Below are 137764 nucleotides of genomic sequence, written 5' to 3'. Positions count from 1 at the left end.
GGGTCTGTGTTCGTGGCCTGGGTCTTGTGATCGGGGACTGGGCCAGTGATCGGGGTCTGGGCCCAGTGATTGGTGTCTGGGCCCTGTGATTTGGGTCTCGGCCCTGTGATTGGGGTCTGGGCCAGTGATTTGTGTCTGGGCCCTGTGATTGGGGTCTGGGCCCTGTGATCGGGGTCTGGGCCCTGTGATTGGGGTCTGGGCCCTGTGATTGTGGTCTGGGCCCTGTGATTGAGGTCTGGGCCTGTGATTGAGGTCTGGGCCCTGTGATTGGGGTATGAGCCCTGTGATTGGGGTCTGGGCCCTGTGATTGCGATCTGGGGTCTGTGAATGGTGTCTGTCTGTGATTGGGGTCTGGGGTTCTGGAATTGGGGTCTGGGATCTGTGATTGGGGTCTGGGATCAGTGATTGGGGTCAAGGGTCTGTGATTGCAGTCTGGGATCTGTGATTGAGATCTGGGGTCTGTGATTGGGGTCTGAGCCCTGTGATTGGGGTCTAGGCCCAGTGATTGGGGTCTGGGGTCTGTGATTGGGGTCTGGGGTCTGTGATTGGATTCTGTCTGTGATCGGGATATGGGCCCAGTGTTTGGGATCTGGGCCCTGTGATCGTAGTCTGAGCCCTATGATTTTGATCTGGGCCCTGTGATTTGTGTCTGGGCCCAGTGTTTGAGATCTGGGGTCTGTGATCCGGGCCTTGGTCTTGTGATCGTGGACTGGGCCAGTGATCGGTGTCTGGGCGCAGTGATTGGTGTCTGGGCCCTGTGATTAGGGTCTGGGCCCTGTTATTGTGGTCTGGGCCCAGTGATTGGGGTCTGTCTGTGATTGGGGTCTGGGGTCTGTGATTGGGGTCTGTCTGTGATTGGGTTCTGGGGTCTGTGATTGAGGTCTGGGCCCTGTGATTGTGGTTTGGCCCTGTGATTGCTGTCTGGGCCCTGTGATTAGGGTCTGGGCCAAGTTATTGTGGTCTGGGCCCAGTGATTGGGGTCTGTCTGTGATTGGGGTCTGGGGTCTGTGATTGGGGTCTGTCTGTGATTGGGTTCTGGGGTCTGTGATTGAGGTCTGGGCCCTGTGATTGTGGTTTGGCCCTGTGATTGCTGTTTGGGCCCTGTGATTGGATTCTGGGCCCTGTGATTGGGGTCTGGGCCCTGTGATTGAGGTCTGGGCACTGTTATTGAGGTCAGGGCCCTGGGATAGAGGTCTGGGCCCTGTGAATGGGGTGTGAGCCCTGTGACTGTGGTCTGGGCCCTGTGATTGCGGTCTGGGGTCTGTGATTGAGGTCTGTCTGTGATTGCGGTCTGGGCCATGTGATTGTGGTCTGGGTCCTGTGATTGGGATCTTGGCCCTGTGATTTGGGTCTGTGGTCTGTGATTGGTGTCTGGGCCCAGTCATTGAAATCTGGGCCCTGTGATTGGGGTCTGGGCCCTGTGATTGTGGTCTGGGGTCTGCGATTGGAGTCTGGGCCCTGTGATTGGGTTCTGGGTCCTGTGATTGCAGTCTGGGGTCTGTGATTGGGGTCTGTCTGTGATTGAGGTCTGGGGTCTGGAATTGGGGTCTGGGATCTGTGATTGGGGTCTAGGATCTGTGATTGGTGTCTAGGGACTGTGATTGGATACTGGGATCTGTGATTGAGGTCTGGGGTCTGTGATTGGTGTCTGAGCCCTGTGATTGGGGTCTAGGCCCAGTGATTGTGGTCTGGGGTCTGTGATTGCGGTCTGGGCCCTGTGATTGGAGTCTGTCTGTGACCGGGGTCTGGGCCCAGTGTTTGGGATCTGGGCCCTGTGATTCGTGTCTGGGCCCAGTGTTTGGGATCTGGGGTCTGTGATCCGGGCCTTGGTCTTGTGATCGTGGACTGGGCCAGTGATCGGGGTCTGGGCGCAGTGATTAGTGTCTGGGCCCTGTGATTAGGGTCTGGGCCCTGTGATTGGGGTCTGGGCCCAGTGATTGGAGTCTGGGCCCTGTGATTGGGGTCTGGGCCCTGTGATTGGGGTCTGGGCACAGTGATTGGTGTCTGGGCCCTGTGATCAGTGTCTGGGCCCTGTGATTGTGTTCTGGGCCCTGCGATTGTGGTCTGGGCCCTGTGATTGCTGTTTAGGCCCTGTGATTGGAAACTGGGCCCTGTGATTAGTGTCAGCGATCTGTGATCGGTGCCTGGGCTCTGTGATTGAGGTCAGGAGCCAGTGATTGGTGTCTGGGCCATGTGATTGGGGTCTGGGCCTTGAGACTGGGGTCTGGGCCCTGTGATTGTGATCTGGGCCCTGTGATTCGTGTCTGGGCCCAGTGTTTCGGATCTGGCGTCTGTGATCGGGGCCTGGGTCTTGTGATCGTGGACTGGGCCAGTGATCGGGGTCTGGACACAGTGATTGGTGTCTGGGCACTGTGATTTGGGTCTGGGCCCTGTGATTGAGGTCTGGGCCCAGTTATTGGAGTCTGGGCCCTGTGATTGGCGTCTGGGCCCTGTGATTGCGGTCTGGGCCCAGTGATTGGTGTCTGGGCCCTGTGATCAGTGTCTGGGCCCTGTGATTGGGGTTTGGGCCCTGTGATTGGGGTCTGGTCCCTGTGATCGGGGTCTGGGCCCCGTGATTGTGGTCTGGGTCCTGTGATTGTGTTCTGGGTCCTGCGATTGTGGTCTGGACCCTGTGATTGTGGTCTGTGGTCTGTGATTGGAATCTGGGCCCTGTTATTGGTGTCTGTCTGTGATTGGTGTCTGGGCACTGCGATTGAGGTCTGGGCCCTGTGCTGTGGTTCTGCTCCCAGTGCTTGGGGTCTGGGCCCTGTTATCGGGATCTGGGCCCTGTGATCGGGGTCTGGGGTCTGTGATTGGGGTCTGGGCCCTGTGATTGGGGTCGGGGATCTGTGATTGGAGTCTGGGCACTTTGATCGTGGTCTGGGGTCTGTAATTGGAGTCTGGAGTCTGTGATTGAAGTCTGTGCCATGTGATTGGGGTCTAGGCCCTGTGACTAGGGTCTGGGTCCAGTGAATGTGGTCATGGCCCAGTCATTGGAGTCTGGGCCCTGTGATTCGGGTCTGTCTGTAATCGGGGTCTGGGCCCAATGTTTGGGATCTGGGCCCTGTGATTGGTGTCTGGGCCCAGTGTTTGGGGTCTGGGGTCTGTGTTTGTGGCCTGGGTCTTGTGATCGGGGACTGGGCCAGTGATCGGGGTCTGGGTCCAGTGATTGGTGTCTGGGCCCTGTGATTTGGGTCTGGGCCCTGTGATTGGTGTCTGGGCCAGTGGTTTGTGTCTGGGCCCTGTGATTGGGGTCTGGGCCCTGTGATCGGGGTCTGGGCCCTGTGATTGGGCTCTGGGCCCTGTGATTGTGGTCTGGGCCCTGTGATCGGGGTCTGGGTCCTGTGATTGTGGTCTGGGCCCTGTGATTGCTGTTTGGGCCCTATGATTGGATTCTGGGCCCTATGATTAGTGTCTGCGGTCTGTGATCGGTGTCCGGGCTCTGTGATTGAGGTCAGGAGCCAGTGATTGGTGTCTGGGCCCTGTGATTGGCGTCTGGGCCCTGTGATTGGGGTCTTGGCCCTGTGATTGGAGTCTGGGCACTGTGATTGGTGTCTGAGTCCAGTGTTTGGGGTCTGGGGTCTGTGATTGGGGTCTGGTGTCTGTGATTAGGGTCTGCGCCCAGTGATTGGGGTCTGGGCCCTTTGATTGCGGTCTGTGATTGGGGTCTGGACCCTGTGATTGGGGGTTGGGGTCTGGGATCTGTGATTGATGTCTGGGGTCTGTGATTGGCTTCTGCGCCCTGTGATTCGGGTTTGGGGTCTGGGATCTGTGATTGGGGACTGGGGTCTGTTATTTGGATCTGCGCTGTGTGATTGGAGTCTGGGGTCTGTAATTGGGATCTTGGCTCAGTGATCGTGGCCTGGGTCTTGTGATCGGGGACTGGGCCAGTGATCGGGGTCTGGGCCCAGTAATTGGTGTCTGGGCCCTCTGATCAGGGTTTGGGCCCTGTGATTGTGGTCCGGGCCCTGTGATTGTTCGCTGGGACGGGACTTGTGATTGTGTTCTGGGCCCTGTGATTATGGTCTGGGCCCTGTGATTGCTGTTTGGGCCCTGTGATTGGATTCGGGGCCCTGTGATAAGTGTCTGCGGTCTGTGATCGGTGTCTGGGCTCTGTGGTTGAGGTCAGGAGCCAGTGATTGGTGTCTGGGCCCTGTAATTGGGGTCTGGGCCCTGTGATTGGGGTCTGGACCCTGTGATTGGGATCTGTCTGTGATTGGGGTCTGGGGTCTGTGATTGGGGTCTGTCTGTGATTGGGGTCTGGGCCCTGTGATTGGGGTCTGGGGTCTGTGATTGATGTCTGGGGTCTGTCATTAGGGCCTGGGCCCAGTGATTGAAGTCTGGGCCCTGTGATTGGGGTCTGGGCCCTGTGATTGGGGTCTGGGGTCTGTGATTGGGTTCTGGGCCCTGTGATTGGCGTCTGGGTCCTGGGATTGCGGTCTGGAGTCTGTGATTGGGCTCTGTCTGTGATTGGGGTCTGGGGTCTGGAATTGGGGTCTGGGGTCTGTGATTGGGGTCTGGGATCTGTGATTGGGGTCTAGGGTCTGTGATTGGAGTCTGGGATCTGTGATTGGGGTCTGGGGTCTGTGATTGGTGTCTGAACCCTGTGATTGGAGTCTTGGCCCAGTGATTGGGGTCTGGGGTCTGTGATTGGGGTCTGGGCCCTGTGATTGGAGTCTGTCTGTGATCGGGGTCTTGGCCCAGTGTTTGGGATCTGTGCCCTGTGATCGTAGTCTGGGCCCTGTGATTGTGATCTGGGCCCTGTGATTCGTGTCTGGGCCCAGTGTTTGGGATCTGGGGTCTGTGATCGGGGTCTGTGTCTTGTGATCGTGGACTGGGCCAGTGATCGGGGTCTGGGCCCAGTGATTGGTGTCTGGGCCCTGTGATTAGGGTCTGGGCCATGTGATTGGGGTCTGGGCCCAGTGATTGGAGTCTGGCCCCTGTGATTGGGGTCTGGGCCCTGTGATTGAGGTTTGGGCCCAGTGATTGGTGTCTGGGCCCTGTGATCAGTGTCTGGGCCCTGTGATTGTGTTCTGGGCCCTGCGATTGTGGTCTGGGCCCTGTGATTGCTGTTTTGGCCCTGTGATTGTAATCTGGGCCCTGTGATTAGTATCTGCGGTCTGTGATCGGTGTCTGGGCTCTGTGATTGGGGTCTAGGCCCTGTGACTAGGGTCTGGGCCCAGTGAATGTGGTCATGGCCCAGTTATTGGGGTCTGGGATCTGTGATTGGGGTCTGGGATCTGTGATTGGGGTCTAGGGTCTGTGATTGGAGTCTGGGATCTGGGATTGTGGTCTGGGCCCTGTGATTGTGTTCTGGGTCCTGCGATTGTGGTCTGGGCCCTGTGATTGTGTTCTGGGGTCCATGATTGGAGTCTGGGCCCTGTTATTGGTGTCTGTCTGTGATTGGTGTCTGGGCACTGCGATTGAGGTCTGGGCCCTGTGCTGTGGTTCTGGTCCCAGTGATTGGGGTCTGGGCACTGTTATCGGGATCTGGGCCCTGTGATCGGGGTCTGGGGTCTGTGATTGGGGTCTGGGCCCTGTGATTGGGGTCCGGGATCTGTGTTTGGTGTCTGAGCACTTTGATCGGGGTCTGGGCCCCGTGATTGTGGTCTGGGTCCTGTGATTAGGGTCTGGGGTCTGTGCTTGGGGTCTGTCTGTGACTGGGGTCTGGGCCATGTCATTGGGGTCTGGGCCCTGTGATTGGGGTCTTGGCCCTGTGATTGGGGTCTGTGGTCTGTGATTGGTGTCTGGGCCCAGTGATTGAAGTCTGAGCCCTGTGATTGGGGTCTGGGCCCTGTGATTGGGGTCTGGGGTCTGCGATTGGGGTCTGGCCCAGTGATTGGGGTCTGGGTCCTGTGATTGCAATATGGGGTCTGTGATTGGGGTTTGTCTGTGATTGGGGTCTGGGGTCTGGAATTGGGGTCTGGGATCTGTGATTGGGGTCTGGGATCTGTGATTGGGGTCTAGGGTCTGTGATTGGAGTCTGGGATCTGTGATTGGAGTCTGGGGTCTGTGATTGGGGTCTGAGCCCTGTGATTGGTGTCTAGGCCCAGTGATTGGGATCTGGGGTCTGTGATCGGGGCCTGGGTCTTGTGATCGTGGACTGGGCCAGTGATCGGGGTCTGGGTCCAGTGATTGGTGTCTGGGCCCTGTGATTTGGATCTGTGCCCTGTGATTGGAGTCTGGGCCCTGTGATTGGAGTCTGGGCCCTGTGATTGGGGTCTGGGCCCTGTGATTGCGGTCTGGGCCCAGTGATTGGTGTCTGGGCCTGTCTGGGCACAGTGATTGGGGTTTGGGCCCTGTGATTGGGGTCTGGGCCCTGTGATCGTGGTCTGGGCCCTGTGATTGTGGTCTGGGCCCTGTGATTGTGTTCTGGGTCCTGCGATTGTGGTCTGGGCCCTGTGATAGTGGTCTGGGTCTGTGATTGGAGTCTGGGCCCTGTTATTGGTGTCTGTCTGTGATTGGTGTCTGGGCACTGCGATTGAGGTCTGGGCCCTGTGCTGTGGTTCTGGTCCCAGTGATTGGGGTCTGGACCCTGTTATCGGGATCTGGGCCCTGTGATCGTGGTCTGGGGTCTGTGATTGTGGTCTGGGCCCTGTGATTGGGGTCTTGGATCTGTGATTGGATTCTGGGCACTTTCATCGGGGTCGGGGGTCTGTGATTGGAGTCTGGTGTCTGTGATTGGCGTCTGGGCCATGTGATTGGGGTCTAGGCCCTGTGACTAGGGTCTGGGCCCAGTGAATGTGGTCATGGCCCATTGTTTGGGATCTGTGCCCTGTGATTGGTGTCTGGACCCAGTGTTTGGGGTCTGGGGTCTGTGTTCGTGGCCTGGGTCTTGTGATCGGGGACTGGGACAGTGATCGGGGTCTGGGCCCAGTGATTGGTGTCTGGGCCCAGTGATTGGAGTCTGGGCCCTGTGATTGGGGTCTGGGCCCTGTGATTGCGGTCTGGGCCCAGTGATTGGTGTCTGGGCCCTGCGATCAGTGTCTGGGCCCTATGATTGGGGTTTGGGCCCTGTGATTGTGGTCTGGGCCCTGTGATCGGGGTCTGGACCCTGTGATTGTGGTCTGGGTCCTGTGATTGTGTTCTGGGTCCTGCGATTGTGGTCTGGGCCCTGTGATTGTGGTCTGGGGTCTGTGATTGGAGTCTGGGTCCTGTTATTGGTGTCTGTCTGTGATTGGTGTCTGGGCACTGCGATTGAGGTCTGGGCCCTGTGCTGTGGTTCTGGTCCCAGTGATTGGGTCTGGGCCCTGTTAACGGGATCTGGGCACTGTGATAGGGGTCTGGGGTCTGTGATTGGGGTCTGTCTGTGATTGGCGTCTGTGCCCTGTGATTGGGGTCTGGGCCCAGTGATTGGAGTCTGGGCCCTGTGATTGGGGTCTGGGCCCTGTGATTGTGGTCTGGGCCCGGTGATTGGTGTCTGGGCCTTGTGATCAGTGTCTGGGCCCTGTGATTGGGGTCTGGGCCCTGTGATCGGGGTCTGGGCCCTGTGATTGTGGTCTGGGCCCTGTGATTGTGTTCTGGTCCTGCGATTGTGGTCTGGGCCCTGTGAATATGGTCTGGGCCCAGTGATTGGAGTCTGGGCCCTGTGATTGGTGTCTGGCCCCTGTGATTGGGGTCTGGGCCCAGTGATTGGTGTCTGGGCCCTGTGATCAGTGTCTGGGCCCTGTGATTGTGTTCTGGGCCCTGCTATTGGGGTCTGGGCCCTGTGATTGCTGTTTGGGCCCTGTGATTGTGATCTGGGCCCTGTGATTCGTGTCTGGGCCCAGTGTTTGGGATCTGGGGTCTGTGATCCGGGCCTGGGTCTTGTGATCGTGGATTGGGCCAGTGATCGGGGTCTGGGCCCAGTGATTGGTGTCTGGGGCCTGTGATTTGGGTCTGGGCCCTGTAATTGGGGTCTGGGCCCAATGATTGGAGTCTGGGCCCTGTGATTGGAGTCTGGGCCCTGTGATTGCGGTCTGGGCTCAGTGATTGGTGTCTGGGCCCTGTGATCAGTGTCTGGGCCCTGTGATTTGGGTTTGGGCCCTGTGATTGGGGTCTGGGCCCTGTGATCGGGGTCTGGGCCCTGTGTTTGTGGTCTGGGCCCTGTGATTGTGTTCTGGGTTCTGGGATTGTGGTCTGGGCCCTGCGATTGTGGTCTGGGGTCCGTGATTGGAGTCTGGGCCCTGTTATTGGTGTCTGTCTGTGATTGGTGTCTGGGCACTGCGATTGAGGTCTGGGCCCTGTGCTATGGTTCTGGTCCCAGTGATATGGGTCTGGGCCCTGTTATCGGGATCTGGGCCCTGTGATCGAGGTCTGGGGTCTGTGATTGGGGTCTGGGCCCTGTGATTGGGGTCTGTAATCTGTGTTTGGAGTCTGGGCACTTTGATCGGGGTCTGGGCCCCGTGATTGTGGTCTGGGTCCTGTGATTAGTGTCTGGGGTCTGTGATTGAGGTCTCTCTGTGACTGGGGTCTGGGCCATGTCATTGGGGTCTGGGCCCTGTGATTAGGGTCTTGGCCCTGTGATTGGGGTCTGTGGTCTGTGATTGGTGTCTGGGGCCAGTTATTGAAGTCTGGGCCCTTTGACTGGGGTCTGGGCCCTGTGATTGGGGTCTGGGGTCTGCCATTGGGGTCTGGGCCCTGTGATTGGGGTCTGGGTCCTGTGATTGCAGTCTGGGGTCTGTGATTGTGTTCTGTCTGTTATTGGGGTCTGGGGTCTGGAATCGGGGTCTGGGATCTGTGATTGGGGTCTGGGATCTGTGATTGGGGTCTAGGGTCTGTGATTGGAGTCTGGGATCTGTGATTGGGGTCTGGGGTCTGTGATTGGGGTCTGAACCCTGTGATTGGGGTCTAGGCCCAGTGATTGGGATCTGGGGTCTGTGATCGGGGCCTGGGTCTTGTAATCGTGGACTGGGCCAGTGATCGGGGTCTGGGCTCAGTGATTGGTGTCTGGGCCCTGTGATTTGGATCTGGGCCCTGTGATTGGAGTCTGGGCCCTGTGATTGGAGTCTGGGCCCTGTGATTGGGGTCTGGGCCCTGTGATTGCGGTCTGGGCCCAATGATTGGTGTCTGGGCCCTGTCTGGGTACAGTGATTGGGGTTTGGGCCCTGTAATTGGGGTATGGGCCCTGTGATCGTGGTCTGGGCCCTGTGATTGTGGTCTGGGCCCTGTGATTGTGTTCTGGGTCCTGCGATTGTGGTCTGGGCCCTGTGATTGTGGTCTGGGGTCTGTGATTGGAGTCTGGGCCCTGTTATTGGTGTATGTCTGTGATTGGTGTCTGGGCACTGCGATTGAGGTCTGGGCCCTGTTATCGGGATCTGGGCCCTGTGATCGGGGTCTGGGGTCTGTGATTGGGGTCTGGGCCTTGTGATTGGGGTCTTGGATCTGTGATTGGATTCTGGGCACTTTGATCGGGGTCGGGTGTCTGTGATTGGAGTCTGGAGTCTGTGATTGGGGTCTGGGCCATGTGATTGGGGTCTAGGCCCTGTGACTAGGGTCTGGGCCCAGTGAATGTGGTCATGGCCCAGTGATTGGAGTCAGGGCCCTGTGATTCGGGTCTGTCTGTGATCGGGGTCTGGGCCCAGTGTTTGGGATCTGGGCCCTGTGATTGGTGTCTGGACCCAGTGTTTGGGGTCTGGGGTCTGTGTTCGTGGCCTGGGTCTTGTGATCGGGGACTGGGCCAGTGATCGGGGTCTGGGCCCAGTGATTGGTGTCTGGGCCATGTGATTTGTGTCTGGGCCCTGTGATTGGGGTCTGGGCCAGTGATTTGGGTCTGGGCCCTGTGATTGGGGTCTGGGCCCAATGATTGGAGTCTGGGCCCTGTGATTGGGGTCTGGTCCCTGTGATTGCGGTCTGGGCTCAGTGATTGGTGTCTGGGCCCTGTGATCAGTGTCTGGGCCCTGTGATTGGGGTCTGGGCCCTGTGATCGGGGTCTGGGCCCTGTGATTGTGGTCTGGGCCCTGTGATTGTGTTCTGGGTTCTGCGATTGTGGTCTGGGCCCTGTGATTGTGGTCTGGGGTCCGTGATTGGAGTCTGGGCCCTGTTATTGGTGTCTGTCTGTGATTGGTGTCTGGGCACTGCGATTGAGGTCTGGGCCCTGTGCTGTGGTTCTGGTCCCAGTGATTTGGGTCTGGGCCGTGTTATCGGGATCTGGGCCCTGTGATCGGGGTCTGGGTCTGTGATTGGGGTCTGGGCCCTGTGATTGGGGTCTGTAATCTGTGTTTGGAGTCTGGGCACTTTGATCGGGGTCTGGGCCCCGTGATTGTGGTCTGGGTCCTGTGATTTGTGTCTGGGGTCTGTGATTGGGGTCTCTCTGTGACTGGGGTCTGGGCCATGTCATTGGGGTCTGGGCCCTGTGATTAGGGTCTTGGCCCTGTGATTGGGGTCTGTGGTCTGTGATTGGTGTCTGGGCCCAGTTATTGAAGTCTGGGCCCTGTGATTGGGGTCTGGGCCCTGTGATTGGGGTCTGGGGTCTGCGATTGGGGTCTGGGCCCTGTGATTGGAGTCTGGGTCCTGTGATAGCAGTCTGGGGTCTGTGATTGTGGTCTGTCTGTGATTGGGGTCTGGGGTCTGGAATTAGGGTCTGGGATCTGTGATTGGGGTCTGGGATCTGTGATTGGGGTCTAGGGTCTGTGATTGGAGTCTGGGATCTGTGATTGGGGTCTGGGGTCTGTGATTGGAGTCTGAACCCTGTGATTGGGGTCTAGGCCCAGTGATTGGGATCTGGGATATGTGATCGGGGCCTGGGTCTTGTGACCGTGGACTGGGCCAGTGATCGGGGTCTGGGCCCAGTGATTGGTGTCTGGGCACTGTGATTTGGATCTGGGCCCTGTGAGTGGGGTCTGGGCCCTGTGATTGGAGTCTGGGCCCTGTGATTGGGGTCTGGGCCCTGTGATTGCGGTCTGGGCCCAATGATTGGTGTCTGGGCCCTGTCTGGGCACAGTGATTGGGGTTTGGGCCCTGTGATTGGGGTATGGGCCCTGTGATCGTGGTCTGCGCCCTGTGATTGTGGTCTGGGCCCTGTTATTGTGTTCTGGGTCCTGCGATTGTGGTCTGGGCCCTGTGATTGTGGTCTGGGGTCTGTGATTGGAGTCTGGGCCCTGTTATTGGTGTATGTCTGTGATTGGTGTGTGGGCACTGCGATTGAGGTCTGGGCCCTGTGCTGTGGTTCTGGTCCCAGTGATTGGGGTCTGGGCCCTGTTATCGGGATCTGGGCCCTGTGATCGGGGTCTGGGGTCTGTGATTGGGGTCTGGGCCTACTGATTGGGGTCTTGGATCTGTGATTGGATTCTGGGCACTTTGATCGGGGTCGGGTGTCTGTGATTGGATTCTGGAGTCTGTGATTGGGGGTCTGGGCCATGTGATTGGGGTCTAGGTCCTGTGACTAGGGTCTGGGCCCAGTGAATGTGGTCATGGCCCAGTGATTGGAGTCAGGGCCCTGTGATTCGGGTCTGTCTGTGATCGGGGTCTGGGCCCAATGTTTGGGATCTGGGCCCTGTGATTGGTGTCTGGACCCAGTGTTTGGGGTCTGGGGTCTGTGTTCGTGGCCTGGGTCTTGTGATCGGGGACTGGGCCAGTGATCGGGGTCTGGGCCCAGTGATTGGTGTCTGGGCCCTGTGATTTGTGTCTGGGCCCTGTGATTGGGGTCTGGGCCAGTGATTTGGGTCTGGGCCCTGTGATTGGGGTCTGGGCCCAATGATTGGAGTCTGGGCCCTGTGATTGGGGTCTGGGCCCTGTGATTGCGGTCTGGGCTCAGTGATTGGTGTCTGGGCCCTGTGATCAGTGTCTGGGCCCTGTGATTTGGGTTTGGGCCCTGTGATTGGGGTGTGGGCCCTGTGATCGGGGTCTGGGCCCTGTGATTGTGGTCTGGGCCCTGTGATTGTGTTCTGGGTTCTGCGATTGTGGTCTGGGCCCTGTGATTGTGGTCTGGGGTCCGTGATAGGAGTCTGGGCCCTGTTATTGGTGTCTGTCTGTGATTGGTGTCTGGGCACTGCGATTGAGGTCTGGGCCCTGTGCTGTGGTTCTGGTCCCAGTGATTTGGGTCTGGGCCCTGTTATCGGGATCTGGGTCCTGTGATCGGGGTCTGGGGTCTGTGATTGGGGTCTGGGCCCTGTGATTGGGGTCTGTAATCTGTGTTTGGAGTCTGGGCACTTTGATCGGGGTCTGGGCCCCGTGATTGTGGTCTGGGTCCTGTGATTAGTGTCTGGGGTCTGTGACTGGGGTCTCTCTGTGACTGGGGTCTGGGCCATGTCATTGGGTCTGGGCCCTGTGATTAGGGTCTGTGGCCCTGTGATTGGGGTCTGTGGTCTGTGATTGGTGTCTGGGCCCAGTTATTGAAGTCTGGGCCCTGTATTTGGGGTCTGGGCCCTGTGATTGGGGTCTGGGGTCTGCGATTGGGGTCTGGGCCCTGTGATTGGGGTCTGGGTCCTGTGATTGCAGTCTGAGGTCTGTGATTGTGGTCTGTCTGTGATTGGGGTCTGGGGTCTGGAATTGGGGTCTGGGATCTGTGATTGGGGTCTGGGATCTGTGATTGGGGTCTAGGGTCTGTGATTGGGGTCTGGGCCCAGTGATTGGTGTCTGGGCCCTGTGATTTGGATCTGGGCCCTGTGATTGGGGTCTGGGCCCTGTGATTGGAGTCTGGGCCCTGTGATTGGGGTCTGGGCCCTGTGATTGCGGTCTGGGCCCAATGATTGGTGTCTGGGCCCTGTCTGGGTACAGTGATTGGGGTTTGGGCCCTGTGATTGGGGTATGGGCCCTGTGATCGTGGTCTGGGCCCTGTGATTGTGGTCTGGGCCCTGTGATTGTGTTCTGGGTCCTGCGATTGTGGTCTGGGCCCTGTGATTGTGGTCTGGGGTCTGTGATTGGAGTCTGGGCCCTGTTATTGGTGTATGTCTGTGATTGGTGTCTGGGCACTGCGATTGAGGTCTGGGCCCTGTGCTGTGGTTCTGGTCGCAGTGATTGGGGTCTGGGCCCTGTTATCGGGATCTGGGCTTTGTGATCGGGGTCTGGGGTCTGAGATTGGGGTCTGGGCCTTGTGATTGGGGTCTTGGATCTGTGATTGGATTCTGGGCACTTTGATCGGGGTCGGGTGTCTGTGATTGGAGTCTGGAGTCTGTGATTGGGGTCTGGGCCATGTGATTGGGGTCTAGTCCCTGTGAATAGGGTCTGGGCCCAGTGAATGTGGTCATGGCCCAGTGATTGGAGTCAGGGCCCTGTGATTCGGGTCTGTCTGTGATCGGGGTCTGGGCCCAGTGTTTGGGATCTGGGCCCTGTGATTGGTGTCTGGACCCAGTGTTTGGGGTCTGGGGTCTGTGTTCGTGGCCTGGGTCTTGTGATCGGGGACTGGGCCAGTGATCGGGGTCTGGGCCCAGTGATTGGTGTCTGGGCCCTGTGATTTGTGTCTGGGCCAAGTGATTGGGGTCTGGGCCAGTGATTTGTGTCTGGGCCCTGTAATTGGGGTCTGGGCCCAGTGATCGGGGTCTGGGCCCTGCGATTGTGGTCTGGGCCCTGTGATTGCTGTTTGGGCCCTGTGATTGGAATCTGGGCCCTGTGATTAGTGTCTGCGGTCTGTGATCGGTGCCTGGGCTCTGTGGTTGAGGTCAGGAGCCAGTGATTGGTTTCTGGGCCCTGTGTTTGGGGTCTGGGCCCTGAGATTGGGGTCTGGGCCCTGTGATTGTGATCTGGGCCCTGTGATTCGTGTCTGGGCCCAGTGTTTGAGATCTGGGGTCTGTGATCGGGTCCTGGGGCTTGTCATCGTGTACTGGGCCAGTGATCGGTGTCTGGGCACAGTGATTGGTGTCTGGGCCCTGTGATTTGGGTCTGGGCCCTGTGATTGGGGTCTGAGCCCAGTGATTGTAGTCTGGGTCCTGTGATTGGGGACTGGGCCCTGTGATTGCGGTCTGGGCCCAGTGATTGGTGCCTGGGCCCTGTGATCAGTGTCTGGGCCCTATGATTGGGGTTTGGGCCCTGTGATTGGGGTCTGGGCCCTGTGATCGGGGTCTGGGCCCTGTGATTGTGGTCTGGGCACTGTGATTGTGTTCTGGGTCCTGCGATTGTGGTCTGGGCCCTGTGATTGTGGTCTGGGGTCTGTGATTGGAGTCTGGGTCCTGTTATTGGTGTCTGTCTGTGATTGGTGTCTGGGCACTGCGATTGAGGTCTGGGCCCTGTGCTGTGGTTCTGGGCACAGTGATTGAGGTCTGGGCCCTGTTAACGGGATCTGGGCACTGTGGTAGGGGTCTGGGGTCTGTGATTGGGGTCTGGGTCCTGTGATTGGGGTCTGGGATCTGTGTTTGGAGTCTGGGCACTTTGATCGGGGTCTGGGCCCCGTGATTGTGGTCTGGGTCCTGTGATTGGGGTCTGGGGTCTGTGATTGGGGTCTGTCTGTGATTGAGGTCTGGGCCATGTGATTGGGGTCTGGGCCCTGTGATTGGGGTCTGGGCCCTGTGATTGGGGTCTGGGGTCTGCGATTGGAGTCTGGGACCTGTGATTGGGGTCTGGGTCCTCTGATTGCAGTCTGGGGTTTGTGATTGGGGTCTGTCTGTGATTGGGGTCTGGGGTCTGGAATTGGGGTCTGGGATCTGTGATTGGGGTCTGGGATCTGTGATTGGGGTCTAGGGTCTGTGATTGGAGTCTGGGATCTGTGATTGGGATCTGGGGTCTGTGATTGGTGTCTGAGCCCTGTGATTGTGGTCTAGGCCCAGTGATTGGGGTCTGGGGTCTGTGATTGGGGTCTGGGCCCTGTGATTGGAGTCTGTCTATGATCGGGTTCTGGGCCCAGTGTTTGGGATCGGGGCCCTGTGATCGTAGTCTGGGCCCTGTGATTGTTATCTGGGCCCTGTGATTCGTGTCTGGGCCCAGTGTTTGGGATCTGGGATCTGTGATCGGGGCCTGGGTCTTGTGATCGTGGACTCGGCCAGTGATCGGGGTCTGGGCCCAGTGATTGGTGTCTGGGCCCTGTGATTAGGGTCTGGACACTGTGATTGGGGTCTGGGCCCAGTGATTGGAGTCTGGGCACTGTGATTGGGGTCTGGGCCCTGTGATTGGGGTCTGGGCACAGTGATTGGTGTCTGGGCCCTGTGATCAGTGTCTGGGCCCTGTGATTGTGTTCTGGGCCCTGCGATTGTGGTCTGGGCCCTGTGATTGCTGTTTCGGCCCTGTGATTGGAATCTGGGCCCTGTGATTAGTGTCAGCGGTCTATGATCGGTGCCTGGGCTCTGTGATTGAGGTGAGGAGCCAGTGATTGGTGTCTGGGCCCTGTGATTGGGGTCTGGGCCTTGAGATTGGGGTCTGGGCCCTGTGATTGTGATCTGGGCCCTGTGATTCGTGTCTGGGCCCAGTGTTTTGGATCTGGGGTCCGTGATCGGGGCCTGGGTCTTGTGATCGTGGACTGGGCCAGTGATCGGGGTCTGGGCCCTGTGATTGTGGTCTGGGGTCTGTGATTGGAGTCTGGGCCCTGTTATTGGTGTATGTCTGTGATTGGTGTCTGGGCACTGCGATTGAGGTCTGGGCCCTGTGCTGTGGTTCTGGTCCCAGTGATTGGGGTCTGGGCCCTGTTATCGGGATCTGGGCCCTGTGATCGGGGTCTGGGGTCTGTGATTGGGGTCTGGGCCTTGTGATTGGGGTCTTGGATCTGTGATTGGATTATGGGCACTTTGATCGGGGTCGGGTGTCTGTGATTGGAGTCTGGAGTCTGTGATTGGGGTCTGGGTCATGTGATTGGGGTCTAGGCCCTGTGATTAGGGTCTGGGCCCAGTGAATGTGGTCATGGCCCAGTGATTGGAGTCAGGGCCCTGTGATTCGGGTCTGTCTGTGACCGGGGTCTGGGCCCAGTGTTTGGGATCTGGGCCCTGTGATTGGTGTCTGGACCCAGTGTTTGGGGTCTGGGGTCTGTGTTCGTGGCCTGGGTCTTGTGATCGGGGACTGGGCCAGTGATCGGGGTCTGGGCACAGTGATTGGTGTCTGGGCCCTGTGATTTGTGTCTGGGCCCTGTGATTGGGGTCTGGGCCAGTGATTTGTGTCTGGGCCCTGTAATTGGGGTCTGGGACCTGTGATCGGGGTCTGGGCCCTGCGATTGTGGTCTGGGCCCTGTGATTGCTGTTTGGGCCCTGTGATTGGAATCTGGGCCCTGTGATTAGTGTCTGCGGTCTGTGATCGGTGCCTGGGCTCTGTGGTTGAGGTCAGGAGCCAGTGATTGCTTTCTGGGTCCTGTGATTGGGGTCTGGGCCCTGAGATTGGGGTCTGGGCCCTGTGATTGTGATCTGGGCCCTGTGATTCGTGTCTGGGCCCAGTGTTTGAGATCTGGGGTCTGTGATCGGGGCCTGGGACTTGTGATCGTGGACTGGGCCAGTGATCGGTGTCTGGGCACAGTGATTGGTGTCTGGGCCCTGTGATTTGGGTCTGGGCCCTGTGATTGTGGTCTGAGCCCAGTGATTGGAGTCTGGGCCCTGTGATTGGTGTCTGGGCCCTGTCATCAGTGTCTGGGCCCTATGATTGGGGTTTGGGCCCTGTGATTGGGGTCTGGGCCCTGTGATCGGGGTCTGGGCCCTGTGATTGTGGTCTGGGCACTGTGATTGTGTTCTGGGTCCTGCGATTGTGGTCTGGGCCCTGTGATTGTGGTCTGGGGTCTGTGATTGGAGTCTGGGCCCTGTTATTGGTGTCTGTCTGTGATTGGTGTCTGGGCACTGCGCTTGAGGTCTGGGCCCTGTGCTGTGGTTCTGGTCCCAGTGATTGGGGTCTGGGCCCTGTTAACGGGATCTGGGCACTGTGATAGGGGTCTGGGGTCTGTGATTGGGGTCTGGGTCCTGTGATTGGGGTCTGGGATCTGTGTTTGGAGTCTGGCCACTTTGATCGGGGTCTGGGCCCCGTGATTGTGGTCTGGGTCCTGTGATTGGGGTCTGGGGTCTGTGATTGGGGTCTGTCTGTAATTGAGGTCTGGGCCGTGAGATTGGGGTCTGTGCCCTGTGATTGGGGTCTTGGCCCTGTGATTGGGGTCTGTTGTCTGTGATTGGTGTCTGGGCCCAGTGATTGAAGTATGGGCCCTGTGATTGTGGTCTGGGCCCTGTGATTGGGGTCTGGGCCCTGTGATTGGGGTCTGGGTCCTCTGATTGCAGTCTGGGGTCTGTGATTGGGGTCTGTCTGTGATTGGGGTCTGGGGTCTGGAATTGGGGTCTGGGATCTGTGATTGGCGTCTGGGATCTGTGATTGGGGTCTAGGGACTGTGATTGGAGTCTGGGATCTGTGATTGGGGTCTGGGGTCTGTGATTGGTGTCTGAGCCCTGTGATTGGGGTCTAGGCCCAGTGATTGGGGTCTGGGGTCTGTGATTGAGGTCTGGGCACTGTGATTGGAGTCTGTCTGTGATCGGGTTCTGGGCCCAGTGTTTGGGATCTGGGCCCTGTGATCGTAGTCTGGGCCCTGTGATTGTGATCTGGGCCCTGTGATTCGTGTCTGGGCCCAGTGTTTGGGATCTGGGGTCTGTGATCGGGGCCTGGGTCTTGTGATCGTGGACTGGGCCAGTGATCGGGGTCTGGGCCCAGTGATTGGTGTCTGGGCCCTGTGATTAGGGTCTGGACACTGTGATTGGGGTCTGGGCCCAGTGATTGGAGTCTGGGCCCTGTGATTGGTGTCTGGGCTCTGTGATTGAGGTCTGGGCACAGTGATTGGTGTCTGGGCCCTGCGATCAGTGTCTGGGCCATGTGATTGTGTTCTGGGCCCTGCGATTGTGGTCTGGGCCCTGTGATTGCTGTTTCGGCCCTGTGATTGGAATCTGGGCCCTGTGATTAGTGTCAGCGGTCTATGATCGGTGCCTGGGCTCTGTGATTGAGGTGAGGAGCCAGTGATTGGTGTCTGGGCCCTGTGATTGGGGTCTGGACCTTGAGATTGGTGTCTGGGCACTGTGATTGTGATCTGGGCCCTGTGATTCGTGTCTTGGCCCAGTGCTTGGGATCTGGGGTCTGTGATCGGGGCCTGGTTCTTGTGATCGTGGACTGGGCCAGTGATCGGGGTCTGGGCCCAGTGATTGGTGTCTGGGCGCAGTGATTTGGATCTGGGCCCTGTGATTGTGGTCTGGGCCCAGTGATTGGAGTCTGGGCCCTGTGATTGGGATCTGGGCCCTGTGATTGCGGTCTGGGCCCAGTGATTGTTGTCTGGGCCCTATCTGGGCCCTGTGATTGGGGTTTGGGCCTTGTGATTGGGGTCTGGGCCCTGTGATCGGGGTCTTGTCCCTGTGATTGTGGTCTGGGCCCTGTGATTGTGTTCTGGGTCCTGCGATTGTGGTGTGGGCCCTGTGATTGTGGTCTGGGTCCTGTGATTGGGGTCTGGGGTCTGTGATTGGGGTCTGTCTGTGAATGAGGTCTGGGCCATGTGATTGGGGTCTGGGCCCTGTGATTGGGGTCTTGGCCCTGTGATTGGGGTCTGGGGTCTGCGATTGGAGTCTGGGCCCTGTGATTGGGGTCTGGGGTCTGCGATTGGAGTCTGGGCCCTGTTATTGGCGTCTGGGTCCTGTGATTGCAGTCTGGGGTCTGTGATTGGGGTCTGTCTGTGATTGGCGTCTGGGGTCTGGAATTGGGGTCTGGGATCTGTGATTGGGGTCTGGGATCTGTGATTGGGGTTTAGGGTCTGTGATTGGAGTCTGGGATCTGTGATTGGGGTCTGGGGTCTGTGATTGGGGTCTGAGCCATGTGATTGGGGTCTAGGCCCAGTGATTGGGGTCTGGGTTCTGTGATTGGGGTCTGGGCCCTGTGATTGGAGTCTGTCTGTGATCGGGTTCTGGGCCCAGTGTTTGGGATCTGGGCCCTGTGATCGTAGTCTGGGACCTGTGATTGTGATCTGGGCCCTGTGATTCGTGTCTGGGCCCAGTGTTTGGGATCTGGGGTCTGTGATCGGGGCCTGGGTCTTGTGATCGTGGACTGGGCCAGTAATCGGGGTCTGGGCCAAGTGATTGGTGTCTGGGCCCTGTGATTAGGGTCTGGGCCCTGTGATTGGGGTCTGGGCCCAGTGATTGGAGTCTGGGCCCTGTGATTGGGGTCTAGGCCCTGTGATTGTGGTCTGGGCACAGTGATTGGTGTCTGGGCCCTGTGATCAGTGTCTGGTCCCTGTGATTGTGTTCTGGGCCCTGCGATTGCGATCTGGGCCCAGTGATTGGTGTCTGGGCCCTGTCTGGGCCCTGTGATTGGGGTTTGGGCCTTGTGATTGGGGTCTGGGCCCTGTGATCGGGGTCTTGGCCCTGTGATTGTGGTCTGGGCACTGTGATTGTGTTCTGGGTCCTGCGATTGTGGTCTGGGCCCTGTTATTGTGGTCTGGGGTCTGTGATTGGAGTCTGGGCCCAGTTATTGGTGTCTGTCTGTGATTGGCGTCTGGGCACTGCGATTGAGGTCTGGGCCCTGTGCTGTGGTTCTGGTCCCAGTGATTGGGGTCTGGGCCCTGTTATCGGGATCTGGGCCCTGTGATCGGGGTCTGGGGTCTGTGATTGGAGTCTGGGCCCTGGGATTGGGGTCTGGGATCTGTGATTGGAGTCCGGGCACTTTGATCGGTGTCTGGGGTCTGTGATTGGGGTCTGGGCCCTGTGATGGGGGTCTGGGGTCTGTGATTGGAGTCTGGAGTCTGTGATTGGGTTCTGGGCCATGTGATTGGGGTCTAGGCCCTGTGACTAGGGTCTGGGCCCATTGAATGTGGTCATGGCCCAGTGATTGGAGTCTGGGCCCTGTGATTCGGGTCTGTCTGTGATCGGGGTCTGGGCCCAGTGTTTGGGATCTAGGCCCTGTGATTGGTGTCTGGGCCCAGTGTTTGCAGTCTGGGGTCTGTTTTCGTGGCCTGCGTCTTGTGATCGGGGAATGGGCCAGTGATCGGGGTCTGGGCCCAGTGATTGGTGTCTGGGCCCTGTGATTTGGGTCGGGGCCCTGTGATTGGGGTCTGGGCCAGTGATTTGTGTCTGGGCCCTGTGATTGGGGTCTGGGCCCTGTGATCGGGGTCTGGGCCCTGTGATTGGGGTCTGGGCCCTGTGATTGGGGTCTGGGCTCTGTGATCGGGGTCTGGGCCCTGTGATTGTGGTCTGGGCCCTGTGTTTGTGTTCTGGGCCCTGCGATTCTGGTCTGGGCCCTGTGATTGCTGTTTGGGCCCTATGATTGGATTCTGGGCCCTATGATTAGTGTCTACGGTCTGTGATCGGTGTCTGGGCTCTGTGATTGAGGTCAGGAGCCAGTGATTGCTGTTTGGGCCCTGTGATTGGCGTCTGGGCCCTGTGATTGGTGTCTTGGTCCTGTGATTGGAGTCTGGTCACTGTGATTGGTGTCTGAGTCCAGTGTTTGGGGTCTGGGGTCTGTGATTGGGGTCTGGTGTCTGTGATTAGGGTCTGCGCCCAGAGATTGGGGTCTGGGCCATGTGATTGGTGTCTGGGCCCTGTGATTGGGGTCTTGGCCCTGTGATTGGGGTCTGGGGTCTGCGATTGGAGTCTGGGCCCTGTGATTGGGGTCTGGGGTCTGCGATTGGAGTCTGGGCCCTGTTATTGGCGTCTGGGTCCTGTGATTGCAGTCTGGGGTCTGTGATTGGGGTCTGTCTGTGATTGGCGTCTGGGGTCTGGAATTGGGGTCTGGGATCTGTGATTGGGGTCTGGGATCTGTGATTGGGGTTTAGGGTCTGTGATTGGAGTCTGGGATCTGTGATTGGGGTCTGGGGTCTGTGATTGGGGTCTGAGCCATGTGATTGGGGTCTAGGCCCAGTGATTGGGGTCTGGGTTCTGTGATTGGGGTCTGGGCCCTGTGATTGGAGTCTGTCTGTGATCGGGTTCTGGGCCCAGTGTTTGGGATCTGGGCCCTGTGATCGTAGTCTGGGACCTGTGATTGTGATCTGGGCCCTGTGATTCGTGTCTGGGCCCAGTGTTTGGGATCTGGGGTCTGTGATCGGGGCCTGGGTCTTGTGATCGTGGACTGGGCCAGTAATCGGGGTCTGGGCCAAGTGATTGGTGTCTGGGCCCTGTGATTAGGGTCTGGGCCCTGTGATTGGGGTCTGGGCCCAGTGATTGGAGTCTGGGCCCTGTGATTGGGGTCTAGGCCCTGTGATTGTGGTCTGGGCACAGTGATTGGTGTCTGGGCCCTGTGATCAGTGTCTGGTCCCTGTGATTGTGTTCTGGGCCCTGCGATTGCGATCTGGGCCCAGTGATTGGTGTCTGGGCCCTGTCTGGGCCCTGTGATTGGGGTTTGGGCCTTGTGATTGGGGTCTGGGCCCTGTGATCGGGGTCTTGGCCCTGTGATTGTGGTCTGGGCCCTGTGATTGTGTTCTGGGTCCTGCGATTGTGGTCTGGGCCCTGTTATTGTGGTCTGGGGTCTGTGATTGGAGTCTGGGCCCAGTTATTGGTGTCTGTCTGTGATTGGCGTCTGGGCACTGCGATTGAGGTCTGGGCCCTGTGCTGTGGTTCTGGTCCCAGTGATTGGGGTCTGGGCCCTGTTATCGGGATCTGGGCCCTGTGATCGGGGTCTGGGGTCTGTGATTGGAGTCTGGGCCCTGGGATTGGGGTCTGGGATCTGTGATTGGAGTCCGGGCACTTTGATCGGTGTCTGGGGTCTGTGATTGGGGTCTGGGCCCTGTGATGGGGGTCTGGGGTCTGTGATTGGAGTCTGGAGTCTGTGATTGGGTTCTGGGCCACGTGATTGGGGTCTAGGCCCTGTGACTAGGGTCTGGGCCCATTGAATGTGGTCATGGCCCAGTGATTGGAGTCTGGGCCCTGTGATTCGGGTCTGTCTGTGATCGGGGTCTGGGCCCAGTGTTTGGGATCTAGGCCCTGTGATTGGTGTCTGGGCCCAGTGTTTGCAGTCTGGGGTCTGTTTTCGTGGCCTGCGTCTTGTGATCGGGGAATGGGCCAGTGATCGGGGTCTGGGCCCAGTGATTGGTGTCTGGGCCCTGTGATTTGGGTCGGGGCCCTGTGATTGGGGTCTGGGCCAGTGATTTGTGTCTGGGCCCTGTGATTGGGGTCTGGGCCCTGTGATCGGGGTCTGGGCCCTGTGATTGGGGTCTGGGCCCTGTGATTGGGGTCTGAGCTCTGTGATCGGGGTCTGGGCCCTGTGATTGTGGTCTGGGCCCTGTGTTTGTGTTCTGGGCCCTGCGATTCTGGTCTGGGCCCTGTGATTGCTGTTTGGGCCCTATGATTGGATTCTGGGCCCTATGATTAGTGTCTACGGTCTGTGATCGGTGTCTGGGCTCTGTGATTGAGGTCAGGAGCCAGTGATTGCTGTTTGGGCCCTGTGATTGGCGTCTGGGCCCTGTGATTGGTGTCTTGGTCCTGTGATTGGAGTCTGGTCACTGTGATTGGTGTCTGAGTCCAGTGTTTGGGGTCTGGGGTCTGTGATTGGGGTCTGGTGTCTGTGATTAGGGTCTGCGCCCAGAGATTGGGGTCTGGGCCCTTTGATTGCGGTCTGTGATTGGGGTCTGGACCATGTGATTGGGGTTTGGGGTCTGGGATCTGTGATTGATGTCTAGGGTCTGTGATTGCGGTCTGCGCCCTGTGATTCGGGTTTGGAGTCTGGGATCTGTGATTGGGGACTGGGGTCTGTGATTAGCATCTGCGCTGTGTGATTGGAGCCTGGGGTCTGTGATTGGGATCTTGGCTCAGTGATCGGGGCCTGGGTCTTGTGATCGGATACTGGGCCAGTGATCGGGGTCTGGGCACAGTGATTGGTGTCTGGGCCCTGTGATCAGGGTCTAGGCCCTGTGATTGTGGTCTGGGCCCTGTGATTGCTGTTTGGGCCCTGTGATTGTATTCTGGGCCCTGTGATTAGTGTCTGCGGTCTGTGATCGGTGTCTGGGCTCTGTGGTTGAGGTCAGGAGCCAGTGATTGGTGTCTGGGCCCTGTAATTGGGGTCTGGGCCCTGTGATTGGGGTCTGTCTGTGATTGGGGTCTGGGGTCTGTGATTGGGGTCTGTCTGTGATTGGGGTCTGGGGTCTGTGATTGAGGTCTGGGCCCTGTGATTGTGGTCTGGGCCTTTTGATTGCTGTTTGGGCCCGGTGATTGGATTCTGGGTCCTGTGATTGGGGTCTGGGCCCTGTGATTGTGGTCTGGGCCCTGTGATTGAGGTCTGGGCCCTGTGATTGGGGTCTGGACCCAGTGACTGGGGTCTGCGCTCTGTGATTGAGGTCTGGGGTCTGTCATTAGGGTCTGGGCCCCGTAATTGTGGTCTGGGCCCTGTTATTGAGGTCTGGGGTCTGTGATTGGGGTCTGTCTGTGACTGGGGTCTGGGCCCTGTGATTGCGGTCTGGGGCCTGTGATTGGGGTCTTGGCCCTGTGATTGGGGTCTGTGGTCTGTGATTGGTGTCTGGGCCCTGTGATTGAAGTCTGGGCCCTGTGATTGGGGTCTGGGCCCTGTGATTGGGGTCTGGGGTCTGTGATTGGTGTCTGGGTCCTGGGATTGCGGTCTGGGGTCTGTGATTGGGCTCTGTCTGTGATTGGGGTCTGGGGTCTGTAATTGGGGTCTGGGGTCTGTGATTGGGGTCTGGGATCTGTGATTGGGGTCTAGGGTCTGTGATTGGAGTCTGGGATCTGTGATTGGGGTCTGGGGTCTGTGATTGGGGTCTGAGCCCTGTGATTGGGGTCTAGGCGCAGTGATTGGGTTCTGGGGTCTGTGAATGGGGTCTGGGCCCTGTGTTTGGACTCTGTCTGTGATCGGGGTCTTGGCCCAGTGTTTGGGATCTGGGCCCTGTGATCGTAGTCTGGGCCCTGTGATTGTGATCTGGGCCCTGTGATTCGTGTCTGGGCCCAGTGATTGGAATCTGTGTTCTGTGATCGGGGCCTGGGTCTTGTGATCGTGGACTGGGCCAGTGATCGGGGTCTGGGCCCAGTGATTGGTGTCTGGGCCCTGTGATTAGGGTCTGGGCCCTGTGATTGGGGTCTGGGTCCAGTGATTGGAGTCTGGGCCCTGTGATTGGGGTCTGGGCCCTGTAATTGAGGTCTGGGCCCAGTGATTGGTGTCTGGGCCCTGTGATCAGTGTCTGGGCCCTGTGATTGTGTTCTGGGCCCTGCGATTGTGGTCTGGGCCCTGTGATTGCTGTTTGGGCCCTGTTATTGGAATCTGGGCCCTGTGATTAGTATCTGCGGTCTGTGATCGGTGTCTGGGCTCTGTGATTGAGGTCAGGAGCCAGTGATTGGTGTCTGGGCCCTGTGATTGTGGTCTGGGCCCTATGATCGTAGTCTTGGCCCTGTGATTTTGATCTGGGCCCTGTGATTCGTGTCTGGGCCCAGTGTTTGGGATCTGGGGTCTGTGATCGGGGCCTGGGCCTTGTGATCGTGGACTGGGCCAGTGATCGGGGTCTGGGCCCAGGGATTGGTGTCTGGGCCCTGTGATTAGGGTCTGGGCCCTGTGATTGGGGTCTGGGGCCAGTGATTAGAGTCTGGGCCCTGTGATTGGGGTCTGGGCCCTGTGATTGGGGTCTGGACACAGTGATTGGTGTCAGGGCCCTGTGATCAGTGTCTGGGCCCTGTGATTGTGTTCTGGGGCCTGCGATTGTGGTCTGGGCCCTGTGATTGCTGTTTGGGCCCTGTGATTGGAATCTGGGCCCTGTGATTAGTGTCAGCAGTCTGTGATCGGTGCCTGGGCTCTGTGATTGAGGTGAGGAGCCAGTGATTGGTGTCTGGGCCCTGTGATTGGGGTCTGGGCCTTGAGATTGGGGTCTGGGCCCTGTGATTGGAATCTGGGCCCTGTGATTAGTATCTGCGGTCTGTGATCGGTGTCTGGGCTCTGTGATTGAGGTCAGGAGCCAGTGATTGGTGTCTGGGCCCTGTGATTGTGGTCTGGGCCCTGTGATCGTAGTCTGGGCCCTGTGATTTTGATCTGGGCCCTGTGATTCGTGTCTGGGCCCAGTGTTTGTGATCTAGGGTCTGTGATCGGGGCCTGGGCCTTTTGATCGTGGACTGGGCCAGTGATCGGGGTCTGGGCCCAGTAATTGGTGTCTGGGCCCTGTGATTAGGGTCTGGGCCCTGTGATTGGGGTCTGGGGCCAGTGATTAGAGTCTGGGCCCTGTGATTGGGGTCTGGGCCCTGTGATTGGGGTCTGGACACAGTGATTGGTGTCAGGGCCCTGTGATCAGTGTCTGGGCCCTGTGATTGTGTTCTGGGGCCTGCGATTGTGGTCTGGGCCCTGTGATTGCTGTTTGGGCCCTGTGATTGGAATCTGGGCCCTGTGATTAGTGTCAGCGGTCTGTGATCGGTGCCTGGGCTCTGTGATTGATGTCAGGAGCCAGTGATTGGTGTCTGGGCCCTGTGATTGGGGTCTGGGCCTTGAGACTGGGGTCTGGGCCCTGTGATTGTGATCTGGGCCCTGTGATTCGTGTCTGGGCCCAGTGTTTGGGATCTGGGGTCTGTGATTTGGATCTGGGCCCTGTGATTGGGGTCTGGGCCCTGTCTGGACCCTGTGATTGGGGTTTGGGCCTTGTGATTGGGGTCTGGGCCCTGTGATCGGGGTCTGGGCCCTGTCATTGTGGTCTGGGCCCTGTCATTGTGTTCTGGTTCCTGCGATTGTGGTCTGGGCCCTGTGATTGTAGTCTGGGGTCTGTGATTGGAGTCTGGGCCCTGTTATTGGTGTCTGTCTGTGATTGGTGTCTGGGCACTGCGATTGAGGTAAGGGCCCTGTGCTGTGATTCTGGTCCCAGTGATTGGGGTCTGGGCCCTGTTATCGGGATCTGGGCCCTGTGATCGGGGTCTGGGGTCTGTGATTGGGGTCTGGGCCCTGTGATTGGGGTCTGGGATCTGTGATTGGAGTCTGGGCACATTGATCGGGGTCTGGGGTCTATGATTGGAGTCTGGAGTCTGTGATTGGGTTCTGGGCCATGTGATTGAAGTCTAGGCCCTGTGACTAGGGTCTGGGCCCAGTGAATGTGGTCATGGCCCAGTGATTGGAGTCTGGGCACTGTGATTCGGGTTTGTCTGCGATCGGGGTCTGGGCCCAGTGTTTGGGATCTGGGCCCGGTGATTGGTATCTGGGCCCAGTGTTTGGCGTCTGGGGTCTGTGTTCGTGGCCAGGGTCTTGTGATCGGGGACTGGTCCAGTGATCGGGGTCTGGGCCCAGTGATTGGTGTCTGGGCCCTGTGATTTGGGTCTGGGCCCTGTGATTGGGGTCTGGGCCAGTGATTTGTGTCTGGGCCCTGTGATTGGGGTCTGGGCCCTGTGATCGGGGTCTGGGCCCTGTGATTGGGGTCTGGGCCCTGTGATTGGGGTCTGGGCCCTGTGATCGGGGTCTGGGCCCTGTGATTGTGGTCTGGGCCCTGTGTTTGTGTTCTGGGCCCTGCGATTCTGGTCTGGGCCCTGTGATTGCTGTTTGTGCCCTATGATAGGATTCTGGGCCCTATGATTAGTGTCTGCGGTCTGTGATCGGTGTCTGGGCTCTGTGATTGAGGTCAGGAGCCAGTGATTGCTGTTTCGGCACTGTGATTGGCGTCTGGGCCATGTGATTGGGGTCTTAGCCCTGTGATTGGAGTCTGGTCACTGTGATTGGCGTCTGAGTCCAGTGGTTGGGGTCTGGGGTCTGTGATTGGGGTCTGGTGTCTGTGATTAGGGTCTGCGCCCAGAGATTGGGGTCTGGGCCCTTTGATTGCGGTCTGTGATTGGGGTCTGGACCCTGTGATTGGGGTTTGGGGTCTGGGATCTGTGATTGATGTCTAGGGTTTGTTAATGCGGTCTGCGCCCTGTGATTCGGGTTTGGGGTCTGGGATCTGTGATTGGGATCTTGGCTCAGTGATCGGGGCCTGGGTCTTGTGATCGGGTACTGGGCCAGTGATCGGGGTCTGGGCCCAGTGATTGGTGTCTGGGCCCTGTGATCAGGGTCTGGGCCCTGTGATTGTGGTATGGGCCCGGTGATTGCTGTTTGGGCCCTGTGATTGGATTCTGGGCCCTGTGATTAGTGTCTGCGGTCTGTGATCGGTGTCTGGGCTCTGTGGTTGAGGTCAGGAGGCAGTGATTGGTGTCTATGCCCTGGAATTGGGGTCTGGGCCCTGTGATTGGGGTCTGAGCCCTATGATTGGGGTCTGTCTGTGATTGGGGTCTGGGGTCTGTGATTGAGGTCTGTCTGTGATTGGGGTATGGGGTCTGTGATTGAGGTGTCTGCCCTGTGATTGTGGTCTGGGTCTTTTGATTGCTGTTTGGGCCCGGTGATTGGATTCTGGGTCCTGTGATTGGGGTCTGGGCGCTGTGATTGTGGTCTGGGCCCTGTGATTGTGGTCTGGGCCCTTTGGTTGTGTTCCGGGCCCTGCGATTGTGGTCTGGGCCCTGTGATTAGGGTCTGGGGTCTGTGATTGGAGTCTGGGCCCTGTTATTGGTGTCTGTCTGTGATTGGTGTCTGGGCCCTGTGATTGGTGTCTGGGCCCTGTGATTGGGGTCTGGGCACTGTGATTGGGGTCTTGGCCCTGTGATTGGGGTCTGGGGTCCGCGATTGGAGTCTGGGCCCTGTGATTGGGGTCCGGGGTCTGCGATTGGAGTCTGCGCCCTGTGATTGCGGTCTGGGTCCTGTGATTGCAGTCTGGGGTCTGTGATTGGGGTCTGTCTGTGAATGGCGTCTGGGGTCTGGAATCGGGGTCTGGGATCTGTGATTGGGGTCTGGGATCTGTGATTGGGGTCTAGGGTCTGTGATTGGAGTCTGGGATCTGTGATTGGGGTCTGGGGTCTGTGATTGGGGTCTGAGCCCTGTGATTGGGGTCTAGGCCCAGTGATTGGGGTCTGGGGTCTGTGATTGCGGTCTGGGCCCTGTGATTGGAGTCTGTCTGTGATCGGGTTCTGGGCCCAGTGTTTGGGATCTGGGCCCTGTGATCGTAGTCTGGGCCCTGTGATTGTGATCTGGGCCCTGTGATTCGTGTCTGGGCCCAGTGTTTGGGATCTGGGGTCTGTGATCGGGGCCTGGGTCTTGTGATCGTGGACTGGGCCAGTGATCGGGGGCTGGGCCCAGTGATTGGTGTCTGGGCCCTGTGATTAGGGTCTGGGCCCTGTGATTGGGGTCTGGGCCCAGTGATTGGAGTCTGGGCCCTGTGATTGGGGTCTGGGCCCTGTGATTGGGGTCTGGTAACAGTGATTGGTGTCAGGGCCCTGTGATCAGTGTCTGGGCCCTGTGATTGTGTTCTGGGCCCTGCGATTGTGGTCTGGGCCGTGTGATTGCTGTTTGGGCCCGGTGATTGGGATCTGGGCCCTGTGTTTAGTGTCAGCGGTCTGTGATCGGTGCCTGGGCTCTGTGATTGAGGTCAGGAGCCAGTGATTGGTGTCTGGGCCCTGTGATTGGGGTCTGGGCCTTGAGATTCGGGTCTGGGCCCTGTGATTGTGATCTGGGCCCTGTGATTCGTGTCTGGGCCCAGTGTTTGGGATCTGGGGTCTGTGATCGGGGCCTGGATATTGTGATCGTGGTCTGGGCCAGTGATCGGGGTCTGGGCCCAGTGATTGGTGTCTGGGCCCTGTGATTTGGATCTGGGCACTGTGATTGGGGCCTGGGCCCAGTGATTGGAGTCAGGGCCCTGTGATTGGGGTCTGGGCCCTGTGATTGCGGTCTGGGCCCAGTGATTGGTGTCTGGGCCCTGTCTGGGCCCTGTGCTTGGGGTTTGGGCCTTGTGATTGGGGTCTGGGCCCTGTGATCGGAGTCTTGGCCCTGTGATTGTGGTCTGGGCCCTGTGATTGTGTTCTGGGTCCTGAGATTGTGGTCTGGGCCCTGTGATTGTGGTCTGGGGTCTGTGATTGGAGTCTGGGCCCTGTTATTGGTGTCTGTCTGTGATTGGTGTCTGGGCACTGCGATTAAGGTCTGGGCCCTGTGCTGTGGTTCTGGTCCCAGTGATTGGAGTCTGGGCCCTGTTATCGGTATCTGGGCACTGTGATCGCTGTCTGGGGTCTGTGATTGGGGTCTGGGCCCTGTGATTGGGGTCTGGGATCTGTGATTGGAGTCCGGGCACTTTGATCGGGCTCTGGGGTTTGTGATTGGGGTCTGGGCCCTGGGATTGGGGTCTGGGGTCTGTGATTGGAGTCTGGAGTCTGTGATTGGATTCTGGGCCATGTGATTGGGGTCTAGGCCCTGTGACTAGGGTCTGGGCCCAGTGAATGTGGTCATGGCCCAGTGATTGGAATCTGGGCCCTGTGATTCGGGTCTGTCTGTGATCGGGGTCTGGGCCCAGTGTTTGGGAGCTAGGACCTGTGATTGGTGCCTGGGCCCAGTGTTTGCGGTCTGGGGTCTGGTTTCGTGGCCTGGGTCTTGTGATCGGGGACTGGGCCAGTGATCGGGGTCTGGGCCCAGTGATTGGTGTCTGTGCCCTGTGATTTGGGTCTGGGCCCTGTGATTGGGGTCTGGGCCAGTGATTTGTGTCTGGGCCCTGTGATTGGGGTCTGGGCCCTGTGATCGGGGTCTGGGCCCTGTGATTGGGGTCTGGGCCATGTGATTGGGGTATGGGCCCTGTGATCGGGGTCTGGGCCCTGTGATTGTGGTCTGGGCCCTGTGTTTGTGTTCTGGGCCCTCCGATTCTGGTCTGGGCCCTGTGATTGCTGTTTGGGCCCTATGATTGGATTCTGGGCCCTATGATTAGTGTCTGCGATCTGTGATCGGTGTCTGGGCTCTGTGCTTGAGGTCAGGAGCCAGTGATTGCTGTTTGGGCCCTGTGATTGGGGTCTGGGCCTTGAGATTGGGGTCTGTGCCCTGTGATTGTGATCTGGGCCTGTGATTCGTGTCTGGTCCCAGTGTTTGGGATCTGGGGTCTGTGATCGGGGCCTGGGTATTGTGATCGTGGTCTGGGCCAGTGATCGGGGTCTGGGCCCAGTGATTGGTGTCTGGGCCCTGTGATTTGGATCTGGGCCCTGTGATTGTGGCATGGGCCCAGTGATTGGAGTCAGGGCCCTGTGATTGGGGTCTGGGCCCTGTGATTGCGGTCTGGGCCCAGTGATTGGTGTCTGGGCCCTGTCTGGGCCCTGTGCTTGGGGTTTGGGCCTTGTGATTGGCGTCTGGGCCCTGTGATCGGGGTCTTGGCCCTGTGATTGTGGTCTGGGCCCTGTGATTGTGTTCTGGGTCCTGCGATTGTGGTCTGGGCCCTGTGATTGTGGTCTGGGGTCTGTGATTGGAGTCTGGGCCCTGTTATTGGTGTCTGTCTGTGATTGGAGTCTGGGCACTTTGATCGGGGTCTGGGGTTTGTGATTGGGGTCTGGGGTCTGTGATTGGAGTCTGGAGTCTGTGATTGGATTCTGGGCCATGTGATTGGGGTCTAGGCCCTGTGACTAGGGTCTGGGCCCAGTGAATGTGGTCATGGCCCAGTGATTGGAATCTGGGCCCTGTGATTCGGGTCTGTCTGTGATCGGGGTCTGGGCCCAGTGTTTGGGAGCTAGGACCTGTGATTGGTGTCTGGGCCCAGTGTTTGCGGTCTGGGGTCTGTTTTCGTGGCCTGGGTCTTGTGATTGGGGACTGGGCCAGTGATCGGGGTCTGGGCCCAGTGATTGGTGTCTGTGCCCTGTGATTTGGGTCTGGGCCCTGTGATTGGGGTCTGGGCCAGTGATTTGTGTCTGGGCCCTGTGATTGGGGTCTGGGCCCTGTGATCGGGGTCTGGGCCCTGTGATTGGGGTCTGGGCCATGTGATTGGGGTATGGGCCCTGTGATCGGGGTCTGGGCCCTGTGATTATGGTCAGGGCCCTGTGTTTGTGTTCTGGGCCCTCCGATTCTGGTCTGGGCCCTGTGATTGCTGTTTGGGCCCTATGATTGGATTCTGGGCCCTATGATTAGTGTCTGCGATCTGTGATCGGTGTCTGGGCTCTGTGATTGAGGTCAGGAGCCAGTGATTGCTGTTTGGGCCCTGTGATTGGCGTCTGGGCCCTGTGATTGGGGTCTTGGCCCTGTGATTGGAGTCTGGTCACTGTGATTGGTGACTGAGTCCAGTGTTTGGGTTCTGGGGTCTGTGATTGGGGTCTGGTGTCTGTGATTAGGGTCTTCGCTGCGAGATTGGGGTCTGGGCCCTTTGATTGCGGTCTGTGATTGGGGTCTGGACCCTGTGATTGGGGTTTGGGGTCTGGGATCTGTGATTGATGTCCAGGGTCTGTGATTGCGTTCTGCGCCCTGTGATTCGGGTTTGGAGTCTGGGATCTGTGATTGGGGACTGGGGTCTGTGATTAGGATCTGCGCTGTGTGATTGGAGTCTGGGGTCTGTGATTGGGATCTTGGCTCAGTGATCGGGGCCTGGGTCTTGTGATCGGGTACTGGGCCAGTGATCGGGGTCTGGGCCCAGTGATTGGTGTCTGGGCCCTGTGATCAGGGTCTGGGCCCTGTGATTGTGGTCTGGGCCCTGTGATTGCTGTTTGGGCCCTGTGATTGGATTCTGGGCCCTGTGATTAGTGTCTGCGGTCTGTGATCGGTGTCTGGGCTCTGTGGTTGAGGTCAGGAGGCAGTGATTGGTGTCTGGGCCCTGTAATTGGGGTCTGGGCCCTGTGATTGGGGTCTGAGCCCTGTGATTGGGGTCTGTCGTTGATAGGGTCTGGGGTCTGTGATTGGGGTCTGTCTGTGATTGGGGTCTGGGGTCTGTGATTGAGGTCTGGGCCCTGCGATTGTGGTCTGGGCCTTTTGATTGCTGTTTGGGCCCGGTGATTGGATTCTGGGTCCTGTGATTGGGGTCTGGGCCCTGTGATTGTGGTCTGGGCCCTGTGATTGAGGTCTGGGCCCTGTGATTGGGGTCTGGGCCCTGTGATTGGGGTCTGCGCTCTGTGATTGAGGTCTGGGGTCTGTCATTAGGGTCTGGGCCCCGTAATTGTGGTCTGGGCCCTGTTATTGGAGTCTGTGGTCTGTGATTGGGGTCTGTCTGTGACTGGGGTCTTGGCCCTGTGATTGGGGTCTGTGGTCTGTGATTGGTGTCTGGGCCCAGTGATTGAAGTCTGGGCCCTGTGTTTTGGGTCTGGGCCCTGTGATTGGGGTCTGGGGTCTGTGATTGTGGTCTGGGTCCTGGAATTGCGGTCTGGGGTCTGTGATTGGGCTCTGTCTGTGATTGGGGTCTGGGGTCTGGAATTGGGGTCTGTGGTCTGTGATTGGGGTCTGGGATCTGTGATTGGGGTCTAGTGTCTGCGATTGGAGTCTGGGATCTGTGATTGGGGTCTGGGGTCTGTGATTGGGGTCTGAGCCATGTGATTGGAATCTAGGCCCAGTGATTGGGGTCTGGGGTCTGTGATTGGGGTCTGGGCCCTGTGATGGGAGTCTGTCTGTGATCGGGGTCTTGGCCCAGTGCTTGGGATCTGGGCCCTGTGATCGTAGTCTGGGCCCTGTGATTGTGATCTGGGCCCTGTGATTCGTGTCTGGGCCGAGTGATTGGAATCTGGGGTCTGTGATCGGGGCCTGGGTCTTGTGATCGTGGACTGGGACAGTGATCGGGGTCTGGGCCCAGTGATTGGTGTCTGGGCCCTGTGATTAATGTCTGGGCCCTGTGATTGGGGTCTGGGCCCAGTGATTGGAGTCTGGGCCCTGTGATTGGGGTCTGTGCCCTGTGATTGAGGTCTGGGCCCAGTGATTGGTGTCTGAGCCCTGTGATCAGTGTCTGGGCCCTGTGATTGTGTTCTGGCCCTGCGATTGTGGTCTGGGCCCTGTGATTGCTGTTTGGGCCCTGTGATTGGAATCTGGGCCCTGTGATTAGTATCTGCGGTCTGTGATCGGTGTCTGGGCTCTGTGATTGAGGTCAGGAGCCAGTGATTGGTGTCTGGGCCCTGTGATTGGGGTCTGGGCCCTGTGATCGTAGTCTGGGCCCTGTAATTGTGATCTGGGCCCTGTGATTCATGTCTGGGCCCAGTGTTTGGGATCTGCGGTCTGTGATCGGGGCCTGGGTCTTGTGATCGTGGACTGGCCCAGTTATCGGGTTCTGGGCCCAGTGATTGGTGTCTGGGCCCTGTGATTAGGGTCTGGGCCCTGTGATTGGGGTCTGGGACCAGTGATTGGAGTCTGGGCCCTGTGATTGGGATCTGGGCCCTGTGATTGGTGTCTGGGCACAGTGATTGGTGTCTGGGCCCTGTGATCAGTGTCTGGGCCCTGTGATTGTATACTGGGCCCTGCGATTGTGGTCAGGGCCCTGTGATTGCTGTTTGGGCCCTGTGATTGGAATCTGGGCCCTGTGATTAGTGTCAGCGGTCTGTGATCGGTGCCTGGGCTCTGTGATTGAGGTCAGGAGCCAGTGATTGGTGTCTGGGCCCTGTGATTGGGGTCTGGGCCTTGAGATTGGGGTCTGGGCCCTGTGATTCTGATCTGGGCCCTGTGATTCGTGTCTGGGCCCAGTGTTTGGGATCTGGGGTCAGTGATTTGGATCTGGGCCCTGTGATTGGGGTCTGGGCCCTGTCTGGGCCCTGTGATTGGGGTTTGGGCCTTGTGATTGGGGTCTGGGCCCTGTGATCGGGGTCTGGGCCCTGTCATTGTGGTCTGGGCCCTGTGATTGTGTTCTGGGTCCTGCGATTGTGGTCTGGGCCCTGTGATTGTGGTCTGGGGTCTGTGATTGGAGTCTGGGCCCTGTTATTGGTGTCTGTCTGTGATTGGTGTCTGGGCACTGCGATTGAGGTCAGGGCACTGTGCTGTGGTTCTGGTCCCAGTGATTGGGGTCTGGGCCCTGTTATCGGGATCTGGGTCCTGTGATCGGGGTCTGGGGTCTGTGATTGTGTTCTGGGCCCTGTGATTGGGGTCTGGGGTCTGTGATTGGAGTCTGGAGTCTGTGATTGGTTTCTGGGCCATGTGATTGAAGTCTAGGCCCTGTGACTAGGGTCTGGGCCCAGTGAATGTGGTCATGGCCCAGTGATTGGAGTCTGGGCCCTGTGATTCGGGTCTGTCTGTGATCGGGGTCTGGGCTCAGTGTTTGGGATCTGGGCCCTGTGATTGGTGTCTGGGCCCAGTGTTTGGGGTCTGGGGTCTGTGTTCGTGGCCTGGGTCTTATGATCGGGGACTGGGCCAGTGATCGGGGTCTGGGCCCAGTGATTGGTGTCTGGGCCCTGTGATTTGGGTCTGGGCCCTGTGATTGGGGTCTGGGCCACTGATTTGTGTCTGGGCCCTGTGATTGGGGTCTGGGCCCTGCGATCAGTGTCTGGGCCCTGTGATTGTATTCTGGGCCCTGCGATTGTGGTCAGGGCCCTGTGATTGCTGTTTGGGCCCTGTGATTGGAATCTGGGCCCTGTGATTAGTGTCAGTGGTCTGTGATCGGTGCCTGGGCTCTGTGATTGAGGTCAGGAGCCAGTCATTGGTGTCTGGGCCCTGTGATTGGGGTCTGGGCCTTGAGATTGGGGTCTGGGCCCTGTGATTCTGATCTGGGCCCTGTGATTCGTGTCTGGGCCCAGTGTTTGGGATCTGGGGTCTGTGATTTGGATCTGGGCCCTGTGATTGGGGTCTGCGCCCTGTCTGGGCACTGTGATTGGGGTTTGGGCCTTGTGATTGGGGTCTGGGCCCTGTGATCGGGGTCTGGGCCCTGTCATTGTGGTCTGGGCCCTGTGATTGTGTTCTGGGTCCTGCGATTGTGGTCTGGGCCCTGTGATTGTGGTCTGGGGTCTGTGATTGGAGTCTGGGCCCTTTTATTGGTGTCTGTCTGTGATTGGTGTCTGGGCACTGCGATTGAGGTCAGGGCCCTGTGCTGTGGTTCTGGTCCCAGTGATTGGGGTCTGGGCCCTGTTATCTGGATCTGGGCCCTGTGATCGGGGTCTGGGGTCTGTGATTGTGGTCTGGGCCCTGTGATTGGGGTCTGGGGTCTGTGATTGGAGTCTGGAGTCTGTGATTGGTTTCTGGGCCATGTGATTGAAGTCTAGGCCCTGTGACTAGGGTCTGGGCCCAGTGAATGTGGTCATGGCCCAGTGATTGGAGTCTGGGCCCTGTGATTCGGGTCTGTCTGTGATCGGGGTCTGGGCTCAGTGTTTGGGATCTGGGCCCTGTGATTGGTGTCTGGGCCCAGTGTTTGGGGTCTGGGGTCTGTGTTCGTGGCCTGGGTCTTATGATCGGGGACTGGGCCAGTGATCGGGGTCTGGGCCCAGTGATTGGTGTCTGGGCCCTGTGATTTGGGTCTGGGCCCTGTGATTGGAGTCTGGGCCAGTGATTTGTGTCTGGGCCCTGTGATTGGGGTCTGGGCCCTGTGATCGGGGTCTGGGCCCTGTGATTGGGGTCTGGGCCCTGTGATCGGGGTCTGGGCCCTGTGATTGGGGTCTGGGCCATGTGATTGGGGTATGGGCCCTGTGATCGGGGTCTGGGCCCTGTGATTATGGTCAGGGCCCTGTGTTTGTGTTCTGGGCACTCCGATTCTGGTCTGGGCCCTGTGATTGCTGTTTGGGCCCTATGATTGGATTCTGGGCCCTATGATTAGTGTCTGCGATCTGTGATCGGTGTCTGGGCTCTGTGATTGAGGTCAGGAGCCAGTGATTGCTGTTTGGGCCCTGTGATTGGCGTCTGGGCCCTGTGATTGGGGTCTTGGCCCTGTGATTGGAGTCTGGTCACTGTGATTGGTGACTGAGTCCAGTGTTTGGGTTCTGGGGTCTGTGATTGGGGTCTGGTGTCTGTGATTAGGGTCTTCGCTGCGAGATTGGGGTCTGGGCCCTTTGATTGCGGTCTGTGATTGGGGTCTGGACCCTGTGATTGGGGTTTGGGGTCTGGGATCTGTGATTGATGTCCAGGGTCTGTGATTGCGGTCTGCGCCCTGTGATTCGGGTTTGGAGTCTGGGATCTGTGATTGGGGACTGGGGTCTGTGATTAGGATCTGCGCTGTGTGATTGGAGTCTGGGGTCTGTGATTGGGATCTTGGCTCAGTGATCGGGGCCTGGGTCTTGTGATCGGGTACTGGGCCAGTGATCGGGGTCTGGGCCCAGTGATTGGTGTCTGGGCCCTGTGATCAGGGTCTGGGCCCTGTGATTGTGGTCTGGGCCCTGTGATTGCTGTTTGGGCCCTGTGATTGGATTCTGGGCCCTGTGATTAGTGTCTGCGGTCTGTGATCGGTGTCTGGGCTCTGTGGTTGAGGTCAGGAGGCAGTGACTGGTGTCTGGGCCCTGTAATTGGGGTCTGGGCCCTGTGATTGGGGTCTGAGCCCTGTGATTGGGGTCTGTCGTTGATAGGGTCTGGGGTCTGTGATTGGGGTCTGTCTGTGATTGGGGTCTGGGGTCTGTGATTGAGGTCTGGGCCCTGCGATTGTGGTCTGGGCCTTTTGATTGCTGTTTGGGCCCGGTGATTGGATTCTGGGTCCTGTGATTGGGGTCTGGGCCCTGTGATTGTGGTCTGGGCCCTGTGATTGAGGTCTGGGCCCTGTGATTGGGGTCTGGGCCCTGTGATTGGGGTCTGCGCTCTGTGATTGAGGTCTGGGGTCTGTCATTAGGGTCTGGGCCCCGTAATTGTGGTCTGGGCCCTGTTATTGGAGTCTGTGGTCTGTGATTGGGGTCTGTCTGTGACTGGGGTCTTGGCCCTGTGATTGGGGTCTGTGGTCTGTGATTGGTGTCTGGGCCCAGTGATTGAAGTCTGGGCCCTGTGTTTTGGGTCTGGGCCCTGTGATTGGGGTCTGGGGTCTGTGATTGTGGTCTGGGTCCTGGAATTGCGGTCTGGGGTCTGTGATTGGGCTCTGTCTGTGATTGGGGTCTGGGGTCTGGAATTGGGGTCTGTGGTCTGTGATTGGGGTCTGGGATCTGTGATTGGGGTCTAGTGTCTGCGATTGGAGTCTGGGATCTGTGATTGGGGTCTGGGGTCTGTGATTGGGGTCTGAGCCATGTGATTGGAATCTAGGCCCAGTGATTGGGGTCTGGGGTCTGTGATTGGGGTCTGGGCCCTGTGATGGGAGTCTGTCTGTGATCGGGGTCTTGGCCCAGTGTTTGGGATCTGGGCCCTGTGATCGTAGTCTGGGCCCTGTGATTGTGATCTGGGCCCTGTGATTCGTGTCTGGGCCGAGTGATTGGAATCTGGGGTCTGTGATCGGGGCCTGGGTCTTGTGATCGTGGACTGGGACAGTGATCGGGGTCTGGGCCCAGTGATTGGTGTCTGGGCCCTGTGATTAATGTCTGGGCCCTGTGATTGGGGTCTGGGCCCAGTGATTGGAGTCTGGGCCCTGTGATTGGGGTCTGTGCCCTGTGATTGAGGTCTGGGCCCAGTGATTGGTGTCTGAGCCCTGTGATCAGTGTCTGGGCCCTGTGATTGTGTTCTGGCCCTGCGATTGTGGTCTGGGCCCTGTGATTGCTGTTTGGGCCCTGTGATTGGAATCTGGGCCCTGTGATTAGTATCTGCGGTCTGTGATCGGTGTCTGGGCTCTGTGATTGAGGTCAGGAGCCAGTGATTGGTGTCTGGGCCCTGTGATTGGGGTCTGGGCCCTGTGATCGTAGTCTGGGCCCTGTAATTGTGATCTGGGCCCTGTGATTCATGTCTGGGCCCAGTGTTTGGGATCTGCGGTCTGTGATCGGGGCCTGGGTCTTGTGATCGTGGACTGGCCCAGTTATCGGGTTCTGGGCCCAGTGATTGGTGTCTGGGCCCTGTGATTAGGGTCTGGGCCCTGTGATTGGGGTCTGGGACCAGTGATTGGAGTCTGGGCCCTGTGATTGGGATCTGGGCCCTGTGATTGGTGTCTGGGCACAGTGATTGGTGTCTGGGCCCTGTGATCAGTGTCTGGGCCCTGTGATTGTATACTGGGCCCTGCGATTGTGGTCAGGGCCCTGTGATTGCTGTTTGGGCCCTGTGATTGGAATCTGGGCCCTGTGATTAGTGTCAGCGGTCTGTGATCGGTGCCTGGGCTCTGTGATTGAGGTCAGGAGCCAGTGATTGGTGTCTGGGCCCTGTGATTGGGGTCTGGGCCTTGAGATTGGGGTCTGGGCCCTGTGATTCTGATCTGGGCCCTGTGATTCGTGTCTGGGCCCAGTGTTTGGGATCTGGGGTCAGTGATTTGGATCTGGGCCCTGTGATTGGGGTCTGGGCCCTGTCTGGGCCCTGTGATTGGGGTTTGGGCCTTGTGATTGGGGTCTGGGCCCTGTGATCGGGGTCTGGGCCCTGTCATTGTGGTCTGGGCCCTGTGATTGTGTTCTGGGTCCTGCGATTGTGGTCTGGGCCCTGTGATTGTGGTCTGGGGTCTGTGATTGGAGTCTGGGCCCTGTTATTGGTGTCTGTCTGTGATTGGTGTCTGGGCACTGCGATTGAGGTCAGGGCACTGTGCTGTGGTTCTGGTCCCAGTGATTGGGGTCTGGGCCCTGTTATCGGGATCTGGGCCCTGTGATCGGGGTCTGGGGTCTGTGATTGTGTTCTGGGCCCTGTGATTGGGGTCTGGGGTCTGTGATTGGAGTCTGGAGTCTGTGATTGGTTTCTGGGCCATGTGATTGAAGTCTAGGCCCTGTGACTAGGGTCTGGGCCCAGTGAATGTGGTCATGGCCCAGTGATTGGAGTCTGGGCCCTGTGATTCGGGTCTGTCTGTGATCGGGGTCTGGGCTCAGTGTTTGGGATCTGGGCCCTGTGATTGGTGTCTGGGCCCAGTGTTTGGGGTCTGGGGTCTGTGTTCGTGGCCTGGGTCTTATGATCGGGGACTGGGCCAGTGATCGGGGTCTGGGCCCAGTGATTGGTGTCTGGGCCCTGTGATTTGGGTCTGGGCCCTGTGATTGGGGTCTGGGCCACTGATTTGTGTCTGGGCCCTGTGATTGGGGTCTGGGCCCTGCGATCAGTGTCTGGGCCCTGTGATTGTATTCTGGGCCCTGCGATTGTGGTCAGGGCCCTGTGATTGCTGTTTGGGCCCTGTGATTGGAATCTGGGCCCTGTGATTAGTGTCAGTGGTCTGTGATCGGTGCCTGGGCTCTGTGATTGAGGTCAGGAGCCAGTCATTGGTGTCTGGGCCCTGTGATTGGGGTCTGGGCCTTGAGATTGGGGTCTGGGCCCTGTGATTCTGATCTGGGCCCTGTGATTCGTGTCTGGGCCCAGTGTTTGGGATCTGGGGTCTGTGATTTGGATCTGGGCCCTGTGATTGGGGTCTGCGCCCTGTCTGGGCACTGTGATTGGGGTTTGGGCCTTGTGATTGGGGTCTGGGCCCTGTGATCGGGGTCTGGGCCCTGTCATTGTGGTCTGGGCCCTGTGATTGTGTTCTGGGTCCTGCGATTGTGGTCTGGGCCCTGTGATTGTGGTCTGGGGTCTGTGATTGGAGTCTGGGCCCTTTTATTGGTGTCTGTCTGTGATTGGTGTCTGGGCACTGCGATTGAGGTCAGGGCCCTGTGCTGTGGTTCTGGTCCCAGTGATTGGGGTCTGGGCCCTGTTATCTGGATCTGGGCCCTGTGATCGGGGTCTGGGGTCTGTGATTGTGGTCTGGGCCCTGTGATTGGGGTCTGGGGTCTGTGATTGGAGTCTGGAGTCTGTGATTGGTTTCTGGGCCATGTGATTGAAGTCTAGGCCCTGTGACTAGGGTCTGGGCCCAGTGAATGTGGTCATGGCCCAGTGATTGGAGTCTGGGCCCTGTGATTCGGGTCTGTCTGTGATCGGGGTCTGGGCTCAGTGTTTGGGATCTGGGCCCTGTGATTGGTGTCTGGGCCCAGTGTTTGGGGTCTGGGGTCTGTGTTCGTGGCCTGGGTCTTATGATCGGGGACTGGGCCAGTGATCGGGGTCTGGGCCCAGTGATTGGTGTCTGGGCCCTGTGATTTGGGTCTGGGCCCTGTGATTGGAGTCTGGGCCAGTGATTTGTGTCTGGGCCCTGTGATTGGGGTCTGGGCCCTGTGATCGGGGTCTGGGCCCTGTGATTGGGGTCTGGGCCCTGTGATTGGGGTCTGGGCCCTGTGATCGGGGTCTGGGCCCTGTGATTGTGGTCTGGGCCCTGTGTTTGTGTTCTGGGCCCTGCGATTCTGGTCTGGGCCCTGTGATTGCGGTTTGGGCCCTATGATTGGATTCTGGGCACTATGATTAGTGCCTGCGGTCTGTGATCGGTGTCTGGGCTCTGTGATTGAGGTCAGGAGCCAGTGATTGCAGTTTGGGCCCTGTGATTGGCGTCTGGGCCATGTGATTGGGGTCTTGGCCCTGTGATTGGAGTCTGGTCACTGTGATTGGTGTCTGAGTCCAGTGTTTGGGGTCTGGGGTCTGTGATTGGGGTCTGGTGTCTGTGATTAGGGTCTGCGCCCAGAGATTGGGGTCTGGGGTCTGGGATCTGTGATTGATGTCTAGGGTCTGTGATTGCGGTCTGCACCCTGTGATTCGGGTTTGGGGTCTGAGATCTGTGATTGGGGACTGTTGTCTGTGACTAGGATCTGCGCTGTGTGATTGGAGTCTGGGGTCTGTGATTGGGATCTTGACTCAGTGATCGGGGCCTGGGTCTTGTGATCGGGTACTGGGCCAGTGATCGGGGTCTGGGCCCAGTGATTGGTGTCTGGGCCCTGTGATCAGGGTCTGGGCCCTGTGATTGTGGTCTGGGCCCTGTGATTGCTGTTTGGGCCCTGTGATTGGATTCTGGGCCCTGTGATTAGTGTCTGCGGTCTGTGATCGGTGTCTGGGCTCTGTGGTTGAGGTCAGGAGCCAGTGATTGGTGTCTGGGCCCTGTAATTGGTGTCTGGGCCCTGTGATTGGGGTCTGAGCCATGTGATTGGGGTCTGATTGTGATTGGGGTCTGGGGTCTGTGATTGGGGTCTGTCTGTGATTGGGGTCTGGGGTCTGTGATTGAGGTCTGGGCGCTGTGATTGTGGTCTGGGCCTTTTGATTGCTGTTTGGGCCCGGTGATTGGATTCTGGGTCCTGTGATTGGGGTCTGGGCGCTGTGATTGTGGTCTGGGCCCTGTGATTGAGGTCTGAGCCCAGTGATTGGCGTCTGAGCCCTGTGATTGGGGTCTGCGCTTGGTGATTGAGGTCTGGGGTCTGTCATTAGGGTCTGGGCCCCGTGATTGTGGTCTGGGCCCTGTTATTGGGGTCTGGGGTCTGTGATTGGGGTCTGTCTGTGACTGGGGTCTGGGCCCTGTGATTGTGGTCTGGGCCCTGTGATTAGGGTCTTGGCCCTGTGATTGGGGTCTGTGGTCTGTGATTGGTGTCTGGGCCCAGTGATTGAAGTCTGGGCCCTGTGATTGGGGTCTGTGCCCTGTGATTGGGGTCTGGGGTCTGTGATTGGGGTGTGGGTCCTGGGATTGCGGTCTGGCGTCTGTGATTGGGCTCTGTCTGTGATTGGGGTCTGGGGTCTGAAATTGGGGTCTGGGGTCTGTGATTGGGGTCTGGGATCTGTGATTGTGGTCTAGGGTCTGTGATTGGAGTCTGGGATCTGTGATTGGGGACTGGGGTCTGTGATTGGGGTCTGGGCCCTGTGATTGGAGTCTGTCGGTGATCGGGGTCTTGGCCCAGTGTTTGGGATCTGGGCCCTGTGATCGTAGTCTAGGCCCTGTGATTGTGATCTGGGCCCTGTGATTCGTGTCTGGGCCCAGTGATTGGAATCTGGGGTCTGTGATCGGGGCCTGGGACTTGTGATCGTGGACTGGGCCAGTGATCGGGGTCTGGGCCCAGTGATTGGTGTCTGGGCCCTGTGATTAGGGTCTGGGCCCTGTGATTGAGGTCTGGGCCCAGTGATTGGAGTCTGGGCCCTGTGATTGGGGTCTGGGCCCTGTGATTGATGTCTGGGCCAAGTGATTGGTGTCTGGGCCCTGTGATCAGTGTCTGGGCCCTGTGATTGTGTTCTGGGCCCTGCGATTGTGGTCTGGGCCCTGTGATTGCTGTTTGGGCCCTGTGATTGGAATCTGGGCCCTGTGATTAGTATCTGCGGTCTGTGATCGGTGTCTGGGCTCTGTGATTGAGGTCAGTAGCTATTGATTGGTGTCTGGGCCCTGTGATTGGGGTCTGGGCCCTGTGATTGGGGTCTGGGCACTGTGATTATGATCTGGGCCCTGTGATTCGTGTCTGGGCCCAGTGTTTGGGATCTGGGGTCTGTGATCGGGGCCTGGGTCTGGTGATCCTGGTCTGGGCCAGTGATCGGGGTTTGAGCCCAGTGATTGGTGTCTGGGCCCTGTGATTTGGGTCTGGGCCCTGTGATTGCTGTTTGGGCCCTGTGATTGGAATCTGGGCCCTGTGATTAGTATCTGCGGTCTGTGATCGGTGTCTGGGCTCAGTGATTGAGGTCAGTAGCTATTGATTGGTGTCTGGGCCCTGTGATTGGGGTCTGGGCCCTGTGATTGGGGTCTGGGCACTGTGATTATGATCTGGGCCCTGTGATTCGTGTCTGGGCCCAGTGTTTGGGATCTGGGGTCTGTGATCGGGGCCTGGGTCTGGTGATCCTGGTCTGGGCCAGTGATCGGGGTTTGAGCCCAGTGATTGGTGTCTGGGCCCTGTGATTTGGGTCTGGGCCCTGTGATTGGGGTCTGGGCCCAGTGATTGGAGTCTGGGCCCTGTGATTGGGGTCTGGGCCCTGTGATTGTGGTCTGGGCCCAGTGATTGTTGTCTGGGCCCTGTGATCAGTGTCTGGGCCCTGTGATTGGGGTTTCGGCCCTGTGATTGGGGTCTGGGCCCTGTGATCGGGGTCTGGGCCCTGTGATTGTGGTCTGGGCCCTGTGGTTGTGTTCCGGGCCCTGCGATTGTGGTCTGGGCCCTGTGATTAGGGTCTGGGGTCTGTGATTGGAGTCTGGGCCCTGTTATTGGTGTCTGTCTGTGATTGGCGTCTGGGCCCTGTGATTGTGGTCTGGTCCCTGTGATTGGGGTCTGGGCCCTGTGATTGGGGTCTTGGCCCTGTGATTGGGGTCTGTGGTCTGTGATTGGTGTCTGGGCCCAGTGATTGAAGTCTGGGCCCTGTGATTGGGGTCTGGTCCCTGTGATTGGGGTCTGGGGTCTGTGATTGGGGTCTGGGCCCTGTGATTGGGGTCTGGGTCCTGGGATTGCGGTCTGGGGTCTGTGATTGGGCTCTGTCTGTGATTGCGGTCTGGGGTCTGGAATTGGGGTCTGGGGTCTGTGATTGGGTTCTGGGATCTGTGATTGGGGTCTAGGTTCTGTGATTGGAGTCTGGGATCTGTGATTGGGGTCTGGGGTCTGTGATTGGGGTCTGAGCCCTGTGATTGGAGTCTAGGCCCAGTGATTGGGGTCTGGGGTCTGTGATTGGGATCTGGGCCCTGTGATTGTGGCATGGGCCCAGTGATTGGAGTCAGGGCCCTGTGATTGGGGTCTGGGCCCTGTGATTGCGGTCTGGGCCCAGTGATTGGTGTCTGGGCCCTGTCTGGGCCCTGTGCTTGGGGTTTGGGCCTTGTGATTGGCGTCTGGGCCCTGTGATCGGTGTCTTGGCCCTGTGATTGTGGTCTGGGCCCTGTGATTGTGTTCTGGGTCCTGCGATTGTGGTCTGGGCCCTGTGATTGTGGTCTGGGGTCTGTGATTGGAGTCTGGGCCCTGTTATTGGTGTCTGTCTGTGATTGGAGTCTGGGCACTTTGATCGGGGTCTGGGGTTTGTGATTGGGGTCTGGGGTCTGTGATTGGAGTCTGGAGTCTGTGATTGGATTCTGGGCCATGTGATTGGGGTCTAGGCCCTGTGACTAGGGTCTGGGCCCAGTGAATGTGGTCATGGCCCAGTGATTGGAATCTGGGCCCTGTGATTCGGGTCTGTCTGTGATCGGGGTCTGGGCCCAGTGTTTGGGAGCTAGGACCTGTGATTGGTGTCTGGGCCCAGTGTTTGCGGTCTGGGGTCTGTTTTCGTGGCCTGGGTCTTGTGATTGGGGACTGGGCCAGTGATCGGGGTCTGGGCCCAGTGATTGGTGTCTGTGCCCTGTGATTTGGGTCTGGGCCCTGTGATTGGGGTCTGGGCCAGTGATTTGTGTCTGGGCCCTGTGATTGGGGTCTGGGCCCTGTGATCGGGGTCTGGGCCCTGTGATTGGGGTCTGGGCCATGTGATTGGGGTATGGGCCCTGTGATCGGGGTCTGGGCCCTGTGATTATGGTCAGGGCCCTGTGTTTGTGTTCTGGGCCCTCCGATTCTGGTCTGGGCCCTGTGATTGCTGTTTGGGCCCTATGATTGGATTCTGGGCCCTATGATTAGTGTCTGCGATCTGTGATCGGTGTCTGGGCTCTGTGATTGAGGTCAGGAGCCAGTGATTGCTGTTTGGGCCCTGTGATTGGCGTCTGGGCCCTGTGATTGGGGTCTTGGCCCTGTGATTGGAGTCTGGTCACTGTGATTGGTGACTGAGTCCAGTGTTTGGGTTCTGGGGTCTGTGATTGGGGTCTGGTGTCTGTGATTAGGGTCTTCGCTGCGAGATTGGGGTCTGGGCGCTTTGATTGCGGTCTGTGATTGGGGTCTGGACCCTGTGATTGGGGTTTGGGGTCTGGGATCTGTGATTGATGTCCAGGGTCTGTGATTGCGGTCTGCGCCCTGTGATTCGGGTTTGGAGTCTGGGATCTGTGATTGGGGACTGGGGTCTGTGATTAGGATCTGCGCTGTGTGATTGGAGTCTGGGGTCTGTGATTGGGATCTTGGCTCAGTGATCGGGGCCTGGGTCTTGTGATCGGGTACTGGGCCAGTGATCGGGGTCTGGGCCCAGTGATTGGTGTCTGGGCCCTGTGATCAGGGTCTGGGCCCTGTGATTGTGGTCTGGGCCCTGTGATTGCTGTTTGGGCCCTGTGATTGGATTCTGGGCCCTGTGATTAGTGTCTGCGGTCTGTGATCGGTGTCTGGGCTCTGTGGTTGAGGTCAGGAGGCAGTGATTGGTGTCTGGGCCCTGTAATTGGGGTCTGGGCCCTGTGATTGGGGTCTGAGCCCTGTGATTGGGGTCTGTCGTTGATAGGGTCTGGGGTCTGTGATTGGGGTCTGTCTGTGATTGGGGTCTGGGGTCTGTGATTGGGGTCTGGGCACTGTGATTGTGGTCTGGGCCCTGTGATTGAGGTCTGGGCCCTGTGATTGGGGTCTGGGCCCTGTGATTGGGGTCTGCGCTCTGTGATTGAGGTCTGGGGTCTGTCATTAGGGTCTGGGCCCCGTAATTGTGGTCTGGGCCCTGTTATTGGAGTCTGGGGTCTGTGATTGGGGTCTGTCTGTGACTGGGGTCTTGGCCCTGTGATTGGGGTCTGTGGTCTGTGATTGGTGTCTGGGCCCAGTGATTGAAGTCTGGGCCCTGTGTTTTGGGTCTGGGCCCTGTGATTGGGGTCTGGGGTCTGTGATTGTGGTCTGGGTCCTGGAATTGCGGTCTGGGGTCTGTGATTGGGCTCTGTCTGTGATTGGGGTCTGGGGTCTGGAATTGGGGTCTGTGGTCTGTGATTGGGGTCTGGGATCTGTGATTGGGGTCTAGTGTCTGCGATTGGAGTCTGGGATCTGTGATTGGGGTCTGAGCCATGTGATTGGAATCTAGGCCCAGTGATTGGGGTCTGGGGTCTGTGATTGGGGTCTGGGCCCTGTGATGGGAGTCTGTCTGTGATCGGGGTCTTGGCCCAGTGTTTGGGATCTGGGCCCTGTGATCGTAGTCTGGGCCCTGTGATTGTGATCTGGGCCCTGTGATTCGTGTCTGGGCCGAGTGATTGGAATCTGGGGTCTGTGATCGGGGCCTGGGTCTTGTGATCGTGGACTGGGACAGTGATCGGGGTCTGGGCCCAGTGATTGGTGTCTGGGCCCTGTGATTAATGTCTGGGCCCTGTGATTGGGGTCTGGGCCCAGTGATTGGAGTCTGGGCCCTGTGATTGGGGTCTGGGCCCTGTGATTGAGGTCTGGGCCCAGTGATTGGTGTCTGAGCCCTGTGATCAGTGTCTGGGCCCTGTGATTGTGTTCTGGCCCTGCGATTGTGGTCTGGGCCCTGTGATTGCTGTTTGGGCCCTGTGATTGGAATCTGGGCCCTGTGATTAGTATCTGCGGTCTGTGATCGGTGTCTGGGCTCTGTGATTGAGGTCAGGAGCCAGTGATTGGTGTCTGGGCCCTGTGATTGGGGTCTGGGCCCTGTGATCGTAGTCTGGGCCCTGTAATTGTGATCTGGGCCCTGTGATTCATGTCTGGGCCCAGTGTTTGGGATCTGCGGTCTGTGATCGGGGCCTGGGTCTTGTGATCGTGGACTGGCCCAGTTATCGGGTTCTGGGCCCAGTGATTGGTGTCTGGGCCCTGTGATTAGGGTCTGGGCCCTGTGATTGGGGTCTGGGACCAGTGATTGGAGTCTGGGCCCTGTGATTGGGATCTGGGCCCTGTGATTGGTGTCTGGGCACAGTGATTGGTGTCTGGGCCCTGTGATCAGTGTCTGGGCCCTGTGATTGTATTCTGGGCCCTGCGATTGTGGTCAGGGCCCTGTGATTGCTGTTTGGGCCCTGTGATTGGAATCTGGGCCCTGTGATTAGTGTCAGCGGTCTGTGATCGGTGCCTGGGCTCTGTGATTGAGGTCAGGAGCCAGTGATTGGTGTCTGGGCCCTGTGATTGGGGTCTGGGCCTTGAGATTGGGGTCTGGGCCCTGTGATTCTGATCTGGGCCCTGTGATTCGTGTCTGGGCCCAGTGTTTGGGATCTGGGGTCAGTGATTTGGATCTGGGCCCTGTGATTGGGGTCTGGGCCCTGTCTGGGCCCTGTGATTGGGGTTTGGGCCTTGTGATTGGGGTCTGGGCCCTGTGATCGGGGTCTGGGCCCTGTCATTGTGGTCTGGGCCCTGTGATTGTGTTCTGGGTCCTGCGATTGTGGTCTGGGCCCTGTGATTGTGGTCTGGGGTCTGTGATTGGAGTCTGGGCCCTGTTATTGGTGTCTGTCTGTGATTGGTGTCTGGGCACTGCGATTGAGGTCAGGGCACTGTGCTGTGGTTCTGGTCCCAGTGATTGGGGTCTGGGCCCTGTTATCGGGATCTGGGCCCTGTGATCGGGGTCTGGGGTCTGTGATTGTGGTCTGGGCCCTGTGATTGGGGTCTGGGGTCTGTGATTGGAGTCTGGAGTCTGTGATTGGTTTCTGGGCCATGTGATTGAAGTCTAGGCCCTGTGACTAGGGTCTGGGCCCAGTGAATGTGGTCATGGCCCAGTGATTGGAGTCTGGGCCCTGTGATTCGGGTCTGTCTGTGATCGGGGTCTGGGCTCAGTGTTTGGGATCTGGGCCCTGTGATTGGTGTCTGGGCCCAGTGTTTGGGGTCTGGGGTCTGTGTTCGTGGCCTGGGTCTTATGATCGGGGACTGGGCCAGTGATCTGGGTCTGGGCCCAGTGATTGGTGTCTGGGCCCTGTGCTTTGGGTCTGGGCCCTGTGATTGGGGTCTGGGCCACTGATTTGTGTCTGGGCCCTGTGATTGGGGTCTGGGCCCTGCGATCAGTGTCTGGGCCCTGTGATTGTATTCTGGGCCCTGCGATTGTGGTCAGGGCCCTGTGATTGCTGTTTGGGCCCTGTGATTGGAATCTGGGCCCTGTGATTAGTGTCAGTGGTCTGTGATCGGTGCCTGGGCTCTGTGATTGAGGTCAGGAGCCAGTCATTGGTGTCTGGGCCCTGTGATTGGGGTCTGGGCCTTGAGATTGGGGTCTGGGCCCTGTGATTCTGATCTGGGCCCTGTGATTCGTGTCTGGGCCCAGTGTTTGGGATCTGGGGTCTGTGATTTGGATCTGGGCCCTGTGATTGGGGTCTGGGCCCTGTCTGGGCACTGTGATTGGGGTTTGGGCCTTGTGATTGGGGTCTGGGCCCTGTGATCGGGGTCTGGGCCCTGTCATTGTGGTCTGGGCCCTGTGATTGTGTTCTGGGTCCTGCGATTGTGGTCTGGGCCCTGTGATTGTGGTCTGGGGTCTGTGATTGGAGTCTGGGCCCTTTTATTGGTGTCTGTCTGTGATTGGTGTCTGGGCACTGCGATTGAGGTCAGGGCCCTGTGCTGTGGTTCTGGTCCCAGTGATTGGGGTCTGGGCCCTGTTATCTGGATCTGGGCCCTGTGATCGGGGTCTGGGGTCTGTGATTTTGGTCTGGGCCCTGTGATTGGGGTCTGGGGTCTGTGATTGGAGTCTGGAGTCTGTGATTGGTTTCTGGGCCATGTGATTGAAGTCTAGGCCCTGTGACTAGGGTCTGGGCCCAGTGAATGTGGTCATGGCCCAGTGATTGGAGTCTGGGCCCTGTGATTCGGGTCTGTCTGTGATCGGGGTCTGGGCTCAGTGTTTGGGATCTGGGCCCTGTGATTGGTGTCTGGGCCCAGTGTTTGGGGTCTGGGGTCTGTGTTCGTGGCCTGGGTCTTATGATCGGGGACTGGGCCAGTGATCGGGGTCTGGGCCCAGTGATTGGTGTCTGGGCCCTGTGATTTGGGTCTGGGCCCTGTGCTTGGGGTCTGGGCCAGTGATTTGTGTCTGGGCCCTGTGATTGGGGTCTGGGCCCTGTGATCGGGGTCTGGGCCCTGTGATTGGGGTCTGGGCCCTGTGATTGGGGTCTGGGCCCTGTGATCGGGGTCTGGGCCCTGTGATTGTGGTCTGGGCCCTGTGTTTGTGTTCTGGGCCCTGCGATTCTGGTCTGGGCCCTGTGATTGCGGTTTGGGCCCTATGATTGGATTCTGGGCACTATGATTAGTGCCTGCGGTCTGTGATCGGTGTCTGGGCTCTGTGATTGAGGTCAGGAGCCAGTGATTGCAGTTTGGGCCCTGTGATTGGCGTCTGGGCCATGTGATTGGGGTCTTGGCCCTGTGATTGGAGTCTGGTCACTGTGATTGGTGTCTGAGTCCAGTGTTTGGGGTCTGGGGTCTGTGATTGGGGTCTGGTGTCTGTGATTAGGGTCTGCGCCCAGAGATTGGGGTCTGGGGTCTGGGATCTGTGATTGATGTCTAGGGTCTGTGATTGCGGTCTGCACCCTGTGATTCGGGTTTGGGGTCTGAGATCTGTGATTGGGGACTGTTGTCTGTGACTAGGATCTGCGCTGTGTGATTGGAGTCTGGGGTCTGTGATTGGGATCTTGGCTCAGTGATCGGGGCCTGGGTCTTGTGATCGGGTACTGGGCCAGTGATCGGGGTCTGGGCCCAGTGATTGGTGTCTGGGCCCTGTGATCAGGGTCTGGGCCCTGTGATTGTGGTCTGGGCCCTGTGATTGCTGTTTGGGCCCTGTGATTGGATTCTGGGCCCTGTGATTAGTGTCTGCGGTCTGTGATCGGTGTCTGGGCTCTGTGGTTGAGGTCAGGAGCCAGTGATTGGTGTCTGGGCCCTGTAATTGGGGTCTGGGCCCTGTGATTGGGGTCTGAGCCATGTGATTGGGGTCTGATTGTGATTGGGGTCTGGGGTCTGTGATTGGGGTCTGTCTGTGATTGGGGTCTGGGGTCTGTGATTGAGGTCTGGGCGCTGTGATTGTGGTCTGCGCCTTTTGATTGCTGTTTGGGCCCAGTGATTGGATTCTGGGTCCTGTGATTGGGGTCTGGGCGCTGTGATTGTGGTCTGGGCCCTGTGATTGAGGTCTGAGCCCAGTGATTGGCGTCTGAGCCCTGTGATTGGGGTCTGCGCTCTGTGATTGAGGTCTGGGGTCTGTCATTAGGGTCTGGGCCCCGTGATTGTGGTCTGGGCCCTGTTATTGGGGTCTGGGGTCTGTGATTGGGGTCTGTCTGTGACTGGGGTCTGGGCCCTGTGATTGGGGTCTGGGCCCTGTGATTAGGGTCTTGGCCCTGTGATTGGGGTCTGTGGTCTGTGATTGGTGTCTGGGCCCAGTGATTGAAGTCTGGGCCCTGTGATTGGGGTCTGTGCCCTGTGATTGGGGTCTGGGGTCTGTGATTGGGGTCTGGGTCCTGGGATTGCGGTCTGGCGTCTGTGATTGGGCTCTGTCTGTGATTGGGGTCTGGGGTCTGAAATTGGGGTCTGGAGTCTGTGATTGGGGTCTGGGATCTGTGATTGTGGTCTAGGGTCTGTGATTGGAGTCTGGGATCTGTGATTGGGGTCTGGGGTCTGTGATTGGGGTCTGGGCCCTGTGATTGGAGTCTGTCGGTGATCGGGGTCTTGGCCCAGTGTTTGGGATCTGGGCCCTGTGATCGTAGTCTAGGCCCTGTGATTGTGATCTGGGCCCTGTGATTCGTGTCTGGGCCCAGTGATTGGAATCTGGGGTCTGTGATCGGGGCCTGGGACTTGTGATCGTGGACTGGGCCAGTGATCGGGGTCTGGGCCCAGTGATTGGTGTCTGGGCCCTGTGATTAGGGTCTGGGCCCTGTGATTGAGGTCTGGGCCCAGTGATTGGAGTCTGGGCCCTGTGATTGGGGTCTGGGCCCTGTGATTGATGTCTGGGCCAAGTGATTGGTGTCTGGGCCCTGTGATTAGGGTCTGGGCCCTGTGATTGAGGTCTGGGCCCAGTGATTGGAGTCTGGGCCCTGTGAATGGGGTCTGGGCCCTGTGATTGATGTCTGGGCCAAGTGATTGGTGTCTGGGCCCTGTGATCAGTGTCTGGGCCCTGTGATTGTGTTCTGGGCCCTGCGATTGTGGTCTGGGCCCTGTGATTGCTGTTTGGGCCCTGTGATTGGAATCTGGGCCCTGTGATTAGTATCTGCGGTCTGTGATCGGTGTCTGGGCTCTGTGATTGAGGTCAGTAGCTATTGATTGGTGTCTGGGCCCTGTGATTGGGGTCTGGGCCCTGTGATTGGGGTCTGGGCACTGTGATTATGATCTGGGCCCTGTGATTCGTGTCTGGGCCCAGTGTTTGGGATCTGGGGTCTGTGATCGGGGCCTGGGTCTGGTGATCCTGGTCTGGGCCAGTGATCGGGGTTTGAGCCCAGTGATTGGTGTCTGGGCCCTGTGATTTGGGTCTGGGCCCTGTGATTGCTGTTTGGGCCCTGTGATTGGAATCTGGGCCCTGTGATTAGTATCTGCGGTCTGTGATCGGTGTCTGGGCTCTGTGATTGAGGTCAGTAGCTATTGATTGGTGTCTGGGCCCTGTGATTGGGGTCTGGGCCCTGTGATTGGGGTCTGGGCACTGTGATTATGATCTGGGCCCTGTGATTCGTGTCTGGGCCCAGTGTTTGGGATCTGGGGTCTGTGATCGGGGCCTGGGTCTGGTGATCCTGGTCTGGGCCAGTGATCGGGGTTTGAGCCCAGTGATTGGTGTCTGGGCCCTGTGATTTGGGTCTGGGCCCTGTGATTGGGGTCTGGGCCCAGTGATTGGAGTCTGGGCCCTGTGATTGGGGTCTGGGCCCTGTGATTGTGGTCTGGGCCCAGTGATTGTTGTCTGGGCCCTGTGATCAGTGTCTGGGCCCTGTGATTGGGGTTTCGGCCCTGTGATTGGGGTCTGGGCCCTGTGATCGGAGTCTGGGCCCTGTGATTGTGGTCTGGGCCCTGTGGTTGTGTTCCGGGCCCTGCGATTGTGGTCTGGGCCCTGTGATTAGGGTCTGGGGTCTGTGATTGGAGTCTGGGCCCTGTTATTGGTGTCTGTCTGTGATTGGCGTCTGGGCCCTGTGATTGTGGTCTGGTCCCTGTGATTGGGGTCTGGGCCCTGTGATTGGGGTCTTGGCCCTGTGATTGGGGTCTGTGGTCTGTGATTGGTGTCTGGGCCCAGTGATTGAAGTCTGGGCCCTGTGATTGGGGTCTGGTCCCTGTGATTGGGGTCTGGGGTCTGTGATTGGGTCTGGGCCCTGTGATTGGGGTCTGGGTCCTGGGATTGCGGTCTGGGGTCTGTGATTGGGCTCTGTCTGTGATTGCGGTCTGGGGTCTGGAATTGGGGTCTGGGGTCTGTGATTGGGTTCTGGGATCTGTGATTGGGGTCTAGGTTCTGTGATTGGAGTCTGGGATCTGTGATTGGGGTCTGGGGTCTGTGATTGGGGTCTGAGCCCTGTGATTGGAGTCTAGGCCCAGTGATTGGGGTCTGGGGTCTGTGATTGGGATCTGGGCCCTGTGATTGTGGCATGGGCCCAGTGATTGGAGTCAGGGCCCTGTGATTGGGGTCTGGGCCCTGTGATTGCGGTCTGGGCCCAGTGATTGGTGTCTGGGCCCTGTCTGGGCCCTGTGCTTGGGGTTTGGGCCTTGTGATTGGCGTCTGGGCCCTGTGATCGGGGTCTTGGCCCTGTGATTGTGGTCTGGGCCCTGTGATTGTGTTCTGGGTCCTGCGATTGTGGTCTGGGCCCTGTGATTGTGGTCTGGGGTCTGTGATTGGAGTCTGGGCCCTGTTATTGGTGTCTGTCTGTGATTGGAGTCTGGGCACTTTGATCGGGGTCTGGGGTTTGTGATTGGGGTCTGGGGTCTGTGATTGGAGTCTGGAGTCTGTGATTGGATTCTGGGCCATGTGATTGGGGTCTAGGCCCTGTGACTAGGGTCTGGGCCCAGTGAATGTGGTCATGGCCCAGTGATTGGAATCTGGGCCCTGTGATTCGGGTCTGTCTGTGATCGGGGTCTGGGCCCAGTGTTTGGGAGCTAGGACCTGTGATTGGTGTCTGGGCCCAGTGTTTGCGGTCTGGGGTCTGTTTTCGTGGCCTGGGTCTTGTGATTGGGGACTGGGCCAGTGATCGGGGTCTGGGCCCAGTGATTGGTGTCTGTGCCCTGTGATTTGGGTCTGGGCCCTGTGATTGGGGTCTGGGCCAGTGATTTGTGTCTGGGCCCTGTGATTGGGGTCTGGGCCCTGTGATCGGGGTCTGGGCCCTGTGATTGGGGTCTGGGCCATGTGATTGGGGTATGGGCCCTGTGATCGGGGTCTGGGCCCTGTGATTATGGTCAGGGCCCTGTGTTTGTGTTCTGGGCCCTCCGATTCTGGTCTGGGCCCTGTGATTGCTGTTTGGGCCCTATGATTGGATTCTGGGCCCTATGATTAGTGTCTGCGATCTGTGATCGGTGTCTGGGCTCTGTGATTGAGGTCAGGAGCCAGTGATTGCTGTTTGGGCCCTGTGATTGGCGTCTGGGCCCTGTGATTGGGGTCTTGGCCCTGTGATTGGAGTCTGGTCACTGTGATTGGTGACTGAGTCCAGTGTTTGGGTTCTGGGGTCTGTGATTGGGGTCTGGTGTCTGTGATTAGGGTCTTCGCTGCGAGATTGGGGTCTGGGCCCTTTGATTGCGGTCTGTGATTGGGGTCTGGACCCTGTGATTGGGGTTTGGGGTCTGGGATCTGTGATTGATGTCCAGGGTCTGTGATTGCGGTCTGCGCCCTGTGATTCGGGTTTGGAGTCTGGGATCTGTGATTGGGGACTGGGGTCTGTGATTAGGATCTGCGCTGTGTGATTGGAGTCTGGGGTCTGTGATTGGGATCTTGGCTCAGTGATCGGGGCCTGGGTCTTGTGATCGGGTACTGGGCCAGTGATCGGGGTCTGGGCCCAGTGATTGGTGTCTGGGCCCTGTGATCAGGGTCTGGGCCCTGTGATTGTGGTCTGGGCCCTGTGATTGCTGTTTGGGCCCTGTGATTGGATTCTGGGCCCTGTGATTAGTATCTGCGGTCTGTGATCGGTGTCTGGGCTCTGTGGTTGAGGTCAGGAGGCAGTGATTGGTGTCTGGGCCCTGTAATTGGGGTCTGGGCCCTGTGATTGGGGTCTGAGCCCTGTGATTGGGGTCTGTCGTTGATAGGGTCTGGGGTCTGTGATTGGGGTCTGTCTGTGATTGGGGTCTGGGGTCTGTGATTGAGGTCTGGGCCCTGCGATTGTGGTCTGGGCCTTTTGATTGCTGTTTGGGCCCGGTGATTGGATTCTGGGTCCTGTGATTGGGGTCTGGGCCCTGTGATTGTGGTCTGGGCCCTGTGATTGAGGTCTGGGCCCTGTGATTGGGGTCTGGGCCCTGTGATTGGGGTCTGCGCTCTGTGATTGAGGTCTGGGGTCTGTCATTAGGGTCTGGGCCCCGTAATTGTGGTCTGGACCCTGTTATTGGAGTCTGGGGTCTGTGATTGGGGTCTGTCTGTGACTGGGGTCTTGGCCCTGTGATTGGGGTCTGTGGTCTGTGATTGGTGTCTGGGCCCAGTGATTGAAGTCTGGGCCCTGTGTTTTGGGTCTGGGCCCTGTGATTGGGGTCTGGGGTCTGTGATTGTGGTCTGGGTCCTGGAATTGCGGTCTGGGGTCTGTGATTGGGCTCTGTCTGTGATTGGGGTCTGGGGTCTGGAATTGGGGTCTGTGGTCTGTGATTGGGGTCTGGGATCTGTGATTGGGGTCTAGTGTCTGCGATTGGAGTCTGGGATCTGTGATTGGGGTCTGGGGTCTGTGATTGGGGTCTGAGCCATGTGATTGGAATCTAGGCCCAGTGATTGGGGTCTGGGGTCTGTGATTGGGGTCTGGGCCCTGTGATGGGAGTCTGTCTGTGATCGGGGTCTTGGCCCAGTGTTTGGGATCTGGGCCCTGTGATCGTAGTCTGGGCCCTGTGATTGTGATCTGGGCCCTGTGATTCGTGTCTGGGCCGAGTGATTGGAATCTGGGGTCTGTGATCGGGGCCTGGGTCTTGTGATCGTGGACTGGGACAGTGATCGGGGTCTGGGCCCAGTGATTGGTGTCTGGGCCCTGTGATTAATGTCTGGGCCCTGTGATTGGGGTCTGGGCCCAGTGATTGGAGTCTGGGCCCTGTGATTGGGGTCTGGGCCCTGTGATTGAGGTCTGGGCCCAGTGATTGGTGTCTGAGCCCTGTGATCAGTGTCTGGGCCCTGTGATTGTGTTCTGGCCCTGCGATTGTGGTCTGGGCCCTGTGATTGCTGTTTGGGCCCTGTGATTGGAATCTGGGCCCTGTGATTAGTATCTGCGGTCTGTGATCGGTGTCTGGGCTCTGTGATTGAGGTCAGGAGCCAGTGATTGGTGTCTGGGCCCTGTGATTGGGGTCTGGGCCCTGTGATCGTAGTCTGGGCCCTGTAATTGTGATCTGGGCCCTGTGATTCATGTCTGGGCCCAGTGTTTGGGATCTGCGGTCTGTGATCGGGGCCTGGGTCTTGTGATCGTGGACTGGCCCAGTTATCGGGTTCTGGGCCCAGTGATTGGTGTCTGGGCCCTGTGATTAGGGTCTGGGCCCTCTGATTGGGGTCTGGGACCAGTGATTGGAGTCTGGGCCCTGTGATTGGGATCTGGGCCCTGTGATTGGTGTCTGGGCACAGTGATTGGTGTCTGGGCCCTGTGATCAGTGTCTGGGCCCTGTGATTGTATTCTGGGCCCTGCGATTGTGGTCAGGGCCCTGTGATTGCTGTTTGGGCCCTGTGATTGGAATCTGGGCCCTGTGATTAGTGTCAGCGGTCTGTGATCGGTGCCTGGGCTCTGTGATTGAGGTCAGGAGCCAGTGATTGGTGTCTGGGCCCTGTGATTGGGGTCTGGGCCTTGAGATTGGGGTCTGGGCCCTGTGATTCTGATCTGGGCCCTGTGATTCGTGTCTGGGCCCAGTGTTTGGGATCTGGGGTCAGTGATTTGGATCTGGGCCCTGTGATTGGGGTCTGGGCCCTGTCTGGGCCCTGTGATTGGGGTTTGGGCCTTGTGATTGGGGTCTGGGCCCTGTGATCGGGGTCTGGGCCCTGTCATTGTGGTCTGGGCCCTGTGATTGTGTTCTGGGTCCTGCGATTGTGGTCTGGGCCCTGTGATTGTGGTCTGGGGTCTGTGATTGGAGTCTGGGCCCTGTTATTGGTGTCTGTCTGTGATTGGTGTCTGGGCACTGCGATTGAGGTCAGGGCACTGTGCTGTGGTTCTGGTCCCAGTGATTGGGGTCTGGGCCCTGTTATCGGGATCTGGGCCCTGTGATCGGGGTCTGGGGTCTGTGATTGTGGTCTGGGCCCTGTGATTGGGGTCTGGGGTCTGTGATTGGAGTCTGGAGTCTGTGATTGGTTTCTGGGCCATGTGATTGAAGTCTAGGCCCTGTGACTAGGGTCTGGGCCCAGTGAATGTGGTCATGGCCCAGTGATTGGAGTCTGGGCCCTGTGATTCGGGTCTGTCTGTGATCGGGGTCTGGGCTCAGTGTTTGGGATCTGGGCCCTGTGATTGGTGTCTGGGCCCAGTGTTTGGGGTCTGGGGTCTGTGTTCGTGGCCTGGGTCTTATGATCGGGGACTGGGCCAGTGATCTGGGTCTGGGCCCAGTGATTGGTGTCTGGGCCCTGTGATTTGGGTCTGGGCCCTGTGATTGGGGTCTGGGCCACTGATTTGTGTCTGGGCCCTGTGATTGGGGTCTGGGCCCTGCGATCAGTGTCTGGGCCCTGTGATTGTATTCTGGGCCCTGCGATTGTGGTCAGGGCCCTGTGATTGCTGTTTGGGCCCTGTGATTGGAATCTGGGCCCTGTGATTAGTGTCAGTGGTCTGTGATCGGTGCCTGGGCTCTGTGATTGAGGTCAGGAGCCAGTCATTGGTGTCTGGGCCCTGTGATTGGGGTCTGGGCCTTGAGATTGGGGTCTGGGCCCTGTGATTCTGATCTGGGCCCTGTGATTCGTGTCTGGGTCCAGTGTTTGGGATCTGGGGTCTGTGATTTGGATCTGGGCCCTGTGATTGGGGTCTGCGCCCTGTCTGGGCACTGTGATTGGGGTTTGGGCCTTGTGATTGGGGTCTGGGCCCTGTGATCGGGGTCTGGGCCCTGTCATTGTGGTCTGGGCCCTGTGATTGTGTTCTGGGTCCTGCGATTGTGGTCTGGGCCCTGTGATTGTGGTCTGGGGTCTGTGATTGGAGTCTGGGCCCTTTTATTGGTGTCTGTCTGTGATTGGTGTCTGGGCACTGCGATTGAGGTCAGGGCCCTGTGCTGTGGTTCTGGTCCCAGTGATTGGGGTCTGGGCCCTGTTATCTGGATCTGGGCCCTGTGATCGGGGTCTGGGGTCTGTGATTGTAGTCTGGGCCCTGTGATTGGGGTCTGGGGTCTGTGATTGGAGTCTGGAGTCTGTGATTGGTTTCTGGGCCATGTGATTGAAGTCTAGGCCCTGTGACTAGGGTCTGGGCCCAGTGAATGTGGTCATGGCCCAGTGACTGGAGTCTGGGCCCTGTGATTCGGGTCTGTCTGTGATCGGGGTCTGGGCTCAGTGTTTGGGATCTGGGCCCTGTGATTGGTGTCTGGGCCCAGTGTTTGGGGTCTGGGGTCTGTGTTCGTGGCCTGGGTCTTATGATCGGGGACTGGGCCAGTGATCGGGGTCTGGGCCCAGTGATTGGTGTCTGGGCCCTGTGATTTGGGTCTGGGCCCTGTGCTTGGGGTCTGGGCCAGTGATTTGTGTCTGGGCCCTGTGATTGGGGTCTGGGCCCTGTGATCGGGGTCTGGGCCCTGTGATTGGGGTCTGGGCCCTGTGATTGGGGTCTGGGCCCTGTGATCGGGGTCTGGGCCCTGTGATTGTGGTCTGGGCCCTGTGTTTGTGTTCTGGGCCCTGCGATTCTGGTCTGGGCCCTGTGATTGCGGTTTGGGCCCTATGATTGGATTCTGGGCACTATGATTAGTGCCTGCGGTCTGTGATCGGTGTCTGGGCTCTGTGATTGAGGTCAGGAGCCAGTGATTGCAGTTTGGGCCCTGTGATTGGCGTCTGGGCCATGTGATTGGGGTCTTGGCCCTGTGATTGGAGTCTGGTCACTGTGATTGGTGTCTGAGTCCAGTGTTTGGGGTCTGGGGTCTGTGATTGGGGTCTGGTGTCTGTGATTAGGGTCTGCGCCCAGAGATTGGGGTCTGGGGTCTGGGATCTGTGATTGATGTCTAGGGTCTGTGATTGCGGTCTGCACCCTGTGATTCGGGTTTGGGGTCTGAGATCTGTGATTGGGGACTGTTGTCTGTGACTAGGATCTGCGCTGTGTGATTGGAGTCTGGGGTCTGTGATTGGGATCTTGGCTCAGTGATCGGGGCCTGGGTCTTGTGATCGGGTACTGGGCCAGTGATCGGGGTCTGGGCCCAGTGATTGGTGTCTGGGCCCTGTGATCAGGGTCTGGGCCCTGTGATTGTGGTCTGGGCCCTGTGATTGCTGTTTGGGCCCTGTGATTGGATTCTGGGCCCTGTGATTAGTGTCTGCGGTCTGTGATCGGTGTCTGGGCTCTGTGGTTGAGGTCAGGAGCCAGTGATTGGTGTCTGGGCCCTGTAATTGGGGTCTGGGCCCTGTGATTGGGGTCTGAGCCATGTGATTGGGGTCTGATTGTGATTGGGGTCTGGGGTCTGTGATTGGGGTCTGTCTGTGATTGGGGTCTGGGGTCTGTGATTGAGGTCTGGGCGCTGTGATTGTGGTCTGCGCCTTTTGATTGCTGTTTGGGCCCAGTGATTGGATTCTGGGTCCTGTGATTGGGGTCTGGGCGCTGTGATTGTGGTCTGGGCCCTGTGATTGAGGTCTGAGCCCAGTGATTGGCGTCTGAGCCCTGTGATTGGGGTCTGCGCTCTGTGATTGAGGTCTGGGGTCTGTCATTAGGGTCTGGGCCCCGTGATTGTGGTCTGGGCCCTGTTATTGGGGTCTGGGGTCTGTGATTGGGGTCTGTCTGTGACTGGGGTCTGGGCCCTGTGATTGGGGTCTGGGCCCTGTGATTAGGGTCTTGGCCCTGTGATTGGGGTCTGTGGTCTGTGATTGGTGTCTGGGCCCAGTGATTGAAGTCTGGGCCCTGTGATTGGGGTCTGTGCCCTGTGATTGGGGTCTGGGGTCTGTGATTGGGGTCTGGGTCCTGGGATTGCGGTCTGGCGTCTGTGATTGGGCTCTGTCTGTGATTGGGGTCTGGGGTCTGAAATTGGGGTCTGGGGTCTGTGATTGGGGTCTGGGATCTGTGATTGTGGTCTAGGGTCTGTGATTGGAGTCTGGGATCTGTGATTGGGGTCTGGGGTCTGTGATTGGGGTCTGGGCCCTGTGATTGGAGTCTGTCGGTGATCGGGGTCTTGGCCCAGTGTTTGGGATCTGGGCCCTGTGATCGTAGTCTAGGCCCTGTGATTGTGATCTGGGCCCTGTGATTCGTGTCTGGGCCCAGTGATTGGAATCTGGGGTCTGTGATCGGGGCCTGGGACTTGTGATCGTGGACTGGGCCAGTGATCGGGGTCTGGGCCCAGTGATTGGTGTCTGGGCCCTGTGATTAGGGTCTGGGCCCTGTGATTGAGGTCTGGGCCCAGTGATTGGAGTCTGGGCCCTGTGATTGGGGTCTGGGCCCTGTGATTGATGTCTGGGCCAAGTGATTGGTGTCTGGGCCCTGTGATCAGTGTCTGGGCCCTGTGATTGTGTTCTGGGCCCTGCGATTGTGGTCTGGGCCCTGTGATTGCTGTTTGGGCCCTGTGATTGGAATCTGGGCCCTGTGATTAGTATCTGCGGTCTGTGATCGGTGTCTGGGCTCTGTGATTGAGGTCAGTAGCTATTGATTGGTGTCTGGGCCCTGTGATTGGGGTCTGGGCCCTGTGATTGGGGTCTGGGCACTGTGATTATGATCTGGGCCCTGTGATTCGTGTCTGGGCCCAGTGTTTGGGATCTGGGGTCTGTGATCGGGGCCTGGGTCTGGTGATCCTGGTCTGGGCCAGTGATCGGGGTTTGAGCCCAGTGATTGGTGTCTGGGCCCTGTGATTTGGGTCTGGGCCCTATGATTGGGGTCTGGGCCCAGTGATTGGAGTCTGGGCCCTGTGATTGGGGTCTGGGCCCTGTGATTGTGGTCTGGGCCCAGTGATTGTTGTCTGGGCCCTGTGATCAGTGTCTGGGCCCTGTGATTGGGGTTTCGGCCCTGTGATTGGGGTCTGGGCCCTGTGATCGGGGTCTGGGCCCTGTGATTGTGGTCTGGGCCCTGTGGTTGTGTTCCGGGCCCTGCGATTGTGGTCTGGGCCCTGTGATTAGGGTCTGGGGTCTGTGATTGGAGTCTGGGCCCTGTTATTGGTGTCTGTCTGTGATTGGCGTCTGGGCCCTGTGATTGTGGACTGGTCCCTGTGATTGGGGTCTGGGCCCTGTGATTGGGGTCTTGGCCCTGTGATTGGGGTCTGTGGTCTGTGATTGGTGTCTGGGCCCAGTGATTGAAGTCTGGGCCCTGTGATTGGCGTCTGGTCCCTGTGATTGGAGTCTGGGGTCTGTGATTGGGGTCTGGGCCCTGTGATTGGGGTCTGGGTCCTGGGATTGCGGTCTGGGGTCTGTGATTGGGCTCTGTCTGTGATTGCGGTCTGGGGTCTGGAATTGGGGTCTGGGGTCTGTGATTGGGTTCTGGGATCTGTGATTGGGGTCTAGGTTCTGTGATTGGAGTCTGGGATCTGTGATTGGGGTCTGGGGTCTGTGATTGGGGTCTGAGCCCTGTGATTGGAGTCTAGGCCCAGTGATTAGGGTCTGGGGTCTGTGATTGGGATCTGGGCCCTGTGATTGGAGTCTGTCTGTGATCGGGGTCTTGGCCCAGTGTTAGGGATCTGGGACATTTGATCGTAGTCTGGGCCCTGCGATTGTGATCTGGGCCCTGTGATTCGTGTCTGGGCCCAGTGTTTGGAATCTGGTGTCTGTGATCGGGGTCTAGGTCTTGTGATCGTGGACTGGGCCAGTGATCGGCGTCTGGGCCCAGTGATTGGTGTCTGGGCCCTGTGATTAGGGTCTGGGCCCTGTGATAGGGGTCTGGGCCCAGTGATTGGAGTCTGCGCCCTGTGATTGGGGTCTGGGCCCTGTGATCGGGGTCTGGGCCCTGTGATTGTGTTCTGGGTCCTGCGATTGTTGTCTGGGCCCTGTGATTGTGGTCTGGGGTCTGTGATTGGAGTCTGGGCCCTGTTATTGGTGTCTGTCTGTGATTGGTGTCTGGGCACTGCGATTGAGGTCTGGGCACTGTGCTGTGGTTCTGGTCCCAGTGATTGGGGTCTGGGCCCTGTTATCGGGATCTGGGCCCTGTGATCGGGGTCTGGGGTCTGTGATTGGGGTCTGGGTCCTGTGATTGGTGTCTAGGATCTGTGTTTGGAGTCTGGGGACTTTGATCGGTGTCTGGGCCCGGTGATTGTGGTCTGGGTCCTGTGATTATGGTCTGGGGTTTGTGATTGGGGTCTGTCTGTGATTGAGGTCTGGGCCATGTGATCCGGGTCTGGGCCCTGTGATTGGGGTCTTGGCCCTGTGATTGGGGTCTGTGGTCTGTGATTGGTGTCTGTGCCCAGTGATTGAAGTCTGGGCCCTGTGATTGGGGTCTGGGCCCTGTGATTGGGGTCTGGGGTCTGCGATTGGAGTCTGGGCCCTGTGAATGGGGTCTGGGTCCTGTGATTGCAGTCTGGGGTCTGTGATTGGGGTCTGTCTGTGATTGGGGTCTGGGGTCTGGAATTGGGGTCTGGGATCTGTGATTGGGGTCTGGGATCTGTGATTGGGGTCTAGGGTCTGTGATTGGAGTCTGGGATCTGTGATTGGGGTCTGGGGTCTGTGATTGGGGTCTGAGCCCTGTGATTGGGGTCTAGGCCCAGTGATTGGGGTCTGGGGTCTGTGATTGGGGTCTGGGCCCTGTGATTGGAGTCTGTCTGTGATCGGGTTCTGGGCCCAGTGTTTGGGATCTGGGCCCTGTGATCGTAGTCTGGGCCCTGTGATTGTGATCTAGGCCCTGTGATTCGTGTCTGGGCCCAGTGTTTGGGATCTGGGGTCTGTGATCGGGGCCTGGGTCTTGTGATCGTGGACTGGGCCAGTGATCGTGGTCTGGGCCGAGTGATTGGTGTCTGGGCCCTGTGATTAGGGTCTGGGCACTGTGATTGGGGTCTGGGCCCAGTGATTGTAGTCTGGGCCCTGTGATTGGGGTCTGGGCCCTGCGATTGTGGTCTGGGCCCTGTGATTGCTGTTTGGGCCCTGTGATTGGAATCTGGGCCCTGTGATTAGTGTCAGCGGTCTGTGATCGGTGCCTGGGCTCTGTGATTGAGGTCAGGAGCCAGTGATTGGTGTGTGGGCCCTGTGATTGGGGTCTGGGCCTTGAGATTTGTGTCTGGGCCCTGTGATTGTGATCTGGGCCCTGTGATTCGTGTCTGGGCCCAGTGTTTGGGATCTGGGGTCTGTGATCGGGGTCTGGGTCTTGTGATCGTGGACTGGGCCAGTGATCGGGGTCTGGGCCCTGTGATTGGGGTCTGGGCCCTGTGATTTGGATCTGGGCCCTGTGATTGGGGTCTGGGCCCAGTGATTGGAGTCTGGGCCCTGTGATTCGGGTCTGGGCCCTGTGATTGCGGTCTGGGCCCAGTGATTGGTGTCTAGGCCCTGTCTGGGCCCTGTGATTGGGGTTTGGGCCTTGTGTTTGTGGTCTGGGCCCTGTGATCGGCGTCTGGGCCCTGTGATTGTGGTCTGGGTCCTGTGATTGTGTTCTGGGTCCTGCGATTGTGGTCTGGGCCCTGTGATTGTGGTCTGTGGTCTGTGATTGGAGTCTGGGCCCTGTTATTCGTGTCTGTCTGTGATTGGTGTCTGGGCACTGCGATTGAGGTCTGGGCCCTGTGCTGTGGTTCTGGTCCCAGTGATTGGGGTCTGGGCCCTGTCATCGGGATCTGGGCCCTGTGATCGGGGTATGGGGTCTGTGATTGGGGTCTGGGCCCTGTGAATGTGGTCTGGGATCTGTGATTGGAGTCTGGGCACTTTGATCGGGGTCTGGAGTCTGTGATTGGGATCTGGGCACTGTGATTGGGGTCTGGGGTCTGTGATTGGAGTCTGGAGTCTGTGATTGGCTTCTGGGCCATGTGATTGGGGTCTAGGCCCTGTGACTAGTGTCTGGGCCCAGTGAATGTGGTCATGGCCCAATGATTGGAGTGTGGGCCCTGTGATTCGGGTCTGTCTGTGATCGGGGTCTGGGCCCAGTGTTTGGGATCTAGGCCCTGTGATTGGTGTCTGGGCCTAGTGTTTGCGGTCTGGGGTCTGTTTTCGTGGCCTGGGTCTTGTGATCGGGGACTGGGCCAGTGATCGGGGTCTGGGCCCAGTGATTGGTGTCTGGGCCCTGTGATTTGGGTCTGGGCCCTGTGATTGGGGTCTGGGCCAGTGATGTGTGTGTCTGGGCCCTGTGATTGGGGTCTGGGCCCTGTGATTGGGGTCTGGGCCCTGTGATCGGGGTCTGGGCCCTGTGGTTGTTTTCTGGGCCCTGTGTTTGTGTTCTGGGCCCTGCGATTCTGGTCTGGGCCCTGTGATTGCTGTTTGGGCCCTATGATTGGATTCTGGGCCACATGATTAGTGTCTGCGGTCTGTGATCGGTGTCTGGGCTCTGTGACTGAGGTCAGGAGCCAGTGATTGCTGTTTGGGCCCTGTGATTGGCGTCTGGGCCCTGTGATTGGGGTCTTGGCCCTGTGATTGGAGTCTGGTCACTGTGATTGGTGTCTGAGTCTAGTGTTTGGGGTCTGGGGTCTGTGATTGGGGTCTGGTGTCTGTGATTAGGGTCTGCGCCCAGAGATTGGGGTCTGGGCCCTTTGATTGCGGTCTGTGATTGGGGTCTGGACCTCTGATTGGGGTTTGGGGTCTGGGATCTGTGATTGATGTCTAGGGTCTGTGATTGCGGTCTGCGCCCTGTGATTCGGGTTTGGAGTCTGGGATCTGTGATTGGGGACTGGGGTCTGTGATTAGGGCCTGCGCTGTGTGATTGGAGTCTGGGGTCTGTGATTGGGGTCTTGGCTCATTGATCGGGGCCTGGGTCTTGTGATCGGGTACTGGGCCAGTGATTGGCGTCTGGGCCCAGTGATTTGTGTCTGGGCCCTGTGATCAGGGTCTGGGCCCTGTGATTGTGGTCTGGGCCCTTTGATTGCTGTTTGGGCCCTGTGATTGGATTCTGGGCCCTGTGATTAGTGTCTGCGGTCTGTGATCGGTGTCTGGGCTCTGTGCTTGAGGTCAGGAGCCAGTGATTGGTGTCTGGGCCCTGTAACTGGGGTCTGGGCCCTGTGATTGGGGTCTGAGCCCTGTAATTGGTGTCTGTCTGTGATTGGGGTCTGGGATCTGTGATTGGGGTCTGTCTGTGTTTGGGGTCTGGGGTCTGTGATTGAGGTCTGGGCCCTGTGATTGTGGTCTGGGCCGTTTGATTGCTGTTTGGGCCCGGTGATTGGATTCTGGGTCCTGTGATTGGGGTCTGGGCCCTGTGATTGTGGTCTGGGCCCTGTGATTGAGGTCTGGGCCCTGTGATTGGGGTCTGGGCCCTGTGATTGGGGTCTGCGCTCTGTGATTGAAGTCTGGGGACTTTCATTAGGGTCTGGGCCCCGTGAATGTGGTCTGGGCCCAGTGATTGAAGTCTGGGCCCTGTGATTGGGGTCTGGGCCCTGTGATTGGGGTCTGGGGTCTGTGATTGGGGTCTGGGTCCTGGGATTGCGGTCTGGCGTCTGTGATTGGGCTCTGTCTGTGATTGGGGTCTGGGGTCTGGAATTGGGGTCTGGGGTCTGTGATAGGGGTCTGGGATCTGTGATTGGGGTCTAGGGTCTGTGATTGGAGTCTGGGATCTGTGATTGGGGTCTGGGGTCTGTGATTGTGGTCTGAGCCCTGTGATTGAAGTCTAGGCCCAGTGATTGGGGTCTGGGGTCTGTGATTGGGGTCTGGGCCCTGTGATTGGAGTCTGTCTGTGATCGGGGTCTTGGCCCAGTGTTTGGGATCTGGGCCCTGTGATCGTAGTCTGGGCCCTGTGATTGTGATCTGGGCCCTGTGATTCGTGTCTGGGCCCAGTGATTGGAATCTGGGGTCTGTGATCGGGGCCTGGGCCAGTGATCGGGGTCTGGGCCCAGTGATTGGTGTCTGGGCCCTGTGATTAGGGTCTAGGCCCTGTGATTGGGGTCTGGGCCCAGTGATTGGAGTCTGGGCCCTGTGATTGGTGTCTGGGCCCTGTGATTGAGGTCTGGGCCCAGTGATTGTTGTCTGGGCCCTTTGATAAATGTCTGGGCCCTGTGATTGTGGTCTGGGCCCTGCGATTGTGGTCTGGGCCCTGTGATTGCTGTTTGGGCCCTGTGATTGGAATCTGGGCCCTGTGATTAGTATCTGCGGTCTGTGATCGGTGTCTGGGCTCTGTGATTGAGGTCAGGAGCCAGTGATTGGTGTCTGGGCCCTGTGATTGGGGTATGGGCCCTGTGATCGTAGTCTGGGCCCTGTGATTGTGATCTGGGCCCTGTGATTCGTGTCTGGGCCCAGTGTTTGGGATCTGGGGTCTATTATCGGGCCCTGGGTCTTGTGATCGTGGACTGGGCCAGTGATCGGGGTCTGGGCCCAGTGATTGGTGTCTGGGCCCAGTGATTGGAGTATGGGCCCTGTGATCGTGGTCTGGGCCCAGTGATTGGAGTATGGGCCCTGTGATTGGGGTCTGGGCCCTGTGATTGGTGTCTGGGCACAGTGATTGTTGTCTGGGCCCTGTGATCAGTGTCTGGGCCCTGTGATTGTGTTCTGGGCCCTGCGATTGTGGTTTGGGCCCTGTGATTGCTGTTTGGGCCCTGTGATTGGAATATGGGCCCTGTGATTAGTGTCAGCGGTCTGTGATCGGTGCCTGGGCTCTGTGATTGAGGTCAGGAGCCAGTGATTGGTGTCTGGGCCCTGTGATTGGGGTCTGGTCCTTGATATTGGGGTCTGGGCCCTGTGATTGTGATCTGGGCCCTGTGATTCGTGTCTGGGCCCAGTGTTTGGGATCTGGGGTCTGTTATCGGGGCCTGGGTCTTGTGATCGTGGACTGGGCCAGTGATCGGCGTCTGGGCCCAGTGATTGGTGTCTGGGCCCTGTGATTTGGATCTGGGCCCTGTGATTGGGGTCTGGGCCCAGTGATTTAAGTCTGGGCCCTGTGATTGGGGTCTGGGCCCTGGGATTGCGGTCTGGGTCCAATGATTGTTGTCTGGGCCCTGTCTGGGCCCTGTGATTGGGGTTTGGGCCTTGTGATTGGGGTCTGGGCCCTGTGATCGGGGTCTGGGCCCTGTCATTGTGGTCTGGGCCCTGTGATTGTGTTCTGGGTCCTGCGATTGTGGTCTGGGCCCTGTGATTGTGGTCTGGGGTCTGTGATTGGAGTCTGGGCCCTGTTATTGGTGTATGTCTGTGATTGGTGTCTGGGCACTGCGATTGAGGTCTGGGCCCTGTGCTGTGGTTCTGGTCCCAGTGATTGGGGTCTAGGCCTTGTTATCGGGATCTGGGCCCTGCGATCGGGGTCTGGGGTCTGTGATTGGGGTCTGGGCCCTGTGATTGGGGTCTGGGATCTGTGATTGGAGTCTGGGCACTTTGATCGGGGTCTGGGGTCTGTGATTGGGGTCTGGGCCCTGTGATTGGGGTCTGGGGTCTGTGATTGGAGTCTGGAGTCTGTGATTGGGTTCTGGGCCATGTGATTGGGGTCTAGGCCCTGTGACTAGGGTCTGGGCCCAGTGAATGTGGTCATGGCCCAGTGATTGGAGTCTGGGCCCTGTGATTCGGGTCTGTCTGTGATCGGGGTCTGGGCCCAGTGTTTGGGATCTGGGCCCTGCGATTGGTGTCTGGGCCCAGTGTTTGGGGTCTGGCGTCTGTGTTCGTGGCCTGGGTCTTGTGATCGGGGACTGGGCCAGTGATCGGTGTCTGGGCCCAGTGATTGGTGTCTGGGACCTGTGATTTGGGATCTGGGCTCTGTGATTGGGTTCTGGGCCAGTGATTGTGATCCGGGCCCTGTGATTCGTGTCTGGGCCCAGTGATTGGAATCTGGGGTCTGTGATCGGGGCCTGGGTCTTGTGATCATGGACTGGGCCAGTGATCGGGGTCTGGGCCCAGTGATTGGTGTCTGGGCCCTGTGATTAGGGTCTGGGCCCTGTGATTGGGGTCTGGGCCCAGTAATTGGAGTCTGGGCCCTGTGATTGGGGTCTGGGCCCTGTGATTGCTGTTTGGGCCCTGTGATTGGAATCTAGGCCCTGTGATTAGTATCTGCGGTCTGTGATCGGTGTCTGGGCTCTGTGATTGAGGTCAGGAGCCAGTGATTGGTGTCTGGGCCCTGTGATTGGGGTCTGGGCCCTGTGATTGGGGTCTGGGCCCTGTGAGCGGGGTCTGGGCCCTGTGATTGTGATCTGGGCCCTGTGTTTGTGTTCTGGGCCCTGCGATTCTGGTCTGGGCCCTGTGATTGCTGTTTGGGCCCTGTGTTTGAGTTCTGCGCCCTGCGATTCTGGTCTGGGCCCTGTGATTGCTGTTTCGGCCCTACGATTGGATTCTGGGCCCTATGATTAGTGTCTGCGGTCTGTGATCGGTGTCTGGGCTCTGTGATTGAGTTCAGGAGCCAGTGATTGCTGTTTGGGCCCTGTAATTGGCGTCTGGGCCATGTGATTGGGGTCTTAGCCCTGTGATTGGAGTCTGGTCACTGTGATTGGTGTCTGAATCCAGTGTTTGGGGTCTGGGGTCTGTGATTGGGGTCTGGTGTCTGTGATTAGGGTCTGCGCCCAGAGATTGGGGTCTGGGCCCTTTGATTGCGGTCTGTGATTGGGGTCTGGACCCTGTGATTGGGGTTTGGGGTCTGGGATCTGTGATTGATGTCTAGGGTTTGTTAATGCGGTCTGCACCCTGTGATTTGGGTTTGGGGTCTGGGATCTGTGATTGGGGACTGGGGTCTGTGATTAGGATCTGCGCTGTGTGATTGGAGTCTGGGGTCTGTGATTGGGATCTTGGCTCAGTGATCGGGGCCTGGGTCTTGTGATCGGGTACTGGCTAAGTGATCAGGGTCTGGGCCCTGTTATTGTGGTCTGGGCCCTATGATTGCTGTTTGGGCCCTGTGATTGGATTCTGGGCCCTGTGATTAGTGTCTGCGGTCTGTGATCGGGGTCTGGGCTCTGTGGTTGAGGTCAGGAGGCAGTGATTGGTGTCTGGGCCCTGTAATTGGGGTCTGGGCCCTGTGATTGGGGTCTGAGCCCTGTGATTGGGGTCTGTCTGTGATTGGGGTCTGGGGTCTGTGATTGGGGTCTGTCTGTGATTGGGGTCTGGGGTCTGTGATTGAGGTCTGGGCCCTGTGATTGTGGTCTGGGCCTTTTGATTGCTGTTTGGGCCCGGTGATTAGATTCTGGGTCCTGTGATTGGGGTCTGGGCGCTGTGATTGTGGTCTGGGCCCTGTGATTGAGGTCTGGGTCCAGTGATTGGGGTCTGGGCCCTGTGATTGGGGTCTGCGCTCTATGATTGAGGTCTGGGGTCTGTCATTAGGGTCTGGGCCCCGTGATTGTGGTCTGGGCACTGTTATTGGGGTCTGGGTTCTGTGATTGGGGTCTGTCTGTGACTGGTGTCTGGGCCCTGTGATTGTGGTCTGGACCCTGTGATTGGGGTCTTGGCCCTGTGATTGGGGTCTGTGGTCTGTGATTGGTGTCTGGGACCAGTGATTGAAGTCTGGGCCCTGTGATTGGGGTCTGGGCCCTGTGATTGGGGTCTGGGGTCTGTGATTGGGGTCTGGGTCCTGGGATTGCTGTCTGGGGACTGTGATTGGGCTCTGTCTGTGATTGGGGTCTGGGGTCTGGAATTGGGGTCTGGGGTCTGTGATTGGGGTCTGGGATCTGTGATTGGGGTCTAGGGTCTGTGATTGATGTCTGGGATCTGTGATTGGGGTCTGGGGTCTGTGATTGGGGTCTGAGCCCTGTGATTGAAGTCTAGGCCCAGTGATTGGGGTCTGGGGTCTGTGATTGGGGTCTGGGCCCTGTGATTGGAGTCTGTCTGTGATCGGGGTCTTGGCCCAGTGTTTGGGATCTGGGCCCTGTGATCGTAGTCTGGGCCCTGTGATTGTGATCTGGGCCCTGTGATTCGTGTCTGGGCCCAGTGATTGGAATCTGGGGTCTGTGATCGGGGCCTGGGTCTTGTGATCGTGGACTGGGCCAGTGATCGGGGTCTGGGCCCAGTGATTGGTGTCTGAGCCCTGTGATTAGGGTCTGGGGCCTGTGATTGGGGTCTGGGCCCAGTTATTGGAGTCTGGGCCCTGTGATTAGGGTCTGGGCCCTGTGATTGATGTCTGGGCCAAGTGATTGGTGTCTGGGCCCTGTGATCAGTGTCTGGGCCCTGTGATTGTGTTCTGGGCGCTGCGATTGTGGTCTGCACCCTGTGATTGCTGTTTGGGACCTGTGATTGGAATCTGGGCCCTGTGATTAGTATCTGCGGTCTGTGATCGGTGTCTGGGCTCTGTGATTGATGTCAGAAGGCAGTGATTGGTGTCTGGGCCCTGTGATTGGGGTCTGGGCCCTGTGATTGGGATCTGGGCACTGTGATTATGATCTGGGCCCTGTGATTCGTGTCTGGGCCCAGTGTTTGGGAGCTGGGGTCTGTGATCGGGGGCTACGTCTGGTGATCCTGGTCTGGGCCAGTGATCGGGGTCTGAGCCCAGTGATTGGTGTCTGGGCCTTGTGATTTGGGTCTGGGCCCTGTGATTGGGGTCTGGGCCCAGTGATTGGAGTCTGGGCCCTGTGATTGGGGTCTGGGCCCTCTGATTGTGGTCTGGGCCCAGTGATTGTTGTCTGGGCCCTGTGATCAGTGTCTGGGACCTGTGATTGGGGTTTGGGCCCTGTGATTGGGGTCTGGGCCCTGTTATCGGGGTCTGGGCCCTGTGATTGTGGTCTGGGCCCTGTGGTTGTGTTTCGGCCCCTGCGATTGTGGTCTGGGCCCTGTGATTAGGGTCTGGGATCTGTGATTGGAGTCTGGGCCCTGTTATTGGTGTCTGTCTGTGATTGGCGTCCGGGCCCTGTGATTGGGGTCTGGGCCCTGTGATTGGGGTCTGGGCACTGTGATTGGGGTCTTGGCCCTGTGATTGGGGTCTGTGGTCTGTGATTGGTGTCTGGGCCCAGTGATTGGAGTCTGGGCCCTGTGATTGGGATCTGCGCCCTGTGATTGGGGTCTGGGGTCTGTGATTGGGCTCTGTCTGTGATTGGGGTCTGGGGTCTGGAATTGGGGTCTGGGGTCTGTGATTGGGTTCTGTTATCTGTGATTGGGGTCTAGGGTCTGTGATTGGAGTCTGGGATCTGTGATTGGGGTCTGGTGTCTGTGATTGGGGTCTGGGCCCTGTGATTGGGGTCTGGGGTCTGTGATTGGAGTCTGGAGTCTGTGGTTGGGTTCTGGGCCATGTGATTGGGATCTAGGCCCTGTGACTAGGGTCTGGGCCCAGTGAATGTGGTCATGGCCCAGTGATTGGAGTCTGGGCCCTGTGATTCGGGTCTGTCTGTGATCGGGGTCTGGGCCCAGTGTTTGGGATCTGGGCCCTGCGATTGGTGTCTGGGCCCAGTGTTTGGGGTCTGGCGTCTGTGTTCGTGGCCTGGGTCTTGTGATCGGGGACTGGGCCAGTGATCGGTGTCTGGGCCCAGTGATTGGTGTCTGGGACCTGTGATTTGGGATCTGGGCTCTGTGATTGGGTTCTGGGCCAGTGATTGTGATCCGGGCCCTGTGATTCGTGTCTGGGCCCAGTGATTGGAATCTGGGGTCTGTGATCGGGGCCTGGGTCTTGTGATCATGGACTGGGCCAGTGATCGGGGTCTGGGCCCAGTGATTGGTGTCTGGGCCCTGTGATTAGGGTCTGGGCCCTGTGATTGGGGTCTGGGCCCAGTAATTGGAGTCTGGGCCCTGTGATTGAGGTCTGGGCCCTGTGATTGCTGTTTGGGCCCTGTGATTGGAATCTAGGCCCTGTGATTAGTATCTGCGGTCTGTGATCGGTGTCTGGGCTCTGTGATTGAGGTCAGGAGGCAGTGATTGGTGTCTGGGCCCTGTGATTGGGGTCTGGGCCCTGTGATTGGGGTCTGGGCCCTGTGAGCGGGGTCTGGGCCCTGTGATTGTGATCTGGGCCCTGTGTTTGTGTTCTGGGCCCTGCGATTCTGGTCTGGGCCCTGTGATTGCTGTTTGGGCCCTGTGTTTGAGTTCTGCGCCCTGCGATTCTGGTCTGGGCCCTGTGATTGCTGTTTCGGCCCTACGATTGGATTCTGGGCCCTATGATTAGTGTCTGCGGTCTGTGATCGGTGTCTGGGCTCTGTGATTGAGGTCAGGAGCCAGTGATTGCTGTTTGGGCCCTGTAATTGGCGTCTGGGCCATGTGATTGGGGTCTTAGCCCTGTGATTGGAGTCTGGTCACTGTCATTGGTGTCTGAATCCAGTGTTTGGGGTCTGGGGTCTGTGATTGGGGTCTGGTGTCTGTGATTAGGGTCTGCGCCCAGAGATTGGGGTCTGGGCCCTTTGATTGCGGTCTGTGATTGGGGTCTGGACCCTGTGATTGGGGTTTGGGGTCTGGGATCTGTGATTGATGTCTAGGGTTTGTTAATGCGGTCTGCACCCTGTGATTTGGGTTTGGGGTCTGGGATCTGTGATTGGGGACTGGGGTCTGTGATTAGGATCTGCGCTGTGTGATTGGAGTCTGGGGTCTGTGATTGGGATCTTGGCTCAGTGATCGGGGCCTGGGTCTTGTGATCGGGTACTGGCTAAGTGATCGGGGTCTGGGCCCAGTTATTGGTGTCTGGGCACTGTGATCAGGGTCTGGGCCCTGTTATTGTGGTCTGGGCCCTATGATTGCTGTTTGGGCCCTGTGATTGGATTCTGGGCCCTGTGATTAGTGTCTGCGGTCTGTGATCGGGGTCTGGGCTCTGTGGTTGAGGTCAGGAGGCAGTGATTGGTGTCTGGGCCCTGTAATTGGGGTCTGGGCCCTGTGATTGGGGTCTGAGCCCTGTGATTGGGGTCTGTCTGTGATTGGGGTCTGGGGTCTGTGATTGGGGTCTGTCTGTGATTGGGGTCTGGGGTCTGTGATTGAGGTCTGGGCCCTGTGATTGTGGTCTGGGCCTTTTGATTGCTGTTTGGGCCCGGTGATTAGATTCTGGGTCCTGTGATTGGGGTCTGGGCGCTGTGATTGTGGTCTGGGCCCTGTGATTGAGGTCTGGGTCCAGTGATTGGGGTCTGGGCCCTGTGATTGGGGTCTGCGCTCTATGATTGAGGTCTGGGGTCTGTCATTAGGGTCTGGGCCCCGTGATTGTGGTCTGGGCACTGTTATTGGGGTCTGGGTTCTGTGATTGGGGTCTGTCTGTGACTGGTGTCTGGGCCCTGTGATTGTGGTCTGGACCCTGTGATTGGGGTCTTGGCCCTGTGATTGGGGTCTGTGGTCTGTGATTGGTGTCTGGGACCAGTGATTGAAGTCTGGGCCCTGTGATTGGGGTCTGGGCCCTGTGATTGGGGTCTGGGGTCTGTGATTGGGGTCTGGGTCCTGGGATTGCTGTCTGGGGACTGTGATTGGGCTCTGTCTGTGATTGGGGTCTGGGGTCTGGAATTGGGGTCTGGGGTCTGTGATTGGGGTCTGGGATCTGTGATTGGGGACTGGGGTCTGTGATTAGGATCTGCGCTGTGTGATTGGAGTCTGGGGTCTGTGATTGGGATCTTGGCTCAGTGATCGGGGCCTGGGTCTTGTGATCGGGTACTGGCTAAGTGATCGGGGTCTGGGCCCAGTTATTGGTGTCTGGGCACTGTGATCAGGGTCTGGGCCCTGTTATTGTGGTCTGGGCCCTATGATTGCTGTTTGGGCCCTGTGATTGGATTCTGGGCCCTGTGATTAGTGTCTGCGGTCTGTGATCGGGGTCTGGGCTCTGTGGTTGAGGTCAGGAGGCAGTGATTGGTGTCTGGGCCCTGTAATTGGGGTCTGGGCCCTGTGATTGGGGTCTGAGCCCTGTGATTGGGGTCTGTCTGTGATTGGGGTCTGGGGTCTGTGATTGGGGTCTGTCTGTGATTGGGGTCTGGGGTCTGTGATTGAGGTCTGGGCCCTGTGATTGTGGTCTGGGCCTTTTGATTGCTGTTTGGGCCCGGTGATTAGATTCTGGGTCCTGTGATTGGGGTCTGGGCGCTGTGATTGTGGTCTGGGCCCTGTGATTGAGGTCTGGGCCCAGTGATTGGGGTCTGGGCCCTGTGATTGGGGTCTGCGCTCTATGATTGAGGTCTGGGGTCTGTCATTAGGGTCTGGGCCCCGTGATTGTGGTCTGGGCACTGTTATTGGGGTCTGGGTTCTGTGATTGGGGTCTGTCTGTGACTGGTGTCTGGGCCCTGTGATTGGGGTCTGGACCCTGTGATTGGGGTCTTGGCCCTGTGATTGGGGTCTGTGGTCTGTGATTGGTGTCTGGGACCAGTGATTGAAGTCTGGGCCCTGTGATTGGGGTCTGGGCCCTGTGATTGGGGTCTGGGGTCTGTGATTGGGGTCTGGGTCCTGGGATTGCTGTCTGGGGTCTGTGATTGGGCTCTGTCTGTGATTGGGGTCTGGGGTCTTGAATTGGGGTCTGGGGTCTGTGATTGGGGTCTGGGATCTGTGATTGGGGTCTAGGGTCTGTGATTGATGTCTGGGATCTGTGATTGGGGTCTGGGGTCTGTGATTGGGGTCTGAGCCCTGTGATTGAAGTCTAGGCCCAGTGATTGGGGTCTGGGGTCTGTGATTGGGGTCTGGGCCCTGTGATTGGAGTCTGTCTGTGATCGGGGTCTTGGCCCAGTGTTTGGGATCTGGGCCCTGTGATCGTAGTCTGGGCCCTGTGATTGTGATCTGGGCCCTGTGATTCGTGTCTGGGCCCAGTGATTGGAATCTGGGGTCTGTGATCGGGGCCTGGGTCTTGTGATCGTGGACTGGGCCAGTGATCGGGGTCTGGGCCCAGTGATTGGTGTCTGAGCCCTGTGATTAGGGTCTGGGGCCTGTGATTGGGGTCTGGGCCCAGTTATTGGAGTCTGGGCCCTGTGATTAGGGTCTGGGCCCTGTGATTGATGTCTGGGCCAAGTGATTGGTGTCTGGGCCCTGTGATCAGTGTCTGGGCCCTGTGATTGTGTTCTGGGCGCTGCGATTGTGGTCTGCACCCTGTGATTGCTGTTTGGGACCTGTGATTGGAATCTGGGCCCTGTGATTAGTATCTGCGGTCTGTGATCGGTGTCTGGGCTCTGTGATTGATGTCAGAAGGCAGTGATTGGTGTCTGGGCCCTGTGATTGGGATCTGGGCCCTGTGATTGGGGTCTGGGCACTGTGATTATGATCTGGGCCCTGTGATTCGTGTCTGGGCCCAGTGTTTGGGAGCTGGGGTCTGTGATCGGGGGCTACGTCTGGTGATCCTGGTCTGGGCCAGTGATCGGGGTCTGAGCCCAGTGATTGGTGTCTGGGCCTTGTGATTTGGGTCTGGGCCCTGTGATTGGGGTCTGGGCCCAGTGATTGGAGTCTGGGCCCTGTGATTGGGGTCTGGGCCCTCTGATTGTGGTCTGGGCCCAGTGATTGTTGTCTGGGCCCTGTGATCAGTGTCTGGGACCTGTGATTGGGGTTTGGGCCCTGTGATTGGGGTCTGGGCCCTGTTATCGGGGTCTGGGCCCTGTGATTGTGGTCTGGGCCCTGTGGTTGTGTTTCGGCCCCTGCGATTGTGGTCTGGGCCCTGTGATTAGGGTCTGGGATCTGTGATTGGAGTCTGGGCCCTGTTATTGGTGTCTGTCTGTGATTGGCGTCCGGGCCCTGTGATTGGGGTCTGGGCCCTGTGATTGGGGTCTGGGCACTGTGATTGGGGTCTTGGCCCTGTGATTGGGGTCTGTGGTCTGTGATTGGTGTCTGGGCCCAGTGATTGGAGTCTGGGCCCTGTGATTGGGATCTGCGCCCTGTGATTGGGGTCTGGGGTCTGTGATTGGGCTCTGTCTGTGATTGGGGTCTGGGGTCTGGAATTGGGGTCTGGGGTCTGTGATTGGGTTCTGTTATCTGTGATTGGGGTCTAGGGTCTGTGATTGGAGTCTGGGATCTGTGATTGGGGTCTGGGGTCTGTGATTGGTGTCTGAGCCCTGTGGTTGGAGTCTAGGCCCAGTGATTGGGGTCTGGGGTCTGTGATTGTGATCTGGGCCCTGTGATTGGGGTCTGGGCACTGTGATTATGATCTGGGCCCTGTGATTCGTGTCTGGGCCCAGTGTTTGGGATCTGGGGTCTGTGATCGGGGCCTGGGTCTGGTGATCCTGGTCTGGGTCAGTGATCGGGGTCTGAGCCCAGTGATTGGTGTCTGGGCCCTGTGATTTAGGTCTGGGCCCTGTGATTGGGGTCTGGGCCCAGTGATTGGAGTCTGGGCCCTGGGCCCAGTGATTGGAGTCTGGGCCCTGAGATTGGGGTCTGGGCCCTGTGATTGTGGTCTGGGCCCAGTGATTGTTGTCTGGGCCCTGTGATCAGTGTCTGGGCCCTGTGTTTGGGATCTGGGGTCTGTGATCGGGGCCTGGGTCTTGTGATCGTGGACTGGGCCAGAGATCGGGGTCTGGGCCCAGTGATTGGTGTCTGGGCCCTGTGATTTTGGTCTGGGCCCAGTGATTGGTGTCTGGGCCCTGTGATCAGTGTCTGGTCCCTGTGATTGAGGTCTGGGCCCTGTGATCGGGGTCTGAGCTCTGTGATTGTGGTCTGGGCCCTGTGATTGTGTTCTGGGCCCTGCGATTGTGGTCTGGGCCCTGTGATTATGGTCTGGGCCCAGTGATTGGAGTCTGGGCACTGTGATTGGTTTCTGGGCGCTGTGATTGGGGTCTGGGCCCAGTGATGGGTGTCTGGGCCCTGTGATCAGTGTCTGGGCCCTGTGATTGTGTTCCAGGCCCTCGGATTGTGGTCTGGGCACTGTGATTGCTGTTTGGGCCCAGTGATTGGAATCTGGGCCCTGTGATTAGTGTCTGCGGTCTGTGATCGGTGCCAGGGCTCTGTGATTGAGGTCAGGAGCCAGTGATTGGTGTCTGGGCCCTATGATTGGGGTCTGGGCCCTGAGATTGGGGTCTGGGCCCTGTGATTGTGATCTGGGCCCTGTGATTCGTGTCTGGGCCCAGTGTTTGGGATCTGGGGTCTGTGATCGGGGCCTGGGTCTTGTGATCGTTGACTGGGCCAGTGATCGGGGTCTGGGCCCAGTGATTGGTGTCTGGGCCCTGTGATTTGGGTCTGGGCCCTGTGATTGGGGTCTGGGCACAGTTATTGGAGACTGGGCCCTGTGATTGGGGTCTGGACCCTGTGATCAGTGTCTGGGCCCTGTGATTGGGGTTTGGGCCTTTTGATTGGGGTCTGGGACCTGTGATCGGGGTCTGGGCCCTGTGATTGTGGTCTGGGCCCTGTGATTGTGTTCTGGGTCCTGCGAATGTGGTCTGGGTCCTGTGATTGTGGTCTGGGCTTTGTGATTGGAGTCTGGGCCCTGTTATTGGTGTCTGTCTGTGATTGGTGTCTGGGCACTGCGATTCAGGTCTGGGCCCTGTGCTGTGGTTCTGGTCCCAGTGATTGGGGTCTGGGCCCTGTTATCGGGATCTGGGCCCTGTGATCGGGGTCTGGGGTCTGTGATTGGGGTCTGGGCCCTGTGATTGGGGTCTGGGATCTGTGTTTGGAATCTGGGCACTTTGATCGGGGTCTGGGGACTGTGATTGGAGTCTGGAGTCTGTGATTGGGGTCTGGAACATGTGATTGGTGTCTAGGCCCTGTGACTAGAGTCTGGGCCCAGTGAATGTGGTCATGGCCCAGTGTTTGGAGTCTGGGCCCTGTGAATCGGGTCTGTCTATGATCGGGGTCTGGGCCCAGTGTTTGCGATCTGGGCCCTGTGATTGGTGTCTGGGCCCAGTGTTTGGGGTCTGGGGTCTGTGATCGTGGCCTGTGTCTTGTGATCGGGGACTGGGCCAGTGATCGGGGTCTGGGACCAGTGATTAGTGTCTGGGCCCTGTGATTTGGGTCAGGGCCCTGTGATTGCGGTCTGGGCCAGTGATTTGTGTCTGGGCCCTGTGATTGGGGTCTGGGCCCTGTGATCAGGGTCTGGGCCCTGTGATTGGGGTCTGGGCCCTGTGATTGGGGTATGGTGTCTGTGATTAGGGTCTGGGCCCAGTGATTGGAGTCTGGGCCCTTTGATTGGGGTTTGGGGTCTGGGATCTGTGATTGATGTCTAGGGTCTGTGAATGCGGTCTGCGCCCTGTGATTCCGGTTTGGGGTCTGGGAGCTGTGATTGGGGACTGGGGTCTGTGATTAGGATCTGCACTGTGTGATTGGTGTCTGTGGTCTGTGATTGGGATCTAAGCTCAGTGATCGGTGCCTGGGTCTTGTGATCGGGGACTGGGCCAGTGATCGGGGTCTGGGCCCAGTGATTGGTGTCTGGGCCCTGTGATCAGGGTCTGGGCCCTGTGATTGTGGTCCGGGCCCTGTGATTATTGTCTGGGCCCTGTGATTGCTGTTTGGGCCCTGTGATTCGATTCTGGGCCCTGTGAATAGTGTCTGCGATCTGTGATCGGTGTCTGGGCTCTGTGGTTGAGGTCAGGAGCCAGTGATTGGTGTCTGGGCCCTGTAATTGGGGTCTGGGCCCTGTGATTGGGGTCTGGGCCCTGTGATTGGGGTATGTCTGTGATTGGGGTCTGGGGTCTGTGATTGGGGTCTGTCTGTGATTGGGGTCTGGGGTCTGTGATTGAGGTCTTGGCCCTGTGATTGTGGTCTGCGCCCTATGATTGCTGTTTGGGCCCTGTGATTGGATTCTGGGCCCTGTGATTGGGGTCTGGGCACTGTGATTGTGGTCTGGGGTCTGTGATTGAGGTCTGGGGTCTGTCATTAGGTTCTGGGCCCCGTGATTGTGGTCTGGGCCCTGTGATTGGGGTCTGGGGTCTCTGATTGGGGTCTGTCTTTGACTGGGGTCTGGGCCCTGTGATTGGGGTCTGGGCCCTTTGATTGGGGTCTTGGCCCTGTGATTGGGGTCTGTGGTCTGTGATTGGTGTCTGGGCCCAGTGATTGAAGTCTGGGCCTTGTGATTGGGGACTGGGCCCTGTGATTGTAGTCTGGGGTCTGTGATTGGGGTCTGGGGTCTGTGATTGGGGTCTGGGTCCTGGGATTGCGGTCTGGGGTCTGTGATTGGGCTCTGTCTGTGATTGGGGTCTCGGGAATGGAATTGGGGTCTGGGGTCTGTGATTGGGGTCTGGGATCTGTGATTGTGGTCTAGGGTATGTGATTGGAGTCTGGGATCGGTGATTGGAGTCTGGGGTCTGTGATTGGGGACTGAGCCCTGTGATTGGAGTCTAGGCCCAGTGTTTGGGATCTGGGCCCTGTGATCGTAGTCTGGGCCCTGTGATTGTGATCTGGGCCCTGTGATTCGTGTCTGGGCCTATATTTGGGATCTGGGCTCTGTGATCGGGGCCTGGGTCTTGTGATCGTGGACTGGGCCAGTGATCCGGGTCTGGGCACAGTAATTGGTGTCTGGGCCCTGTGATTAGGGTCTGGGCCCTGTGATTGGGGTCTGGGCCCAGTGATTGGAGTCAGGGCCCTGTGATTGCGGTCTGGGACCTGTGATTGGAGTCTGGGCACAGTGATTGGTGTCTGGGATCTGTGATCAGTCTCTGGGCCCTGTGATTGTATTCTGGGCCATACGATTGTGGTCTGGGCCCTGTGATTGCTGTTTGGGCCCTGTGATTGGAATCTGGGCCCTGTGATTAGTATCTGCGGTCTGTGATCGGTGTCTGGGCTCTGTGATTGAGGTCAGGAGCCAGTGATTGGTGTCTGGGCCCTGTGCTTGGGGTCTGGGCCCTGTGATTGGTATCTGGGCCCTGTGATTGTGATGTGGGCACTGTGATACGTGTCTGGGCCCAGTGTTTGGGATCTGGGGTCTGTGAACGGGGCCTGGGTCTGGTGATCCTGGACTGGGCCAGTGATCGGGGTCTGGGCCCAGTGATTGGTGTCTGGGCCCTGTGATTTGGGTCTGGGCCCTGTGATTGGGGTCTGGGCCCAGTGATTGGAGTCTGGGCCCTGTGATTGGGGTCTGGGCCCTGTGATTGTGGACTGGGTCCAGTGATTGTTGTCTGGGCCCTGTGGTCAGTGTCTGGGCCCTGTGGTTGGGGTCTGGGCCCTGTGATTGTGGTCTGGGCCCTGTGATTGTGTTCTGGGCCCTGCGATTGTGGTCTGGGCCCTGTGATTATGGTCTGGGGTCTGTGATTGGAGTCTGGGCCCTGTTATTGGTGTCTGTCTGAGATTGGTGTCTGGTCCCAGTGATTGGAATCTGGGCCCTGTGATTGAGGTCTGGGCCCTGTGATTGTGGTCTGGGCCCAGTGATTGGTGTCTGGGCTCTGTGATCAGTGTCTGGGCCCTTTGATTGGGGTTTGGGCCCTGTGATTGGGGTCTGGGCCCTGTGATCGGGGTCTGGGCCCAGTGATTGGAGTCTGGGCCCTTTGATTGGGGTCTGTGCCCTGTGATTGTGGTCTGGGCCCAGTGATTGGTGTCTGGTCCCTGTGATCAGTGTCTGGGCCCTGTGATTGGGGTTTGGGCCCTGTGATTGGTGTCTGGGCCCTATGATCGGGGTCTGGGCCCTGTGCTTGTGGTCTGGGCCCTGTGATTGTGTTATGGGCTCTGCGATCGGGATCTGGGCCCTGTGACCGGTGTCTGGGGTCTGTGATTGGGGTCTGGGCCCTGTGATTGGGGTCTGGGGTCTGTGATTGGGGTCTTGCCCTGTGATCGGGGTCTGGATCTGTGATTGGAGACTGGGGTCTGGAATTGAGGAATGGCTTCTGTGATTGTGGTCTGGGATCTGTGATTGGGTCTAGGGTCTGTGATTGCAGTCTGGGATCTGTGATTGGGTCTGGGGTCTGTGATTGGGGTCTGAGCCCTGTGATTGGGGTCTAGGCCCAGTGATTGGTCTCTGGAGTCTGTGATTGGAGACTCTCTGTGATCGGGGTCTGGGCCCAGTGTTTGGGATCTGGGCCCTGTGATCGTAGTCTGGGCCCTGTGATTGTGATCTGGGCCCTGTGATTCGTGTCTGGGCCCAGTGTTTGGTATCTGTGGTCTGTGATCGGGGCCTGGGTCTTGTGATCGTGGACTGGGCCAGTGATCGGGGTCTGGGCCCAGTGATTGGTGTCTGGGCCCTGTGATTTGGGTCTGGGCCCTGTGATTGGGGTCTGGGCCCAGTGATTGTAGTCTGGGCCCTGTGATTGGGGTCTGGGCCCTGTGATTGGGGTCTGGGCCCTGTGATTGGGGTCTGGGCCCAGTGATTGGAGTCTGGGTCCTTTGATTGGGGTCTGGGCCCTGTGATTGTGGTCTGGGCCCAGTGATTGATGTCTGGGCCCTGTGATCAGTGTCTGGGCCCTGTGATTGGGGTTTCGGCCCTGTGATTGGTGTCTGGACCCTATTATCGGGGTCTGGGCCCTGTGATTGTGGTCTGGGCCCTGTGATTGTGTTATGGGCTCTGTGATCGGTATCTGGGCCCTGTAATCGGTGTCTGGGGTCTTTGATTGGGGTCTGGGCCCTGTGATTGGGGTCTGGGGTCTGTGATTGGGGTCTTGCCCTGTGATCGGGGTCTGGGGTCTGTGATTGGAGACTGGGGTCTGGAATTGAGGACTGGCTTCTGTGATTGTGGTCTGGGATCTGTGATTGGGGTCTAGGGTCTGTGATTGCAGTCTGGGATCTGTGATTTGGGTCTGGGGTCTGTGATTGGGGTCTGAGCCCTGTGATTGGTGTCTGGGGTCTGTGATTGGAGACTGGCTGTGATCGGGGTCTGGGCCCAGTGTTTGGGATCTGGGCCCTGTGATCGTAGTCTGGGCCCTGTGATTGCGATCTGGGCCCTGTGATTCGTGTCTGGGCCCAGTGTTTGGTATCAGGGGTCTGTGATCGGGGCCTGGGTCTTGTGATCGTGGACTGGGCCAGTGATCGGGGTCTGGGCCCAGTGATTGGTGTCTGGGCCCTGTGATTTGGGTCTGGGCCCTGTGATTGGTGTCTGGGCCCTGTGATCAGTGTCTGGGCCCTGTGATTGTGGTCTGGGCCCTGTGATTGCTGTTTGGGCCCTGTGATTGTAATCTGTGCCCTGTAATTAGTGTCTGGGCCCTGTGATTGGAGTCTGGGCCCTGTGAATGGTGTCTGGGCCTACTGATTGAGGTCTGGGCCCTTTGATTGCGGTCTCTGATTGGGGTCTGGACCCTGTGATTGGGGTTTGGAGTCTGGGATCTGTGATTGATGTCTAGGGTCTGTGATTGCGGTCTGCAACCTGTGATTCGGGGTTGGGGTATGGGATCTGTGATTGGGGACTGGTGTCTGTGATTAGGATCTGTGCTGTGTGATTGGAGTCTGTGGTCTGTGATTGGGATCTTGGCTCAGTGAACGGGGCCTGGGTCTTGTGATCGGGGACTGGGCCAGTGATCGGGGTCTGGGCCCAGTGATTGGTGTCTGGGCCCTGTGATCAGGGTCTGGGCCCTCTGATTGTGGTCCGGGCCCTGTGATTGTTCTCTGGGCCCTTTGATTGTGTTCTGGGCCCTGTGATTATGGTCTGGGCCCTGTAATTGCTGTTTGGGCCCTGTGATTGGATTCTGGGCCCTGTGATTAGTGTCTGCGATCTGTGATCGGTGTCTGGGCTCTGTGGTTGAGGTCAGGAGACAGTGATTGGTGTCTGGGCCCTGTAATTGGGGCCTGGGCCCTGTGATTGGGGTCTGGGCCCTGTGATTGGGGTCTGTCTGTGATTGGGGTCTGGGGTCTGTGATTGGGGTCTGTCTGTGATTGGGGTCTGGGGTCTGTGATTGAGTTCTGGGCCCTGTGATTGTGGTCTGGGCCCTATGATTGCTGTTTGGGCCCTGTGATTGTATTCTGGGCCCTGTGATTAGTGTCTGCGATCTGTGATCGGTGTCTGGGCTCTGTGGTTGAGGTCAGGAGACAGTGATTGGTGTCTGGGCCCTGTAATTGGGGCCTGGGCCCTGTGATTGGGGTCTGGGGTCTGTGATTGGGGTCTTGCCCTGTGATCGGGGTCTGGGGTCTGTGATTGGAGACTGGGGTCTGGAATTGAGGACTGGCTTCTGTGATTGTGGTCTGGGATCTGTGATTGGGGTCTAGGGTCTGTGATTGCAGTCTGGGATCTGTGATTTGGGTCTGGGGTCTGTGATTGGGGTCTGAGCCCTGTGATTGGTGTCTGGGGTCTGTGATTGGAGACTGGCTGTGATCGGGGTCTGGGCCCAGTGTTTGGGATCTGGGCCCTGTGATCGTAGTCTGGGCCCTGTGATTGCGATCTGGGCCCTGTGATTCGTGTCTGGGCCCAGTGTTTGGTATCTGGGGTCTGTGATCGGGGCCTGGGTCTTGTGATCGTGGACTGGGCCAGTGATCGGGGTCTGGGCCCAGTGATTGGTGTCTGGGCCCTGTGATTTGGGTCTGGGCCCTGTGATTGGTGTCTGGGCCCTGTGATCAGTGTCTGGGCCCTGTGATTGTGGTCTGGGCCCTGTGATTGCTGTTTGGGCCCTGTGATTGTAATCTGTGCCCTGTAATTAGTGTCTGGGCCCTGTGATTGGAGTCTGGGCCCTGTGAATGGTGTCTGGGCCTACTGATTGAGGTCTGGGCCCTTTGATTGCGGTCTCTGATTGGTGTCTGGACCCTGTGATTGGGGTTTGGAGTCTGGGATCTGTGATTGATGTCTAGGGTCTGTGATTGCGGTCTGCACCCTGTGATTCGGGGTTGGGGTATGGGATCTGTGATTGGGGACTGGTGTCTGTGATTAGGATCTGTGCTGTGTGATTGGAGTCTGTGGTCTGTGATTGGGATCTTGGCTCAGTGAACGGGGCCTGGGTCTTGTGATCGGGGACTGGGCCAGTGATCGGGGTCTGGGCCCAGTGATTGGTGTCTGGGCCCTGTGATCAGGGTCTGGGCCCTCTGATTGTGGTCCGGGCCCTGTGATTGTTCTCTGGGCCCTTTGATTGTGTTCTGGGCCCTGTGATTATGGTCTGGGCCCTGTAATTGCTGTTTGGGCCCTGTGATTGGATTCTGGGCCCTGTGATTAGTGTCTGCGATCTGTGATCGGTGTCTGGGCTCTGTGGTTGAGGTCAGGAGACAGTGATTGCTGTCTGGGCCCTGTAATTGGGGCCTGGGCCCTGTGATTGGGGTCTGGGCCCTGTGATTGGGGTCTGTCTGTGATTGGGGTCTGGGGTCTGTGATTGGGGTCTGTCTGTGATTGGGGTCTGGGGTCTGTGATTGAGTTCTGGGCCCTGTGATTGTGGTCTGGGCCCTATGATTGCTGTTTGGGCCCTGTGATTGTATTCTGGGCCCTGTGATTGGGGTCTGGGCACTGTGATTGTGGTCTGGGCCCTGTGATTGAGGTCTGGGACCTGTGATTGGGGTCAGGGCACTGTGATTGGAGTCTGGGGTCTGTGATTGAGGTCTGGAGTCTGTCATTAGGTTCTGGGCTCCGTGATTGTGGTCTGGGCCCTGTGATTGGGGTCTGGGGTCTGTGATTGGGGTCTGTCTTTGACTGGGGTCTGGGCCATGCGATTGTGGTCTGGGCCCTTTGATTGGGGTCTTGGCCCTGTGATTGGGGTCTGTGGTCTGTGATTGGTGTCTGGGCCCAGTGATTGAAGTCTGGGCCCTGTGATTGGGGACTGGGCCCTGTGATTGGGGTCTGGGGTCTGTGATTGGTGTATGGGCCCTGTGATTGGGGTCTGGGTCCTGGGATTGCGGTCTGGGGCCTGTGATTGGGCTCTCTCTGTGATTGGGGTCTGGGGTCTGGAATTGGGGTCTGGGATCTGTGATTGTGGTCTAGGGTCTGTGATTGGAGTCTGGGATCGCTGATTGGAGTCTGGGGTCTGTGATTGGGGACTGAGCCCTGTGATTGGAGTCTAGTCCCAGTGATTGGGGTCTGGGGTCTGTGATTGAGGTCTGGGCCCTGTGATTGGAGTCTGTCTGTGATCGGGGACTTGGTCCAGTGTTTGGGATCTGGGCCCTGTGATCGTAGTCTGGGCCCTGTGATTGAGATCTGGGCCCTGTGATTCGTGTCTGGGCCTAGTGTTTGGGATCTGGGCTCTGTGATCCGGGCCTGGGTCTTGTGATCGTGGACTGGGCCAGTGATCGGGGTCTGGGCACAGTGATTGGTGTCTGGGCCCTGTGATTAGGGTCTGGGCCATGTGATTGGGGTCTGGGCCCAGTGATTGGAGTCTGGGCCCTGTGATTGTGGTCTGGGCCCTGTGATTGGGGTCTGGGCACAGTGATTGGTGTCTGGGCCCTGTGATCAGTCTCTGGGCCCTGTGATTGTGTTCTGGGCCCTGCGATTGTGGTCTGGGCCCTGTGATTGCTGTTTGGGCCCTGTAATTGGAATCTGGGCCCTGTGATTAGTATCTGCGGTCTGTGATCGGTGTCTGGGCTCTGTGATTGAGGTCAGGATCCAGTGATTGGTGTCTGGGCCCTGTGATTGGGGTATGGGCCCTGTGAATGGTGTCTGGGCCCTGTGATTGTGATCTGGGCCCTGTGATTCGTGTCTGGGACCAGTGTTTGGGATCTGGGGTCTGTGATCGGGGCCGGGGTCTGGTGATCCTGGACTGGGCCAGTGATCGGGGTCTGGGCCCAGTGATTGGTGTCTGGGCCATGTGATTTGGGTCTGGGCCCTGTAATTCGTGTCTGGGCCTAGTGTTTGGGATCTGGGCTCTGTGATCCGGGCCTGGGTCTTGTGATCGTGGACTGGGCCAGTGATCGGGGTCTGGGCACAGTGATTGGTGTCTGGGCCCTGTGATTAGGGTCTGGGCCATGTGATTGGGGTCTGGGCCCAGTGATTAGAGTCTGGGCCCTGTGATTGTGGTCTGGGCCCTGTGATTGGGGTCTGGGCACAGTGATTGGTGTCTGGGCCCTGTGATCAGTCTCTGGGCCCTGTGATTGTGTTCTGGGCCCTGCGATTGTGGTCTGGGCCCTGTGATTGCTGTTTGGGCCCTGTGATTGGAATCTGGGCCCTGTGATTAGTATCTGCGGTGTGTGATCGGTGTCTGGGCTCTGTGATTGAGGTCAGGATCCAGTGATTGGTGTCTGGGCCCTGTGATTGGGGTCTGGGCCCTGTGAATGGTGTCTGGGCCCTGTGATTGTGATCTGGGCCCTGTGATTCGTGTCTGGGACCAGTGTTTGGGAACCGGGGTCTGTGATCGGGGCCGGGGTCTGGTGATCCTGGACTGGGCCAGTGATCGGGGTCTGGGCCCAGTGATTGCTGTCTGGGCCATGTGATTTGGGTCTGGGCCCTGTGATTGGTGTCTGGGCCCAGTGATTGGAGTCTGGGCCCTGTGATTGGGGTCTGGGCCCTGTGATTGTGGTCTAGGCCCAGTGATTGGATTCTGGGCCCTGTGATCAGTGTCTGGGCCCTGTGATTGGGGTTTGGGCACTGTGATTGGTGTCTGGGCACTGTGATCGGGGTCTGGGCCCTGTGATTCTGGTCTGGGCACTGTGATTGTGTTCTGGGCCCTGCGATTGTGGTCTGGGCGCTGTGATTATGGTCTGGGGTCTGTGATTGGAGTCTGGGCCCTGTTATTGGTGTCTGTCTGTGATTGGCGTCTGGGCCCAGTGTATTGGGGTCTGGGCCCAGTGATTGGAGTCTGGGCCCTGTGATTGTGATCTGGGCCCTGTGATTCGTGTCTGGGCCCAGTGTTTGGTATCTGGGGTCTGTGATCGGGGCCTGGGTCTTGTGATCGTGGACTGGGCCAGTGATCGGGGTCTGGGCCCAGTGATTGGTGTCTGGGCCCTGCGATTTGGGTCTGGGCTCTGTGAATGGGGTCTGGGCCCAGTGATTGTAGTCTGGGCCCTGTGATTGGGGTCTGGGCCCTGTGATTGGGGTCTGGGCCCTGTGATTGTGGTCTGGGCCCAGTGATTGATGTCTGGGCCGTGTGTTCAGTGTCTGGGCCCTGTGATTGGGGTTTGGGCCCTGTGATTGGTGTCTGGGCCCTATGATCGGGGTCTGGGCCCTGTGATTGTGGTCTGGGCCCTGTGATTGTGTTATGGGCTCTGTGATCGGGGTCTGGGCCCTGTGATCGGTGTCTGGGGTCTGTGATTGGGGTCTGGGCCCTGTGATTGGGGTCTGGGGTCTGTGATTGGGGTCTTGCCCTGTGATCGGGGTCTGGGGTCTGTGATTGGAGACTGGGGTCTGGAATTGAGGACTGGCTTCTGTGATTGTGGTCTGGGATCTGTGATTGGGGTCTAGGGTCTGTGATTGCAGTCTGGAATCTGTGATTTGGGTCTGGGGTCTGTGATTGGAGTCTGAGCCCTGTGATTGGGGTCTAGGCCCAGTGATTGGTGTCTGGGGTCTGTGATCGGAGACTGTCTGTGATCGGGGTCTGGGCCCAGTGTTTGGGATCTGGGCCCTGTGATCGTAGTCTGGGCCCTGTGATTGCGATCTGGGCCCTGTGATTCGTGTCTGGGCCCAGTGTTTGGTATCTGGGGTCTATGACCGGGGCCTGGATCTTGTGATCGTGGACTGGGCCAGTGATCGGGGTCTGGGGCCAGTGATTGGTGTCTGGGCCCTGTGATTTGGCTCTGGGCCCTGTGATTGGGGTCTGGGCCCAGTGATTGTAGTCTGGGCCCTGTGATTGGGGTCTGGGCCCTGTGATTGGGGTCTGGGCCCTGTGATTGGTGTCTGGGCCCTGTGATCAGAGTCTGGGCCCTGTGATTGTGGTCTGGGCCCTGTGATTGCTGTTTGGGCCCTGTGATTGTAATCTGGGCCCTGTGATTAGTGTCAGGGCCCTGTGATTGGAGTCTGGGCCCTGTGAATGGTGTCTGGGTCTACTGATTGGGGTCTGGGCCCTTTGATTGCGGTCTCTGATTGGGGTCTGGACCCTGTGATTGGGGTTTGGAGTCTGGGATCTGTGATTGATGTCTAGGGTCTGTGATTGCGTTCTGCGCCCTGTGATTCGGGTTTGGGGTATGGGATGTGTGATTGGGGACTGGGCCCTGTGATTGTGATGTGTACCCTGTGATTCGTGTCTGGGACCAGTGTTTGGGATCTGGGGTCTGTGATCGGTGCCTGGGTCTGGTGATCCTGGACTGGGCCAGTGATCGGGGTCTGGGCCCAGTGATTGGTGTCTGGGCCCTGTGATTTGGGTCTGGGCCCTGTGATTGGTGTCTGGGCCCAGTGATTGGATTCTGGGCCCTGTGATCAGTTTCTGGGCCCTGTGATTGGGGTTTGGGCACTGTGATTGGGGTCTGGGCCCTGTGATCGGGGTCTGGGCCCTGTGATTCTGGTCTGGGCACTGTGATTGTGTTCTGGGCCCTGCGATTATGGTCTGGGGTCTGTGATTGGAGTCTGGGCCCTGTTATTGGTGTCTGTCTGTGATTGGAGTCTGAGCCCTGTGATTGGGGTCTGGGCCCAGTGATTGGAGTCTGGGCCCTGTGATTGAGGTCTGGGCCCTGTGCTTGTGGTCTGGGCCCAGTGATTGGTGTCTGGGCCCTGTGATCAGTGTCTGGGCCCTTTGATTGGGGTTTGGGCCCTGTGATTGGGGTCTGAGCCCTGTGATTGGTGTCTGGGCCCAGTGATTGGAGTCTGGGCCCTGTGATTGGGGTCTGGGCCCTGTGATTGTGGTCTGGGCCCAGTGATTGGTGTCTGGGCCCTGTGATCAGTGTCTGGGGTCTGTGATTGAGTTCTGGGCCCTGTGATTGTGGTCTGGGCCCTATGATTGCTGTTTGGGCCCTGTGATTGTAATCTGGGCCCTGTGATTGGGGTCTGGGCACTGTGATTGTGGTCTGGGCCCTGTGATTGAGGTCTGGGCCCTGTGATTGGGGTCAGAGCCCTGTGATTGGAGTCTGGGGTCTGTGATTGAGGTCTGGAGTCTGTCATTAGGTTCTGGGCCCCGTGAATGTGGTCTGGGCCCTGTGATTGGGGTCTGGGGTCTGTGATTGGGGTCTGTCTTTGACTGGGGTCTGGGCCATGCGATTGTGGTCTGGGCCCTTTGATTGGGTTCTTGGCCATGTGATTGGGGTCTGTGGTCTGTGATTGGTGTCTGGGCCCAGTGATTGAAGTCTGGGCCCTGTGATTGGGGACTGGGCCCTGTGATTGGGGTCTGGGGTCTGTGATTGGTGTATGGGCCCTGTGATTGGGGTCTGGGTCCTGGGATTGCGGTCTGGGGCCTGTGATTGGGCTCTGTCTGTGATTGGGGTCTGGGGTCTGGAATTGGGGTCTGGGGTCTGTGATTGGGGTCTGGGATCTGTGATTGTGGTCTAGGGTCTGTGATTCGAGTCTGGGATCGGTGATTGGAGTCTGGGGTCTGTGATTGGGGACTGAGCCCTGTGATTGGAGTCTAGGCCCAGTGATTGGGGTCTGGGGTCTGTGATTGGGGTCTGGGCCCTGTGATTGGAGTCTGTCTGTGATCGGGGTCTTGGCCCAGTGTTTGGGATCTGGGCCCTGTGATCGTAGTCTGGGCCCTGTGATTGTGATCTGGGCCCTGTGATTCGTCTCTGGGCCTAGTGTTTTGGATCTGGGCTCTGTGATCGGGGCCTGGGTCTTGTGATCGTGGACTGGGCCAGTGATCGGGGTCTGGACACAGTGATTGGTGTCTGGGCCCTGTGATTAGGGTCTGGGCCCTGTGATTGGGGTCTGGGCCCAGTGATTGGAGTCTGGGCCCTGTGATTGTGGTCTGGGCCCTGTGATTGGGGTCTGGGCACAGTGATTGGTGTCTGGGCCCTGTGATCAGTCTCTGGGCCCTGTGATTGTGTTCTGGGCCCTGCGATTGTGGTCTGGGGGCTGTGATTGCTGTTTGGGCCCTGTGATTGGAATCTGGGCCCTGTGATTAGTACCTGCGGTCTGTGATCGGTGTCTGGGCTCTGTGATTGAGTCAGGAGCCAGTGATTGGTGTCTGGGCCCTGTGATTGGGGTCTGGGCCCTGTGAATGGTGTCTGGGCCCTGTGATTGTGATGTGGGCCCTGTGATTCGTGTCTGGGACCAGTGTTTGGGATCTGGGGTCTGTGATCGGGGCCTGGGTCTGGTGATCCTGGACTGGGCCAGTGATCGGGGTCTGGGCCCAGTGATTGGTGTCTGGGCCCTGTGATTTGGGTCTGGGCCCTGTGATCAGTTTCTGGGCCCTGTGATTGGGGTTTGGGCACTGTGATTGGGGTCTGGGCCCTGTGATCGGGGTCTGGGCCCTGTGATTCTGGTCTGGGCACTGTGATTGTGTTCTGGGCCCTGCGATTGTGGTCTGGGCCCTGTGATTATGGTATGGGGTCTGTGATTGGAGTCTGGGCCCTGTTATTGGTGTCTGTCTGTGATTGGCGTCTGGGCCCTGTGATTGGGGTCTGGGCCCAGTGATTGGAGTCTGGGCCCTGTGATTGAGGTCTGGGCCAAGTGATTGTGGTCTGGGCCCAGTGATTGGTGTCTGGGACCTGTGATCAGTGTCTGGGCCCTTTGATTGGGGTTTGGGCCCTGTGATTGGGGTCTGAGCCCTGTGATTGGTGTCTGGGCCCAGTGATTGGAGTCTGGGCCCTGTGATTGAGGTCTGGGCCCTGTGATTGTGGTCTGGGCCCAGTGATTGGTGTCTGGGCCCTGTGATCAGTGTCTGGGCCCTGGAATTGTGGTTTGGGCCCTGTGATTGGTGTCTGGGCCCTATGATCGGGGTCTGGGCACTGTGATTGTGTTATGGGCTCTGTGATCGGGATCTGGGCCCTGTGATCGGTGTCTGTGGTCTGTGATTGGGGTCTGGGTCCTGTGATTGGGGTCTAGGGGTCTGTGATTGGGGTCTGGGCCCTGTGATCGTGTTCTGGGGTCTGTGATTGGAGACTGGGGTCTGGAATTGAGGACTGGCTTCTGTGATTGTGGTCTGGGATCTGTGATTGGGGTCTAGGGTCTTTGATTGCAGTCTGGGATCTGTGATTGGGGTCTGGGGTCTGTGATTGGGGTCTGAGCCCTGTGATTGGGGTCTAGGCCCAGTGATTGAGGTCTGGGGTCTGTGATTGGGGTCTGGGCCCTGTGATTGGAGACTGTCTGTGATCGGGGTCTGGGCCCATTGTATGGGATCTGGGCCCTGTGATCGTAGTCTGGGCCATGTGATCGTGATCTGGGCCCTGTGATTCGTGTCTGCGCCCAGTGTTTGGTATCTGTGGTCTGTGATCGGGGCCTGGGTTTTGTGATCGTGGACTGGGCCAGTGATCGGGGTCTGGGCCCAGTGATTGGTGTCTGGGCCCTGTGATTTGGGTCTGGGCCCTGTGATTGGGGTCTGGGCCCAGTGATTGTAGTCTGGGCCCTGTGATTGGGGTCTGGGCCCTGTGATTGGGGTCTGGGCCCAGTGATTGGTGTCTGGGCCCTGTGATCAGAGTCTGTGCCGTGTGATTGTGGTCTGGGCCCTGTGATTAGTGGCTGGGCACTGTGATTGGAGTCTGGGCCCTGTGAATGGTGTCTGGATCCAGTGTTTGGGGTCTGGGGTCTGTGATTGTGGTCTGGTGTCTGTGATTAGGTTCTGCGCACAGTGATTTGTGTCTGTGCCCTTTGATTGCAGTCTGTCATTGGGGTTTGGACCCTGTGATTGGGGTTTGATGTCTGGGATCTGTGATTGATGTCTAGGGTCTGTGATTGCGGGCTGCGCCCTGTGATTCGGGTTTGCGGTCTGGGATCTGTGATTGGGGACTGGGGTCTGTGATTAGGATCTGCGCTGTGTGATTGGAGTCTGGGGTCTGTGATTGGGATCTTGGATCAGTGATCGGGGCCTGGGTCTTGTGATCGGAGACTGGTCCAGTGATCCGGGTCTGGGCCCAGTGATTGGTGTCTGGGACCTGTGATTGGGGTCTGGGCCCTGTGATTGTGGTCTGGGCCCAGTGATTGGTGTCTGGGCCCTGTGATCAGTGTCTGGGGTCTGTGATTGAGTTCTGGGCCCTGTGATTGTGGCCTGGGCCCTATGATTGCTGTTTGGGCCCTGTGATTGTATTCTGGGCCCTGTGATTGGTGTCTGGGCACTGTGATTGTGGTCTGGGCCCTGTGATTGAGGTCTGGGCCCTGTGATTGGGGTCAGGGCCCTGTGATTGGAGTCTGGGGTCTGTGATTGAGGTCTGGAGTCTGTCATTAGGTTCTGGGCCCCGTGATTGTGGTCTGGGCCCTGTGATTGGGGTCTGGGGTCTGTGATTGGGGTCTGTCTTTGACTGGGGTCTGGGCCATGCGATTGTGGTCTGGGCCCTTTGATTGGGTTCTTGGCCCTGTGATTGGGGTCTGTGGTCTGTGATTGGTGTCTGGGCCCAGTGATTGAAGTCTGGGCCCTGTGATTGGGGACTGGGCCCTGTGATTGGGGTCTGGGGTTTGTGATTGGTGTATGGGCCCTGTGATTGGGGTCTGGGTCCTGGGATTGCGGTCTGGGGCCTGTGATTGGGCTCTGTCTGTGATTGGGGTCTGGGGTCTGGAATTGGGGTCTGGGGTCTGTGATTGGGGTCTGGGATCTGTGATTGTGGTCTAGGGTCTGTGATTCGAGTCTGGGATCGGTGATTGGAGTCTGGGGTCTGTGATTGGGGACTGAGCCCTGTGATTGGAGTCTAGGCCCAGTGATTGGGGTCTGGGGTCTGTGATTGGGGTCTGGGCCCTGTGATTGGAGTCTGTCTGTGATCGAGGTCTTGGCCCAGTGTTTGGGATCTGGGCCCTGTGATCGTAGTCTGGGCCCTGTGATTGTGATCTGGGCCCTGTGATTCGTCTCTGGGCCTAGTGTTTGGGATCTGGGCTCTGTGATCGGGGCCTGGCTCTTGTGATCGTGGACTGGGCCAGTGATCGGGGTCTGGACACAGTGATTGGTGTCTGGGCCCTGTGATTAGGGTCTGGGCCCTGTGATTGGGGTCTGGGCCCAGTGATTGGAGTCTGGGCCCTGTGATTGTGGTCTGGGCCCTGTGATTGGGGTCTGGGCACAGTGATTGGTGTCTGGGCCCTGTGATCAGTCTCTGGGCCCTGTGATTGTGTTCTGGGCCCTGCGATTGTGGTCTGGGCGCTGTGATTGCTGTTTGGGCCCTGTGATTGGAATCTGGGCCCTGTGATTAGTATCTGCCGTCTGTGATCGGTGTCTGGGCTCTGTGATTGAGTCAGGAGCCAGTGATTGGTGTCTGGGTCCTGTGATTGGGGTCTGGGCCCTGTGAATGGTGTCTGGGCCCTGTGATTGTGATGTGGGCCCTGTGATTCGTGTCTGGGACCAGTGTTTGGGATCTGGGGTCTGTGATCGGGGCCTGGGTCTGGTGATCCTGGACTGGGCCAGTGATCGGGGTCTGGGCCCAGTGATTGTTGTCTGGGCCCTGTGATTTGGGTCTGGGCCCTGTGATTGGTGTCTGGGCCCAGTGATTGGAATCTGGGCCCTGTGATTGGGGTCTGGGCCCTGTGATTGTGGTCTGGGCCCAGTGATTGGATTCTGGGCCCTGTGATCAGTTTCTGGGCCCTGTGATTGGGGTTTGGGCACTGTGATTGGGGTCTGGGCCCTGTGATCGGGGTCTGGGCCCTGTGATTCTGGTCTGGGCACTGTGATTGTGTTCTGGGCCCTGCGATTGTGGTCTGGGCCCTGTGATTATGGTCTGGGGTCTGTGATTGGAGTCTGGGCCCTGTTATTGGTGTCTGTCTGTGATTGGCGTCTGGGCCCTGTGATTGGGGTCTGGGCCCAGTGATTGGAGTCTGGGCCCTGTGATTGAGGTCTGGGCCCTGTGATTGTGGTCTGGGCCCAGTGATTGGTGTCTGGGACCTGTGATCAGTGTCTGGGCCCTTTGATTGGGGTTTGGGCCCTGTGATTGGGGTCTGAGCCCTGTGATTGGTGTCTGGGCCCAGTGATTGGAGTCTGGGCCCTGTGATTGGGGTCTGGACCCTGTGATTGTGGTCTGGGCCCAGTGATTGGTGTCTGGGCCCTGTGATCAGTGTCTGGGCCCTGTGATTGGGGTTTGGGCCCTGTGATTGGTGTCTGGGCCCTATGATCGGGGTCTGGGCACTGTGATTGTGTTATGGGCTCTGTGATCGGGATCTGGGCCCTGTGATCGGTGTCTGTGGTCTGTGATTGGGGTCTGGGTCCTGTGATTGGGGTCTAGGGGTCTGTGATTGGGGTCTGGGCCCTGTGATCGGGTTCTGGGGTCTGTGATTGGAGACTGGGGTCTGGAATTGAGGACTGGCTACTGTGATTGTGGTCTGGGACCTGTGATTGGGGTCTAGGGTCTTTGATTGCAGTCTGGGATCTGTGATTGGGGTCTGGGGTCTGTGATTGGGGTCTGAGCCCTGTGATTGGGGTCTAGGCCCAGTGATTGAGGTCTGGGGTCTGTGATTGGGGTCTGGGCCCTGTGATTGGAGACTGTCTGTGATCGGGGTCTGGGCCCAGTGTATGGGATCTGGGCCCTGTGATCGTAGTCTGGGCCCTGTGATTGTGATCTGGGCCCTGTGATTCGTGTCTGCGCCCAGTGTTTGGTATCTGTGGTCTGTGATCGGGGCCTGGGTCTTGTGATCGTGGACTGGGCCAGTGATCGGGGTCTGGGCCCAGTGATTGGTGTCTGGGCCCTGTGATTTGGGTCTGGGCCCTGTGATTGGGGTCTGGGCCCAGTGATTGTAGTCTGGGCCCTGTGATTGGGGTCTGGGCCGTTTGATTGGGGTCTGGTCCCAGTGATTGGTGTCTGGGCCCTGTGATCAGAGTCTGTGCCGTGTGATTGTGGTCTGGGCCCTGTGATTAGTGTCTGGGCACTGTGATTGGAGTCTGGGCCCTGTGAATGGTGTCTGGATCCAGTGTTTGGGGTCTGGGGTCTGTGATTGTGGTCTGGTGTCTGTGATTAGGTTCTGCGCACAGTGATTGGGGTCTGTGCCCTTTGATTGCAGTCTGTCATTGGGGTTTGGACCCTGTGATTGGGGTTTGGGGTCTGGGATCTGTGATTGATGTCTAGGGTCTGTGATTGCGGTCTGCGCCCTGTGATTCGGGTTTGCGGTCTGGGATCTGTGATTGGGGACTGGGGTCTGTGATTAGGATCTGCGCTGTGTGATTGGAGTCTGGGGTCTGTGATTGGGATCTTGGCTCAGTGATCGGGGCCTGGGTCTTGTGATCGGAGACTGGTCCAGTGATCCGGGTCTGGGCCCAGTGATTGGTGTCTGGGACCTGTGATCAGGGTCTGGGCCCTGCGATTGTGGTCTGGGCCCTTTGATTGTGGTCTGGGCCCTGTGATTGTGTTCTGGGCCCTTTGATTATCGTCTGGGCAGTGTGATTGCTGTTTGGGCCCTGTGATTGGATTCTGGGCCCTGTGATTAGTGTCTGCGGTCTGTGATCGGTGTCTGGGCTCTGTGATTGAGGTCAGGAGCCAGTGATTGGTGCCTGGGCCTTGTGATTGGGTTCTGGGCCGTGTGATTGGGGTCTGGGCCCAGTGATTGTGGTCTGTCTGTGATTGGCGTCTGGGGTCTGTGATTGGGGTCTGTCTGTGATTGGGGTCTGGAGTCTGTGATTGAGGTCTGGGCCCTGTGATTGTGGTCTGGACCCTGTGATTGCTGTTTGGGCCCTTTGATTGGATTCTGGGCCCTGTGATTGGGGTCTGGGCCCTGTGATTGTGGTCTGGGCCCTGTTATTGGTGTCTGTCTGTGATTGGCGTCTGGGCCCTGTGATTGGGGTCTGGGCCCAGTGATTGGAGTCTGGGCCCTGTGATTGAGGTCTGGGCCCTGTGATTGTGGTCTGGGCCCAGTGATTGGTGTCTGGGCCCTTGTAATCAGTGTCTGGGCCCTTTGTTTGTGGTTTGGGCCCTATGATTGGGGTCTGGGCCCTGTGATTGGGGTCTGGGCCCAGTGATTGGAGTCTGAGCCCTGTGATTGGGGTCTGGGCCCTGTGATTGTGGTCTGGGCCCAGTGATTGGTGTCTGGGCCCTGTGATCAGTGTCTGGGCCCTGTGATTGGGGTTTGGGCCCTGTGATTGGTGTCTGGGCCCTATGATCGGGGTCTGGGCACTGTGATTGTGGTCTGGGCCCTGTGATCGTGTTATGGGCTCTGTGATCGGGATCTGGGCCCTGTGATCGGTGTCTGTGGTCTGTGATTGGGGTCTGGGCCCTGTGATTGGGGTCTGGGATCTGTGATTGGGGTCTGGGCCCTGTGATCGGGTTCTGGGGTCTGTGATTGGAGACTGGGGTCTGGAATTGAGGACTGGCTTCTGTGATTGTGGTCTGGGATCTGTGATTGGGTTCTAGGGTCTTTGATTGCAGTCTGGGATCTGTGATTGGGGTCTGGGGTCTGTGATTGGGGTCTGAGCCCTGTGATTGGGGTCTAGGCCCAGTGATTGAGGTCTGGGGTCTGTGATAGGGGTCTGGGCCCTGTGATTGGAGACTGTCTGTGATCGGGGTCTGGGCCCAGTGTATGGGATCTGGGCCCTGTGATCGTAGTCTGGGCCCTGTGATTGTGATCTGGGCCCTGTGATTCGTGTCTGCGCCCAGTGTTTGATATCTGTGGTCTGTGATCGGGGCCTGGGTCTTGTGATCGTGGACTGGGCCAGTGATCGGGGTCTGGGCCCAGTGATTGGTGTCTGGGCCCTGTGATTTGGGTCTGGGCCCTGTGATTGGGGTCTGGGCCCAGTGATTGTAGTCTGGGCCCTGTGATTGGGGTCTGGGCCCTGTGATTGGGGTCTGGGCCCAGTGATTGGTGTCTGGCCCCTGTGATCAGAGTCTGTGCCGTGTGATTATGGTCTGGGCCCTGTGATTGCTGTTTGGGCCCTGTGATTGTAATCTGGGCCATGTGATTAGTGTCTGGGCCCTGTGATTGGAGTCTGCGGTCTGTGAATGGTGTCTGGATCCAGTGTTTGGGGTCTGGGGTCTGTGATTGTGGTCTGGTGTCTGTGATTAGGTTCTGCGCACAGTGATTGTGGTCTGTGCCCTTTGATTGCAGTCTGTCTTTGGCGTTTGGACCCTGTGATTGGGGTTTGGGGGTCTGGGATCTGTAATTGATGTCTAGGGTCTGTGATTGCGGTCTGCGCCCTGTGATTCGGGTTTGCGGTCTGGGATCTGTGATTGGGGACTGTGGTCTGTGATTGGTGTCTGGGCCCAGTGATTGAAGTCTGGGCCCTGTGATTGGGGACTGGGCCCTGTGATTGGGGTCTGGGGTCTGTGATTGGTGTATGGGCCCTGTGATTGGGGTCTGGGTCCTGGGATTGCGGTCTGGGGCCTGTGATTGGGCTCTGTCTGTGATTGGGGTCTGGGGTCTGGAATTGGGGTCTGGGGTCTGTGATTGGGGTCTGGGATCTGTGATTGTGGTCTAGGGTCTGTGATTCGAGTCTGGGATCGGTGATTGGAGTCTGGGGTCTGTGATTGGGGACTGAGCCCTGTGATTGGAGTCTAGGCCCAGTGATTGGGGTCTGGGGTCTGTGATTGGGGTCTGGGCCCTGTGTTTGGAGTCTGTCTGCGATCGGGGTCTTGGCCCAGTGTTTGGGATCTGGGCCCTGTGATCGTAGTCTGGGCCCTGTGATTGTGATCTGGGCCCTGTGATTCGTCTCTGGGCCTAGTGTTTGGGATCTGGGCTCTGTGATCGGGGCCTGGGTCTTGTGATCGTGGACTGGGCCAGTGATCGGGGTCTGGACACAGTGATTGGTGTCTGGGCCCTGTGATTAGGGTCTGGGCCCTGTGATTGGGGTCTGGGCCCAGTGATTGGAGTCTGGGCCCTGTGATTGTGGTCTGGGCCCTGTGATTGGGGTCTGGGCACAGTGATTGGTGTCTGGGCCCTGTGATCAGTCTCTGGGCCCTTTGATTGTGTTCTGGGCCCTGCGATTGTGGTCTGGGCGCTGTGATTGCTGTTTGGGCCCTGTGATTGGAATCTGGGCCCTGTGATTAGTATCTGCCGTCTGTGATCGGTGTCTGGGCTCTGTGATTGAGTCAGGAGCCAGTGATTGGCGTCTGGGCCCTGTGATTGGGGTCTGGGCCCTGTGAATGGTGTCTGGGCCCTGTGATTGTGATGTGGGCCCTGTGATTCGTGTCTGGGACCAGTGTTTGGGATCTGGGGTCTGTGATCGGGGCCTGGGTCTGGTGATCCTGGACTGGGCCAGTGATCGGGGTCTGGGCCCAGTGATTGTTGTCTGGGCCCTGTGATTTGGGTCTGGGCCCTGTGATTGGTGTCTGGGCCCAGTGATTGGAGTCTGGGCCCTGTGATTGGGGTCTGGGCCCTGTGATTGTGGTCTGGGCCCAGTGATTGGATTCTGGGCCCTGTGATCAGTTTCTGGGCCCTGTGATTGTGGTTTGGGCACTGTGATTGGGGTCTGGGCCCTGTGATCGGGGTCTGGGCCCTGTGATTCTGGTCTGGGCACTGTGATTGTGTTCTGGGCCCTGCGATTGTGGTCTGGGCCCTGTGATTATGGTCTGGGGTCTGTGATTGGAGTCTGGGCCCTGTTATTGGTGTCTGTCTGTGATTGGCGTCTGGGCCCTGTGATTGGGGTCTGGGCCCAGTGATTGGAGTCTGGGCCCTGTGATTGAGGTCTGGGCCCTGTGATTGTGGTCTGGGCCCAGTGATTGGTGTCTGGGACCTGTGATCAGTGTCTGGGCCCTTTGATTGGGGTTTGGGCCCTGTGATTGGGGTCTGAGCCCTGTGATTGGTGTCTGGGCCCAGTGATTGGAGTCTGGGCCCTGTGATTGGGGTCTGGGCCCTGTGATTGTGGTCTGGGCCCAGTGATTGGTGTCTGGGCCCTGTGATCAGTGTCTGGGCCCTGTGATTGGGGTTTGGGCCCTGTGATTGGTGTCTGTGCCCTATGATCGGGGTCTGGGCACTGTGATTGTGTTATGGGCTCTGTGATCGGGATCTGGGCCCTGTGATCGGTGTCTGTGGTCTGTGATTGGGGTCTGGGTCCTGTGATTGGGGTCTAGGGGTCTGTGATTGTGGTCTGGGCACTGTGATCGGGTTCTGGGGTCTGTGATTGGAGACTGGGGTCTGGAATTGAGGACTGGCTTCTGTGATTGTGGTCTGGGATCTGTGATTGGGGTCTATGGTCTTTGATTGCAGTCTGGGATCTGTGATTGGGGTCTGGGGTCTGTGATTGGGGTCTGAGCCCTGTGATTGGGGTCTGGGGTCTGTGATTGGGGTCTGGGCCCTGTGATTGGAGACTGTCTGTGATCGGGGTCTGGGCCCAGTGTATGGGATCTGGGCCCTGTGATCGTAGTCTGGGCCCTGTGATTGTGATCTGGGCCCTGTGATTCGTGTCTGCGCCCAGTGTTTGGTATCTGTGGTCTGTGATCGGGGCCTGGGTCTTGTGATCGTGGACTGGGCCAGTGATGGGGGTCTGGGCCCAGTGATTGGTGTCTGGGCCCTGTGATTTGGGTCTGGGCCCTGTGATTGGGGTCTGGGCCCAGTGATTGTAGTCTGGGCCCTGTGATTGGGGTCTGGGCCCTGTGATTGGGGTCTGGGCCCAGTGATTGGTGTCTGGGCCCTGTGATCAGAGTCTGTGCCGTGTGATTGTGGTCTGGGCCCTGTGATTAGTGTCTGGGCACTGTGATTGGAGTCTGGGCCCTGTGAATGGTGTCTGGATCCCGTGTTTTGGGTCTGGGGTCTGTGATTGTGGTCTGGTGTCTGTGATTAGGTTCTGCGCACAGTGATTGGGGTCTGTGCCCTTTGATTGCAGTCTGTCATTGGGGTTGGACCCTGTGATTGGGGTTTGGGGTCTGGGATCTGTGATTGATGTCTAGGGTCTGTGATTGCGGTCTGCGCCCTGTGATTCGGGTTTGCGGTCTGGGATCTGTGATTGGGGACTGGGGTCTGTGATTAGGATCTGCGCTGTGTGATTGGAGTCTGGGGTCTGTGATTGGGATCTTGCTCAGTGATCGGGGCCTGGGTCTTGTGATCGGAGACTGGTCCAGTGATCCGGGTCTGGGCCCAGTGATTGGTGTCTGGGACCTGTGATCAGGGTCTGGGCCCTGTGATTGTGGTCGGGGCCCTTTGATTGTGGTCTGGGCCCTGTGATTGTGTTCTGGGCCCTGTGATTATCGTCTGGGCAGTGTGATTGCTGTTTGGGCCCTGTGATTGGATTCTGGGCCCTGTGATTAGTGTCTGCGGTCTGTGATCGGTGTCTGGGCTCTGTGATTGAGGTCAGGAGCCAGTGATTGGTGCCTGGGCCTTGTGATTGGGTTCTGGGCCGTGTGATTGGGGTCTGGGCCCAGTGATTGGGGTCTGTCTGTGATTGGCGTCTGGGGTCTGTGATTGGGGTCTGTCTGTGATTGGGGTCTGGGGTCTGTGATTGAGGTCTGGGCCCTGTGATTGTGGTCTGGACCCTGTGATTGCTGTTTGGGCCCTGTGATTGGATTCTGGGCCCTGTGATTGGGGTCTGGGCCCTGTGATTGTGGTCTGGGCCCTGTTATTGGTGTCTGTCTGTGATTGGCGTCTGGGCCCTGTGATTGGGGTCTGGGCCCAGTGATTGGAGTCTGGGCCCTGTGATTGAGGTCTGGGCCCTGTGATTGTGGTCTGGGCCCAGTGATTGGTGTCTGGGCCCTTGTGATCAGTGTCTGGGCCCTTTGTTTGTGGTTTGGGCCCTGTGATTGGGGTCTGGGCCCTGTGATTGGGGTCTGGGCCCAGTGATTGGAGTCTGAGCCCTGTGATTGGGGTCTGGGCCCTGTGATTGTGGTCTGGGCCCAGTGATTGGTGTCTGGGCCCTGTGATCAGTGTCTGGGCCCTGTGATTGGGGTTTGGGCCCTGTGATTGGTGTCTGGGCCCTATGATCGGGGCCTGAGCACTGTGATTGTGGTCTGGGCCCTGTGATCGTGTTATGGGCTCTGTGATCGGGATCTGGGCCCTGTGATCGGTGTCTGTGGTCTGTGATTGGGGTCTGGGCCCTGTGATTGGGGTCTGGGATCTGTGATTGGGGTCTGGGCCCTGTGATCGGGTTCTGGGGTCTGTGATTGGAGACTGGGGTCTGGAATTGAGGACTGGCTTCTGTGATTGTGGTCTGGGATCAGTGATTGGGTTCTAGGGTCTTTGATTGCAGTCTGGGATCTGTGATTGGGGTCTGGGGTCTGTGATTGGGGTCTGAGCCCTGTGATTGGGGTCTAGGCCCAGTGATTGAGGTCTGGGGTCTGTGATAGGGGTCTGGGCCCTGTGATTGGAGACTGTCTGTGATCGGGGTCTGGGCCCAGTGTATGGGATCTGGGCCCTGTGATCGTAGTCTGGGCCCTGTGATTGTGATCTGGGCCCTGTGATTCGTGTCTGCGCCCAGTGTTTGATATCTGTGGTCTGTGATCGGGGCCTGGGTATTGTGATCGTGGACTGGGCCAGTGATCGGGGTCTGGGCCCAGTGATTGGTGTCTGGGCCCTGTGATTGTGGTCTGGGCCCAGTGATTGGTGTCTGGGCCCTGTGATCAGTGTCTGGGCCCTGTGATTGGGGTTTGGGCCCTGTGATTGGTGTCTGGGCCCTATGATCGGGATCTGGGCACTGTGATTGTGGTCTGGGCCCTGTGATTGTGTTATGGGCTCTGTGATCGGTATCTGGGCCCTGTGATCGGTGTCTGTGGTCTGTGATTGGGGTCTGGGCCCTGTGATTGGGGTCTGGGGTCTGTGATTGGAGTCTGGGCCCTGTGATCGTGTTCTGGGGTCTGTGATTGGAGACTGGGGTCTGGAATTGAGGACTGGCTTCTGTGATTGTGGTCTGGGATCTGTGATTGGGGTCTAGGGTCTTTGATTGCAGTCTGGGATCTGTGATTGGGGTCTGGGGTCTGTGATTGGTGTCTGAGCCCTGTGATTGGGGTCTGGGCCCTGTGATTGGGGTCTGGGCCCAGTGATTGGTGTCTGGGCCCTGTGATTTGGGTCTGGGCCCTGTGATTGGGGTCTGGGCCCAGTGATTGTAGTCTGGGCCCTGTGATTGGGGTCTGGGCCCTGTGATTGGGGTCTGGGCCCAGTGATTGGTGTCTGGGACCTGTGATCAGAGTCTGTGCCGTGTGATTGTGGTCTTGGCCCTGTGATTGCTGTTTGGGCCCTGTGATTGTAATCTGGGCCCTGTGATTAGTGTCTGGGCCCTGTGATTGGAGTCTGGGCCCTGTGAATGGTGTCTGGATCCAGTGTTTGGGGTCTGGGGTCTGTGATTGTGGTCTGGTGTCTGTGATTAGGTTCTGCGCACAGTGATTGGGGTCTGTGCCCTTTGATTGCAGTCTGTCATTGGGGTTTGGACCCTGTGATTGGGGTTTGGGGTCTGGGATCTGTGATTGATGTCTAGGGTCTTTGATTGCGGTCTGCACCCTGTGATTCGGGTTTGCGGTCTGGGATCTGTGATTGGGGACTGGGGTCTGTGATTAGGATCTGCGCTGTGTGATTGGAGTCTGGGGTCTGTGATTGGGATCTTGGCTTAGTGATCGGGGCCTGGGTCTTGTGATCGGAGACTGGTCCAGTGATCCGGGTCTGGGCCCAGTGATTGTTGTCTGGGACCTGTGATCAGGGTCTGGGCCCTGTGATTGTGGTCTGGGCCCTTTGATTGTGGTCTGGGCCCTGTGATTGTGTTCTGGGCCCTGTGATTATCGTCTGGGCAGTGTGATTGCTGTTTGGGCCCTGTGATTGGATTCTGGGCCCTGTGATTAGTGTCTGCGGTCTGTGATCGGTGTCTGGGCTCTGTGATTGAGGTCAGGAGCAAGTGATTGGTGTCTGGGCCTTGTGATTGGGGTCTGGGCCGTGTGATTGAGGTCTGGGCCCAGTGATTGGGGTCTGTCTGTGATTGGCGTCTGGGGTCTGTGATTGGGGTCTGTCTGTGATTGGGGTCTGGGGTCTGTGATTGAGGTCTGGGCCATGTGATTGTGGTCTTGACCCTGTGATTGCTGTTTGGGCCCTGTGATTGGATTCTGGGCCCTGTGATTGGGGTCTGGGCCCTGTGATTGTGGTCTGGGCCCTGTTATTGGTGTCTGTCTGTGATTGGCGTCTGGGCCCTGTGATTGGGGTCTGGGCCCAGTGATTGGTGTCTGGGCCCTGTGATTGAGGTCTGGGCCCTGTGATTGTGGTCTGGGCCCAGTGATTGGTGTCTGGGCCCTTGTGATCAGTGTCTGGGCCCTTTGTTTGTGGTTTGGGCCCTGTGATTGCGGTCTGGGCCCTGTGATTGGGGTCTGGGCCCAGTGATTGGAGTCTGAGCCCTGTGATTGGGGTCTGGGCCCTGTGATTGTGGTCTGGGCCCAGTGATTGGTGTCTGGGCCCTGTGATCAGTGTCTGGGCCCTGTGATTGGGGTTTGGGCCCTGTGATTGGTGTCTGGGCCCTATGATCGGGGTCTGAGCACTGTGATTGTGGTCTGGGCCCTGTGATCGTGCTATGGGCTCTGTGATCGGGATCTGGGCCCTGTGATCGGTGTCTGTGGTCTGTGATTGGGGTCTGGGCCCTGTGATTGGGGTCTGGGATCTGTGATTGGGATCTGGGCCCTGTGATCGGGTTCTGGGGTCTGTGATTGGAGACTGGGGTCTGGAATTGAGGACTGGCTTCTGTGATTGTGGTCTGGGATCTGTGATTGGGTTCTAGGGTCTTTGATTGCAGTCTGGGATCTGTGATTGGGGTCTGGGGTCTGTGATTGGGGTCTGAGCCCTTTGATTGGGGTCTAGGCCCAGTGATTGAGGTCTGGGGTCTGTGATTGGGGTCTGGGCCCTGTGATTGGAGACTGTCTGTGATCGGGGTCTGGGCCCAGTGTATGGGATCTGGGCCCTGTGATCGTAGTCTGGGGCCTGTGATTGGGCTCTGTCTGTGATTGGGGTCTGGGGTCTGGAATTGGGGTCTGTGGTCTGTGATTGGGGTCTGGGATCTGTGATTGTGGTCTAGGGTCTGTGATTCGAGTCTGGGATCGGTGATTGGAGTCTGGGGTCTGTGATTGGGGACTGAGCCCTGTTATTGGAGTCTAGGCCCAGTGATTGGGGTCTGGGGTCTGTGATTGGGGTCTGGGCCCTGTGATTGGAGTCTGTCTGTGATCGGGGTCTTGGCCCAGTGTTTGGGATCTGGGCCCTGTGATCGTAGTCTGGGCCCTGTGATTGTGATCTGGGCCCTGTGATTCGTCTCTGGGCCTAGTGTTTGGGATCTCGGCTCTGTGATCGGGGCCTGGGTCTTGTGATCGTGGACTGGGCCAGTGATCGGGGTCTGGACACAGTGATTGGTGTCTGGGCCCTGTGATTAGGGTCTGGGCCCTGTGATTGGGGTCTGGGCCCAGTGATTGGAGTCTGGGCCCTGTGATTGTGGTCTGGGCCCTGTGATTGGGGTCTGGGCACAGTGATTGGTGTCTGGGCCCTGTGATCAGTCTCTGGGCCCTGTGATTGTGTTCTGGGCCCTGCGATTGTGGTCTGGGCGCTGTGATTGCTGTTTGGGCCCTGTGATTGGAATCTGGGCCCTGTGATTAGTACCTGCGGTCTGTGATCGGTGTCTGGGCTCTGTGATTGAGTCAGGAGCCAGTGATTGGTGTCTGGGCCCTGTGATTGGGGTCTGGGCCCTGTGAATGGTGTCTGGGCCCTGTGATTGTGATGTGGGCCCTGTGATTCGTGTCTGGGACCAGTGTTTGGGATCTGGGGTCTGTGATCGGGGCCTGGGTCTGGTGATCCTGGACTGGGCCAGTGATCGGGGTCTGGGCCCAGTGATTGGTGTCTGGGCCCTGTGATTTGGGTCTGGGCCCTGTGATCAGTTTCTGGGCCCTGTGATTGGGGTTTGGGCACTGTGATTGGGGTCTGGGCCCTGTGATCGGGGTCTGGGCCCTGTGATTCTGGTCTGGGCACTGTGATTGTGTTCTGGGCCCTGCGATTGTGGTCTGGGCCCTGTGATTATGGTCTGGGGTCTGTGATTGGAGTCTGGGCCCTGTTATTGGTGTCTGTCTGTGATTGGCGTCTGGGCCCTGTGATTGGGGTCTGGGCCCAGTGATTGGAGTCTGGGCCCTGTGATTGAGGTCTGGGCCAAGTGATTGTGTTCTTGGCCCAGCGATTGGTGTCTGGGACCTGTGATCAGTGTCTGGGCCCTTTGATTGGGGTTTGGGCCCTGTGATTGGTGTCTGAGCCCTGTGATTGGTGTCTGGGCCCAGTGATTGGAGTCTGGGCCCTGTGATTGGGGTCTGGGCCCTGTGATTGTGGTCTGGGCCCAGTGATTGGTGTCTGGGCCCTGTGATCAGTGTCTGGGCCCTGGAATTGTGGTTTGGGCCCTGTGATTGGTGTCTGGGCCCTATGATCGGGGTCTGGGCACTGTGATTGTGTTATGGGCTCTGTGATCGGGATCTGGGCCCTGTGATCGGTGTCTGTGGTCTGTGATTGGGGTCTGGGTCCTGTGATTGGGGTCTAGGGGTCTGTGATTGGGGTCTGGGCCCTGTGATCGTGTTCTGGGGTCTGTGATTGGAGACTGGGGTCTGGAATTGAGGACTGGCTTCTGTGATTGTAGTCTGGGATCTGTGATTGGGGTCTAGGGTCTTTGATTGCAGTCTGGGATCTGTGATTGGGGTCTGGGGTCTGTGATTGGGGTCTGAGCCCTGTGATTGGGGTCTAGGCCCAGTGATTGAGGTCTGGGGTCTGTGATTGGGGTCTGGGCCCTGTGATTGGAGACTGTCTGTGATCGGGGTCTGGGCCCAGTGTATGGGATCTGGGCCCTGTGATCGTAGTCTGGGCCCTGTGATTGTGATCTGGGCCCTGTGATTCGTGTCTGCGCCCAGTGTTTGGTATCTGTGGTCTGTGATCGGGGCCTGGGTTTTGTGATCGTGGACTGGGCCAGTGATCGGGGTCTGGGCCCAGTGATTGGTGTCTGGGCCCTGTGATTTGGGTCTGGGCCCTGTGATTGGGGTCTGGGCCCAGTGATTGTAGTCTGGGCCCTGTGATTGGGGTCTGGGCCCTGTGATTGGGGTCTGGGCCCAGTGATTGGTGTCTGGGCCCTGTGATCAGAGTCTGTGCCGTGTGATTGTGGTCTGGGCCCTGTGATTAGTGTCTGGGCACTGTGATTGGAGTCTGGGCCCTGTGAATGGTGTCTGGATCCAGTGTTTGGGGTCTGGGGTCTGTGATTGTGGTCTGGTGTCTGTGATTAGGTTCTGCGCACAGTGATTTGGGTCTGTGCCCTTTGATTGCAGTCTGTCATTGGGGTTTGGACCCTGTGATTGGGGTTTGATGTCTGGGATCTGTGATTGATGTCTAGGGTCTGTGATTGCGGGCTGCGCCCTGTGATTCGGGTTTGCGGTCTGGGATCTGTGATTGGGGACTGGGGTCTGTGATTAGGATCTGCGCTGTGTGATTGGAGTCTGGGGTCTGTGATTGGGATCTTGGCTCAGTGATCGGGGCCTGGGTCTTGTGATCGGAGACTGGTCCAGTGATCCGGGTCTGGGCCCAGTGATTGGTGTCTGGGACCTGTGATTGGGGTCTGGGCCCTGTGATTGTGGTCTGGGCCCTGTGATTGGTGTCTGGGCCCTGTGATCAGTGTCTGGGGTCTGTGATTGAGTTCTGGGCCCTGTGATTGTGGTCTGGGCCCTATGATTGCTGTTTGGGCCCTGTGATTGTATTCTGGGCCCTGTGATTGGTGTCTGGGCACTGTGATTGTGGTCTGGGCCCTGTGATTGAGGTCTGGGCCCTGTGATTGGGGTCAGGGCCCTGTGATTGGAGTCTGGGGTATGTGATTGAGGTCTGGAGTCTGTCATTAGGTTCTGGGCCCCGTGATTGTGGTCTGGGCCCTGTGATTGGGGTCTGGGGTCTGTGATTGGGGTCTGTCTTTGACTGGGGTCTGGGCCATGCGATTGTGGTCTGGGCCCTTTGATTGGGTTCTTGGCCCTGTGATTGGGGTCTGTGGTCTGTGATTGGTGTCTGGGCCCAGTGATTGAAGTCTGGGCCCTGTGATTGGGGACTGGGCCCTGTGATTGGGGTCTGGGGTTTGTGATTGGTGTATGGGCCCTGTGATTGGGGTCTGGGTCCTGGGATTGCGGTCTGGGGCCTGTGATTGGGCTCTGTCTGTGATTGGGGTCTGGGGTCTGGAATTGGGGTCTGGGGTCTGTGATTGGGGTCTGGGATCTGTGATTGTGGTCTAGGGTCTGTGATTCGAGTCTGGGATCGGTGATTGGAGTCTGGGGTCTGTGATTGGGGACTGAGCCCTGTGATTGGAGTCTAGGCCCAGTGATTGGGGTCTGGGGTCTGTGATTGGGGTCTGTCCCTGTGATTGGAGTATGTCTGTGATCGAGGTCTTGGCCCAGTGTTTGGGATCTGGGCCCTGTGATCGTAGTCTGGGCCCTGTGATTGTGATCTGGGCCCTGTGATTCGTCTCTGGGCCTAGTGTTTGGGATCTGGGCTCTGTGATCGGGGCCTGGCTCTTGTGATCGTGGACTGGGCCAGTGATCGGGGTCTGGACACAGTGATTGGTGTCTGGGCCCTGTGATTAGGGTCTGGGCCCTGTGATTGGGGTCTGGGCCCAGTGATTGGAGTCTTGGCCCTGTGATTGTGGTCTGGGCCCTGTGATTGGGGTCTGGGCACAGTGATTGGTGTCTGGGCCCTGTGATCAGTCTCTGGGCCCTGTGATTGTGTTCTGGGCCCTGCGATTGTGGTCTGGGCGCTGTGATTGCTGTTTGGGCCCTGTGATTGGAATCTGGGCCCTGTGATTAGTACCTGCCGTCTGTGATCGGTGTCTGGGCTCTGTGATTGAGTCAGGAGCCAGTGATTGGTGTCTGGGCCCTGTGATTGGGGTCTGGGCCCTGTGAATGGTGTCTGGGCCCTGTGATTGTGATGTGGGCCCTGTGATTCGTGTCTGGGACCAGTGTTTGGGATCTGGGGTCTGTGATCGGGGCCTGGGTCTGGTGATCCTGGACTGGGCCAGTGATCGGGGTCTGGGCCCAGTGATTGGTGTCTGGGCACTGTGATTTGGGTCTGGGCCCTGTGATTGGTGTCTGGGCCCAGTGATTGGAGTCTGGGCCCTGTGATTGGGGTCTGGGCCCTGTGATTGTGGTCTGGGCCCAGTGATTGGATTCTGGGCCCTGTGATCAGTTTCTGGGCCCTGTGATTGGGGTTTGGGCACTGTGATTGGGGTCTGGGCCCTGTGATCGGGGTCTGGGCCCTGTGATTCTGGTCTGGGCACTGTGATTGTGTTCTGGGCCCTGCGATTGTGGTCTGGGCCCTGTGATTATGGTCTGGGGTCTGTGATTGGAGTCTGGGCCCTGTTATTGGTGTCTGTCTGTGATTGGCGTCTGGGCCCTGTGATTGGGGTCTGGGCCCAGTGATTGGAGTCTGGGCCCTGTGATTGAGGTCTGGGCCCTGTGATTGTGGTCTGGGCCCAGTGATTGGTGTCTGGGACCTGTGATCAGTGTCTGGGCCCTTTGATTGGGGTTTGGGCCCTGTGATTGGGGTCTGAGCCCTGTGATTGGTGTCTGGGCCCAGTGATTGGAGTCTGGGCCCTGTGATTGGGGTCTGGGCCCTGTGATTGTGGTCTGGGCCCAGTGATTGGTGTCTGGGCCCTGTGATCAGTGTCTGGGCCCTGTGATTGGGGTTTGGGCCCTGTGATTGGTGTCTGGGCCCTATGATCGGGGTCTGGGCACTGTGATTGTGTTATGGGCTCTGTGATCGGGATCTGGGCCCTGTGATCGGTGTCTGTGGTCTGTGATTGGGGTCTGGGTCCTGTGATTGGGGTCTAGGTGTCTGTGATTGGGGTCTGGGCCCTGTGATCGGGTTCTGCGGTCTGTGATTGGAGACTGGGGTGTGGAATTGAGGACTGGCTACTTTGATTGTGGTCTGGGACCTGTGATTGGGGTCTAGGGTCTTTGATTGCAGTCTGGGATCTGTGATTGGGGTCTGGGGTCTGTGATTGGGGTCTGAGCCCTGTGATTGGGGTCTAGGCCCAGTGATTGAGGTCTGGGGTCTGTGATTGTGGTCTGGGCCCTGTGATTGGAGACTGTCTGTGATCGGGGTCTGGGCCCAGTGTATGGGATCTGGGCCCTGTGATCGTAGTCTGGGCCCTGTGATTGTGATCTGGGCCCTGTGATTCGTGTCTGCGCCCTGTGTTTGGTATCTGTGGTCTGTGATCGGGGCCTGGGTCTTGTGATCGTGGACTGGGCCAGTGATCGGGGTCTGGGCCCAGTGATTGGTGTCTGGGCCCTGTGATTTGGGTCTGGGCCCTGTGATTGGGGTCTGGGCCCAGTGATTGTAGTCTGGGCCCTGTGATTGGGGTCTGGGCCGTTTGATTGGGGTCTGGGCCCAGTGATTGGTGTCTGGGCCCTGTGATCAGAGTCTGTGCCGTGTGATTGTGGTCTGGGCCCTGTGATTAGTGTCTGGGCACTGTGATTGGAGTCTGGGCCCTGTGAATGGTGTCTGGATCCAGTGTTTGGGGTCTGGGGTCTGTGATTGTGGTCTGGTGTCTGTGATTAGGTTCTGCGCACAGTGATTGGGGTCTGTGCCCTTTGATTGCAGTCTGTCATTGGGGTTTGGACCCTGTGATTGGGGTTTGGGGTCTGGGATCTGTGATTGATGTCTAGGGTCTGTGATTGCGGTCTGCGCCCTGTGATTCGGGTTTGCGGTCTGGGATCTGTGATTGGGGACTGGGGTCTGTGATTAGGATCTGCGCTGTGTGATTGGAGTCTGGGGTCTGTGATTGGGATCTTGGCTCAGTGATCGGGGCCTGGGTCTTGTGATCGGAGACTGGTCCAGTGATCCGGGTCTGGGCCCAGTGATTGGTGTCTGGGACCTGTGATCAGGGTCTGGGCCCTGCGATTGTGGTCTGGGCCCTTTGATTGTGGTCTGGGCCCTGTGATTGTGTTCTGGGCCCTGTGATTATCGTCTGGGCAGTGTGATTGCTGTTTGGGCCCTGTGATTGGATTCTGGGCCCTGTGATTAGTGTCTGCGGTCTGTGATCGGTGTCTGGGCTCTGTGATTGAGGTCAGGAGCCAGTGATTGGTGCCTGGGCCTTGTGATTGGGTTCTGGGCCGTGTGATTGGGGTCTGGGCCCAGTGATTGGTGTCTGTCTGTGATTGGCGTCTGGGGTCTGTCATTGGGGTCTGTCTGTGATTGGGGTCTGGAGTCTGTGATTGAGGTCTGGGCCCTGTGATTGTGGTCTGGACCCTGTGATTGCTGTTTGGGCCCTTTGATTGGATTCTGGGCCCTGTGATTGGGGTCTGGGCCCTGTGATTGTGGTCTGGGCCCTGTTATTGGTGTCTGTCTGTGATTGGCGTCTGGGCCCTGTGATTGGGGTCTGGGCCCAGTGATTGGAGTCTGGGCCCTGTGATTGAGGTCTGGGCCCTGTGATTGTGGTCTGGGCCCAGTGATTGGTGTCTGGGCCCTTGTAATCAGTGTCTGGGCCCTTTGTTTGTGGTTTGGGCCCTATGATTGGTGTTTGGGCCCTGTGATTGGGGTCTGGGCCCAGTGATTGGAGTCTGAGCCCTGTGATTGGGGTCTGGGCCCTGTGATTGTGGTCTGGGCCCAGTGATTGGTGTCTGGGCCCTGTGATCAGTGTCTGGGCCCTGTGATTGGGGTTTGGGCCCTGTGATTGGTGTCTGGGCCCTATGATCGGGGTCTGGGCACTGTGATTGTGGTCTGTGCCCTGTGATCGTGTTATGGGCTCTGTGATCGGGATCTGGGCCCTGTGATCGGTGTCTGTGGTCTGTGATTGGGGTCTGGGCCCTGTGATTGGGGTCTGGGATCTGTGATTGGGGTCTGGGCCCTGTGATCGGGTTCTGGGGTCTGTGATTGGAGACTGGGGTCTGGAATTGAGGACTGGCTTCTGTGATTGTGGTCTGGGATCTGTGATTGGGTTCTAGGGTCTTTGATTGCAGTCTGGGATCTGTGATTGGGGTCTGGGGTCTGTGATTGGGGTCTGAGCCCTGTGATTGGGGTCTAGGCCCAGTGATTGAGGTCTGGGGTCTGTGATAGGGGTCTGGGCCCTGTGATTGGAGACTGTCTGTGATCGGGGTCTGGGCCCAGTGTATGGGATCTGGGCCCTGTGATCGTAGTCTGGGCCCTGTGATTGTAATCTGGGCCCTGTGATTCGTGTCTGCGCCCAGTGTTTGATATCTGTGGTCTGTGATCGGGGCCTGGGTCTTGTGATCGTGGACTGGGCCAGTGATCGGGGTCTGGGCCCAGTGATTGGTGTCTGGGCCCTGTGATTTGGGTCTGGGCCCTGTGATTGGGGTCTGGGCCCAGTGATTGTAGTCTGGGCCCTGTGATTGGGGTCTGGGCCCTGTGATTGGGGTCTGGGCCCAGTGATTGGTGTCTGGCCCCTGTGATCAGAGTCTGTGCCGTGTGATTATGGTCTGGGCCCTGTGATTGCTGTTTGGGCCCTGTGATTGTAATCTGGGCCATGTGATTAGTGTCTGGGCCCTGTGATTGGAGTCTGGGCCCTGTGAATGGTGTCTGGATCCAGTGTTTGGGGTCTGGGGTCTGTGATTGTGGTCTGGTGTCTGTGATTAGGTTCTTCGCACAGTGATTGGGGTCTGTGCCCTTTGATTGCAGTCTGTCATTGGCGTTTGGACCCTGTGATTGGGGTTTGGGGGTCTGGGATCTGTGATTGATGTCTAGGGTCTGTGATTGCGGTCTGCGCCCTGTGATTCGGGTTTGCGGTCTGGGATCTGTGATTGGGGACTGTGGTCTGTGATTGGTGTCTGGGCCCAGTGATTGAAGTCTGGGCCCTGTGATTGGGGACTGGGCCCTGTGATTGGGGTCTGGGGTCTGTGATTGGTGTATGGGCCCTGTGATTGGGGTCTGGGTCCTGGGATTGCGGTCTGGGGCCTGTGATTGGGCTCTGTCTGTGATTGGGGTCTGGGGTCTGGAATTGGGGTCTGGGGTCTGTGATTGGTGTCTGGGATCTGTGATTGTGGTCTAGGGTCTGTGATTCGAGTCTGGGATCGGTGATTGGAGTCTGGGGTCTGTGATTGGGGACTGAGCCCTGTGATTGGAGTCTAGGCCCAGTGATTGGGGTCTGGGGTCTGTGATTGGGGTCTGGGCCCTGTGATTGGAGTCTGTCTGCGATCGGGGTCTTGGCCCAGTGTTTGGGATCTGGGCCCTGTGATCGTGGTCTGGGCCCTGTGATTGTGATCTGGGCCCTGTGATTCGTCTCTGGGCCTAGTGTTTGGGATCTGGGCTCTGTGATCGGGGCCTGGGTCTTGTGATCGTGGACTGGGCCAGTGATCGGGGTCTGGACACAGTGATTGGTGTCTGGGCCCTGTGATTAGGGTCTGGGCCCTGTGATTGGGGTCTGGGCCCAGTGATTGGAGTCTGGGCCCTGTGATTGTGGTCTGGGCCCTGTGATTGGGGTCTGGGCACAGTGATTGGTGTCTGGGCCCTGTGATCAGTCTCTGGGCCCTGTGATTGTGTTCTGGGCCCTGCGATTGTGGTCTGGGCGCTGTGATTGCTGTTTGGGCCCTGTGATTGGAATCTGGGCCCTGTGATTAGTATCTGCCGTCTGTGATCGGTGTCTGGGCTCTGTGATTGAGTCAGGAGCCAGTGATTGGCGTCTGGGCCCTGTGATTGGGGTCTGGGCCCTGTGAATGGTGTCTGGGCCCTGTGATTGTGATGTGGGCCCTGTGATTCGTGTCTTGGACCAGTGTTTGGGATCTGGGGTCTGTGATCGGGGCCTGGGTCTGGTGATCCTGGACTGGGCCAGTGATCGGGGTCTGGGCCCAGTGATTGTTGTCTGGGCCCTGTGATTTGGGTCTGGGCCCTGTGATTGGTGTCTGGGCCCAGTGATTGGAGTCTGGGCCCTGTGATTGGGGTCTGGGCCCTGTGATTGTGGTCTGGGCCCAGTGATTGGATTCTGGGCCCTGTGATCAGTTTCTGGGCCCTGTGATTGGGGTTTGGGCACTGTGATTGGGGTTTGGGCCCTGTGATCGGGGTCTGGGCCCTGTGATTCTGGTCTGGGCACTGTGATTGTGTTCTGGGCCCTGCGATTGTGGTCTGGGCCCTGTGATTATGGTCTGGGGTCTGTGATTGGAGTCTGGGCCCTGTTATTGGTGTCTGTCTGTGATTGGCGTCTGGGCCCTGTGATTGGGGTCTGGGCCCAGTGATTGGAGTCTGGGCCCTGTGATTGAGGTCTGGGCCCTGTGATTGTGGTCTGGGCCCAGTGATTGGTGTCTGGGACCTGTGATCAGTGTCTGGGCCCTTTGATTGGGGTTTGGGCCCTGTGATTGGGGTCTGAGCCCTGTGATTGGTGTCTGGGCCCAGTGATTGGAGTCTGGGCCCTGTGATTGGGGTCTGGGCCCTGTGATTGTGGTCTGGGCCCAGTGATTGGTGTCTGGGCCCTGTGATCAGTGTCTGGGCCCTGTGATTGGGGTTTGGGCCCTGTGATTGGTGTCTGTGCCCTATGATCGGGGTCTGGGCACTGTGATTGTGTTATGGGCTCTGTGATCGGGATCTGGGCCCTGTGATCGGTGTCTGTGGTCTGTGATTGGGGTCTGGGTCCTGTGATTGGGGTCTAGGGGTCTGTGATTGGGGTCTGGGCCCTGTGATCGGGTTCTGGGGTCTGTGATTGGAGACTGGGGTCTGGAATTGAGGACTGGCTTCTGTGATTGTGGTCTGGGATCTGTGATTGGGGTCTAGGGTCTTTGATTGCAGTCTGGGATCTGTGATTGGGGTCTGGGGTCTGTGATTGGGGTCTGAGCCCTGTGATTGGGGTCTAGGCCCAGTGATTGAGGTCTGGGGTCTGTGATTGGGGTCTGGGCCCTGTGATTGGAGACTGTCTATGATCGGGGTCTGGGCCCAGTGTATGGGATCTGGGCCCTGTGATCGTAGTCTGGGCCCTGTGATTGTGATCTGGGCCCTGTGATTCGTGTCTGCGCCCAGTGTTTGGTATCTGTGGTCGGTGATCGGGGCCTGGGTCTTGTGATCGTGGACTGGGCCAGTGATCGGGGTCTGGGCCCAGTGATTGGCGTCTGGGCCCTGTGATTTGGGTCTGGGCCCTGTGATTGGGCTCTGGGCCCAGTGATTGTAGTCTGGGCCCTGTGATTGGGGTCTGGGCCCTGTGATTGGGGTCTGGGCCCAGTGATTGGTGTCTGGGCCCTGTGATCAGAGTCTGTGCCGTGTGATTGTGGTCTGGGCCCTGTGATTAGTGTCTGGGCACTGTGATTGGAGTCTGGGCCCTGTGAATGGTGTCTGGATCCCGTGTTTTGGGTCTGGGGTCTGTGATTGTGGTCTGGTGTCTGTGATTAGGTTCTGCGCACAGTGATTTGTGTCTGTGCCCTTTGATTGCAGTCTGTCATTGGGGTTTGGACCCTGTGATTGGGGTTTGGGGTCTGGGATGTGTGATTGATGTCTAGGGTCTGTGATTGCGGTCTGCGCCCTGTGATTCGGGTTTGCGGTCTGGGATCTGTGATTGGGGACTGGGGTCTGTGATTAGGATCTGCGCTGTGTGATTGGAGTCTGGGGTCTGTGATTGGGATCTTGCTCAGTGATCGGGGCCTGGGTCTTGTGATCGGAGACTGGTCCAGTGATCCGGGTCTGGGCCCAGTGATTGGTGTCTGGGACCTGTGATCAGGGTCTGGGCCCTGTGATTGTGGTCTGGGCCCTTTGATTGTGGTCTGGGCCCTGTGATTGTGTTCTGGGCCCTGTGATTATCGTCTGGGCAGTGTGATTGCTGTTTGGGCCCTGTGATTGGATTCTGGGCCCTGTGATTAGTGTCTGCGGTCTGTGATCGGTGTCTGGGCTCTGTGATTGAGGTCAGGAGCCAGTGATTGGTGTCTGGGCCTTGTGATTGGGTTCTGGGCCGTGTGATTGGGGTCTGGGCCCAGTGATTGGGGTCTGTCTGTGATTGGCGTCTGGGGTCTGTGATTCGGGTCTGTCTGTGATTGGGGTCTGGGGTCTGTGATTGAGGTCTGGGCCCTGTGATTGTGGTCTGGACCCTGTGATTGCTGTTTGGGCCCTGTGATTGGATTCTGGGCCCTGTGATTGGGGTCTGGGCCCTGTGATTGTGGTCTGGGCCCTGTTATTGGTGTCTGTCTGTGATTGGCGTCTGGGCCCTGTGATTGGGGTCTGGGCCCAGTGATTGGAGTCTGGGCCCTGTGATTGAGGTCTGGGCCCTGTGATTGTGGTCTGGGCCCAGTGATTGGTGTCTGGGCCCTTGTGATCAGTGTCTGGGCCCTTTGTTTGTGGTTTGGGCCCTGTGATTGGGGTCTGGGCCCTGTGATTGGGGTCTGGGCCCAGTGATTGGAGTCTGAGCCCTGTGATTGGGGTCTGGGCCCTGTGATTGTGGTCTGGGCCCAGTGATTGGTGTCTGGGCCCTGTGATCAGTGTCTGGGCCCTGTGATTGGGGTTTGGGCCCTGTGATTGGTGTCTGGGCCCTATGATCGGGGCCTGAGCACTGTGATTGTGATCTGGGCCCTGTGATCGTGTTATGGGCTCTGTGATCGGGATCTGGGCCCTGTGATCGGTGTCTGTGGTCTGTGATTGGGGTCTGGGCCCTGTGATTGGGGTCTGGGATCTGTGATTGGGGTCTGGGCCCTGTGATCTGGTTCTGGGGTCTGTGATTGGAGACTGGGGTCTGGAATTGAGGACTGGCTTCTGTGATTGTGGTCTGGGATCTGTGATTGGGTTCTAGGGTCTTTGATTGCAGTCTGGGATCTGTGATTGGGGTCTGGGGTCTGTGATTGGGGTCTGAGCCCTGTGATTGGGGTCTAGGCCCAGTGATTGAGGTCTGGGGTCTGTGATAGGGGTCTGGGCCCTGTGATTGGAGACTGTCTGTGATCGGGGTCTGGGCCCAGTGTATGGGATCTGGGCCCTGTGATCGTAGTCTGGGCCCTGTGATTGTGATCTGGGCCCTGTGATTCGTGTCTGCGCCCAGTGTTTGATATCTGTGGTCTGTGATCGGGGCCTGGGTATTGTGATCGTGGACTGGGCCAGTGATCGGGGTCTGGGCCCAGTGATTGGTGTCTGGGCCCTGTGATTGTGGTCTGGGCCCAGTGATTGGTGTCTGGGCCCTGTGATCAGTGTCTGGGCCCTGTGATTGGGGTTTGGGCCCTGTGATTGGTGTCTGGGCCCTATGATCGGGATCTGGGCACTGTGATTATGGTCTGGGCCCTGTGATTGTGTTATGGGCTCTGTGATCGGGATCTGGGCCCTGTGATCGGTGTCTGTGGTCTGTGATTGGGGTCTGGGCCCTGTGATTGGGGTCTGGGGTCTGTGATTGGAGTCTGGGCCCTGTGATCGTGTTCTGGGGTCTGTGATTGGAGACTGGGGTCTGGAATTGAGGACTGGCTTCTGTGATTGTGGTCTGGGATCTGTGATTGGGGTCTAGGGTCTTTGATTGCAGTCTGGGATCTGTGATTGGGGTCTGGGGTCTGTGATTGGTGTCTGAGCCCTGTGATTGGGGTCTAGGCCCAGTGATTGAGGTCTGGGGTCTGTGATTGTGGTCTGGGCCCTGTGATTGGAGACTGTCTGTGATCGGGGTCTGGGCCCAGTGTATGGGATCTGGGCCCTGTGATCGTAGTCTGGGCCCTGTGATTGTGATCTGGGCCCTGTGATTCGTGTCTGTGCCCAGTGTTTGGTATCTGTGGTCTGTGATCGGGGCCTGGGTCTTGTGATCGTGGACTGGGCCAGTGATCGGGGTCTGGGCCCAGTGATTGGTGTCTGGGCCCTGTGATTTGGGTCTGGGCCCTGTGATTGGGGTCTGGGCCCAGTGATTGTAGTCTGGGCCCTGTGATTGGGGTCTGGGCCCTGTGATTGGGGTCTGGGCCCAGTGATTGGTGTCTGGGACCTGTGATCAGAGTCTGTGCCGTGTGATTGTGGTCTGGGCCCTGTGATTGCTGTTTGGGCCCTGTGATTGTAATCTGGGCCCTGTGATTAGTGTCTGGGCCCTGTGATTGGAGTCTGGGCCCTGTGAATGGTGTCTGGATCCAGTGTTTGGTGTCTGGGGTCTGTGATTGTGGTCTGGTGTCTGTGATTAGGTTCTGCGCACAGTGATTGGGGTCTGTGCCCTTTGATTGCAGTCTGTCATTGGGGTTTGGACCCTGTGATTGGGGTTTGGGGTCTGGGATCTGTGATTGATGTCTAGGGTCTGTGATTGCGGTCTGCGCCCTGTGATTCGGGTTTGCGGTCTGGGATCTGTGATTGGGGACTGGGGTCTGTGATTAGGATCTGCGCTGTGTGATTGGAGTCTGGGGTCTGTGATTGGGATCTTGGCTTAGTGATCGGGGCCTGGGTCTTGTGATCGGAGACTGGTCCAGTGATCCGGGTCTGGGCCCAGTGATTGGTTTCTGGGACCTGTGATCAGGGTCTGGGCCCTGTGATTGTGGTCTGGGCCCTTTGATTGTGGTCTGGGCCCTGTGATTGTGTTCTGGGCCCTGTGATTATCGTCTGGGCAGTGTGATTGCTGTTTGGGCCCTGTGATTGGATTCTGGGCCCTGTGATTAGTGTCTGCGGTCTGTGATCGGTGTCTGGGCTCTGTGATTGAGGTCAGGAGCAAGTGATTGGTGTCTGGGCCTTGTGATTGGGGTCTGGGCCGTGTGATTGAGGTCTGGGCCCAGTGATTGGGGTCTGTCTGTGATTGGCGTCTGGGGTCTGTGATTGGGGTCTGTCTGTGATTGGGGTCTGGGGTCTGAGATTGAGGTCTGGGCCATGTGATTGTGGTCTGGACCCTGTGATTGCTGTTTGGGCCCTGTGATTGGATTCTGGGCCCTGTGATTGGGGTCTGGGCCCTGTGATTGTGGTCTGGGCCCTGTTATTGGTGTCTGTCTGTGATTGGCGTCTGGGCCCTGTGATTGGGGTCTGGGCCCAGTGATTGGAGTCTGGGCCCTGTGATTGAGGTCTGGGCCCTGTGATTGTGGTCTGGGCCCAGTGATTGGTGTCTGGGCCCTTGTGATCAGTGTCTGGGCCCTTTGTTTGTGGTTTGGGCCCTGTGATTGGGGTCTGGGCCCTGTGATTGGGGTCTGGGCCCAGTGATTGGAGTCTGAGCCCTGTGATTGGGGTCTGGGCCCTGTGATTGTGGTCTGGGCCCAGTGATTGGTGTCTGGGCCCTGTGATCAGTGTCTGGGCCCTGTGATTGGGGTTTGGGCCCTGTGATTGGTGTCTGGGCCCTATGATCGGGGTCTGAGCACTGTGATTGTGGTCTGGGCCCTGTGATCGTGTTATGGGCTCTGTGATCGGGATCTGGGCCCTGTGATCGGTGTCTGTGGTCTGTGATTGGGGTCTGGGCCCTGTGATTGGGGTCTGGGATCTGTGATTGGGGTCTGGGCCCTGTGATCGGGTTCTGGGGTCTGTGATTGGAGACTGGGGTCTGGAATTGAGGACTGGCTTCTGTGATTGTGGTCTGGGATCTGTGATTGGGTTCTAGGGTCTGTGATTGCAGTCTGGGATCTGTGATTGGGGTCTGGGGTCTGTGATTGGGGTCTGAGCCCTTTGATTGGGGTCTAGGCCCAGTGATTGAGGTCTGGGGTCTGTGATTGGGGTCTGGGCCCTGTGATTGGAGACTGTCTGTGATCGGGGTCTGGGCCCAGTGTATGGGATCTGGGCCCTGTGATCGTAGTCTGGGGCCTGTGATTGTGATCTGGGCCCTGTGATTCGTGTCTGCGCCCAGTGTTTGATATCTGTGGTCTGTGATCGGGGCCTGGGTCTTGTGATCGTGGACTGGGCCAGTGATCGGGGTCTGGGCCCAGTGATTGGTGTCTGGGCACTGTGATTGTGGTCTGGGCCCAGTGATTGGTGTCTGGGCCCTGTGATCAGTGTCTGGGCCCTGTGATTGGGGTTTGGGCCCTGTGATTGGTGTCTGGGCCCTATGATCGGGGTCTGGGCACTGTGATTGTGGTCTGGGCCCTGTGATTGTGTTATGGGCTCTGTGATCGGGATCTGGGCCCTGTGATCCGTGTCTGTGGTCTGTGATTGGGGTCTGGGCCCTGTGATTGGGGTCTGGGGTCTGTGATTGGAGTCTGGGCCCTGTGATCGTGTTCTGGGGTCTGTGATTGGAGACTGGGGTCTGGAATTGAGGACTGGCTTCTGTGATTGTGGTCTGGGATCTGTGATTGGGGTCTAGGGTCTTTGATTGCAGTCTGGGATCTGTGATTGGGGTCTGGGGTCTGTGATTGGTGTCTGAGCCCTGTGATTGGGGTCTAGGCCCAGTGATTGAGGTCTGGGGTCTGTGATTGGGGTCTGGGCCCTGTGATTGGAGACTGTCTGTGATCGGGGTCTGGGCCCAGTGTATGGGATCTGGGCCCTGTGATCGTAGTCTGGGCCCTGTGATTGTGATCTGGGCCCTGTGATTCGTGTCTGTGCCCAGTGTTTGGTATCTGTGGTCTGTGATCGGGGCCTGGGTCTTGTGATCGTGGACTGGGCCAGTGATCGGGGTCTGGGCCCAGTGATTGGTGTCTGGGCCCTGTGATTTGGGTCTGGGCCCTGTGATTGGTGTCTGGGCCCAGTGATTGTAGTCTGGGCCCTGTGATTGGGGTCTGGGCCCTGTGATTGGGGTCTGGGCCCAGTGATTGGTGTCTGGACCCTGTGATCAGAGTCTGTGCCGTGTGATTGTGGTCTGGGCCCTGTGATTGCTGTTTGGGCCCTGTGATTGTAATCTGGGCCCTGTGATTAGTGTCTGGGCCCTGTGATTGGAGTCTGGGCCCTGTGAATGGTGTCTGGATCCAGTGTTTAGGGTCTGGGGTCTGTGATTGTGGTCTGGTGTCTGTGATTAGGTTCTGCGCACAGTGATTGGGGTCTGTGCCCTTTGACTGCAGTCTGTCATTGGGGTTTGGACCCTGTGATTGGGGTTTGGGGTTTGGGATCTGTGATTGATGTCTAGGGTCTGTGATTGCGGTCTGCGCCCTGTGATTCGGGTTTGCGGTCTGTGATCTGTGATTGGGGACTGGGGTCTGTGATTAGGATCTGCGCTGTGTGATTGGAGTCTGGGGTCTGTGATTGGGATCTTGGCTTAGTGATCGGGGCCTGGGTCTTGTGATCGGAGACTGGTCCAGTGATCCGGGTCTCGGCCCAGTGATTGGTGTCTGGGACCTGTGATCAGGGTCTGGGCCCTGTGATTGTGGTCTGGGCTCTTTGATTGTGGTCTGGGCCCTGTGATTGTGTTCTGGGCCCTGTGATTATCGTCTGGGCAGTGTGATTGCTGTTTGGGCCCTGTGATTGGGCACTGAGCCCTGTGATTGGGGTCTAGGCCCAGTGATTGGAGTCTGGGGTCTGTGATTTGTGTCTGGGCCCTGTGATTGGAGACTGTCTGTGATCGGGGTTTGGGCCCAGTGTTTGGGATCTGGGCCCTGTGATCGTAGTCTGGGCCCTGTGAGTGTGATCTGGGATCTGTGATTCGTGTCTGGGCCCAGTGATTGGTGTCTGGGCCCTGTGATCAGTGTCTGGGCCTTGCGTTTGTGGTCTGGGCCCTGTGATTGCTGTTTGGGACCTGTGATTGTAATCGGGCCCTGTGACTAGTGTCTGCGGTCAGTGATCGGTGTCTGGGCTCTGTGATTGAGGTCATGAGCCAGTGATTGGTGTCTGGGCCCTGTGATTGGGGTCTGGGCCCTTTGATTGGTGTCTGGGCCCTGTGATTGGTGTCTGGGCCCTGTGATTGGTGTCTGGGTCCAGTGTTTGGCTTCTGGGGTCTGTGATTGGAGTCTGGGGTCTGTGATTAGGGTCTGCACCCAGTGATTGGTGTCTGGGCCCTTTGATTGCAGTCTTTGATTGGGGTCTGGACCCTGTGATTGTGATTTTGTGTCTGGGTTCTGGGATTGATGTCTAGGGTCTGTGATTGGGGTCTGCACCCTGTGATTGGGGTTTGGAGTTTGGGATCTGTGATTGGGGTCTGGGGTATGTGATTAGGGTCTCCGCCCTGTGATTGGAGTCTGGGGTCTGTTATTGGGTTCTTCACTCAGTGATCGGGGCCTGGGTCTTGTGATCGGGGACTGGAACAGTGATCGGGGTCTGTGCCCAGTGATTGGTGTCTGGGCCCTGGATCAGGGTCTGGGCCCTGTGATCGAGTTCTGGGCCCTGTAATTGTGGTCTGGGCCCTGTGAATGTGTTCTGCGCACTGTGATTGTGGTCTGGGCCCTGTGATTGCTGTTTGGGCCCTGTGATTGGATTCTGGGCACTGTGATTAGTGTCTGCGGTCTGTAATCAGTGTCTGGGCTCTGTGATTGATGTCAGGAGTCAGTGATTGGTGTCTGGGTCCTGTGATTGGGGTCTGGGCCCTGTGATTGGTGTCTGGGCCCTGTGATTGGGATATGTCTGTGATTGGGGTCTGGGCCCTGTGATTGTGGTCTGTCTGTGATTGGGGTCTGGGGTCTGTGATTGGGGTCTGGGCCCTGTGATTTGGGTCTGGGCCCTGTGGGGTCTGTCTGTGATTGGGGTCTGGGGTCTGTGATTGGGGTCTGCCTGTGATTGGGGTCTGGGCCCTGTGATTGGGGTCTGGCCCCTGTGATTGGGGTCTGGGCCCTGTTATTGGGGTCTGTATGTGATTGGGGTCCGGGGTCTGTGATTGGTGTCTGTCTGTGATTGGGGTCTGGGCCCTGTGATTAGGGTCTGGGCCTTGTGACTGGGGTCTGGGGTCTGTGATTGGGGTCTGTCTGTGATTGGGTTCTGGGCCCTGTGATTGGAGTCTGGTCCCTGTGATTGGGGTCTGGGGTCTGTAATTGAGGACTGGGGTCTGTGATTAGTGTCTGCGCCCTGTGATTGGAGTCTGGGGTCTGTGATTGTGTTCTGGGCCCAGTGTTTGGTATCTGGGCACCAGAGTTTGGGGTCTGGACCCTGTGATTGTGGTCTGGGCCCTGTGATTGGGGTCAGGGGCCAATGATTGGGGTCTGGGCCAATGTTTGGGGTCTGGACTCAGTGATTGGGGTCTGAGCTCTGTTATTGGGGTCTGGGTCCTGTGATTGGGGTCCGAGTTCTGTGATTGGGGTCTGGGATCTGTGATTGGTGTCTGGGCCCTGTGATTGGGGTGTGCGTTCTGTGATTGGGGTCTGGGCCCTGGTGATTGTGTTCTGGGCCCTTTGATCGTGGTCTGGGTCCTGTGATTGCTGTTTGGGCCCTGTGATTGGATTCTGGGCCTTGTGATTAGTGTCTGCGGTATGTAATCAGTGTCTGGGCCCAGAGATTGAGGTCAGGAGCCAGTGATTGGGGTCTGGGCCCAATGCTTGGGGTCTGGGCCCAGTGTTTAGGGTCTGGGTCCTGTGATTGGGGTCTGGGCCCTGTGATTGGTATCTGGGTCCTGTGATTGGGGTCTGGGCCCTGTGATTGGAGTCTGGGTCCTGTGATTGGTGTCTGGGTCCTGTGATTGGGGTCTGGATTCTGTGATTGGCGTCTGGGTCCTGTGCTTGGTGTCTGGGGTCTCTGATTAGTGTATGGGCGCTTTGATTGCGGTAGTGATTGGGGTTTGGCACCAGTCATCGAGATCAGGGGCCAGTGATTGGGGTCTGGGCCCTGTGATCGGGGTCTGGGCCCTGTGAACGGGGTCTGGGCCATGTGATCGGGGTCTGGGCCATGTGATTGTGTTCTGGGCCCTGTGATTGATGTCTGGGCCCTGTGATCGGTGTTTGGGCCCAGTGTTTGGTGTCTGGGGTCTGTGATTGGGGATTCTGGACCCTGTGATTGTGTTCTTGGCCCAGTGATTGTGGTCTGCACCCAATGATTGGGGTCTGCGACCAGTGATTTGGGTCTGGGGACTGTGATTGTGGTCTGGGCTCTGTGATTGTGGGCTGGGATCTGTTATTGGAGTCTGGGCCCTGTTTTGGTGTCTGTCTGTGATTCGCGTCTGGGCCCTGCGATTGGGGTCTGGACCATGTGTTTGGATTCCGGGCCCTGTGATTAATGCCTGCAGTCTGTGTTCGGGTTCTGGGCCCTGTGATCGGGGTCTGAAACCTGTGATTGGGGTCTGGGCCCTGTGATTGGGGTCTGGGCCCTGTCATTGTGGTCTGGGCCCTGTGATTGGTGTCTGGGCCCTGTGATTGGGGTTTGGGCCCTGTGATTGGGATTTGGGGTCTGTGATTGAGGTCTGGGGTCTGTCATTAGGGTCTGGGCCCCGTGATTTTGGTCTGAGCCCTGTGATTGCGGTCTGGGGTCTGTGATTGAGGTCTGTCTGTGACTGGGGTCTGAGCCCTGTGATTGGGGTCTGGGCCCTGTGATTGGGGTCTTGGACCTGTGATTGGGGTCTATGGTCAGTGATTGGTGTCTGGGCCAGTGATTGAAGTCTGGGCCCTGTGATTGGGGTCTGGGCCCTGTGATTGGTGTCTGTGGTCTGTGATTGTGGTCTGGGCCCTGTGATTGGGGTCTGGGTCCTGTGATTGCGGTCTGGGGTCTGTGATTGGGGTCTGTCTGTGATTGGGGTCTGGGGTCTGGAATTGAGGACTGGCTTCTGTGATTGTGGTCTGGGATCTGTGACTGGGGTCTAGGGTCTGTGATTGGAGTCTGGGATCTGTGATTGGGGTCTGGGGTCTGTGATTGGTGTCTGAGCCCTGTGATTGGGGTCTAGGCCCAGTGATTGGGGTCTGGGGTCTGTGATTGGGGTCTGGGCCCTGTGATTGGAGACTGTCTGTGATCGGGGTCTGGGCCCAGTGTTTGGGATCTGGGCCCTGTGATCGTAGTCTGGGCCCTGTGATTGTGATCTGGGCCCTGTGATACGTGTCTGGGCCCAGTGTTTGGGATCTGGGGTCTGTCATCGGGGCCTGGGTCTTGTGATCGTGGACTGGGCCAGTGATCGGGGTCTGGGCCCAGTGATTGGTGTCTGGGCCCTGTGATTTGGGTCTGGGCCCTGTGATTGGGGTCTGGGCCCAGTGATTGTAGTCTGGGCCCTGTGATTGGTGTCTGGGCCCTGTGATTGGGGTCTGGGCCCAGTGATTGGTGTCTGGGCCCTGTGATTAGTGTCTGGGCCCTGTGATTGGAGTCTGGGCCCTGTGAATGGTGTCTGGGTCCAGTGTTTGGGGTCTGGGGTCTGTGATTGTGGTCTGGTGTCTGTGATTAGTGTCTGCACACAGTGATTGGGGTCTGTTCCCTTTGATTGCAGTCTGTCATTGGGGTTTGGACCCTGTGATTGGGGTTTGGGGTCTGGGATCTGTGATTAATGTCTAGGGTCTGTGATTGCGGTCTGCGCCCTGTGATTCGGGTTTGCTGTCTGGGATCTGTGATTGGGGACTGTGGTCTGTGATTAGGATCTGCGCTGTGTGATTGGAGTCTGGGGTCTGTGATTGGGATCTTGGCTCAGTGATCGGGGCCTGGATCTTGTGATCAGGGACTGGTCCAGTGATCGGGGTCTGGGCCCAGTGTTTGGTGTCTGGGACCTGTGATCAGGGTCTGGGCCCTGTGATTGTGATCTGGGCCCTGTGATTGTGTTCTGGGCCCTGTGATTATGGTCTGGGCCCTGTGATTGCTGTTCGGGCCCTGTGATTGGATTCTGGGCCCTGTGATTAGTTTCTGCGGTCTGTGATTGGTGTCTGGGCTCTGTGATTGAGGTCAGGAGCCAGTGATTTGTGTCTGGCCTTGTGATTGGGGTCTGGGCCATGTGATTGGGGTCTGGGCCCAGTGATTGGGGTCTGTCTGTGATTGGGGTCTGGGGTCTGTGATTGGGGTCTGTCTGTGATTGGGGTCTGGGGTCTGTGATTGAGGTCTGGGCCCTGTGATTGTGGTCTGGGCACTGTGATTGCTGTTTGGGCCCTGTGATTGGATTCTGGGCCCTGTGATTGGGGTCTGGGCCCTGTGATTGTGGTCTGGGCCCTGTGATTGAGGTCTGGGCCCTGTGATTGGGGTCTGGGCCCTGTGATTGGGATCTGAGCCCTGTAATTGGGGTCTGGGCCCTGGGATTGAGGTCTGGGGTCTGTCATTAGGATCTGGGCCTCGTGATTGTGGTCTGGGCCCTGAGATTGCGGTCTGGGGTCTGTGATTGGGGTCTGTCTGTGACTGGGGTCTGGGCCCTGTGATTGGGGTCTGGGCCCTGTGATTGGGGTCTGGGCCCTGTGATTGGGGTCTATGGTCTGTGATTGGTGTCTGCGCCCAGTGATTGAAGTCTGAACCCTGTGATTGGGGTCTGGGCCCTGTGATTGTGGTCTGGGTCCTGTGATTGCGGTCTGGGGTCTGTGATTGGGGTCTGTCTGTGATTGGGGTCTGGGGTCTGGAATTGAGGTCTGGGATCTGTGATTGGGGTCTGGGAACTGTGATTGGGGTCTAGGGTCTGTGATTGGAGTCTGGGATCTGTGATTGGGGTCTGGGGTCTGTGATTGGGGACTGAGCCCTGTGATTGGGGTCTAGGCCCAGTGATTGGGGTCTGGGGTCTGTGATTGGGGTCTGGGGCCTATGATTGGAGACTGTCTGTGATCGGGGTTTTGGTCCAGTGTTTGGGATCTGGGCCCTGTGATCGTAGTCTGGGCCCTGTGATTGTGATCTGGGATCTGTGATTCGTGTCTGGGCCCAGTGATTGGTGTCTGGGCCCTGTGATAAGTGTCTGGGCCCTGTGATTGTGGTCTGGGCCCTGTGATTGCTGTTTGGGCCCTGTGATCGGTGTCTGGGCTCTGTGATTGAGGTCATGAGCCAGTGATTGGTGTCTGAGCCCTGTGATTGGGATCTGGGCCCTGTGATTGGTGTCTGGGCCCTGTGATTGCGGTCTTGGCCATGTGATTGGTGTCTGGGTCCAGTGTTTGGCGTCTGGGGTCTGTGATTGGAGTCTGGGGTCTGTGATTAGGGTCTGCACCCAGTGATTGGTGTCTGGGCTCTTTGATTGCGGTCTGTGATTGGGGTCTGGACCCTGTGATTGTGGTTTGGGGTCTGGGATCTGGGATTGATGTCTAGGGTCTGTGATTGGGGTCTGCACCCTGTGATTGGGGTTTGGAGTCTGGGATCTGTGATTGTGGTCTGGGTTATGTGATTAGGGTCTGCGCCCTGTGATTGGAGTCTGGGGTCTGTGATTGGGTTCTTGGCTCAGTGATCGGGGCCTGGGTCTTGTGATCGTGGACTGGACCAGTGATCGGGGTCTCTGCCCAGTGATTGGTGTCTGGGCCCTGTGATTGGGGTTTGCGACCTGTGATTTGGGTCTGGGCCCTGTGATTGGGGTCTGGGCCCTGTGATTGGGGTCTGGGATCTGTGATTGGTGTTTGGGCCCTGTGATTGGGGTCTGGGCCATGCGATTGGATTCTGGGCCCTGTGATTAATGCCTGCAGTCTGTGTTCGGGGTCTGGGCCCTGTGATCGGGGTCTGGGCCCAGTGATTGGTGTCTGGGCCCTGTGATTGGGGTTTGGGACCTGTGATTGGAGTTTGGGCCCTGTGATTGGTGTCTGGGCCCTGTGATTGGGGTCTGGGCCCTGTGATTGGTGTCTGGGCCCTGTGATTGGTGTTTGGGCCCTGTGATTGGGGTCTGGGCCATGCGATTGGATTCTGGGCCCTGTGATTAATGCCTGCAGTCTGTGTTCGGGGTCTGGGCCCTGTGATCGGGGTCTGGGCCCAGTGATTGGTGTCTGGGCCCTGTGATTGGGGTTTGGGACCTGTGATTGGAGTTTGGGCCCTGTGATTGGTGTCTGGGCCCTGTGATTGGGGTCTGGGCCCTGTGATTGGTGTCTGGGCCCTGTGATTGGGGACTGGGCCCTGTGATTGGGTTCTGGGATCTGGGATTGGTGTTTGGGCCCTGTGATTGGCTTCTGCGGTCTGTGATCGGGGTCTGGGCCCTGGTGATTGTGGTCTGGGCCCTTTGATCGGAGTCCGGGCGCTATGATTGCTGTTTGGGCCCTGTGATTGGATTCTGGGCGCTGTGATTGGTATCTGGGCCCTGTGATTGGGATCTGGGCCCTGTGATTGGGGTCTGGAATCTGTGATTGGTGTTTGGGACCTGTGATTGGGGTCTGTGGTCTGTGATCGGGGTCAGGGCCCTGGTGATTGTGGTCTTGTCCCTTTGATCGGGGTCTGGGCCCTATGATTGCTGTTTGGGCCCTGTGATTCGATTCTGGGCCCTGTGATTGAGGTCAGGAGCCAGTGATTGGGGTGTGGGCCCAATGTTTGGTATCTGGGCCCAGTGTTTGGGGTCTGGGTACTGTGATTGGGGTCTGGGCCCTGTGATTGGTGTCTGGGTCCTGTGATTGGTGTCTGGGCCCTGTGATTGGGGTCTGGGTCCTGTGTTTGGGTTCTGTGTCCTGTGATTGGGGTCTGGATTCTGTGATTGGGGTCTGGGTCCTGTGATTGGTGTCTGGGGTCTGTGATTAGGTTCTGGGCGCTTTGATTGCGGTAGTGATTGGGGTTTGGCACCAGTGATCGTGATCAGGGGCCAGTGGTTTGTTCTGGGCCCTGTGATCGTGGTCTGGGCCCTGTGATCGGGGTCTGGGCCATGTGATCGGGGTATAGGACATGTGATTTTGTTCTGGGCCATGTGATTGATGTCTGGGCCCTGTGATCGGGGTCTAGGCCCAGTGTTTGATGTCTGGGGTCTGTGATTGGGGATTCTGGACCCTGTGATTGTGGTCTTGGCCCAGTGATTGTGGTCTGCACCCAATGATTGGGGTCTGCGACCAGTGATTGGGGTCTGGGGACTGTGATTGTGGTCTGGGCTCTGTGATTGTGGTCTGGGATCTGTGATTGGAGTGTGGGCCCTGTTATTGGTGTCTGTCTGTGATTGGCGTCTGGGCCCTGCGATTGGGGTCTGGGCCCTGTGTTGGGGTTCTGGGCCCAGTGATTGGGGTCTGGGCCCTGTGATCGTAGTCTGGGCCCTGTGATTGTGATCTGGGCCCTGTGATACGTGTCTGGGCCCAGTGTTTGGGATCTGGGGTCTGTCATCGGGGCCTGGGTCTTGTGATCCTGGACTGGGCCAGTGATCGGGATCTGGGCCCAGTGATTGGTGTCTGGGCCCTGTGATTTGGGTCTGGGCGCTGTGATTGGGGTCTGGACCCAGTGATTGTAGTCTGGGCCCTGTGATTGGTGTCTGGGCCCTGTGATTGGGGTCTGGGCCCAGTGATTGGTGTCTGGGCCCTGTGATCAGAGTCTGGGCCCTGTGATTGCGGTCTGGGCCCTGTGATTGCTGTTTGGGCTCTGTGATTGTAATCTGGGCCCTGTGATTAGTGTCTGGGCCCTGTGATTGGAGTCTGGGCCCTGTGAATGGTGTCTGGGTCCAGTGTTTGGGGTCTGGGGTCTGTGATTGTGGTCTGGTGTCTGTGATTAGTGTCTGCACACTGTGATTGGGGTCTGTTCCCTTTGATTGCAGTCTGTCATTGGGGTTTGGACCCTGTGATTGGGGTTTGGGGTCTGGGATCTGTGATTGATGTCTATGGTCTGTGATTGCGGTCTGCGCCCTGTGATTCGGGTTTGCGGTCTGGGATCTGTGATTGGGGACTGGGGTCTGTGATTAGGATATGCGCTGTGTGATTTGAGTCTGGGGTCTGTGATTGGGATCTTGGCTCAGTGATCGGGGCCTGGATCTTGTGATCGGGGACTGGTCCAGTGATCGGGGTCTGGGCCCAGTGTTTGGTGTCTGGGACCTGTGATCAGGGTCTGGGCCATGTGATTGTGATCTGGGCCCTGTGATTGTGTTCTGGGCCCTGTGATTATGGTCTGGGCCCTGTGATTGCTGTTTGGGCCCTGTGATTGGATTCTGGGCCCTGTGATTAGTTTCTGCGGTCTGTGATCGGTGTCTGGGCTCTGTGATTGAGGTCAGGAGCCAGTGATTTGTTACTGGCCTTGTGATTGGGGTCTGGGCCATGTGATTGGGGTCTGGGCCCAGTGATTGGGGTCTGTCTGTGATTGGGGTCTGGGGTCTGTGATTGGGGTCTGTCTGTGATTGGTGTCTGGTGTCTGTGATTGAGGTCTGGGCCCTGTGATTGTGGTCTGGGCCCTGTGATTGCTGTTTGGGCCCTGTGATTGGGGTCTGGGCCCTGTGATTGTGGTCTGGGCCCTGTGATTGAGGTCTGGGCCCTGTGATTGTGGTCTGGGCCCTGTGATTGGGGTCTGAGCCCTGCAATTGGGGTCTGGGCCCTGTGATTGAGGTCTGGGGTCAGTCATTAGGGTCTGGGCCTCGTGATTGTGGTCTGGGCCCTGAGATTGCGGTCTGGGGTCTGTGATTGGGGTCTGTCTGTGACTGGGGTCTGGGCCCTGTGATTGGGGTATGGGCCCTGTGATTGGGGTCTGGGCCCTGTGATTGGGGTCCATGGTCTGTGATTGGTGTCTGCGCCCAGTGATTGAAGTCTGAACCCTGTGATTGGGGTCTGGGCCCTGTGATTGTGGTCTGGGTCCTGTGATTGCGGTCTGGGGTCTGTGATTGGGGTCTGTCTGTGATTGGGGTCTGGGGTCTGGTATTGAGGTCTGGGATCTGTGATTGGGGTCTGGGAACTATGATTGGGGTCTAGGGTCTGTGATTGGAGTCTGGGATCCGTGATTGGGGTCTGGGATCTGTGATTGGGGACTGAGCCCTGTGATTGGGATCTAGGCCCAGTGATTGGGGTCTGGGGTCTGTGATTGGGGTCTGGGCCCTATGATTGGAGACTGTCTGTGATCGGGGTTTTGGTCCAGTGTTTGGGATCTGGGCCCTGTGATCGTAGTCTGGGCCCTGTGATTGTGATCTGGGATCTGTGATTCGCGTCTGGGCCCAGTGATTGGTGTCTGGGCCGTGTGATAAGTGTCTGGGCCCTGTGATTGTGGTCTGGGCCCTGTGATTGCTGTTTGGGCCCTGTGATTGTAATCTGGGTCCTGTAATTAGTGTCTGCGGTCTGTGATCGGTGTCTGGGCTCTGTGATTGAGGTCATGAGCCAGTGATTGGTGTCTGAGCCCTGTGATTGGGGTCTGGGCCCTGTGATTGGTGTCTGGGCCCTGTATTTGCGGTCTGGGCCCTGTGATTGGTGTCTGGGTCCAGTGTTTGGCGTTTGGGGTCTGTGATTGGAGTCTGGGGTCTGTAATTAGGGTCTGCACCCAGTGATTGGTGTCTGGGCTCTTTGATTGCGGTCTGTGATTGGGGTCTGGACCCTGTGATTGTGGTTTGGGGTCTGGGATCTGGGATTGATGTCTAGGGTCTGTGATTGGGGTCTGCACCCTGTGATTGGGGTTTGGAGTCTGGGATCTGTGATTGTGGTCTGGGTTATGTGATTAGGGTCTGCGCCCTGTGATTGGAGTCTGGGGTCTGTGATTGGGTTCTTGGCTCAGTGATCGGGGCCTGGGTCTTGTGATCGTGGACTGGACCAGTGATCGGGGTCTGTGCCCAGTGATTGGTGTCTGGGCCCTGTGATTGGGGTCTGGGCCCTGTGATTGGGGTCTGGGCCCTGTGATTGGGGTCTGGGATCTGTGATTGGGGTTTGCGACCTGTGATTGGGGTCTGGGCCCTGTGATTGGGGTCTGGGCCCTGTGATTGGGGTCTGGGATCTGTGATTGGTGTTTGGGCCCTGTGATTGGGGTCAGTGCCATGCGATTGGATTCTGGGCCCTGTGATTAATGCCTGCAGTCTGTGTTCGGGGTCTGGGCCCTGTGATCGGGGTCTGGGCCCAGTGATTGGTGTCTGGGCCCTGTGATCGGGGTTTGGGACCTGTGATTGGAGTTTGGGCCCTGAGATTGGTGTCTGGGCCCTGTGATTGGGGTCTGGGCCCTGTGATTGGTGTCTGGGCCCTGTGATTGGGGTCTGGGCCCTGTGATTGGGATCTGGGATCTGTGATTGGTGTTTGGGCCCTGTGATTGGGTTCTGCGGTCTGTGATCGGGGTCTGGGCACTGGTGATTGTGGTCTGGGCCCTTTGATCGGAGTCTGGTCGCTATGATTGCTGTTTGGGCCCTGTGATTGGATTCTGGGCCCTGTGATTGGTGTCTGGGCCCTGTGATTGGGATCTGGGCCCTGTGATTGGGGTCTGGAATCTGTGATTGGTGTTTGGGACCTGTGATTGGGGTCTGTGGTCTGTGATCGGGGTCAGGGCCCTGGTGATTGTGGTCTTGTCCCTTTGATCGGGGTCTGGGCCCTATGATTGCTGTTTGGGCCCTGTGATTCGATTCTGGGCCCTGTGATTGAGGTCAGGAGCCAGTGATTGGGGTGTGGGCGCAATGTTTGGTATCTGGGCCCAGTGATTGGGGTCTGGGTACTGTGATTGGGGTCTGGGCCCTGTGATTGGTGTCTGGGTCCTGTGATTGGGGTCTGGGCCCTGTGATTGGGGTCTGGGTCCTGTGTTTGGGTTCTGTGTCCTGTGATTGGGGTCTGGATTCTGTGATTGGGGTCTGGGTCCTGTGATTGGTGTCTGGGGTCTGTGATTAGGTTCTGGGCGCTTTGATTGCGGTAGTGATTGGCGTTTGGCACCAGTGATCGTGATCAGGGGCCAGTGGTTTGGTCTGGGCCCTGTGATCGTGGTCTGGGCCCTGTGATCGGGGTCTGGGCCATGTGATCGGGGTATAGGACATGTGATTGTGTTCTGGGCCATGTGATTGATGTCTGGGCCCTGCGATCGGGGTCGGGGACCAGCGTTTGATGTCTGGGGTCTGTGATTGGGGATTCTGGACCCTGTGATTGTGGTCTTGGCCCAGTGATTGTGGTCTGCACCCAATGATTGGGGTCTGCGACCAGTGATTGGGGTCTGGGGACTGTGATTGTGGTCTGGGCTCTGTGATTGTGGTCTGGGATCTGTGATTGTAGTGTGGGCCCTGTTATTGGTGTCTGTCTGTGATTGGCGTCTGGGCCCTGCGATTGGGGTCTGGGCCCTGTGTTGGGGTTCTGGGCCCAGTGATTGGGGTCTGGGCCCTGTGATCGGGATCTGGGCCCTGTGATCGAGGTCTGGGGTCTGTGATTTGGGTCTGGGCACTGCGTTTGGGATATGGGGTCTGTGTTCGGGGTCTGGGGTCTGAGATTGGGGTCTGGGATCTGTGATTGGGGTCTGGGCCCTGTGATTAGGGTCTAGGCCCTGTGACTAGTGTCTGGGCCCACTGAATGTGTTCTTGGTCCAGTGATTGGGGTCAACGCACAGTGATTGGGGCCTGGGGTCTGTGATCGGGGTCTGGGCCCAGTCTTTGCGATCTGGGCCCTGTGATTGTGATCTGGGCCCTATGATTGGTGTCTGGGCCCTGTGTTTGGGATCTTTGCTCAGTGATCGGGGCCTGGGGCTTGTGATCGGGTACTGGGCCAGTGATGGGGGTCTGGGTCCAGTGATTGGGGTCTGGGCCCTGTGATTGGGGTCTGGGCCCTGTGGTCCGTGTCTGGGCCCTGTGATCGTGGTCTGGGCCCTGTGATCGTGGTCTGGGCCCTGTGATCGGGGTCTGGGCTCTGTGATTGTGGTCTGGGCCCTGTGATTGGGGTCTGGGCCCTGTGATTGGTGTCTGGGCCCTGTGATTGGGGTCTGGGCCCTGTGATTGGTGTCTGGGTCCAGTGTTTGGCGTCTGTGGTCTGTGATTGGAGTCTGGGGTCTGTGATTAGGGTCTGCACCCAATGATTGGTGTCTGGGCCCTTTGATTGTGGTCTGTGATTGGGGTCTGGACACTGTGATTGGGGTTTGGGGTCTGGGATCTGGGATTGATGTCTAGGGTCTGTGATTGGGGTCTGCGCCCTGTGATTGGGGTTTGGAGTCTGGGATCTGTGATTGGGGTCTGGGGTATGTGATTAGGGTCTGCGCCCTGTGATTGGAGTCTAGGGTCTGTGATTGTGTTCTTGGCTCAGTGATCGGGGCCTGGGTCTTGTGATCGGGGACTGGACCAGTGATCGAGGTCTGTGCCCAGTGATTGGTGTCTGGGCCCTGTGATCAGGGTCTGGGGCCTGTGATCGGGTTCTGGGCCCTGTAATTGTGGTCTGGGCCCTGTAATTGTGTTCTGGGCACTGTGATTGTGGTCTGGGTCTGTGATTGCTGTTTGTGCCCTGGGATTGGATTCTGGGCACTGAGATTAGTGTATGCGATCTGTGATCAGTGTCTGGGCTCTCTGATTGATGTCAGGAGCCAGTGATTGGTGTCTGGGTCCTGTGATTGTGGTCTGGGCCCTGTGATTGGTGTCTGGGCCCTGTGATTGGGATCTGTCTGTGATTGTGGTCTGGGCCCTGTGATTGGGGTCTGTCTGTGATTGGGGTCTGGGGTCTGTCATTGGGTCCTGGGCCCTGTGATTTGGGTCTGTGCCCTGTGGGGTCTGTCTGCAATTGGGGTCTGGGGTCTGTGATTGGGGTCTGCCTGTGATTGGTGTCTGGGCCCTGTGATTGGGGTCTGCGCCCTGTGATTGGGGTCTGGACCCTGTTATTTTGGTCTGTATGTGATTGGGGTCTGGGGTCTGTGATTGGGGTCTGTCTGTGATTGCGGTCTGGGCCCTGTGATTAGGGTCTGGGCCTTGTGATTGGGGTCTGGGGTCTGTGATTGGGGTCTGTCTGTGATTGGGGTCTGGGCCCTGTGATTGGTGTCTGGGCCCTTTGATTGCAGTCTTTGATTGGGGTCTGGACCCTGTGATTGTGATTTTGTGTCTGGGATCTGGGATTGATGTCTAGGGTCTGTGATTGGGGTCTGCACCCTGTGATTGTGGTTTGGAGTCTGGGATCTGTGATTGGGGTCTGGGGTATGTGATTAGGGTCTGCGCCCTGTGATTGGAGTCTGGGGTCTGTGATTGGGTTCTTCACTCAGTGATCGAGGCCTGGGTCTTGTGATCGGGGACTGGAACAGTGATCGGGGTCTGTGCCCAGTGATTGGTGTCTGGGCCCTGGATCAGGGTCTGGGCCCTGTGATCGAGTTCTGGGCCCTGTAATTGTGGTCTGGGCCCTGTGAATGTGTTCTGCGCACTGTGATTGTGGTCTGGGCCCTGTGATTGCTGTTTGGGCCCTGTGATTGGATTCTGGGCACTGTGATTAGTGTCTGCGGTCTGTAATCAGTGTCTGGGCTCTGTGATTGATGTCAGGAGTCAGTGATTGGTGTCTGGGTCCTGTGATTGGGGTCTGGGCCCTGTGATTGTTGTCTGGGCCCTGTGATTGGGATATGTCTGTGATTGGGGTCTGGGCCCTGTGATTGTGGTCTGTCTGTGATTGGGGTCTGGGGTCTGTGATTGGGGTCTGGGCCCTGTGATTTGGGTCTGGGCCCTGTGGGGTCTGTCTGTGATTGGGGTCTGGGGTCTGTGATTGGGGTCTGCCTGTGATTGGGGTCTGGGCCCTGTGATTGAGGTCTGGGCCCTGTGATTGTGGTCTGGGCCCTGTTATTGGGGTCTGTATGTGATTGGGGTCCGGGGTCTGTGATTGGGGTCTGTCTGTGATTGGGGTCTGGGCCCTGTGATTAGGGTCTGGGCCTTGTGACTGGGGTCTGGGGTCTGTGATTGGGGTCTGTCTGTGATTGGGTTCTGGGCCCTGTGATTGGAGTCTGGTCCCTGTGATTGGGGTCTGGGGTCTGTAATTGAGGACTGGGGTCTGTGATTAGGGTCTGCGCCCTGTGAGTGGAGTCTGGGGTCTGTGATTGTGTTCTGGGCCCAGTGTTTGGTATCTGGGCACCAGAGTTTGGGGTCTGGACCCTGTGATTGTGGTCTGGGCCCTGTGATTGGGGTCAGGGGCCAATGATTGGGGTCTGGGCCAATGTTTGGGGTCTGGGCTCAGTGATTGGGGTCTGAGCTCTGTTATTGGGGTCTGGGTCCTGTGATTGGGGTCTGAGTTCTGTGATTGGGGTCTGGGATCTGTGATTGGTGTCTGGGCCCTGTGATTGGGGTGTGCGGTCTGTGATTGGGGTCTGGGCCCTGGTGATTGTGTTCTGGGCCCTTTGATCGTGGTCTGGGTCCTGTGATTGCTGTTTGGGCCCTGTGATTGGATTCTGGACCTTGTGATTAGTGTCTGCGGTCTGTAATCAGTGTCTGGGCCCAGAGATTGAGGTCAGGAGCCAGTGATTGGGGTCTGGGCCCAATGCATGTGGTCTGGGCCCAGTGTTTAGGGTCTGGGTCCTGTGATTGGGGTCTGGGCCCTGTGATTGGTATCTGGGTCCTGTGATTGGGGTCTGGGCCCTGTGATTGGAGTCTGGGTCCTGTGATTGGTGTCTGGGGCCTGTGATTGGGGTCTGGATTCTGTGATTGGCGTCTGGGTCCTGTGCTTGGTGTCTGGGGTCTCTGATTAGTGTATGGGCGCTTTGATTGCGGTAGTGATTGGGGTTTGGCACCAGTCATCGAGATCAGGGGCCAGTGATTGGGGTCTGGGCCCTGTGATCGGGGTCTGGGCCCTGTGAACGGGGTCTGGGCCATGTGATCGGGGTCTGGGCCATGTGATTGTGTTCTGGGCCCTGTGATTGATGTCTGGGCCCTGTGATCGGTGTTTGGGCCCAGTGTTTGGTGTCTGGGGTCTGTGATTGGGGATTCTGGACCCTGTGATTGTGTTCTTGGCCCAGTGATTGTGGTCTGCACCCAATGATTGGGGTCTGCGACCAATGATTTGGGTCTGGGGACTGTGATTGTGGTCTGGGCTCTGTGATTGTGGGCTGGGATCTGTTATTGGAGTCTGGGCCCTGTTTTGGTGTCTGTCTGTGATTCGCGTCTGGGCCCTGCGATTGGGGTCTGGACCATGTGTTTGGATTCCGGGCCCTGTGATTAATGCCTGCAGTCTGTGTTCGGGTTCTGGGCCCTGTGATCGGGGTCTGAACCCTGTGATTGGGGTCTGGGCCCTGTGATTGGGGTCTGGGCCCTGTCATTGTGGTCTGGGCCCTGTGATTGCTGTCTGGGCCCTGTGATTGGGGTTTGGGCCCTGTGATTGGGATTTGGGGTCTGTGATTGAGGTCTGGGGTCTGTCATTAGGGTCTGGGCCCCGTGATTTTGGTCTGAGCCCTGTGATTGCGGTCTGGGGTCTGTGATTGAGGTCTGTCTGTGACTGGGGTCTGAGCCCTGTGATTGGGGTCTGGGCCCTGTGATTGGGGTCTTGGACCTGTGATTGGGGTCTGGGCCCAGTGATTGTAGTCTGGGCCCTGTGATTGGTGTCTGGGCCCTGTGATTGGGGTCTGGGTCCTGTGATTGCGGTCTGGGGTCTGTGATTGGGGTCTGTCTGTGATTGGGGTCTGGGGTCTGGAATTGAGGACTGGCTTCTGTGATTGTGGTCTGGGATCTGTGACTGGGGTCTAGGGTCTGTGATTGGAGTCTGGGATCTGTGATTGGGGTCTGGGGTCTGTGATTGGTGTCTGAGCCCTGTGATTGGGGTCTAGGCCCAGTGATTGGGGTCTGGGGTCTGTGATTGGGGTCTGGGCCCTGTGATTGGAGACTGTCTGTGATCGGGGTCTGGGCCCAGTGTTTGGGATCTGGGCCCTGTGATCGTAGTCTGGGCCCTGTGATTGTGATCTGGGCCCTGTGATACGTGTCTGGGCCCAGTGTTTGGGATCTGGGGTCTGTCATCGGGGCCTGGGTCTTGTGATCGTGGACTGGGCCAGTGATCGGGGTCTGGGCCCAGTGATTGGTGTCTGGGCCCTGTGATTTGGGTCTGGGCCCTGTGATTGGGGTCTGGGCCCAGTGATTGTAGTCTGGGCCCTGTGATTGGTGTCTGGGCCCTGTGATTGGGGTCTGGGCCCAGTGATTGGTGTCTGGGCCCTGTGATTAGTGTCTGTGCCCTGTGATTGGAGTCTGGGCCCTGTGAATGGTGTCTGGGTCCAGTGTTTGGGGTCTGGGGTCTGTGATTGTGGTCTGGTGTCTGTGATTAGTGTCTGCACACAGTGATTGGGGTCTGTTCCCTTTGATTGCAGTCTGTCATTGGGGTTTGGACCCTGTGATTGGGGTTTGGGGTCTGGGATCTGTGATTAATGTCTAGGGTCTGTGATTGCGGTCTGCGCCCTGTGATTCGGGTTTGCGGTCTGGGATCTGTGATTGGGGACTGTGGTCTGTGATTAGGATCTGCGCTGTGTGATTGGAGTCTGGGGTCTGTGATTGGGATCTTGGCTCAGTGATCGGGGCCTGGATCTTGTGATCGGGGACTGGTCCAGTGATCGGGGTCTGGGCCCAGTGTTTGGTGTCAGGGACCTGTGATCAGGGTCTGGGCCCTGTGATTGTGATCTGGGCCCTGTGATTGTGTTCTGGGCCCTGTGATTATGGTCTGGGCCCTGTGATTGCTGTTTGGGCCCTGTGATTGGATTCTGGGCCCTGTGATTAGTTTCTGCGGTCTGTGATTGGTGTCTGGGCTCTGTGATTGAGGTCAGGAGCCAGTGATTTGTGTCTGGCCTTGTGATTGGGGTCTGGGCCATGTGATTGGGGTCTGGGCCCAGTGATTGGGGTCTGTCTGTGATTGGGGTCTGGGGTCTGTGATTGGGGTCTGTCTGTGATTGGGGTCTGGGGTCTGTGATTGAGGTCTGGGCCCTGTGATTGTGGTCTGGGCACTGTGATTGCTGTTTGGGCCCTGTGATTGGATTCTGGGCCCTGTGATTGGGGTCTGGGCCCTGTGATTGTGGTCTGGGCCCTGTGATTGAGGTCTGGGCCCTGTGATTGGGGTCTGGGCCCTGTGATTGGGATCTGAGCCCTGTAATTGGGGTCTGGGCCCTGGGATTAAGGTCTGGGGTCTGTCATTAGGATCTGGGCCTCGTGATTGTGGTCTGGGCCCTGAGATTGCGGTCTGGGGTCTGTGATTGGGGTCTGTCTGTGACTGGGGTCTGGGCCCTGTGATTGGGGTCTGGGCCCTGTGATTGGGGTCTGGGCCCTGTGATTGGGGTCTATGGTCTGTGATTGGTGTCTGCGCCCAGTGATTGAAGTCTGAACCCTGTGATTGGGGTCTGGGCCCTGTGATTGTGGTCTGGGTCCTGTGATTGCGGTCTGGGGTCTGTGATTGGGGTCTGTCTGTGATTGGGGTCTGGGGTCTGGAATTGAGGTCTGGGATCTGTGATTGGGGGCTGGGAACTGTGATTGGGGTCTAGGGTCTGTGATTGGAGTCTGGGATCTGTGATTGGGGTCTGGGGTCTGTGATTGGGGACTGAGCCCTGTGATTGGGGTCTAGGCCCAGTGATTGGGGTCTGGGGTCTGTGATTGGGGTCTGGGCCCTATGATTGGAGACTGTCTGTGATCGGGGTTTTGGTCCAGTGTTTGGGATCTGGGCCCTGTGATCGTAGTCTGGGCCCTGTGATTGTGATCTGGGATCTGTGATTCGTGTCTGGGCCCAGTGATTGGTGTCTGGGCCCTGTGATAAGTGTCTGGGCCCTGTGATTGTGGTCTGGGCCCTGTGATTGCTGTTTGGGCCCTGTGATTGTAATCTGGGTCCTGTGATTAGTGTCTGCGGTCTGTGATCGGTGTCTGGGCTCTGTGATTGAGGTCATGAGCCAGTGATTGGTGTCTGAGCCCTGTGATTGGGATCTGGGCCCTGTGATTGGTGTCTGGGCCCTGTGATTGCGGTCTTGGCCATGTGATTGGTGTCTGGGTCCAGTGTTTGGCGTCTGGGGTCTGTGATTGGAGTCTGGGGTCTGTGAATAGGGTCTGCACCCAGTGATTGGTGTCTGGGCTCTTTGATTGCGGTCTGTGATTGGGGTCTGGACCCTGTGATTGTGGTTTGGGGTCTGGGATCTGGGATTGATGTCTAGGGTCTGTGATTGGGGTCTGCACCCTGTGATTGGGGTTTGGAGTCTGGGATCTGTGATTGTGGTCTGGGTTATGTGATTAGGGTCTGCGCCCTGTGATTGGAGTCTGGGGTCTGTGATTGGGTTCTTGGCTCAGTGATCGGGGCCTGGGTCTTGTGATCGTGGACTGGACCAGTGATCGGGGTCTCTGCCCAGTGATTGGTGTCTGGGCCCTGTGATTGGGGTTTGCGACCTGTGATTTGGGTCTGGGCCCTGTGATTGGGGTCTGGGCCCTGTGATTGGGGTCTGGGATCTGTGATTGGTGTTTGGGCCCTGTGATTGGGGTCTGGGCCATGCGATTGGATTCTGGGCCCTGTGATTAATGCCTGCAGTCTGTGTTCGGGGTCTGGGCCCTGTGATCGGGGTCTGGGCCCAGTGATTGGTGTCTGGGCCCTGTGATTGGGGTTTGGGACCTGTGATTGGAGTTTGGGCCCTGTGATTGGTGCCTGGGCCCTGTGATTGGGGTCTGGGCCCTGTGATTGGTGTCTGGGCCCTGTGATTGGGGTCTGGGCCCTGTGATTGGGTTCTGGGATCTGTGATTGGTGTTTGGGCCCTGTGATTGGCTTCTGCGGTCTGTGATCGGGGTCTGGGCCCTGGTGATTGTGGTCTGGGCCCTTTGATCGGAGTCCGGGCGCTATGATTGCTGTTTGGGCCCTGTGATTGGATTCTGGGCGCTGTGATTGGTATCTGGGCCCTGTGATTGGGATCTGGGCCCTGTGATTGGGGTCTGGAATCTGTGATTGGTGTTTGGGACCTGTGATTGGGGTCTGTGGTCTGTGATCGGGGTCAGGGCCCTGGTGATTGTGGTCTTGTCCCTTTGATCGGGGTCTGGGCCCTATGATTGCTGTTTGGGCCCTGTGATTCGATTCTGGGCCCTGTGATTGAGGTCAGGAGCCAGTGATTGGGGTGTGGGCCCAATGTTTGGTATCTGGGCCCAGTGTTTGGGGTCTGGGTACTGTGATTGGGGTCTGGGCCCTGTGATTGGTGTCTGGGTCCTGTGATTGGGGTCTGGGCCCTGTGATTGGGGTCTGGGTCCTGTGTTTGGGTTCTGTGTCCTGTGATTGGGGTCTGGATTCTGTGATTGGGGTCTGGGTCCTGTGATTGGTGTCTGGGGTCTGTGATTAGGTTCTGGGCGCTTTGATTGCGGTAGTGATTCGGGTTTGGCACCAGTGATCGTGATCAGGGGCCAGTGGTTTGTTCTGGGCCCTGTGATCGTGGTCTGGGCCCTGTGATCGGGGTCTGGGCCATGTGATCGGGGTATAGGACATGGGATTGTGTTCTGGGCCATGTGATTGATGTCTGGGCCCTGTGATCGGGGTCTAGGCCCAGTGTTTGATGTCTGGGGTCTGTGATTGGGGATTCTGGACCCTGTGATTGTGGTCTTGGCCCAGTGATTGTGGTCTGCACCCAATGATTGGGGTCTGCGACCAGTGATTGGGGTCTGGGGACTGTGATTGTGGTCTGGGCTCTGTGATTGTGGTCTGGGATCTGTGATTGGAGTGTGGGCCCTGTTATTGGTGTCTGTCTGTGATTGGCGTCTGGGCCCTGCGATTGGGGTCTGGG

This window comes from Pristiophorus japonicus, chromosome Y, assembly GCF_044704955.1.
Source record: "Pristiophorus japonicus isolate sPriJap1 chromosome Y, sPriJap1.hap1, whole genome shotgun sequence".
NCBI lineage: Eukaryota > Metazoa > Chordata > Chondrichthyes > Pristiophoridae > Pristiophorus > Pristiophorus japonicus.
Note: the sequence above shows the minus strand (reverse complement) of the source record.